General features: G+C 37.9%; 1 long non-coding RNA gene across 2 annotated transcripts; it reads right to left on the bottom strand.

Annotated features, from left to right (window-relative positions):
• Positions 1-39,949: 39,949 nt before the first annotated feature.
• On the bottom strand, positions 39,950-87,346 carry LOC149216040 (uncharacterized). Of its 2 annotated transcripts, XR_016251060.1 has the most exons (4): positions 86,302-87,346; positions 85,363-85,822; positions 84,708-84,917; positions 39,950-41,728 (listed from the first exon to the last, which is right to left on the bottom strand). It is a non-coding gene; the product is annotated as an uncharacterized LOC149216040 (long non-coding RNA). The 2 variants fall into 2 exon arrangements; XR_016251059.1 differs by lacking the exon at positions 39,950-41,728 and having other exon boundaries at positions 84,517-84,917; positions 86,302-87,344.
• Positions 87,347-118,788: the final 31,442 nt, after the last annotated feature.

Here is a 118,788-nt window from a genome sequence, read left to right as displayed (position 1 = left end):
TTGTTCATCGAGAGTCTGAAGTCTTTTGAGACATACATCAAAACATTAGGTCTGCAAACATCAAATGTTGAAGGAAATATTCAAGAGTGGACACTAGATATCGAAAGGTTAGATCATTCCAGCAGTGGCCAGAGACTAGATCTAAATAATAAAATTCTAAAAATGCAAGTTGTAAACTCAATTAACTTGGTGGCAGCTCAACATTATACTAATACGAGTCATAACCTAAATATTGGACGAGGATGCTAAGCTTAGTCCTGACCCAATTGTGTGTTAAATTAGTATAATGAATTGGCTCAACAATAAAAAGTAAGATCTGTGTGCTAAATCAACAGTGAAGGAAATATATATGATATCTGAAAAAATGAGATCCAAAGACTCATCGGCACCGTAAAGCACATATTTTTCTATTACTCAAGAAAGAAGATTACGCAACAGTGAATTTGCATCTCCAAGGTGGCGAATGCGAAAGAAAACAACTAGCTATCATAGTGACTTTAGTATTAGCAAACTAGCAAAAATTAATGTACTAAAGTGATGCACTCTTCCATCCTCATATAGAGGAGGACAAAACTACAAGTAGATGGTTAAACCCTAGAGTAGGTCCACTTAACCCTAAACAAATCATGTACTCTTCAAGAGAATCTTCCTCAAATAGTGTGCCAAGTGGGTAGGTACATGCTCTGATCCAAAGTTCATGTAAATGTCAAAACTAGGTGAAAAGGGTCTGAGTTGAAACACTGCTGTGAAGACTTTTTTTCATGAAGCGCCTCACATCTTGTAAGGAAATAAGTCCCCAGCAACATGTAAACTAACGTTAGCTCTTTACGAGGAAAGTATTTTCCATTATTCCAAGCTTCTTTCTCAACATTTCAAATTCCCCTTTTATGGTATTCGATAAAATATCCAACACTGTGCAGTACTTGGAGTCTTGCCCAGGGATCTCATAACCTGCTGCAGTCGAAGAAAAAGTCTTATCAAGGTTAACTCTTTCTTTCTGAGAGAATCTTGTGCCGACAAATTTGGCCCTCCAATGCTCCGATCAGGGGCATGCATGAAATCAATCACTAATTTTTTAGTAGGCTTTGGAGTTGTACTCCTTTGTCTTGACATTCTTGAGATTGGAGCTGTACTCCTTTGTCTTGACATCTTGCCATATTTGATTTGCATTTCCCGCTGAAGCTGGAAGGCTCTATATTAAGAATGAAAAACATTAGTGTAACATAAATAGAAAACTTCTAGACAAGTGACTCTCTTGAGAAGTAGATTTTTGTGCTCCAATGTTCCTGTGTATTTTTTTATGCCTGAGCTTGTTACGACTTTCCATTAGAACTTGAGGCTAATGAGGCCTTTATTTCTTCGCTAGAACCTTGTTGATATGAATTTGATTTTCCCTTTGCTTTTAGATCAGAGTTTGGGACTAACAAGTCCATTTTTCCTCAACATTTGAGGGAGGCTTTTGTGGCAACTTGAGAATCTCTCTCGTTTTATGCTCACTTGATAGAAATGTAGCCGTTGAATGTTTGTTAAGTTTGCATACTTTGCACACTCCATTCTTCTCATTCTTGATGTTTGACAATCCTTATATCCTTCAAGAAAGGAAGTGCTCCATAGCGCAAGTGACCAAAATGCTTGTGCCATAACTTGCACTTGTCAATATGATACATTAGAACATCATGCTTCACCTGCATGTCTGCATCTTGAACTTAAAATTTGTTGAAGCTATTCTTGTAGAAGGTCATGTATGAGGATGATCCACGGTGAACATACCAACCAACACCAGAAGTGGTATTGGAAGACGTGTTAAAGTTGGCAACTAGGGCCAAACTCCATGTGGGTCATCTTATTTATGGCAGCTGATATTTATGGAAAGAAAATTTACATAAGCTTCTCTCATGAACAATTAACCTACAAATGACCCTCCATGCTCTTTAAATAGAGATCATGGACCAATTGGGTGTTAAGCCACATATCAAGTGTTGGTAATACCGAGGAGAGAATGAATCGTCAGATTACTTCATGTCTAGAACATATCGTGACCGTCGGATTGTGAGTTACAAATGTACATAGTAAAGAAACACACTTTACCTAACTCTACAGTAAACCAAGTTATACTTAAATAGGAGAAGGAAGGAGGCATTAAAGCCTACCCCCCCTGACAACTTCTTGAACTCCAACTATAAATCCTAGTAAACTTCGCCTCTGTGAGAGCCTTTGTAAAGATGTCTGCAACTTGATCATCGGTTGAACAATATTGCACTTCAAGAACATGGTCATGAATGAGCTTTTTGGTGAAATGCATGTGTAGTTCAATGTTTTCGCTGCGCTGTTGTTGGACTGGATCTTTGCATAGTTGAATGGCACTTTGATTGTCACACCAAAGTGTAGTCGGATGCTGCTGTTGAAATCCAATCTCTGACAGGATCTGACGAAGCCATAAGCCTTCCTTACTAGCTTCTACAGCGCCATGATACTTTGTTTCTGCTGAAGAAAGATAAATGGCACTTTGTTTCTTACAAGCCCATGTAATAGGTCCAGAACCAAGAGTGAACACATAACCTGTAGTAGACTTTCGATCATTAGGTTCACCAATCCAATCGGAATCAGTGAAACCAAGTGAAACCAACCAATAGAGGAGATTCTTATGCACTGTAATGAATCCTAAACTGAATTGTACCTCGAACACAACAAAGTATTCTTTTAGCTGCTTTCCAATGACTTTCATGTGGGTTTTGCATAAACCGAGCAATAAGGCCAATAACAAAGGAAAGGTCAGGACGAGTATGGGTCAGATACAAAAGTTTTCCTACAAGTTGATGGTAGAAGGTGGCATCAACTTCAGGGAAAGTACAAGTGACTGAAAGTTTGACTCCAGACTGAAAGGGAGAAGGGGCTAGCTTACAGTCTTCCATGTGAAAGTGGCGTAGAAGATCATAGGCATACTTGCATTGGGAAAGGGAAATACCTTCTTTAGATTGCAAGAGAAGACTAAGAAAATAATACAAGTGTCCTAAGTCAGTGATTTCAAACTGCTTTTTAAGGTTGGACTTCACATGGTTTATAAGGTTGGGATCACTACCAGTGAGGATAAGATCATCAACATAAAGAACAAGAATGATAAGAGACTTACCCACTTTCTTGGTGTAGACAGTATTGTCAGAATGACACCTAGAAAAGCCAGTATCTAAAAGAAAGCTATCCATTTTGGCATACCAAGCCCGAGAGGCTTGCTTAAGACCATAAAGGGATTTCTTAAGTCGACATACAAGGCTGGAGTCTGTTTGTATAGAGCTAGGAGGTTGTTCCATATAGATTTCTTCATGCAAGAAGGTAGATTTAACATCCATTTGATGGAATTCCCATTTGAAAGAGGCAGTAAGGGAAAGAACAAGGCGGATAGAGTTCATTTTGGCAACAGGGGAGAAGGCTTCAATATAGTCAATGCCTTCAACTCGTGAAAAGCCCTTAGCAACAAGATGAGCTTTATGTTTATCAACTTTTTCATTTGGTCCAAACTTTTGGTCTTGTAAACCCATTTACATCTAACAAGTTTTCTTCCCTTTGGAAGAGGAACAAGATCCCATGTATCATTTGCCAATAATGAACGATATTCTTCACTCATAGCTGCATCCCAATTTGGATGCCCAGAAGCTTCTCCAAAGGTGTCAAGATCATAATTCTATGAAGCTTGAGCCAGTGAAGAAGAGGCTCTATTAAACTGAGAACATGTACGTCATTAATCTGTAGGATTTCTTACAAGAGAACCTGTTGCATCCCAAGTAGCATAGACCCATTTTGGAAGCTGAGGAGCCGAACGAGGATCTTGAGAAGGTGGGGGAGGATTGTCATTCTCGCTGTCATCATCTGACGAAGAAATATTTTCAGAAGTAGAAGGGATGGAGAGAGGTGGCACATCTGCCGAACTAGGCTTGTAGGCCGATATATTTTCAGCGAACTTTACATCTCTTCTAATGATAACATTTTTGGACTTAGGTGAAAAAAGTCTATATCCTTTGACGTTTTCAGAATATCCAACAAAAATACATTTTTCACTCTTAGGTTCTAAGGCTTTATGTTTCTCATCTGGAATATGGGCCCAAGCTTCACTTGCAAAAACACAAAAGTGACTTACAACTAGTTCAATTGAGATCCATGCTTCTTTTGGAGTGATATTCTTTAAAACCTTAGTAGGAGTGTGATTTACTATGTAATTTGCACAGTTAATTGCTTCTGTCCAAAAATTAAAACTAATTCCTTTAGATTGAAGCATACAATTAGTCATTTTCTTTAAGGTGCAATTCTTCCTTTCAACTACACCATTTTGTTGTGGAGTGTATGGAACGGTGTGTTGCATTTCAATTCCATGCTCAGTGCAAAAGTTGATGAATTTATTGTTAACATATTCTTCGCCATTATCAGATCTTAGCTTAAGAATTTGATGTCTAGATTTCTTCTCAATAAAGGCCTTAAAAGCCAAAAACATGTTAAATACTTTACTCTTGAGTTTTAAGAAGTATATTGAAGTGCATCTGGAGAAATTATCAATGAAAGTTAAGAAATACGTGTGGCCATAGAATGAAACAACTGGAAGTAGACCACATAAATCACTATGCACAACTTGTAAAGGCGCTGAGGCATGCCAAAAGGCACGTTTTTCAAAACTATCTCGATGATGTTTTTCGAGTACACATCCGGAACAAACACCATCTATGCGAGATACCATAGGAAGACTTGTCACCATATTTTCTTTACATAGAGTTTAAAGAGAGTGATAGTTTAAGTGACCAAATCGTTCATGCCAAAGTTTGTTCACTTCATCATTATGAACAACAAATACTGAGGGAAGAGTTAATGACCCAAAGTTGTTAAACTTATACAACCTTGTAGAATCATCAGCGATCTCTTGAGTCCTTAATTACAACATCATGAGGTGAAAATTCAACGATTTTACCTTCACCTGAATGAGTAATTTGATATACAGACAGAGGGTTGCAAGATAAGGTTGGAACACATAATACATCATTAAATTGACCATTGTCTAGATGAATAGTTCTAGTCCCTACAACACTAAGAGATCTATCATCACCAACATATATATTTTTGGTGTTACAATCATTTAAATAAGAAAACATGGCTTTGTTTTTGGCCATGTAATAAGAAGCTCCACAATCAATGAGCCACTCATGAAAATGAGAAGAAGATACATTTAGTGCATAACCATACTGAGATGCTTGACAACCACATGCAGAAAGTGCTATTCTTGAAGATTAACTTTGAAGTTGAAGAGTGCCCCAAATGGATGTTATGCTTTTTCGTCGCTGCTTCCAAGGCTTCCATTTTCTTAAAGCATTTGAATTCTAAGTGGCCATCTCGATTACAAAAGTTGCAATGTCTATCAGTCTTCTTCCCTTTGTTTTTATTTGCCTTATCATTTTGTTGAATTGATTTTTTATTTTGACATTGAAATTGCTTAGGACCCTTGTTTGGTTTAGGACCATTCTTTTTAGGATACTGCTTCTTAGGATTCTTTGAATTTGGGTGTTGCTGGGTGGCTAAAGCTTTCTTAGAAGAGTTTCCAAGATTAAGAAAACCAAGATGTAAGTGTTTTTCTTGTTATCTTATTAAAGAATCACAAAAGACGTTAAAAGAGGGGGACTTGTAGTGTTGTCCTTGAGAAATAAAGGCTTCTATAATAGAATGGAAGGTGGAAACAAACACAAAGTAGGTTGGACCCAACTTAGGAAAAACGGAATAGATAAGGCTACCATCTTCTTTTTTAACCTTAACACCTTCCAAGAGAAGTTTAAGGGTCTTGGACTTGGACAAAAAATATTCAATGGAAGAAAAATTATTGGGGTCCAACGTAAGCAATTTATTTTCGAGTTGATGGGCTCTAATTTAATTTTTAACTACAAAAACTTTAGTGAGTTGCTTCATTGCTTCATTAGGGGTAACAAGTTCAGAAAACAGTTATATTACATCCCTGCATGGAAGGGCCACTGCGACTAAGGTTCTATCATTTTGAACAGGTACGCTTGTAGGTTTCGAAGTTGAAGTGTTTCTTAAGAGATGCAAAGATTCCTCTATCATCCCGGTTTTTGCCCGGATTAATCATCGAGTCAATACTCCTAGGAGCCATCGTGTATTTCTGAAGGCAAGGTCAAATATAACCGTTTTCTAGTCAAATATAGTCATTGAATGATCTACTCTCTCTATTTAACATGTAGTCATGATCCAGTTCTTCAACTTGTCCTGATGATAAACCACACTTGTTGGTTCAAAACTTGTGACGAATAAATTATGATGTGATTTTGACCAAAATCTTTTTTCAATAAACTTAATATGGATAAAAAAAAACCTAAATTCAACAATATTTATAATTTTAAAAACTAATAAATAATAATAATAATTATATATATATATATATAATTTTAATATTTTAATTATATTTTAAAATTGAAAAAAAAAAATTATAACCATATTTTTTTTCCTTTATAAATTAGTGAATGTTATATAATAATTAGTAACCGAATTTACTATAACTAAAAAATTATTAATATTATAAATAAAGTTAAAATATAACTTTGGATTATAAATCTCTAAGTGGCTTTTCCGTTACATTTCTATTTTCTATACGAATAAATAAAATTGTTAAATTATATTATTTTAAAATATATTTGCACCGTAAATCAGACCTCTAAGTTATGTATATATATATTAAAAATAAATTTTATTTTTAATATCTGTAATTCATTTCTTTATTTTTAATATCTATATTATAAATCTCCAAGTGGCTTTTCCACTACATTTCTATTTTTATATAAATAAATAAAATTATTAAATTATATATTTTAAAATATATTTGCACCGTAAATCAGACCTCTAAGTTATATATATATATTAAAAATAAATTTTATTTTTAATATATGTAATTCATTTCTTTATTTTTAATATCTGTAATTTAATTATAGAAATAATTTTAATGTTACTTAAATTATCCACCATTTTTCTGAAAGTTTTTTAAATAACATAAGCAGAGTACTTCCCATGAAGCACTTTTATGATGTACTGAACTGACCCGGTGAATAATGCATTTAATCGATATACCTCAAAACTTCTTTATCGTAATAAAATAAAGGCCGCATTTTTTTGCCTAATTTAGAAGACGTCTTATCCTTCAAATGTTTTATGTTATCTCATAAGATTGATTTGATTTGTGCTGAATTTTCATAATATTGAGTTTTGATGTATATACTATTATTTATTTTTAAAATAAATTTTATTTTTCACCAATTATATTTATAATTTCATAAAATTATTCATTTCATTTATATAAATATGAATTAATAATAAAATAAAAATTCAAATTTCAAAACCAATATAATTTGTCTTCAATAAGTATAAAAATTATGTTAGAAACATGTTAGCGAGGGTTTGTGCAATTAAGATCAAGAAATTAAAAAAAATTAGAAAATACAAAATGTAAATCTAATAGCTTTAAATTTTTTCTACAATCAAGATCAAGAAATTAAAAAAATTATAAAGATACAAAATGTAAATCTTATAGCTTTATATATTTTTCTGCAATCAAGATCAAGAAATTAAAAAAACTATAGAGATACAAAATGTAAATCCTATAGCTTTATATTTTTTGTGCAATCAAGATCAAGAAATTAAAAAAACTATATAGATACAAAATGTAAATCCTATAGCCTTATATTTTTTGTGCAATCAAAATGAAGAAATTAAAAAATATATATAAAGATACAAAATGTAAATCCTATAGCCTTATATATTTTTTTCTAGTAGGAGAAAAAAATTAGATTTTTATTAATAAAATTTGTTTATGTATTTTTTTTTGATAAGTCCTTCTAGTATTTATCATTAGGATTATATTTACGTATTTATGTTTGATCAAGTATTTCTAGCATTTATCACTGGGATTGCCAAGATAGATCGATATGACCCATATGTCCCAATGGGCAATTAACACAAATATTTTTGTTACAATATCACCTTCATAACCGGCATAATCATGTTTACAATATCACCATCATTTACTAAAATAAAAGTAACATCAAACTATTAGCCTCATCTAGATATTATGTAAAATAACTTTATGAGAAGAGCACCAAAAGAGTATGCCTTCTAAAATAACTTTATGAGAAGAGCACCAAAAGAGTATGCCTTCCATCTATATCAAGTATAAAAAAATTGTCCAATTCCATGATAGTAGTTGTTGTTGTATGCATTTGTAGTTGATCTATCTAGGAAGATAACAATAACCACCTTTTGATAATGCATTTGTGATGTCATTTTGCTTTCGTGAATGTGTATTAAAGAAATTTTGAGGTCTAAAATGAGTCTCCTAAGGAATATTATAGAATAATAGTGGAAGTTATATATATATATATATATATATATATATTCAACTTGTATAGTTTTGAATCCATGAAGTACCCATGTTGAATACTTTCGATGGACCCTACTACACACAAAAAAATGTGAAGTACATTAAAAATAAATAAATAATTAATTAATTAAATTAAATTAAAATAATATATATATGTGTGTGTGTGTGTGAATGTCGGAATATATAAGAAAAATACAACCTACAAGTGCAATTAACCTAAAAGGCATATAGATATTATATAAAATAACTAAATAAGAAGAGCACCAAAAGAGTATGCCTACCATTTATATCAAGTATAAAAAAATTGTCCAAATCCATGATAGCAGTTGTTGATGTATGCACTTGTAATTTATCTCTCTAGGAGGATCACAAAAGCCACATTTGATAATGCATCTGTGATGCCATTTTGCACCTGGAATATATGAGAAAAAGGCAACATATCAAATATTCCAATCAGATTTTTTATCCTGTGCATCTAGAAAGTAAGTGTGGGGGGATTAAAGGAAATCTCGTCAGCAACCCATCGAATGACCGCTTTTGAGTCACCAAATATATCTCTATCCTTGATGGATAACCAGTTACCACAAAATAAAACACTCGCCCTCGTGTTAGTTCCCAAACCATTAAACCAGCTAAAATGATAGAAGTGTCCAAGTTTTATGACAATGAAGGAACCACTCCCACATTTGTTCCTATTTCAGGGCCCATTGAAGAAATCGACCAGATATCGCTATCTAATCTCAACAATTTTGATGTATCGCTTCGAACACTTTCCCACCCAAGGACCAATCTCATTGAATTGAGAACAAATATTTATAGTAATCCAATTGATGTCCACATGAAGATCCTCGAAAATGCTCTTGTTTCTTCACTTCCATATTCTCCATATGACAAAGATAGGCAATGTATGATATTTTATTATCCATATTTTCAATCCTTCATATAGGTAGGCACCGATGAAGAATTCCAAGTTGTTTTGATCTTCAAAATGGATAAGACAGATCACCATATGGAAATCTCCATCGAGCATATGAGCAGAAGGTGGGTCAAATCCTCATGGGCGCCCTTGCATAAGATGAACCATCTTGGGTCGATGAACCCATGATAACATAAATTGTCCCATGTTAGGATTTTATTTCTCCCTGCCAACCAACTAAAGCAAATAATGTTAAGTGGAATCTGCCATGACTGAATATTTTTAAACAACTACGGCAGCTTCGACCATGGAAACTGCAGCAACTTTGACCATGACAACTTCTCTGCTCCCAACTCGAACTTGTGGGAGACTATTTAACGCAAGAATAATTCCACAAACTTGTCTTCCTTGCTTTTCTAGGTTGTAGCTGCTTTTATACATCTTGTCTTGTCTCCACCGAAAAATCTGAGCTTGAATGGACGAATTTAGGTTTATATTTATAGTGGTTTCTCCATATTCTAAAGGGACACGTCTCTTTGCCAATAACAATGAGCCTACTCAAGTCCGCTTGGAAAGTTTGATAATTTTTGACATATGTTGATTTCAAAAATTGATTTCTCTTCAACGGTAAGGAATTTAGGGGCATGTAATAGCTCGTTAGAAAGAGGGAAAATACCTCTACACTCCTATGCCAATCCCATCCTTAAATAGGGTCATTTTACCACCAATAAAATTAATTTTGTGAGACTATCATTATTATTTTATTTATGGCTGCCATTAGGATTTTAGTTTTAGGGATCCAATGTTTAGGGCTCCTTATTTATATAATTAGGTCATCAAGATGCTTAGGATTAGGGCTTCCTTAAAATTATCATGGGCATCAACAAGATTAGGGTGGCTTTTCAATATGTATTCATGGGCATCTTCATTTAAGGCTTCATCATCAATGATCTAAGGTTTTTCATGGACATTAGGGCAAGGGCTTCTTCATTAGGATTAGAGCTTCATACACATAGGCTTCCATTCATGTATCTTAAGGGAATCATAAGTATTAGGACTTGCATCAATGTATTAGGGCTAAGGCATCTTCTAGAGTATTAAGGCCATTTTGATCATGCATCACCAATCTAGGGCATAAATGTACTTAGGGAAACAACATGAAAGGGTTTACAGCATGTATCACAAGAATATTTTCCATCTCCAACAATTCCATATTGACATCAATGACAACCTTGACCAACAGTGTCCCCCTTTGTCATTTATGGCAATATTCTTTCCCTTCCAACATTTTCTCCCCCTTTCTCATTGATGGCAAATATTCTTTCCCTTCCAAAATATTGATGGAAAACAAGGTGCCCAAGTACTCCCCCTATTAAGTTGCTTCTCTTCATCTTATTTTCTTCATCAATAATAGTTCTTCATAGGTATGTTACTCCCCATGTCATGATGTTCTTCCTTCAGATAATGAGGTCCATGATAGATGTGTCTACATGTGATGAACCAACTCCCCATATCTGCATAAACTCCTCTACCTCAAGAAAGATTACTTGCTTAGTGATAAAATGGAAGAATCTTCAACAATATTCCAACGGATGAGTAAGGGATCATGTTCTTCAATGGACTTTCCCCCGAGAGATGATCTATCAAAGGATGATTGTCCATGAGTGACTCATCAAGGATTTCATAGGGCCCTTTCACGAATAGCTTCTGCAAGAATGATCCCAAGCTCCCCCTAACTATATGCATGGTGTCCCTTTTGGGAATGTCTCATCATTAAACACTTGGGATATCACATCTTGATGTCTTCATCAAATCAACAACATGTGTTGTTGGCTAGAGTGTCCAAGAGACTTTTAGATCCAATTTAATTATTTCTCCATATTTGTGTAACTTTCTTTTCTGACTTGGTTGTCATGATTCTAGCTTGTGTAGGGACCCAATTCAAGTTACAATCACATGCCATATGTCCAATGTTATGGCAATTGAAGCACTCCATCTTGTTTATGAATGAGTAATCATGACTTCTTCTTGCAAAATTGCTTCTAGGAGATTGATGGGGACCATTATATTTGTCTTTGTGATATGCCCTACAATCTTTTGCCATGTGCCCAAAGTTTGTACAAGAATAGCAATAACCAAGAAAGATACCTTAGTACTTGGGAGATGAAGATTTCCTTGATGTAATTCTGAAGTATTTTGCCTTGGGATTCTTTGATGATATTGGTTGCCTTTTGTATTCTTGACACCATTTGGAAGTCTCCTTGGAGTAGGATTTATTCCATAGTTGTCTTGACTCTTCTCCTTGCCTTTGCTTGAACTGGGAGCATCAACATTTCTTTATGGCTTCCTCACATCCTTGTTGTTTGAAGCATTACCATTCTCGCTTGAGGATTCACTTGCATAGCCAAGACCTGATTTATCAAGGGGAGACCTTTGATGACTTAGGATGTCATCTAAGGTTTGAGAATTTTTCAAGTTCTTATTCAACAAGTCAACTTCCTTTTTAAGAAAGGCAATTTCTTCCTTCATTTTCTTACATTCTTCATCCCTCTTTAATAGAATGATCTCCATTTCTTCCTTCAAATTAGTTGCTTCACATGATTAGGCCTTAAGAGAAGTGATTTCTAATCTTAACTTGGTGATGTCATCATCCTTTTCTTCTAGTTGGCACATCATGGTGTTTCTCTCCTTTTTTCTTCATAAACTTGTCCTTCTATGAATGCTAAAGCTTCCATCACCTTCTCAGCTCCTTTTGCTTGATTCCTTGCTTCTTCTAGTTGAGATCTAAGAGGGGAGACCTCTTCCTTGTATTGACTAATCTCTACATCAAGTTTGTTCAAGTTCTTGAGTCTTTGTACAAGGTGGCTTGACAAATTTTCTTCCCTTTTCTTTGCCTTATCCAATTGATTTGTCATGGATATGATTTCTTCATGATGCTTTCTTTTGTTTTGATGAAATTCCTCCTTAAGTTTAGTGAGATCCTCATATCTTTCTTGTACTTGAAGCTTGAAAAGGTAAACTTCCTTCCTTGTCTTGTCCTGGTCACCATCTTGCGCTTTCTTCTTAAGTTCCTCATTTTCCTTTTTCAAATTGTTAATCTCTTCCATGGCAAATATAATTTTAGTCAGGAGATATTCTTCAAAGTCTTCTTTGCTTTCTTCTTCTTCTAGGTTTTCTTTGGCCTTAATGTCATCATTCTTATTCTCAACTTCCTTGATGGGTTATGGATTTCCTTCTTGCTTTCCATCATCTTCTTGACTAGAGGTCATGTTCAATGCTCCTTTTGAGTGAAGATCATGAAGTTTGTCCCATATATCTTTTACTGACGAACATTTTTCCAAATTGGCCTTTATAGAATTTGGTAGCCCATTCAAAATTGTCTTCATTTCTCTTGATTTGTAGTCCTTGGATTCACCATCCATTGTGCTATCAGTAATCATTGATTCCCATACTCCAACGCCTTTGAGCCATTAAGAAAATTCTCATTCTTACCTTCCATACATCAAAGTTTTCATTGAACACTGGAACATTCTCAATTTGATTGTCTTCAATCTTCATGGTTGAGGAAGAGACATCTTTAAGGAGGATTGGAGGATTTCTTCCTTAGCTTTGCCATTTGTGTTCTAAGGGTCAACCTTCAAGTTGTTGGGCTTTGGGTGAAGGTACTGGCTCTGATACCAATTGTTGGAAACACTGAGAGGGGGGTGAATCAATGTTTCTTTTCAATTGTTCGTTTTACTAGTTAGATCAGTTATAAATGAACAATACGAATTTGTTCCTTCGTTGGTGCAATAATTACAGAGTTTAGGATCATACCAACAACAATTATGTCTTAAGCTGTATTGGATTCCACTTGAAAAAATAAGCCCAACAAATCCATAACTCCTACAAACCTTCGTTGCTCAAAGATGGCTATTGTTAGATGTATCTTTTGTCTCAACTGGAGTGAGAGATAATTTCAAGGCACAATCCTTTAAATTTTCATTTTTATTCATATCTCATTTGGAGAACAATATGACACATATTTATAGGGTCAGTAGGATTGGTCGAATTCCACAAGGAGTTGTCTTTAGTGTGATTTTTTGGATATTCCAGTGCCAAAATTCAGCATGAAAATTTTGAGGTGAAATCTGGATTTGTGTTATTTAAAGTTTAAACTAGTTTTTTGATTGTATATATGGATTCAACACCCTGAAAAACCCCTAGGGAACTTCGATTGTGTAGGGTTTACACATCAAGCTTGTGATTTCAATAAATTCCTGCTGGATTTGAGAGAAATTAGACCGGAAAAACCCACCAAAAAAGTTTCCAAAAAGTCTCACCGAAAACAATTTGATTCCACAAAAATAATGAAATAGTTGAATTCTATAGTGAAGCCAACTTGATATACGGAGGCAATTTAGATTTCAAATTCAAATTCTTAGAGCTAAAAATGTCATGATACTCTAGGTCGAATATTTAATTAATAATAAATGCAAGTAAAATATCTTAGCCAAAGATATTTAATTTATTCCACATCATCAACCGATTGGGGTTTTTGCCCACGGGATGGGTCCTTCATCTTCAAACAAGGATATCTCCCAAACCGTGAAGGCTCGGAATCATCATGACACAAAGCATTAATTGATGATGATCTTGTGAGCATATATACTAATATTCAACCTTAAATCCTTCAATAAGTGTAGGGATTCTAGAGTTTCTAGGGCTTCTTAACTACTAGAGCTTCAACTGATGCACACCAAACAAATATTAAGATCGTTTAAAAATTGTCATTGGCATCAATGACAACACCATTCAATATATATATATATATATATATCTGATTTATTTATAGTTTTAATTAAATATTATTAATATAAATTGATTTAAAATTGGTTTTTTATTCTTGTTAAATTTAAAATAAAATTGTTTTACATTATAATTATAATTTTTTTTTTTTTTTGTACTTTGACAGAGTAAAAATGTTAACATAATATGATATTGCAACGCCTTTGGATATAATTAATTTTAAGATTTTTTTTCATCTTAGCAAACCTAAGATATGTGATCAAATAAGTATTTTGGTGTAGTAAGATTGTAATTTCTTCTCGTTCAAAATATGCAAGGTTGCATATTACACTTAATTTATATATATATATAACAACTCAGGTCTACTATTCCACCATTTTTAATTAAATACAATCCTAGAGCGATATCCACCAATACTATGGTTATCTCTGGCCCTGATTTGGCAGCTGGGTCCTCCAGCCTCTCTTCACTCCAACCCTCTGCAACTTTGCATTATCCCTCACAATCTCTACAGGGAGAGGCTCCGCCCTTTCTTGCTCCCACTATCCCGCCCTCGGCTCCTACTCCCCCCTTCGATTGCTACTCGAACGTCCCTCCCCTCCCGGACACATTCCTTGCTGGCCTTGACCCGTCGCCACCAAACCCTAACCCTAACCCTAACCCTCCAAACCCTAACCTTGAAGAAGCTCAAGGGTGTGCAAAGGACGCGGAGCCAAGACTTGGAAAGAGGCAAAGGTGTGTTAAGCCCATGACTCAAGAAGTTTTTATCCACTGGGAGGAAGACATCCAATGGTAAGATACATGGACATGGCAGCGACAATCCTGGTAGGCAGAGTCAGGGGACGAAATTACTCTGCGACAAGACTTAAGCAATGGGTCACAGAAATCTAGGGCCATCATTTGGCCGATCTGCCTTTTGTACAAACCTTTGTCCGTAGCTTGTTTGCTCTGCAATTTGCGCGAGCAGAACACACCAATTGGGTATTATCCTCCTTCTAGCACATTGAACAGGCCCCAGTAATGCTAAGGAGATGGAGTCCACTATTTGACCCGGACAGAGAACAACTTGGGAATGGGCCAATTTGGGTTCACCTCCCTAGACTGTCGCTCCATTTCTGGACCAAAGACATCTTCAGGAGAATTGGGAAATCTTTGGGTACCTATCTAGACTATGATAGATCTTACCTCTCCACTGGGATTATAGCCTATGCGCGGATACTGGTTCACTTGGACATTAGAGGAGGGTTGCAGGAACAAGTTACCCTGTGATGGAGGAACTACAATCACACCCAGATACTCGACTATGAGGGGGTCCCCTTTCAATGCATACAATGCCACAGAGTGGGACACCTCTACAAGGATTGCCCTCTACTCGTGAAATCAAAGGTTGGCAACAAGGGGAAGTCATCTCCCTCATTGAGAGCTCAGACACAGGTGGATCACTCAGATGAGGCAGAGCAAATGGAATCTAATGCAGCTGGATCACTCCGAAGAAGCGCGGGAAAACACCTCTCCGGCCTCCTTCACCTCCACTGACTAGGTCTAAGGCGGCTGTTGGAGTCGCACTATCTTCGGGTATGTCTATTCCTAACCCTAGCTCTGCATCAATTACTAGTACTTCTACTCATAAGGGTAATACTATGGGACCTCAGCCAAGCCCGGTTGGATCGCAACCTAATCTAAGTCACCCCGCATGCCCCCTCAATTCCCCTGCACCTGCCATATCTTGTACTCCCCCTACCACCTCTGAGGAAATGCCATCAAAATTGAACCCTGGAACCAACTCCATCCCCCACAGATACCACCTCCGCTCACTTTCTCGGCCTCAAGCTCCAGATGCTATAGGTATTGGACTTGTCCCTCCCTCCACCACTCTGAAGCTCCCTCGAGGCAGACCTTCCTCCATGTCAAAAGCTAAACAAAAGGCAAGAATGGAGGTTGCCATAGGAAAACAACTTACTCTCGACAGGGTCCTTAGAGCACAGAGCCCCCTGGAGTCGTCTCCACCATGAAGGTCCTCTCCTTCAATTGCAGAGGGATTGCTAGTCCCGAGAAAAAACTAGCACTGTGGAGGCTTCTCTAGAAGGCACCAATCGACATGGTATTCCTACAAGAAACCCTGGGTGCCGCCAATGCCATTTCCCCTCTACTGGAATCCATGCTCCCAGGATGGCATTTCCAAGCCATTGATGTAAATGGCCGCTTGGGGGCATCGCCTTGGGATACAATCCTCGCTCGATAAAACTGATCGACACCTGGGGTGGCATTGATTTCATTGGGACGGATATCTACTCTACCGATCTAGGAACAAAAATCAGAGTGTTGAATGTTTATGGGCCCTGCAACCACCGAGAGAATTTTTGGGAGCATCTACTGTCAGCCAATATCCTGCAACCTGACAACATCATTATGGGGGGGAGACCTAAACTTCTCTCTTGGCTTCTCAGAGTCATGGGGGCACCATGCCCAAGTTGACCCCTTATTGGTCTTCTTCGAGCACCTCCTAGAAACACATAGTCTCATTGATATCCCATCTGCAAAACTTGTCCCGACCTGGAGGAATAGAAGAAGCGGGGAGGATAGTCTTGCTAGGAGACTCATTTGTTTCCTCATCAAGGAACGATCCCTGGAGCAAGGGTTCACTTACCGACAGTGGGTGGGATCGAGTGGACTATCAGACCACCTGCCGATATACCTTGATATCTAGGGCGATATTAGCAAGCCACGAGCCCCTTTCAAATTCAACTCCTCCTGGTTGAAGGATAATTCCTATACCCGCCTTGTCACAGACTTTTGGAAGGCCCACCCACCTGCTGCCAGAAGGAACATCACGGAAGGGTTCGTCGACAACCTAAAGGAACTGAAGAAGTTATCTAAGATATGGGCACATAACAAGAGGTGTTCAGATGAGCAATTGTTAAAAGATATTGAATTAGAAATTTTAGACTTGGAGGAAAACAGCGGGGGTTTCTTCCCATCAAATGACCTCAAAGATAAGCTCACAAAATTAACAGCCAAACAAGAGAACATACTTAAGGAAAGGGAGGAAACTTGGAGACTAAGGAGCACAACGATATGGCTGAAGGAAGGAGATGATAACTCTAACTTCTTCCATAAATTTGCAAATGGAAGAAAAGCAATAAACACAATATGGAAACTATCAAATGAGCAAGGAATTGAGGTGGACACCTTCCCTCACTTGGCCACCCTAGCTACCTCACATTTCAAACAGGTCTACCAGGCCCCTCCCAATGCCACCCTAGCAGAGGTCATTAGGGTAGCACAACTATTCCCTCGATTTATCGAATAAGAGGATGTTATGGATCTAAATAGAGAAGTCACTCTTGGGGAACTGGAGGCCACCCTGAAATGGTTTAAGAGAGATAAGAGCCCCGATCCAGATAGCTGGTCAGTGGAGTTCTATCTGGCTTTTTTTGATATACTAGGGCAAGATTTACTCAAGGTCATTGAGGAATGCAAGATAACTAGACGGATGCATGGGGCCATCAATTCCACCTTCATCACTCTCATCCCCAAATCAGAGAATCCATCAACCTTCAATGATTTCCAGCCCATCTCCCTGTGCAATTGCATATACAAAATCATATCCAAAATCATTGCTAATCTCTTCAGAACAATTTGCCTTCCTACAAGATCGTCAGATACATGAGGCTATAGGAACGGCCCAGGGATTTCTGCACTCCATACAGACTAAGAAGATCAAAGGTATGATTCTTAAGGTTGATCTATCAAAGGCTTTCGACTGGGTTAGCTGGTTATATATCAGAATGCTCCTAACTCATTTAGGATTTCCTGTGGGAGTTATTAAATGGATTATGTGCTACATTACTAATATATCCTTTAGTGTCCTGATAAATGGGGCTGCATCTCCTTTCTTCAACTCTGAAAGAGGACTCAGACAAGGATGCCCATTATCTCCCCTACTCTTCCTCTTGGTCATGGAAGGGCTCAGTAGATTGCTCGAGGATATGCACCTTAGAGGCAAGCTCTCGGGCATCATGATCTCGGATAGATGTACACAACACATCTCCTTTTCGTGGATGATGTGTTAATGTTCCTTAACAGGGGTCTTGGAAATTTGACCACTATACAATGCACTATCAATCTATTCAAAATTGCTACTGTCATGATCATTAATAACTCAAAATCCACCATTACCATTTTGGAATGCCCCCTGCATGTGATTCAGTTTGCACTACAAAGGTTTCCATTCACCCTACTGCAACTAGATGAAGGCCTCCGTATCTGGGATACGGGCTGAAGATGCTCGAATACAAAATAGTTGACTGGATATGGTTGATTTCTAAGCTTGAAAGGAGACTTAATATATGGTATCACAAGTATCTCTCCAGCGCTAGAAGACTAGTGCTCATCAAAGCTGTCCTCGAGGCCACCCCTGTATATTGGATGTCACTTGCATGGATTCCAAGGGGCATCCTTAATAGAATACAAAACCTCTGTTGTAGATTCCTGTGGAAAGGCAAACAAACAGGGAGGATATTTGCATGGGAAAATTGGGATCTCATGTCTATCCCTAAGAAATGGGGAGGATGGGGTATTAAAAAACTAAAAGATTTCTCCTCTGCACTAGTGGCCAAGCTAGGGTGGCAATTAATCACCACTAGTAGCCTTTGGACCAAAGTAGCATCCTCTAAATATATCGATCCACTAAGGTCGATGGATTGGCTGAGACAGACAAGCTGGAACAAATCTGGGATCTCAAACATATGGAAAGCGATTCTGAATTCATTGTCACTTATTCGTGATGGCCTTACGTGGAGAATATTTGATGGGACATTTGTCCGCATCGGCCTTGACCCTTGGATAGGATGTGGGAATGCACACTTACTACCTGAAGGATTACTCCAGAACCTAACAGAGCAAGTCATCACACACATCTGCCACATTGTGGACCAAGAGAGATCAACCTTCCTGCACCAAGCTTGGAAGTCTGCCCAAAGCCTGCTCTTACCCCTTCATTGGCACCAACCTTGGAGAGCATACACATCGGCCCTCACTAAGTCTCACACCCGTATATTGGAAGGGGAGGATGAGATTACATGGGCAATAGCAAAAAATGGCCAGTACTCTCCAAAAGAGGGGTATCTACACCTTGCCAATAGAAACAGATCACAACACATTGATATATGGTGGAAAGGAATGTGGAAGCTCAAAGCCCCCCTCGAAAAATTACTCATGTGGTCCATTTTGAAGAACAAAGTCCCTACAGAGGAGAACCTGATCAAAAGGGGACAATATGGGCCCTATTGGTGCTGCCTATGTAAGGACAGCTTAGAAACTGTGGATCACCTTTTCCTCTCTTGCCCCGTTACCACCGACCTCTGGAACTCCACACTCACACACATCCCTTCAACCACCATCTGGAGGGGTCAGTCCATAAGGGAGGTATGGGCCAATTGGTGGACATCTGCATCCCCGCAGAAAGTAAGGAACCTCCCCCTTCTCATTAGCTGGGAAATTTGGATAGCCAGGAACCGTATCATCTTTCTGGATTTCTTCCCCCATTGGCCATCCATCATCGCCAGGATCCTTGCCGACTACAGAATTATACCTGAGGATGATGCTAACGCTCCTCCCAGAAATATCATTCGTGAGACCATTGATCACTCACAACCTTGGGCATATTTTGACGGATCGACACAAGAGACAGGATGCGAGGGAGGGGTTGTTCTATATATAGCAAATTCCCACTACTATCATATACAAATGGGACTTGGAGGTGGCACAAACAATTACGCATAACTCATCACAGCAAAAAATCTCATTCAATTTGCAATTGGAAAGAACTGTCAGAATCTTCAAGTTTTTGGTGACTCAAAAATTGTTTGCAATTGGATAAACAAATCTACAACATGTCATGCTTACACATTGCGTCACATATTGGATGAGGTACATAGATACATAACATTTTTTGACAATTTTTCATGTCATCATATCTACAGGGAATGGAACACACTCGCTGACAAACTTCCCAAAGAGGCAACAATCTGGCCACGCGACCTCTGGATGATTTAGGAACAGAGAGAAGGGGAGCACTACCAGTATTACCACTACCCATACATGGACCATGCAGCACAGGCTCAACAGGATCCTGATATTATTTGATATGTGGCTTGTTTTTTTTTTATATTTATTCTGCTTATTCATAAACAGTACATGTTACAGGAAATACTCTCTACGTAAAGTAATTAAAGTTTTGAGTTTTTAAACAACACATATTCAAGGAACTGTCTCCCTACATGGAGAACATATCTGCCTTTATTTTTTTGACAGGCACACAGCGTATTAAATCATGCATATGCACATAGCATCTACAACATGTAATTTTCCCTAATATTAATGAAAATTACGATTTTTCCAAGGGGAAAAAAATGTGGGAGGAGGAGGGTTGCAAAGCAATTGTCAATCGAGTTTCTTGCGTGGGCTATTAAAAACATATATTATAAAAAGAAAAGCAATCTAAACATTCAAAATTTTAATACGACCTTATTCATATTTAAATAAAACATAACATAAATTAAATATTTAAATGTGAAAAAAATATTAAATATCAAACTTTGAAGGTGAGGTGCAACTTTAAACTTATTAATGCTTGTAAATCCATACAAGTCTGAACGTTCACATTGATTAGCAATTAGGCAACCAATATTTACAATATTATTGTTCATTTAATACAACTTCTAAGGCACCCCTCACCTGTAGGTTGTACAACACACGTACATGGGCATCTTGAGTCCTTTTATCCAGCAGACCTAATTTGACTTCTCTGGTTCCAGACATATCAACTAGTGGGGAAAGAGCTTTCAGTGATTGTACCTATCAAACACCACTCTGAATTAACTATTTTCACACTATGCAGTTTTAGTTAATGTAAATGGGTGGTTGGTGGAACCAGGGATGGAATTTGATGGGCATTTTGCCCTTCATAAGGCCTTTTGAATGTATTTGATGGTTAGAAATTTTTAAACACTGTTTTTTCATACATGTTTGAAAAGGTTCAAAATGTATTTTTGATGGTTAACATTATTGTTGAAAACATCATTAATACGCATTGAAGAAAGCGGAAGCGAAGGTAGTAGACTGAGTTTCCAAGCATTTGTTCTCCTCGATATGGCCACTTGTCCGGCCTCCGACAAGCCATCCTATCTCTAGAAACATTTGTATCTCACCTTTCAAAGACTTACATTTGGTGTACATTTTTGTCATGGTCCTATTGTAAGTGATAATTCTTGTGTGTGAATAATTTTACATCCACACCATGCTTCAAATTAAGTTCGCCTCAATGAAATTTTGAAATCCTGGGAAAGGCATCCAGGAAAACCTGAAGCAAATCTGCCTTGCTTTTATCTTTGTTTCGCACATTATTTTGTCATCCAAATTGCACAACAAGATTTTGGTGGATGTTTGGTTGCTTTTGGTGGATGTCATGCAAAATTGCCCAAGGAGAACTGCTTTTTGGCTTTTAGTGGATGTTGGGTTTAAAACGAATGTGATTTATTTGAATATTGTTATTTTCAAGTAGTAATGAATAATTGATTGTGTGGAGCTGCATTTGAAGCAAGATTTTCATTCTTGTGTTGCTAGATAAGATTTGGAGCATAAAGTCAATTTTGACTATATTTAAATTAAAATATTTATATGAATAATGATGAGAATTAATGTCTTTTAATTACAATTTCAAGCAAGTTTGTGATTTTTTGTTATTTAAAATAAATTTTGAATGCATAAATGGATTTAGCACTCTAAAAATAAAAAATCCCTCCTAGATTTTGATTAAAATTAACCATAAAAAAAAGTCATTTAATGGATAAGAAATAATTTAATTAATAATAATAATCATTCTAACATATTTAGATATACTTCCCTAAATAAAATAATCAATATCAAAAACATACCTCAATTAAATGGGATATCTTTTTAATATTGTATTTCAGTAATGAATTTTTCAATTAATAAATTTGTTTTGATGTAAATTCTATTTTTTTGCTACAATGTATATTTTAAGACGACGGGGATTTCCTTCTTTTCTAAAATATTTGTGAGCAAATTGCTCTCCAATATGGTAGAGATGTTGTAATTTCTTTTATAACATTTGGCTTCGTCAAAATAAATTTAGTAAAATAAATAAATATGTTGAAGATAATGGAAAATATCCTAGAATAGTGTGAGTTGGTTCACGTGACCTCAAGATAGGAATTAGTTTCTATTTATTAGGTTATTGTTCTAACTTCCCTAAAACCATGTTTCCTATTTAATGTGTAATGTACATGGACAATGTAGAGTGTTCTGCAAAGCCAGACTCTCCTGGTTCAGACTCTCCTTCGTAGAGCTGACCAATGGGTTTTGTTTCATTAATACAAACATTGCCATTTTTATCATGGTATCAGAGCGTCAGGGCTGAGGAACCTGTACGTTGAGTGGAGAGGGTGCGACGAAACCCAAATCGTCGTAGGTTTTGAGTGGATAAAGGCAACGATAGCACTATAGCGCCTACGCGGTTTTTTTATTTTTCAGTCGTCGTAAGTTTTCAGTGTACATCCGCGAAGATCTTCGTGAGTCCGTGCGTGATACCCGCGCCAACCGAGAAAACAATAAAAAGGCTGCATGGAGGCTGAAAGAAGGTTGCATCCTGGCAGAAGAAAACAATAGAGGGTTGCGTGGGGGCCAAGAGAAGGCTGCAGAGGCTGACAACAGAAGGTTGTTTAGAGGCCATGAAGGAAGCCACAGTGATCTGCGGGTGTGTTGCGAGATCAAATAACATTGGAGATCAGTGAACTGTCTTTGACACAGATCTGGGGTAAATCTAACATTTTCTTCTGCTTGTCGAAATTTTTTGTTTAAATCGCCAAGATGAATAATAATATGTTCGAAGCCTGCTTGAATGAGCATAACAAGCTCGATGGTTCCAATTATGCGAATTGGAAATTCAAGATGCAGACTTTGCTAGAAGTGCAGAGTGCTTAGATGATTGCGAATGGGGATGAGCAGACGCTAGCGACTGGATCAACATCGATCCCAAATTGGGAGAAGCGAGAAGGTAGAGCAAAGACGATGTTGAAGATGTCAGTAAAATACTGCATCATACCACACATCAGAGAGTGTAAGACAACTAACGAGATCCGGGGAATTCTAAAGGATCTGTATGAGATCACGAATTCAAATCGTCTTTTGTTCCTGAAGAGCAAGATCCTATCCCTGAAGATGGAGGAGAATGAAACAATTGCTTCATTCATAGCAAGGATCAAGGATATGAAGAACAAACTGTTAGACATTGGCGATGCAGTTGCAGATACAGATCTTGTAACCATTACAATGGATGGTGTAACCGATGACTACCAAATGTTCATCACTGGGATAAATGCAAGAGAGAAGATTCCAAAGTTTGAAGAACTAATAGGAATACTGATGCAAGAAGAAGAAAGGAGATCGACTTTGAAACCCCAGGGTGTCGATCTTGCATTGATGGCGAAAAAGAACTTCTTCAAAGGGAAAGGAAGTCCGCAACAACAAAACGGAGGAAACTCATAAAAAAGACCAAATCATACCTAAGGTATGCATCCGAATAGAAACAACTCTGAAATTAAATGTTTTTATTACGGAAAACTTGGTCACATAGCTAGGGAGTGCAGGAAGAAGAAATATCATGTAGAACAAGAGAAGCAGAAACGACATGCAAGTCATCTCACAAATGACAATCATGTGCAGAATTTCAGATTGTTTATGGAAAATTTTGATGAGAATGTTGATGCAAACATCTGGTATGTAGATTCAGAAGCATCAACACATATGACAAGGAATAAGCATTAGTTTGAGGATTTTAAAAAAATCAACGACGGAGCACAAATCTACCTAGTTGATGATAGAAGCCATCAGATCAAAGGGTGTGGGAAAATTTCTGTCATTTTACCTAATGGTAATGTAAAACAAATTCATAATGTCATGTATGTGCCCGGTGTAATGAAGAACTTGATTTCTGTATCCATGATTACAGATCAAGATCTTAAAGTTGAATTTTTAAAATCTAACTGTTATATTAAAGTTTTGCTAGATGGCATGAAGACAATTGCTACAGGAATTCAAACAGGAGGTCTGTACAAATTGGATGTAAGACCAGCACCAGTTCGAGCTTTGACAACAGCGAGTTTGACTACAGAAGAGATGTGGCATCAGAGACTTGGTCATATCAGCTACAATGATTTGTTGTTACTACAGAAAAAGGAAATGGTAAGATATTTTTCTATGCTAAAACAAGTGCATAATGATTGTGATGCTTGTACATTAGGAAAGATGCATAGAGAAGAATTCCATGTTCAAGTAGAGAAGAAACAGAGAGATATAATTGAATTAGTGCACACAAATCTATGTGGACCCATGAAAACAAAGTCATTATGAGGTGCACTATATTTTTTACTGTTTATTGATGACTGCACAAAGTTTTCTTGGGTATATTTTTTGAGTAAGAAGAGTCACACATTTGAATACTTTAAGCAGTTCAGGAATATGATTGAAAATCAAACAGGGAAACAGATAAAAATTCTTCGGTCCAATCAAGGGGGAGAATACAGGAAGGATGAGCTGATCAGGTATTGTAAAGACCATGGAATATTACAGCAACTCACAGTACCCCATACTCCGTAGCAGAATGGAGTAACTGAAAGAAAGAACATAACATTGGTGGAATGTGCTAGGAGCATGTTGAAAGGTAAGAATCTTTCAAATGGTTTTTGGGCTGAAGCATTGAATACTACAGTTTATTTGAAAAATAGGAGTCCTACTAAGAGTCTTGAATTTAAAACCCCTTATGAAGCATTATATGGATTTAAGCCTGCAGTAAAACACTTAAGAGTATTTGGGTCTAAGGCATTTGCCCATATTCCAAAGGAAGATAGAAGAAAACTGGATTCAAATTCCATCAGATGTACTTTTATAGGATGTTGTTCACAACATAAAGCTTACAGATTATTTAATTCCTCACTCACAAGATTTTTGTTAGTAGAGATGTCATATTCCATGAGCAGGATCATGATAAATCTGATAAGCACAATGAGGAATGGGATATTCCGTACTTAGTGGAAGAAGAAGAAGGAAACAATCAGGATCAACAACAGATAAAGGCAGAAGATGAACAACAACAACAACAACAACAGGAAGAAAATGATGATCAAACAAGGTTTGAAGCTACCCCACCTCTTAGGAGATCAGGTAGGAAAGCTCAATTGCTTGCAAGATATAGGGAAAATGCTTTTATAACTAGTATGATGAATGTTGTTTAACCTTCTAGTTATACAAAAGCAAATGAATGTAGTGAATGGAAAACAACTATGGAACATGAATATGAATCAATAATTAGGAACAACACTTGGGAACTGGTTGAACTTCCTAAAGGGAAACAAATCATAGGTTGTAAATGGTTGTATAAACCGAAGATTAATGCAGATGGAACCATAGAAAAACTAAAAGTTAGATTGGTAGCAAAGGGGTATTCACAAAAAGAAGGTATTGACTATGAAGAAACCTTCGTCCCTGTAGCTAAACTAAATATTATCAGAATTTTAATTGCTTTAGCTACTAAGAAACATTGGATGATTCACCAACTAGATGTAAAGTCTGCATTTTTAAATGGAGAGTTGAAAGAGGAGGTTTATTTAGAGCAACCTGAAGGGTTTGTCCAAAAAGGGAAAGAACATTTATTCTGTAGATTAAAGAAAGCTCTTTATGGACTAAAGCAAGCACCCTTCATTTTTCTGCAAATTGGCTACAACAGAGGTAAAAACGACCCTAATCTTTATACCATGCAAGATGAACAAGGGCACATAGTGTTGATTTCTTTGTATGTAGATGATTTGATTATTACATGTGATGCCACTTATCTAATCAAAGAAATGAAGCAACAGATGTCACAGGTGTTCGAAATGAAACACCTTGGTGAACTTAGATATTGTTTGGGTCTTGAGCTCTAGAGAGATTCAGGACAAACATCTCTGTCCCAAGGAAAATATGTCAAAGGACTGTTAGAGAGATTTTGGATGGATCAGTGTAAGCCTACAGCAGTACCATTACAACAGAACATCAAATTGCAGAGTGAAGATGGCTCCAAAGCGGCAGATGCGACACTTTACAAACAACTGGTTGGGAGTTTAATCTACCTAACCACCACCAGACCAGATTTGGCTTATGCAGTCAGTGTGCTAAGCCAATATATGTCCAAGCCACATGAAAGCCATTGGATTGCAACGAAAAGTGTTTTGAGGTATCTACAAGGTACTGTAGATTACAACATTATTTACAATGACTCTTCTGATGTTAGATTGACATGGCTAGCAGATTCAGATTGGGCTGGAAATGTAGATGATCGCAGATCCATGACAGGTTATGCATTCAGCATCGGATCTGGGGTGATCACATGGAGCAGCAAGAAACAGAACACAGTCTCCTTGTCTTCAACGGAAGCAGAGTATCAAGCCATGTGTGCAACAATTTGTGAGGCAGTTTGGTTGCAAAGACTTCTCCAGGATGATGGGGAAGAATAGACAAAGGCAACAAGAATCAAATGCGACAATCAAACTAGCTAATAATCCGGTGTTTCAAAAAAACACTAAACACATTGATACACAATTCCACTTTGTCAGGGAGAAAGTGCAATCAAAAGAAATCCATTTGGTATATTGTAGTACATGTGATAATGTTGCAGACATTTTCACTAAGCCTCTTGGCAGGATTAAGTTTGGAATGTTTAGGGAGATTTTGGGCATATTTGTGTACATCTTCTCCATTAAGGGGGAGTGTTGAAGATAATGGAGAATATCCTAGAATAGTTTGAGTTGGTTCACGTGACCTCAGGATAGGAATTAGTTTCTATTTCTTAGGTTATTGTTCTAACTTCCCTAAAACCATGTTTCCTATTTAATGTGTAATGTACGTGGACAATGTAGAGCGTTCTGCAGAGCCAAACCCTTCTGGTTTAGACTCTCTTTCGCAGAGCTGACCAGTGGGTTTTGTTTCATTAATACAAACATTGCCATTTTTATCAAAATAAAATTAAAAACAAAAAATAAAGTTAATAATTAAAGCAACTTAGATCCATCTTGTGATCTACCAAGTGGCGAAAGATCAAATCTGAAAAAACTTTTATTTAAATATTTTATGGGAAAATATTTCAATTATAAAAACAATAATTATTTATTATTTTGATATATTTGTTTTAATGTAAACTTAATTTATAATTTTTTAAGTTTAATAATGTTACTTAATTTAACTTAGTCACATTATGCTTAATCCAAATTTGAGTATATTGTAGAGTGCACCTTGCTTTGTTTAGGTGCAAACAAGAGTAGACAAATCTTTTCAAATTTGATCTCCTCATCATTTTAAAAAGTATATATTTATTTTAATCTCAAACCTACTAAACATAGCTAAAAATTAAAAATATAAAGAATCAAAAGCATAAACATGTTTATGACAAATCTTTTCAAATCTAATCTCCCCATCATTTTAAAAAGTATATATTTATTTTAATCCCAAACCTACTAAACATAGCTAAAGATTAAAAATATAAAGAATCAAAAGCATAAACATGTTTATGACAAAACAAATTTGAAGTCCAACATGATATATTTTTATCCAGTATAATTAAAGTTAAAGTATTGCATTTTTATGTCAAATTAATCTTAAAAGAATAAAGTTCTATAATATTGAAGTCCCCACTACACCACATATTGGAGAATGAGATGTTGATTATATTTTTTATCCATTTACATTTCATATAGGTAGGTTTCCCACATCTTACCAACCTTTTTTAAAATGTAGTAAAAGAAGTGACACATTTAGATTGGAGCATTTTGCTACTATGGCATAGCATTTTTCCCTTTATGTTTCTCAAGATGCATTTAAATATGAGGAGATTCTTTTGCACATATATCCAATATCCATTTTTATTTGGATTTAATGCATAACTTCCATGCAACATGAGGCATTTCTTTGCTTACATTGTCATTGGAGCAATATAATTTAGATGCTTGTAAGTTGTGACATCAGTTTGAAACAAATAATTTGTTGTAAAATGAATTTCTCTTATTAGATGAATTTGAAAACTGCACGTTGGTGGTATGTTCTTGTGCCCTTTTAGGGTGTCATATATTTATTTTTTATATGAAACCTTATATTAGATAATGTACCATCAAGTAATCTACCTAGGATTGATTATATACTTCCAATAAGAAAATAAACATGTTTCAAATGCTCAACATTTTTTTGTTGAAACGTCCACAATTGTAGTTGTCAAACTATTATAATTTAAATATATTTAATTTTTAAGTCACATGTCTACAAGTTAGATTAAAGGGTATAGTCTCTAAATAATACACCAAGGTTAACATTATTTTGATTTTTCAATGAAATTGTTTTGTCAAAAAAATAAACTAGTTAGATACTATATAGAGCCCTCTTAGAGTTTCTTATGGTTTTATTCAATGTTACTTCAATACACAATGGTTTTTTTGTTTATATATATATTTCATCTTCATTGTATACACAATCAAGGTGAGAGATTTCATCTTCATTGTATCTTGTGGCAAGTATGGACATGAGGCAAAGAGATGCAAAATCCCATGGGAGAAGAACAAGCAAGATAAAATAGGAGAAGGCAAAGGTAAAGCATTAGATTTGACAAAAGTTAAAGCATTTGAATTTGCTCATGAGATGCAAAATCCCATGGGAGAAGAACAAGCAAGATAAAATAGGAGAAGACAAAGGTAAAACATTACATTTGACAAAAGTTAAAGCATTTGAATTTGCTCATTATATTGCTGTCCATTACATCTTTAGAGTAAATGAAGGTTTTTTTAATACTTCGTTTGCTTCTTGGAGAGATGTGTGGCTGCTTGACATAGCGGAAACATGCCACATGACCTTTTGAAGGCAATTCATTGAAGATTTCATTGACAGTGTGGATGGTATAGTTTATTTTGTTGATAAATCAAGTCTCAAACTTTGGGGAACTAACATTGCCTGGATTCTCTGATTTTCTTGTGCATGATGTGCTCTATCTTGTTGAGTTGTGAAGGAATTTGTTGCCTCTTGTGCACGTTTGACAACAAGGTCTCAAATTTGTACAATGTCCTTGGACACGCCCTGGTTTTGGGCATCTCTCCCCCCTCTTCTTGCTATCTATTCTCATATTGAGATATCTAGGAAGCTGTTTGGGAGATAATCACTAGTGAAGCTACAAATGAGGAAGAGCTTTGAGTAGAGTTCCTCAAGCATGGCATTTATTCTTTAGATTTCCTCTTGGTTGGCTTGTTTAAGAATGTTATTTGTATAAGCTTTCCTCATGTGTGGTTACATCACACCATTCACTTGGTCCATAAATCAAGCTCCACTGCAAATCCAAACAACTATAGGACAATCATCTATCTATAATATTCCTAGAGTTTGTAGTAAGTGACCATCAGAAAAGTGATTTATATGGGAATTTTGGGTAACCTTTTCCCCTTCTAAATAGAGTCCCTTGCAAATTGTTAGTACTACCCTGAAAACAATGGAAATAGTTGCTAGATGGAAGACTAACTCAACCTTCCCTTGTTAGTCAGAAGACACAGAAGATGCCTCAAGAGAAGTAAGGAATACCTCAGAATTCTCAAGTGAAACCATGTGTTTGTCTTTCAGGTAGCATCACATTATTTCAGAAGCATCCTGCCCTTAGACAAATGATATTAGCAAAGTGACAAGAGTGGAATGTCATATTCTTGGGATTTTTTGTTGTTGTTGTTTTCCTTTACTGTGCAAGGAATCAACTGGTATAATGACAAAAGATGATGATTGATTGTATCTGTCATCCGATCATATTCTTCTCTAAACAACTCACTGATCCGGATCTTGGGGGTAGGCCCCCAAGATCTAAAAGATTTTAATGGATCTTGTGGGGGAGGCCGCCAAGATCTGAAGAATTGCAATGCTAGAAAGAAAATGACAGAACACACAGTAAATAAAACCACAAAGAAACTTTTTATTAAAACCAATAATAACTATAAGGGCTACATTGTGGCGGACAATCTGTCCTTTTACAAAATGTGACTTGTTACTTATAGTATTTTCAGTTACAATACCACGGGTCAATTCCATGGGTGAATGAATACCATGGGTGGATGTTACAATACCACGGGTCAATTCCATGGGTGAATGAATACCATGGGTGGATGTTACAATACCACAGGTCAATTCCATGGGTGAATGAATACCATGGGTGGATGTCACAATACCATGGTCAAATACCACGGGTGAATGAATACAATGGGTGGATAAATAGCATGGGTGGATGCCACTTACAATACCATGGGTGGATGAATACCATGGGTTGATACAATTTTCCATTCGAATCACTCACATGACAAGGATGTCCACCAAAGATAGGTCCTTCTTGAAGATAGGAGGGCAGATTTGCAACACTTGAATTTGCTATTCGTCCCCATCTCATTGACACTCTTCTTTCTTGATATGTGAGGGATCACATGATCCTTTATTGCATCAACGGTGATTCGTTTGGCTTTCACATTTTTCAAATTATGGATGACCAATGTTTTAACATCTATAGGAGGTGTAACTTGAGTTTTTACAAACTACTTTGGATTGTTCTCCATGAGAATCAAGACCATTCTCAACTATGGACTAGAGTTATAGGCACCCTCCAACCTGTCCTCAAACCTCTGAATGATTGTTTCCATCTTCTCAAAACATTAATTCAATTGAAAGGTTATGTTATTACACCCTTGAATGGTATTGTCTCCCTCTTCCTCTATGAGGGATGACCTTTGCCAATCATGTTGTCTCTTTTGTTGGCCTGGCAAATTCTCGAGGGCCTTGACCATGCCACTGTCTTGTTTTCTACGGATTTATTTTCCATAACCCAATCCTAACAACTGATGTGTAGGGTTATAGTTTGTGGTTATTGTGGCTATTGCCAAATCTTTCCTAGATGATTGGCTTGCGTAGCCCTATCTCTATTGGTAGCGCCCCTGACCTTGTTTTCTTGCTCTTCACCTCAACTAACCTACAAATTGTGCCAATGATGATTCTTGATCTACAAGGGCCTATTCTTGGTAGACCCTTGACTCATGTCCCATGTTCGAGCACTATCCTTGTCAGCCCTAATTGCATTGCGGACCAGTTTGCAACCCTTGCAACCACCTGCGGTGTCTTGGCTTTATTGTCGTGGCTGTGGCCGATTCTCCATGCCTATGACTTATTGCTTTTCTACTCTCTGACTTGTCGGCCCACGTGTCCACCTTGGTGAAATAACCCTCGTGTGCGTTTGTTGTGTTATTTCAAACTTGTGGCATGTGTTGCCTCCTTAGCCTGACCCTATTGCATATGCTTCAAGCTTAAGGTTCCAACAATTGTTGTAGTCACCCTGAAAGTGTGAAAATCTCAGTGTCAACCCTCTCTATTTGGTTGTGTTGGTTATCGACTACAATGGCAATCAACACCTTTACCCAAATTGCATCTGCAATTGTTCAATCGCCCCACTAACTTGTATTGATTGTGAGAAGATTGATCACCATGATCTATCTCTCTGTTGATTGGGCTTTGTGTGTTTGATTTGTGCACGGTTCATTGGAGTTGGTTGGTGGCTGCTGGCCACCGCTACGATCTGTCTTATTGTCGGGTGTGGGTGACTTGCCAACCACTTCGGCTGACGAGCCACTCAACTGCGAAGCCTCCCCCTTTCATTTATTTAGTTCATATCTTTTATTTTTTTAACTTTATTTTTTTTAACTTCAATTGTAGTTGTGTCCATACATTATGCAAAATATTTCTTTAAGCCTCTGTGTAGATTGATCTTGCACTGCAAAAATTAAAGCTAGTTACTTATATGGCTGCTTCGTTGAACCTAGCCCACTTTTCAATGCATGGAAAAACCTAGCCTCCTATGTGATTCGTAGATCGATTCTCAAAGTTTTGGGCTTTGATACCATGTTAATTTTTTTATGAACTTAGCGCCTGCCAATTTATTGACCTAGCAAATTGTAGATCTACTGAATAAATGCATGATTACATTTTTTACACATTTAGCAAAAGCAAAAATTTTACCAACCTCAGTAAGAAGAGCAAACAAATTCTGCTCAATTAATAGTTCTTCAATAAATCTAGACCTACTTGGGCTCTTGTCTTGGGATAATGACCCAAATGAAGAAGATACACTTACAACATACCTTAGATTTGACCCAAAAGACAAGGCATTAGGTTTTTTCTTTAATCTCCTTTGTTGCTCTGGATCTTTAATGTTGCACTTCCACACTTCCTCGGACCCAACATATTAGACTATCATACTCCTCACTTGAGAAAATCCCTCTTTCAAAGGCTAGTACTGTTATATGGTGTGTCTTTCTCCTTTTCTTAGCTTTGTTTTTATAACTTTAAATGAGCTAAATCCTTAAGCCTAATCTCCAAAGTAATTGATGACCTAGATTAGATTTCATCTCATTTGTATTCAATGATTGAGATTAAAACATAATTACTAAAGTAATTTACTTCTCCTAAGTTTCTTGAGCTCAATTAGCCAACATAATTAATTATGTGATTTCCTAAGTTAAAAATAGGTTAAGTTACATTAGCAACTTGCTCACACTTGAAGAAATCTCCTAAGGAGATCTCGGGCGCTTAGGTCTATGTAGAAGTACCTGTCAGAGCTATAAACATCAACAAAATTGTCTTGGATATTCCAATGATTAGTGCACCAAAACAAGAGCAAGTTTCCTAAGGAGATGTTGAGCGACTTTTGCATGCCTAGACACTTAGGCCTGTGCAAAAGCACTTGCTCAATTTACAAACATCATCAAAATTTCCTTGGATATTCCAATGATTAGTTCACCAAAGCATATTTATAACTACATTGACTATAATGAGACTATCCTTGATTGTGCAACTATTCTTTTTTGCATTTTTAAAGATTTAAACAAGGGGAGTAAAGTTACATCACCTACATTATTTGATCACTTTGAGATAACTCATACATGGAACATAAGATTTTCCCTAAAAGTGTGATGTAGTAAAGCTAACAAGAAAATGAAGGAATGTGCCTTTTATTTCTTATTTTATGGAGATTACAGTGCATATTACAAAACTGACCCAAGCTTGTTGTGAAGATATGGGACACCATATTCTATGGTGTTCTATAATATGCTTCTCTCTCGTCTCTCCCATATGATATTCTATAATGTTCTATAATATGCTTCTCTCTCTGCTTTGTTTGTGTCTCATCCACACTCTCATTGCCCCTTTCTTGGAACAATGTTGGTGGCTCAAGAAAGTGAACTTATCCCCCCCCCCATGCTAGGGTTTTGCAACTCAAATTAGTGTTAGGTTTATGGTCCCAAAACCCTATTGGAATCTCCGTGATGCTTTTAGAAGTATCTATTAGATTCACATACACAATTATGCCATTAGCTCCACGTGGGAATTATGGTGAGCTAACACAACTGTGACATGGACTTGCATGGAATAATTTGGTAGTTACCTTGCCAAGGGTATAACTTTTGCATATGGATTATGTTTGACAATATGCAATTGGAAAGCTATTAGCATGTAGAATTCAACGAGGACGTTGAGGATCTATGTCCTCAACTAATGAGACCCATAATTCCACTACCTATACACTGAACCATAGGGTTCAAGGCTGGTCCATTAGAGTTGTTTTTTTTTTATGTGTCCTAAAGTGGCCCTTCTTGGTTCTAAATTCAATATTCTCAATATCAAAGCATCAATAAAGTTGGTAATAATGTCAATCTATTTTGGATAAGTGGATTGGTTTGTTAATGATATTGAGTTTATGTTTTATAAATAACACTCTTTAAGGTTATGATCTAGATCTTTTTGCCTTCCACTAATAACCTTTGTTTTTTTATTTTTATTTGTTCAATTATACATAAATTGAATGCCATTTTTTGAACTTGAGTTGTCATCGTTGCAAGAACTCCAACTTAACACTCCAATATTTTTTTTCACAAAGGGATTTATTATTTTGCTCTAATTGGTTTGCTTTCTATATATTTGGTCACTCCTTTGGTGCCAAAACATAGCCAAGAGGGCATATTGAATGAAGAAATTCTATTTACTAGGGATAGGGAAAATTCTTTTTGATTTTATCAATAATATCTCTCCAATTTTTTACAATATGTCTTCCATCTTCCATCTTCTAGGAGAAACCCAAGAATAAAGTAGGAAGAGTATCTTCTATAAATCCTAGCATGGTCAATTTTTTGCTTTGTTTTGGTCCCCAAGCAAAATTTATTTTTATTTGTCTTTGTTGATGATCTAGCTTGTGGCTTTCTCCAAGATTTTGATTATATGGTTTATTTCTTTAGCCTTTACACTATCCAATTCTAGTAGTGTATTTGTATTACCTATAAATTGTAGATATGAAATAAGATCACAATCTAATGTGATTTTAAACATTCCAAATTCTGCGACGATTGTGCATGAGGGATGATTTTGCTAGGGAGTTTGCAAGGATGATGATGAAGAAAGGAGAAATGAGACAACCTTTTTTTAATTCCCTAGATGATTTTAAAAAATTAGAGGGTTCATCCCTTAGAAGGACAACAAAAGAGGTTGTTAGATTGCAATCTTGGGTCACTTAACCAATTTTTGATCAAGCTTAGAGTTAAAAGGAATTTTTTGAGGAATGCAGTTTCACGTCATCGTAAGATTTTGCAAGGTCTAGATTAGAAGAATATCCTTCATTTATGGCCTTGAGGGAGTGGATAGCTTGTTGAGCAACAATAAATCTAACCATGATCTACTTACCAACTACAAACTTGCCTTTTTCACAAGGTAAGGGATGGAAGGAGATGTAAATAACTTAGATGAGTATCTTGTTTTCTCTACAACTGCTAATAAGTATGTGTGGATAATGTGCCATCTATATTCAACGCAACCACAAGAATGTTTTTTGAAGAGGAAGTTCACAATAATGAGTATGCATAAATTCTAGAGTTACACAACAAATGCACCAAAGAGTGAATCTCAACCCATAGTGTAGATTGCTTCATCAGATGGCAACGACCTTGGCTAAAATCTTCATGTGAGCAATTGCATTTCAAAAGACGTGATTTGGTATTTATCTAGGATAAAGAATTAAAGGTATTACAAATTCATGTGCATGGATTTGCATATGTTACTTATGAAATGGATCGATAAGATTGCAAGAATATATAGACACTGAGGCAATCAGAGAAAACATAACAGTCAAACATGTAAACAAAACAAGTTTATTAAGGAGTTCACCCAATGCTCCTGAGCTACGTCTCTTGGTCCAGCCTTCAGTGGTGGCCTCTCTATTATGTTTTCAAGCAGAGTTTTTACAACAGTGAGCTCGATTCGAGTCTCACTAACAAATAATGGTCAGTAGGAATGGAGTGCATAGACTCTCCTTACTGAAACTCGACCTCTGAGGGTCACAGTAGTATGACAGGCCTATACCGAGGAGTTTGCTTGAACCTCTCAAGCCTTCACTGGAGTACACACTCTCTGACTCTCTCTGGCTCTGTCTAGCTCGATGTTGCCTTCAGGTCAGCTCGACTTTTACTCTATGTTCTCTGCTATGGGCTTTCTGTGTCCCTTCGCTCTCTGCCTCTGTGTGTGTGTCTTGCTTCTGTCAGTTCATGGCTTTAAAGCCAGTCTGCCTTTGATTGCTCGTTTCCGCTTCCTGACCTTCTGGTTTCCCTGTCCTTAGTCTGTTCGAATCTCTCTGCTCTACGTCATCATCGTTGGGTAATGCCTCACAGGGAGGTGGCCACCTGTTTGCTATTGAACTGGGTGTCAGATTCCTTGAATCATACTCGAATGGTCGTTAGTTTCTTTTGCCAACTCATCGTCCACGCTGGACTTCAAATCCTTTGTCATCTTGCTTTTTAACCTATCAAATCCGGTCAATCATCGGGACAAATCTTTGTCGTTGATCTGGGCCCACCAGATCCTACAGTCGTCCTTCATATCGGGCAGACAAGTCGCACAACGTTTACTCGTCCGATGCGGGCGGTTTACAATCTGCTGGACGCGTGTCGCTCGGTGTGTAGCATCAAGGGAAACGTAGCCAAAATTGCTTACCGCCTCAAAGCCTTCTGATATCTTGCCGGTTTTGGGGAATCTTGCGCTATGGAACCGAAACTGTTACTTTTATGAATTTTCTAGCGTTTTCGGGTCCGGACGCTTGGGGACTTTCCTTCGCTAAGGGGGACGCCTTAGCGCTAATCGCGTATTAGAAACTACCCCCGTTTCTTGATTTGGCCTCCCGTTTTGTTAGTTTTGTGCCATCGCGCGTTACCATGGGCCAACGGTCAGCGCGCTCGACCGAGGGTCCTCGTTGCTCCACTCTGGCCATAATTGCAACTGTCACAAGGATTCCTTCTGATAGCTTTGATGATTTTAAGACTTGAACTTTTTTAGTATAATTTGAATCAGTCATGAAAACTTAGAGAATGTTTTAGGATCCAATTCTGATCACGACCTTCCCACTGAAAAAGATTTTGGACCACCAAAGGTTGGCTTTCTTTTAAGCATCAATCAAGTGAGGGTATTGTTTCCTTGCTTGCTCAATTTCTATCCATTTCACACTGCTTGGCTTTGAACTTTTGAGTCCAATCCAGAGGTACTCAACATTTCCTCTGCGCGTGGTTCTTACCTTCCTGTCCAGAATTGTATTTTCCTGCAATTCATTAAGATATTCAGGTAACAGACCATCAATAGAAGGCAATTGACTCTGCTCTTCGGGATCTTCAATTAATGAAGGTTCAAAACGTCTCATGTTGTCTGCATTAACAACTGGTAGATGTGCATGTAAGCGGGTAGATCAAGGCGAAAAACATTCTCACCAATTTTCTCAAGTATCTTGAAATGTCCATACCTTATTGGCTTCATCTTCTTACCTTCACCTTGCATTCTGTCTTTGTTGATATACAACTAGACTTGATCACCAACTTGGAAACTATGCTCCATCTGATGCTTGTCATGCCTTGCCTTGTACTTAGCTTGGCTCTTTTCTAGTTGTTCCTATACTGCCTAGTGAATCTCTTGGATTTGTTTAATGAACTTGGTTGCCTTGTCCACATCAGTGTGTCCATCAACTGCTATGTCTTTACCAAAGACAAAATCCAAGGGAGACCTTGCTGTGAAACCAAAGCAGGTCTCAAAAGGAGATCTCTGTGTAGAAGAATGTTTTGCTCAGTTGTAAGCATGCTGCACATAACATAAATGTTCATCCCAAAGTTTGGGATGCTTGCTGCAATAACCTTTGAGCAACTGGATCACTGTCCTGTTGACCACTTCTGTCTGGCCATTTGTTTGCGGATGAAACATTGTGCTCTTTTTCAGCTTGGTGTCCATCAACTCCCACAAACTTGACCAAAATTTCCCAACAAATCGGGTATCTCGATCAGATGTAATGGAAATGGGTAATCCAAAATGAACCCATACATATTGAAAGAACAACTTTGCAGTTTGTTCCGCTGTAATATGTTTGTTACAAGGTATCAAAATACACATTTTGCTGAACCTATCCACAACAACATATAAATAGTCATGACCTTTCCTAGATTTAGGCAGTCCTCCAACAAAGTCCATGGAAACACTTTCCCAAGGATGAGAAGGAACTGGTAGTGGAGTGTACAAACCTAGTTTTCTATTGTTGGGTTTGCTTTTATCACACATGGTACACCCTCTTACATATCTAGAAACTGTCTCATTCATTTTTTGCCAATAACAAAATCTTTGCCGCAGTGTAACTGTTTTACTTACACCAAAGTGCCCTGATATTAGAGAAGTGTGTGCTTCTTGAATTATCTTTACTCTTTCAGTTTGTGGAATGCATAGCTTTCCCAAATGATACAAGAGTTGGTCATTAATATGATAATCCAATTCTTCTACTCGTTTGCCTTGACTTAAAGTTGCATATACATCTTTAAAATTTATATCTTGAGCATATTGTTCAATGTAGCTCTCATGCAATACTGAATTATGATTAAGTATAGTAGATGCACTGATAGTTGGTCTAGACAACATATCTACAACTTTATTGTGTATGCCCTTTTTATATCTGATGACTAAATGAAACTGTTGTAGAAAACCCATCCATCTATAGTTTCTTGATCGCTGCAACTTAGTTTGGGAGTGTAGATATTGAAGTGGTTGATGATCAATATGTATAACTATCTCTTTGCCCATCAAATAATATTTCCGCTTTATCACGCTCTGTACTAATGCATACAATTCTTTATCATATGTGGAATAGTTAACTACTGCAGTATTAAATGACTTAGAATGATAACATATGGGTTTACCGTGCTGCATCTAACACTGCTCCCATGGCATAGTCACTGGCATCCATCTGAATCTCAAATGGTCTTTGAAGATCGGGCAGTGCTAGTACTGGTGCTGTACTAATCTTTTCTTTCAAGGTGTCGAAGGCTTTCTGCTATTTGCCTCCCCATTGAAACACCTTGTTCAATCCCGTTAAAGCATGCAAGGGAGCTGCAATTAAGCAAAGTTAGAAATAAACTTTCTCCAATATTGTGTTGCTCCTAAGAAGCTTCTAACTTCTGCAGCATATTTGGGTTTAGGCCAGTTTACAATGACTGCAACCTTGGAGGGATCTATCTTCAATTCACCACCCCCTACTATATGACCCAAATAATTCAAAGATGTTTTGCCAAATTCACATTTTGAGAGTTTAACATAAAGTTTTTCACTTTTCAAAACATCTAGTGTCTACTTAACATGCTTTAAATGTTCTTCCCTCGTTTTGTTGAATATAAGAATGTCATCCAAATATACAATAACAAAATCATCAAGAAAAGGTCTGAGTGCATCATTTATTATTCTCATGAAAGTAGCAGGAGCATTAGTAAAGCCAAAAGGCATAACCAGCCACTCATACAATACCTGTTTTGTTTTAAAAACAGTCTTCCATGCATCTTGCTCTGCAACTCTGACCTCAGTATTAAATGTCTCAGAATGATAACATATGGGTTTACCGTGCTGCATCAACACTGCTCCCATGGCATAGTCACTGGCATCCATCTGAATCTCAAATGGTCTTTGAAGATCGGGCAGTGCTAGTACTGGTGCTGTACTAATCTTTTCTTTCAAGGTGTCGAAGGCTTTCTGCTATTTGCCTCCCCATTGAAACACCTTGTTCAATCCTGTTAAAGCATGCAAGGGAGTTGCAATTAAGCAAAGTTAGAAATAAACTTTCTCCAATATTGTGTTGCTCCTAAGAAGCTTCTAACTTTTGCAGCAGATTTGGGTTTAGGCCAGTTTACAATGACTGCAACCTTAGAGGGATCTATCTTCAATTCACCACCCCCTACTATATGACCCAAATAATTTAAAGATGTTTTGCCAAATTCACATTTTGAGAGTTTAACATAAAGTTTTTCACTTTTCAAAACATCTAGTGTCTGCTTAACATGCTTTAAATGTTCTTCCCTCGTTTTGCTGAATATAAGAATGTCATCCAAATATACAATAACAAAATCATCAAGAAAAGGTCTGAGTGCATCATTTATTATTCTCATGAAAGTAGCAGGAGCATTAGTTAAGCCAAAAGGCATAACCAACCACTCATACAATACCTGCTTTGTTTTAAAAACAGTCTTCCATGCATCTTGCTCTGCAACTCTGACCTGATGATATCCACTATGCAAGTCTAACTTGGAAAAATAAACAGCGTCTTTCAACTGATCTAATAGATCACCTATGCGAGGAAGGGGATAACGATTTTTGATCGTTATCTTATTCAGTGCTCGGCAATCAATGCACATTCTCCACAAGCCATTTTTCTTTCTCACCAAAATAATTGGAGACCCACTTGTTGATGTGCTAGGTCTGATGAACCCCTTCTCGAGCAACTCATGTACTTGCTTCTTGATTTCTGCACTCTCTAAAGCGGACAACCTGTACATTCCGATGTTAGGCAATGGAGCATCTTGCTGCAAATTAATATCATGCACTATTTCCTTTTTAAGTGGCAGACCTTTAGGTTCTTGAAACAAGATATCATATTCTGAAACAACTTTTTCTAAATCAGCGCGCTGTTTAGCATCACAACTCTCAAATACGTTGGTTTTATCAGGTTTCTTTTCCTTTACAACCATCAATAAAAATTGTTTGCATGAATTTAGAATTCATTTCATTTGCCCTGAGTTTATGAGAGCGAATGGGAGCGAATGTCGTTGGATCTTTATGGAGATGATCGGACGGTGGGAAATGATCGAGTAGGTTACTTTAGCGGGCTCGATGAAAGCCATCGGATTGGCGGGGACTGACCAATGGCGAGGATTCAGCGAGGGGTTCATGAGCGCACGAGGTCATGTTGGTGAGGTTCTAAGGTGGCTTTGTGGTTTTGCGCTCATGGCTTAAGGCCAAAGGGGTTTAATATGTCGGGCTTAGAAAGAAAATAGAGAAATGGGGGTGATAGATAGAAAGCGGGATAGAAGGAAAAAGGAAAAAGCGGCCAATGTGAGCTTCCTTTTGAACGTAACCAATTAGAGAATCAGCATTGCACAGCAGTGCTGACAGTACCTACACAAAAAATGTCTTTCCAACTTTCCATTCCTAATTATTTTGTTTTTTCTAGTTTGTTCCATTACCAATAAGATAGTTGCTAAGTCTCGTGACATGCTTCTTCTTCAAACGATGCTCTTTCTGTCGCATTCATGCAAGAGAAATGAATTAGAAACTGATAAAAGCAAGCCAACCAACTTAAGCTCTCTTGTTTACTCATGCTAGGGTTCCCATGTGTGTTTAGCCGATAACTGCTAACTTCTAGAGACAGGAACTGTGACATTTTAGCTGAAGTTTAGGTTCACAAGAATGATCTCCAACAATCTCGTGTTTACCTTGGAAGTGGTTATATGCCTCTAATTTCAAGATCTTCCCCATATATGTATTTCACTAGATATACACATGAAAGAATAAATCTACATATCTACATCATTGGTGCCACTTGCCTTCAGCAAGATGTCAACACCCAACAACATCTTGTAACAGGTAAATCATGTAACTTACAGAGAATTAAAAAAAAAAATATCGATAAAGGTAATCCTTCAGCAGACAACTAACCAACAAGCGTTATTTACACTCTTCCCATGCAGATGAAAGTATGGATAGCTATTGTTTGTGCTGAACAATGATCTTTATTTATTATGCTACCATGGGAGCAACGATTCTAATATATCTGGAAATGTGAAAAGACAGCCTTTGCAATAACGCAGTGAAAAGGATTCCTTTAGTCACGGGAATCTTTTTTATCGTGGCTTTTTCAAGGAATACATATATGATTATTGAGAGCAAAGAGGAGTGAGCTGAGGAGGGCTTTGTGTAGTATGGCTGCAGTCTCTCCACAATCTTTCAGGGATGCTGCTGAATTTGAAATATCTCTTAGTATGAAACCAGTCTCCCAGTATCTTAACCAAGGGCAACCCTGAAATTGAGACCAGTCTCTGGGCGATCCAAAATGAAATTGAAAATGAAGGTCTCACTAACTCACTCCAAGAAAAAGCAGCAGCAAAAATTCGTCCCTGGATAAAACAAATCCAGATTTATGAACACTTTCAGGCAGAAATTTGTTCTTGAAAAAGCAATCAAAACCATCCAACGTGAATTTGAAAACGCAAGTTTCACTGACCCACTCCAACAAAAGCAGCAGTAAAAATTTTAGCCTTGAATAAAATTTATGCTAGAGGAGAATATTTGAAACAAAGATCCCAAAAGCAGATCGGAGTACAAACTCTTTCTATAAATCCACATAGTATAAGAGATGAAACAAATTTCCTAGTATAAAAAAGCCAACGACTCCATAATACAAGACCAAGCATCTACAAAAACACAAGTGTCTAGATTTCTCAAGTCCCTCCTACCAGATCAGGGGTCAAATTTTTCAAATGAGCAAAATTGGGTCTTATCCATCATCCCCAAATCCATCGCTCAAGAACAACCATACAGATCTGAGTTCCCACATCTTGATAGGTTCCATAAACCACAAGACCATCGCTCAAGAAGACAATAGCGTGATGATGGAACCTATCAAGATGTAGGAACGCAGATCTGTACTTTTTTATATGGAAAAAGGCCAGGCCTGCCAGACCAGATGACTTCCCAGTGAGCATCTTTTAAAAGATGTGGCACATCATCCACACAGACTTTACTAACAATGGTTGCAGAAACAAGATCCTCATGTGAAATTCGTAAAGCTCAAAAACAACATATCGCTCTCTCATTCCAAAAGTTGATATTGCAGAAGATTTAGGGACCTAGAAACCCATATCACCACTCATAACATTGTGTAAAATCATAGGCACAAGGATCAGGCATCTCCCCCAATCCCTCACCTCAAAAGAACAAAACCAGTTTCTAGCTGGTAAACAATCCAATCTCTTAAATCAAAAAAGAGGGGTATGCTTCTCAAATTAGAGCTGGAAAAAGCTTATGATAAAATGAACTAGGGTTTCCTGAAAAGCCTTATAAGTTATAACCCTAGTTTTTTATTTGACATTGATTGAACAAAATCCAAGAATGCTTATTCAATAGCACCTTTTGTTTTCCTTGTAAATGATGAACTCTCTTCCATTTTTAACTCATCTAGGGGATTAAAACAAGACTTTCTCCTTTCCCTTTTCCTCTCCATTGTCCTTGTATATTCCCATCACAATGATAGTAGCGTCTGATGGGTAGTTCCACACAGGTCCAAGTATCTAGACAGGTGGAAGTTGTCCAAAGGACCTTTAGCCTTAGCAAGTCACTTTAGTTAAGGAATTATTTAAGTAATTTCCTTTTATAAGAAAAGGGAGTTATTCTAATTAAATGCAAAGATTATTTGTATTAATGAATTAAATCAATCTCAACCATTGATCTCAAGCGAAGTTGAAAATCTTAACTGTCAATCACTTTGAAGTTTAGGGTTTTGGATTCAATCAATAACTCAAACTTACAAAAGGAAAACTTACAAAAAAGACACATCAAGTGACCACAAGACAGTGAGATAGTGAGGATCTTGGATGGAGAAGGACATTCATCCAAGTGTCCAGATTCCATTTTAAGAGAAGAAGCGGCACCAAGAGAAGAACCCAGCATCCAGCAGGATCTAAGGACAGGTTTGGAGATTTTTGCTGCAGTACTGAGCAGCAAAAGGGTTTTGCCACCTGGAAAAAATCCAGTTTTTGCTGCCTGAAATTTTCCTCAGTTGGCATTTAATTTCCCAGAAAGGGAAGCCCTTGTATGCTGCAAAACTAATGTTAACGGGCATCAGATTTGAATGGCATAATTTCCTGTGTGCATGTGTATGAGATTGATCAATTGTGCATCAATGTTTTTATATTTTATTTACCTGATAATATTCCAGCAGTGCTTTTATTTAGTAAATCTGCAGTTAATAAATTTTGCAGCAAGCGATTTGCTATGTAATAAATCGCCAGTAGCTGGGGCTAGTAAAATTAACATGGTATCACAGCATTGTCTCTGAGGAGGAGACCAATTTTTCAAGTATTGCAAATAAGCCAGATTCAGTAAATTTGTGGAGGCAAGGAAGGCTGTACTATTTTCTGCATAAAAATCCACAGAAAGTCAAGGTTGCAGACACAGTGGTACCATACAGGAGCCACAACAGTCCATACAGTGGGACAGGCCATACAGGTGACGTCGGCATATGCACACATGTGGGTAACAGATGATGACAGCAACCGTACCTGCACAGCACAGGTAGACGGCAATCACTGTAACGCACAAGACACAGACCAGAAGAAAGATGACTGTGCGTGTTAGAGCCATACGTACCCAGCATGAGACAGTGATGACAGCAAGTACAGGAGATTGCAACAAGTATGAAAGTGGGATAAGACAGCATATGACTTGACAGGTGAGGACAAAACATTATAGGGTGACATTAGCAAGCAGGAGCAGTCCGTATAGGACAGATCAGATCACCGAACAGTTATTTGGTGGTCATTCTTCAGAAGAAGAGAAGGAAGGCATACCAGTCAAAGGTTTTGCAGGATTTCAAATTTTGTGGGTTTTTTTAAAGAGCCAAAAACATAGATCCACAGAGAATTGTAGCAAATCTATCGAATCTGTAAAAAGATCTTAGCAGATCTATAAACCAATAGCATTTTTAAACTTGTGGGTGCTAAAAGAACTTAGCACAGCTAATTTTATCAAATCTAAGAATGGTAACAACTAATCTCAAAGATGAAGACTGGTTGGATGGAGCATCTAAATTCTAGTCCTGTAAAGTGAGGGTGACCTTCCCGTTAGAAGAACATGACTTTCGGAAGATGACAGAAAAAGTTATTCCTGTACCAACACTGAACAGATGCAGCACTCAAGGCAACTCATGAGGACATTTGAGCCAAAATTGATTATGGATACTGCAAGGGATCATTTGATCCCACACTTGGAAAAGAAGCAGTCGGCCAGAGAGATGTTTAAGGATCTAGTGAACCTTTACTATGATAACATGAATAGCAAGATGATATTGAGCAACAAACTCAAATCCATCCAGATATCGACATTCGATAATGTTGCCAACTACTTCATGAAGATCAACCAGATACTAGACCAGCTTGTAGCCATTGGAGATATCGTGGATGAGACAGAACTCGTCAATGTGGCACTGAATGGGTTCACCAAACCACCGGAACCATTTGTCAAGAGAGTCTATGCTCAGCAGAAGCTTCCCAATTAGGAGAGGCTTTGGGATGATTGCATCCAAAAAGAGGTTTGGGAGGAGTCTAAGGCCAGCAGGCAATGAGATGGAGAGAAGAACTTGGCCTTGTTCAATCAAGCCAAGAAGAGCAATAGGAAGGGTTCCAAAGGCAATAAAGAGTGGTCACAACCAAGGAAGGACTTGATCAAGCTGAAGTGCTTCATTTGCCACATGAATGGGCACTATGCATCACATTGTCCCCATAAGAAGGGGTAGGGGAAGTCGCAACAAACAGCAACATCAATAAAGGTACAACTTGATGAATTTGCAGCAAAATTCGAGAAGGACTTCTCATTGGTCTCTTGTCTCTCTACCAGCAACATCACCAAAAGTGCTTGGTACTTGGACACTACTGCATCATGCCACATGACAAAAGCATCAGAGTTGCTTAGCAGTCTAATGGAGAAAGTTCCAACTCAAGTCGGAAGGAACGTTGGAAGCCAAGAACATGTTGTTTGTACAAGAATTGTACAAGAATTTCCTCTCAGTCTTAGTGATGGTGGACAAAGGATATGAGGTCATGTTAGGGTGTGGACACGTGCTCATCCATCAAGAAGATCCTAGCCCAGACATAGTAGTGAACATCGAGGTTAGAGAGATCAACTTATACAAGTTGAAAGGCAAACCTGTTTAGGCATTGGTACATAGGAGTGACAACTTGTGCGAGTCGTCGCACAGGAGGTTGGGACAGTTGCGCTACACAGTTTTTCCAATCCTAAGGGAGATTGTCACTGGTCTCCCAAATCACAGTATTGATTAGCAGAGCATTGCAAAGGGCGTGCACTTGGCAAGAATACCAAGGTTGTTTTCAAAGCAGCTAGAGTAAGTCAAAGGGGATCTTGGATCTTATCCATTCATATGTGTGTGGACCAATATTGGTGGTGTAAGTGTAAAGGGTGTTGTACTATGTCAAATTAATTGATGACTATTCCAAGAAAATATTGGTGGTGTAAGTGTAAAGGATGAGGCCTCCAATTGGTTCAAGGTCTTCAAGGCCCAGGTAGACAACCAAATAGGCAAGAAGATCAAGGTCTTGAGGTCAAACAATGGGGATGAGTACACCTCCAATGACTTCAAGAATTTCTACAAGGACGCTAGGATCAAGAAGGATATGATAGTCTCATACAACCCTCACTAGAATGGGAGTGCAAAGAGAAAGCAACAGTCCATCATTAATTTTGCCAAAGCAATGGTACATAATCAGGATCTGCCTATGTTTCTTTGGGCAAAAGCATGTAACACTGCGATATTTGTGCCAAACAGGAGTCCTCACAGGATAATGGGGGACAAAACTCCTAAGAAAACTTTCACAATGTTGAAGCCAGAGATAGAAATCCATATGCTTGTGGAGAAGAGGATGAAGCTAGAGAACAACAATCAAACACTTGCAGTTTCAGAAGTCAACCTCAAGTAGACAGCAGTCATTAGCTCTTTCCAATTATGTTAGGAGACGTAGGTGGTGTTAGTGTCAGTCTTTCCAGCCTTCCTCCAGTGATCAAATGTGCTCTTACAAAGTGATTTTGAAGTGTCAAGGTCAAATTTTGTCATTTCAAAGAGTTTTCAAGCAAAATTTGGTCACTAGGCATTAGGTCTAGGGTTTGCCCAAATGTCAGTCCATGTCATCATTCAGCTGAGTCTATCATCATTCAAAGGGTTGTCATCGTCATGTCAGTATCTAATGGGTCATTTTACATCTTGTTCATGCTTCAGTTGTGCCTAGGCAAGTTCATTTCCCTCTCCTAGGGTTTTGAAAGCCAATTTCTCTTGGACGGTCAAATCACCAGCAAAACTTGTTTCCTGATGTTCATACACCTTCCCCTATCCTTAAAGTACCTTATCAAACACTTCCCATCCCTTAGATCCGCCAAATTCCTCATTTTTGCACAAACCCTAGTTTCTAGCTACAACCTGGCAATTTTCTAGGTTTGGCCTGTGTTTTGTCCTTTTCGACCCCTTCCCCTCACTCAATCTCTGAGATTCCACTTTCCCCTGCTTCCTAACATCCCTCCCCACTCTCAAAAATTTCCCCAAGAATTTAGAAGCCCTCTATCCCCTTCATTTCGCTCCATTTCGACAAAATCCCTTGTTTCACACATCGGGACAAGTTTCACTCAAAAGCTGTTTCTGAGCAATCAAAGATGAATTTTGCAAAACTGAGAGAGGTTTTTGTCCACAACATGCCAAGGAAGAAAAACCTCTTTCACTTTTTACACAGGTGTCATGGTTTGAGAGAAATGTCAAAAATACCGGCGAGAACGAAGGTGCTCCAAGGACGGTTGGCCAAAGCACAAAAACGAAGGAAAACGCCCGATCCACTCCAAATTTTGGCCAAAGCCTCTTTGACTAAGCATGGTACTTGATTGGGGACTCCCAGCCCAAATTTCAAGAAATTTGGAGAAAATTTTGTCATTTGTGAATTTTTTGTGTAATTTTACAGGTTTTGGCCGTTGGAGTGGTCTCACCCCGCGCGCGACCACTCGTGGGGACAGCTCAGAACGGGGAAAACTCTACATTTTTGGAATTGCCATGCAAAAATACACTTGCCTATGGATGGACTTCAAATTTTATGGAGATTTGGACTTCTAAAAGCTCAAAATACATGCAAATTTTGACTTTCTGCCCCTTTTTTGAGTTGCAGAAAGCTGCCTTGGGAGAAATGATTTTTGAGGGGTCAAATCAACTCCAAATTCAGAAATTCCAATGGGGTTGGAAAGTAGACTCATAGACCTTTCCAACAAGCTATCTTGCACTTGATTTGGACACCAGGAAGGCCCTCAAACACAGCTGCCAATGTGCGCGACCACTCCAAGGGAGGGGCGCGACCACTCAGGGAAATTTTGCCAGTTTGACCATTTCGGCCTGCAAAACTCAGTTTTTACTATGGTTGACTCTTAATGCTTGTAAATGATGGATTTTTGGATAATTTTCATGGCACATGGATACATTTACTCTCCTTTGACACTTCTAGAAGTTTCTTTGATGTAAATAGTGAATATTAAATGCATGGATGGGTTACCTAAGTTTTAGAGGCAAGTTGTTTTGACTGCCTATTATCTAGTGCTTAGTTTAGAATTAGTTCAAACTGCTCCTAGGAAGCTGAGCTCGACCCCTAGAGGTGGGGAAAGGAGTTAGATGATCTATATTATGCCTTCTCTTGCTCATTTTCATGGTTGGACTCTTGAGGGAGAAGCTCTATTGTATATTTTACTTGTATCTCTGCAATTTGAGGAAAAGGAAGGCCAAGGTTTTGCAGACATCATTGTGGATTCTTGTGGATTATTGTGTTGATGGTGTGTTTCCTACTTGTCATTGTAAGTGTGTTTATGTGTTCCATCTCTTATTCTATTGCTACTAATTAAACAAAAGAAGTGATAAAGTTTGAATTCATGCATGCCATGCTCAACTTTCAATTTAGTTTAATATTTATGTTTTCCACTGTCTAAAGTGGATTCAAAGTCATTGTTTGCCCTCTTTAGCTCCCTCTCTTTCTTCCTTGATCATCCATTTCAGCTTAAGGCATCAGCACAAACTCCTTCCTTGCCCCAAAGACCCACCTGCAAAAACTGAGCTCAATCCCCACACCCTGAATTGCACTCCCTCCAATTGCCACCAAAAACCCCAAAAACTTTAAATCAACCTTCCTAATCAGTTTACTAGCCTAATATCAGTGTTCTTAATTGGGTCAGCTCATCCTATTGAAATATCTACCGAGTTTGACCGGAGAGAGCCTTCTCATACCCCGTAGGGCTAGCTACGAGGTGAAATGGTTTGATGTTGCCTTGAAGGTTTACCTTCCTCAGCCTAGGGTGAAATCTCAAGCGCTAACAGGTGGTTTGAGCAAACATTGAGTGATGCTCCTACGAGCACATTAAAAGAGAGCAAGCCTTCGAATAAATTTTGAATTAGATGGCATTAATCAATAGCATCATTGAAGAGGCAACAGACCAGGAAGTTTGAAGGACAGCGTTAAGTTATGGTGTGTTCTATGCTTAGAGCAATTTACTTCAATTTCTTCTTATTAGCCCAATGTCAATTCACAGTTTAGCAATCACATTAACATAAATTAAAATGCTGATAGAACATAAATAAATCGACAGAAGACAAGCCAAGACAAGAGACACCAAATGTGGCGGCTAACCATGGACAAACCCTAATGTGGGGAACCCTTTGATCCAATGTAACATGAATCGACGAGTACTCGAGTTAAAATCTAATCGCCCATGAAACAAGCAGAGTCAAAACTCTGTGAGTCAAAACATGTTGACCAAGCTTGACTCGTGCTCAGCGCGAGTTTGACTCGCAAGTCTCCGATTGGGCAGATTCCGCATTTTTTCCCCGAGTCTCGACAGTTTTGGGTTTAGGGTTTATCGGTTTTCGGATTGTCGCTTTATAGGATTGTTGCCATTCCACCGTCGACGCTACAGAGCCATTCCACTGTCCACGACGCCGGAGACTCTTAGAGAAGCCGACAAGAATATGAAACGGGAAAACTATGAGGATCACTGTATTAGCCTATATACATAATACAATGATATACATCAGGCATAAACCTTGATGTGACATACACCGCAAGTAGAACTATATGATACGACACACATCTTTCTTTACTACAATCCATTACCATGATGTGAGGCATTGAATTAGTTGCATCACTCAAACTTCAAGTGAACCACCCTGCCATGCAATAACTCTGACACCTGCGTGAGGTAACCTACGTCCTTACATCTCCATATACCTTAATTAATTAAAGGAGCCTCCAGGTGCCCAACACGATTCTGGACCAAGTTGAGCTCCCACAACCCCAGCCTTATTTTATAAACCATGGTTTAAGGGGATTAAGGAATGGGTCAATATCCCCCTCATTATTAACCATAACGGTGCCTTATCCAAACTGAGCCCTTTGTTTACAAGATGATCCACAACCCAATTATCTCTTCACACGTGATGAACTAAGTGAGCCCTTGGACAATTTTGCAGTGAATAAATTCTCTTGAATATGGATATTAATTTAAGATTCTGAGGGAAAGAGGCCAAATGGAGATGCTGAATTATATTATGAGAGTCACCCACAATTTTTATTCTATTCAGTTTGAGAGAAGTAACACAGAGAAACCCTTGGAGGAGGGCATAGGCTTCCCAAGACTCCAATCTTGGTGGTTATATTTGGAATGCCTCCAGTATACTGAGAAGATAAAGCATTTCATGTATCAAGCAATATGTTTTTCTGGTTTTATTGAAAGGCAACATTTCTATTTTTTTAGAATAACAGTGATCCTCAACACTGCTCCATAACAGTGATCCTCACACCTATCTATCTCCTAGTACATTAGAATACTGATCCATAACAGTGATCCTCACTCGCCTTTTGCATAGTCTCTATAATATATATGTTTACTGACATCTGTCTTCATTTAAATTCTTAGATTTTTAGCATATTTTAAATATTTGGATCATTTTTAAATTTAATTTTTTATTGTCTTTCACAGGAGCCATAAATTAAATAGAAGCCACGACTCCAAATCTTAACAAAAGCCACAAATTAAACACAAGTCCAAAACAACAACAATGTCGAGGGAGAAGGACTTTGCTTGGGCTTATTGTGACAAGATTCCCAAAGACCCCAAGCTCGTTTGTAAATTATGCAAAGCGAAATGTAGTGGAGGCATTTATAGATTCAAGTTCCACCTTGCACAAATACCTGGCCATGATATAGGGCTTTGCAACAAGGTTGACGATAATGTCAAACACCAAGCACCTTGGCCATTAATATGTTGCGTCAGCATAATGCCAAGAAAGCAAAGCAAAATAGTGAAATAAGAACTCTTGGAGTTGATGGTTTTTCTACCACTACCCCCTTGTCACCTCGCTCTGTTGAATCCTCAATGCCGTTCCCAAGTTTCCCACACATGCCTCCAAGTCCAAGTCAAACTCAAGGCCAAATGAGTCCTTCCTTCAACACTGGAGGTGGAAACATAAACACCTTTTTTGCTCCTCGCACAAAACCCAGTTCCCAAACTACCTTGGATGCCATTGGTTGGAAAAAAAATATCCATAGTCAAGCAAGGAAGGCCATTGCTAACTTTTGGTACTATTCTGACATACCTTTCCACTGTGCCAGAAGTCCTTATTGGCAAGCTATGATTGATGCAGTTACTATCCAAGGTTCAAAGCCCCTACATCAGAGAGCCTTAGGACAAATTTTTTGTTAGAGAGTGTTGAAGATGCCATGCTTGTGTTAGCTGAGTTTCATTCATCATGGGTAGAAACAGGGTGCACCATCATCAGTGATGGACGAACAGATCAAAGGAATAGAACTTTAATAAATTTCCTTGTATCTTGTCCCGTGGCCACAATGTTTCTCAAATCAATGGATGCTTCAGACAAGGTTAATACTGCCCAACTTATCTGTGAAATGATGGAGGAAGCCGTTCAAGAAGTGGGAGAAGAACATGTTGTACAAATTGTCACCGATAATGCAGCTAATTATATGGCTGTTGGTAGACTTTTTGAGATTAGGCACCCCACTATTTTTTGGACCTCTTGTGTTGCCCATTGCATAGATTTAATGCTTGAGGACATTGGTAAGCTTCATTCGATACATGAGGTTGTGGAGAAGGCAAAATCCATAACCAAATGCCTCTACAACCACACTATTGTCCTAAATACGATGAGAAAATACACTGGAGGTAAAGAAATTGTTCGACCTGCAATGACTAGATTTGCAACAAATTTCATATCTTTGCAATCCGTGGCAAAAGATAAATCTAAAGAGGATGTTCTTGGGACCTGCATGGATGGCATCTAAACATTCCAGGACCCTTGAAGGCATCGAAATTGTTGCACTTGTGTTTAATGATGGTTTCTGGAAAGATGCCGAAGAGATTATTGTTGTGATAGAGTCCCTTGTTAGAGTTCTCAGGTACTTCAAGTCTTTTAACTTTTTCATTTTTAAGTTTCATTTCAAGGTTCTTTTTATTTACAATGTTTCTTATTTCTTTAAATTTGAATGCTTGAACTTTCAGGATGGTTGACGGTGACAAACCTGCTATGGGTTACATTTATGAGGCGATGGATCTCGCAAAGGAGGCCATCAAAAGAAGATATGGGGATGATGAGACAAAGTATATGCCTCTTTGGGACATTAGAGATGCACGTTGTGATAGGCAATTGCATTCCCCCTTACATACTGCTGGGTACTTCTTAAACCCGAAATATTTTTATGATAAGAGAAAATTTAATGAGGATGGGGAGGTTGGCAGAGGACTTATGACATGCATGGAAAGGTGCTTCCCTAATCCAGAATATCAAAGTTGTGTGAGCTTCTTTAGTTTTCCTTAGTATAGGAAGATTGTCAACCTTGCTAAGAGCCATATGTTCGTCAAAGGTGACATCATGACTAATCTCGACTTCCCTTTGACCAACCACATAGATTCTGTAGCCCTTGGAATTTTTGCTATAGCCCACGAAGATTCCATTCTTTCCAGATGCACCCAATTTATTCCTTTTCTCTTTCGGCACATGAAAATATATGGAACTTCCAAAAATTCTAAAGTGAGGGACATCAAGTATCTTACCAGTTAAAATCTCTTCGGGAGTCTTGGAACCCAATGCTTGATGAGGGTATGGGTTTTGAACATAGCAGCTTCAACCCATAGAAACTTCAGAAGCCTTTGATCATGGAGTATAGCACGAACAGCTTCCACAATCATACGATTCTTCCTTTTTGCCACACTATTATACTCAGGAGTGTATGGTGTTGTGGTCTCCCTCTTAATGCCAGCCTTTTTGCAAAAGTCATGGAACACATTGGATTCATACTCGGTCCCATTATCAATCCTTAAGATCTTGATCTTCTTCTCGGTTTGATTTTCGATCAAGGCTTTGAAGTGATAGAACCAGGGGAACACTTCAACCTTCTTTTTCAAGAAATATCCATGTCTTGCGAGAATAGTCATCTGTAATAGTCATCTATAAATAACCTCCGAAAGAGTTCACGGGCATCATACCAGATATGTCGAAGTGAACCAACTGCAAAATATCGAAGGTCTTGCTATGGCTTGAGGGGAATGGACCCCTTTTGAGCTTTCCTTAGACACATCTCGAACATACATCTTCATGCTCTATTTTGAACTCAGGCATCCCTGTCACCATTTGTCTCACATCAAGTAGATCCTTATAATGAAGGTGGGCAAACCTTCGGTGCCATAGTTCAGACTAAAGAGATGTGTCGCAAGACACGACTCCCAACGGACTTCTTCCAACTTGATATAGAGAGTCGACTCGAAACCCAAGAGTGAAAGCATCTTTAAAATTCTTTTTCCACACACGTATCTTGCCATCGATGAAGGCCACATTGTAGCCTTTGTCTTCCATTGACGAAATGGATACCAGGTCCTTGAGATCAGGTACATATAGGACTTCTTGCAAATGAATTGTGTTACACTGATTTAATTGAAGAGTAACATTCCCTACACCCTTTACGAGATAGGTGAAGTTATATACAAGAATAATCTCCAGGTTCGTCTCCTTCTCTATCAGATGAGAGAGAGCTTCCTTGTAACCAGTGAAGTGCCTTGAGGCACCACTATCAATAAGCCAATACCCGACGAGTCTGGAGGAGTAGTAGAGAGGGCCGATATAAGATAATATTCATCTTGCTTATTGTTAACAACATTAGATTCATACCTGGAGTTCCTTGCCTTCTTGGAGGGTTGACCATCTCCTTGATTTCCAGCATTCCTCTTTCCTTTGCCGTTAAACCTGCCATTCCTTTGATTGTGGTTGGAATTGCCCCGGGAGCGATTTTGATCATCGTCATGAGATGTGTCCTTCCTATTTGGACACTCCCTCGTACAGTGGCCAGATTTTTTGCAAGCGAAACATCTTCCCTTCCTTCCACCTTTCAATCAGGCCTTTCCTATGGATTTGGACCCAAAATTATTTCTCCTTTTAGCATGAGAGGAGAAAGCAGTGGGGTTGCCTTTAAATGAAGGCATTTCCTGCTCTTCCATCCTTGTCTCTTCCTGAATGCATCTCGCCATCAATTCCTCAAATCTCGGAATTACATTATTGTTGAGAAGAGTGGTTTTAAATACATACAATTTGGATGGGAGCCCTCCAAGACTTATGATAGTCTGTTCCCTGTCAGGAATGACTTCCCCAATCGATAGGAGATCATTCTTGATCTCGAGAAGTAGGATTGCATATCCTCATCTTTGCCCTTCTTAATTTCCTTCAGCTTATTTTTGAGGAACAAAAGTTGATTTGCATCACTAACTTTAAACAAGCTTACCAGCCTATCATAGATCTCCTTGGAGGTGTTCAGCTCGAAAACGTAAGCCACCAGGCGCTTGTCAATAGAGTCCCGGATGATCTTCTTCTCTTTGGCTTCCCCCTTAGTATACTTGTTCCTTGTAACAATCGATGCATTTGATGGAGGTTCTGTAATTTTGCCTCTCACATGGTCCAACACTTCCTGCTCTTTCAATGTCAAATCGAGAGACATCTTCCATCCGTGATAGTCAGACTTCTCATGGAGCTTAACTTCGGCGAGGAAGTGTGATGAGGAACCCATGAAGTCTTAAGACTTTTTCCAAGAGTCTTCAGTGATTGCTCTTGCTTGGGCTTTGTCTTCACCTCAACTCTGATACCATATTAAGTTATGGTATGTTCTATGGTTAGAGCAATTTACTTCAATTTCTTCTTATTAGCCCAATGTTAATTCACAATTTAGCAATCACATTAACATAAAGTAAAATGCTGATAAAACATAAATAAATCGACAGAAGACAAGCTAAGACAAGAGACACCTAATGTGGCAACTAGCCAGGGACAAACCCCAATGTGGGGAAACTGTTTGATCAATTCTTCTATATTCTTCAATAATTCAGCAGAGAGAGAGAGAGATAGTACAATATCACAAATCTGATATTTTATATCAGCAGCCTGCAAAGTCAAGGCTAGTCAAATCAGCCCCAACTTGACCTCAAGTCAACCTAGGAGAACTCGGCCTCCAACAACAATAGTAAGCAGCCCAAAACAGTGCACAAAATGTGGTCAAACATAAATCAACACACTGCAACCCTGTGATCAGCCCTAACCAGTCAACACTGGTCAAATCCGTGCTCAAACAAGCCAGCGTTTGGCTGCCCAACAATGCGCCTAGCCCAGGAGAGGCTGTGCAACCCAAAAATGCAGTCAAACCTTCCACTATGCTAGTCAACGCATGCATAAACAAATATGCGTCCTTCATGTTCATCACTAACTCAACGTTGCCCTAAACTTGATCAGTGGACCTTCTTCAGCCACACATGTGAGAGAAAGACTCTTCTAATGGGTAGGAGAGAGAGAAGATCTGTGGTGAGATGAGTGAATAATGCCACAAGGTATCTTCCTTTTATATGAATCGTTGAGGTTAAGTTGGGGGTGTGCCACACAATTTATCTTGCTGGCCAACCTTGACAAATTGTCAAGTATATACAAATAAATTCATATCTCCATAAATACATGTCGAAATTGGATGATCATTAGATCAATCCTACACCTCTCGACGAGAGGAATCCAAGAAAACTATCAGCTGCCATAAATAAGATGACCCACATGGAGTTTGGCCCTAGTTTCCAATTTTAACACTCCCTCTCAACTAGGGAGAACTCCTGCTAATCCATCTGATCGTCGGTACTATCTTTGCCATCAAATGCATTGCCCTGCACTGCTTGGCTCTGCTCCGCTGAACTATGAAGAAGAAGAAATGATCGAGGATGTATCATACCATCCTCCACTGACCTGAAGTAAGTCCCAGATAAAAGAGAGTGCTCAATAGCGCTCTTACTAACCCGAAGTCAGTTCCAAAGAGTGTGTCATACCACTCTTACTAATCTTAGATCAGTTCCAAGAGAGAGTGAGCTATATCACTCTTACTGACCCGAAGTCAGTTCTAATTGATCCCAAATCAATGTCGGTCATCCTAGCATAGGGAGTACAGTATATACACGATGTGTCCATCGGTACTACTATGGTCCCTATCCTCATTTCCCTACTCATTGGCCAAATGAGAGGTACTTCCCATGAGTCCCAGACTGCATGGGTAGGATGCCTCGGCAGGAGAACCACTCATCCTGCCCACAAGTCACCACGAGGTATCACAGGGGAAGGTTGAACCATTCACCCTGTACACAGTGCACCACTAGGGGAGGGTGAGTCGCCCTATGGTCGCTTGTCGCTCCAAGAAGTACCCCAAGCCCCCCGGAGCTCCTAGAGCTCAATGCATGCATCATAGAGGACCCTCATAAGAGGGTCTCTCAACGACTCCAAGTCGTTCTTGAAAAGTCAAGAATTTGACCTTTCTTGGGGGCTTTGTCAGAATGTTGGCAACCTGCTCATCTGTACCGATATGATGGAGCCTTGTTGCTCCTGGTTGTACCATATCCCAAATAAAGTCGTACCTGATATCGATATGTTTGGAGCGATCATGAAATATGGGATCCTTGGATAAACGAATCCCACTCTGGTTGTCACAAAGGATCACAGTAGTATCTAATGTATGTCCAAACAGCTCACTAAAGAGCTTCCACAACCAGACAGCCTCACAAGAGGCCATACTCGTAGCAATGTACTTTGACTCAGCAGTGCTCAAAGCCACCAACTTCTGCTTCCTACTCATCAAGGATATCGAGGCAGAACCCAAAGAGAAACAACACCCATAAGTGCTCTTTCGGTCCACCACACTACCTGCCCAATCATATCTGTATATCCATGTAGCCTCACATCTCCGACAGTGTATCTCAACCCATGAGTGACTGTGTCTCGAAGATATCTCAAAATATTCTTGGTACCAATCCAATGTGAGTGGTGAACCTTAACCATATTTGGCTCAATGTGTTGACTGCAAAACATATATCCAGATGGGAGTTCACCAAGAACATCAATGCTCCTATGAGTTTACGATACTTAGTAGCATTTCCCAAAGTAGGTCCGGCAACACCACCGCATAACTTCTTGAAGTCAAGCTCCATCGAGGTAGTCACAGGCTTGCAGTCCACCATACCCAATCTCTCCAAGATCTTCACCACATATTTTCCTTGAGATAGGAAAAACTCCCCTAGCGTCTGCAAACTTCCAACCCTAGGAAATAGTGCATCAATCCTAGGTCCTTCATCTCAAATTCAGAAGCCAACTCGCTCTTACATTTGTGAATGAGAGGATCTACACCTGTCAGAGAGAGGTCGTCAACATACAACACCAGTATGAGAGGCTTATCATCTTCAACCTTAAAGTAAAGGTTTGGATCAGCTTCACTCCTAGTGAATCCCAGCTTCATCAAGTAGATATTGATCCTCTCATACCAAGCTCGGGGTGCTTGCTTCAGCGCATAGAGGGCTTTCTTCAACCTGCACACGTGAGATTCCCGATTATGAATCTCAAACCCCTCGAGTTGTTCCAAATAGACTTCCTCTTTAATTGAACCATGCAAGAATGAGGTCTTGACATCCAACTAATGTAGGTTCCATCCTTGTGAAGCAGCAAGGGCTGTGATCGAGTTAATGGTGGTGTATCGAGAACCAGGTGCAAATATCTCATCATAGTCTATACCTTCCTTTTGAGAGAAGCGTCGAGCAACAACGCGAGCCTTATACTTTTTAGCACTCCCATCAGCTCCATGCTTTATTTTGTAAAGCCACTTTGAGGTGACAATTGTTTTGTCTTGGGGTCTGAAGACCACATCCCAGACACCGTTCTTCATGATGGACTCGTATTCCTCATTCATAGCATCCTTCCATACTTGATGCTTCACGGCTTCTTCAAACAATGAAGGCTCATTTTGAATGATCGTGCTCATAATGGTCAAGTATCCCTGATACCTGGTCAGCTTCTTACTTCCACAGAAAGTCCCTCTGGGTGCAATGTGTCCTTCGACATCATTAAGTGTCCCCCTAAGCCATGAGGGCCTCTTCCTAGAAGAGAAAGGCTCTTGCGGAGGGGGATCAATAAGATCCATAAGTTCTTACACATTGGGCATTGTCTCATCTTTCCTTTTCATTCAGCTTCCTAGTGTCAGCTTCTTTAGTTTTCCTTAGTATAGGAAGATTGTCAACCTTTCTAAGGCCATATCTTTGTCAAAGGTGACATCATTACTAATCTCGACTTCACTTTGACCAGCTACATAGATTCTATAGCCCTTGGAATTTTGCTATAGCCCACGAAGATTCCCTTCTTTCCAGATGCACCCAATTTATTCCTTTTCTCTTTTGGCACATGAAAATATACGGGACTTCCAAAAATTCTAAAATGAGATACATCAGGTTTCTTAGCAGTGAACATCTCTTTGGGAGTCTTGGAACCCAATGCTTGATGAGGGCATCGGTTTTGAACATATACGGCGGTATTCACAACTTCGGCCTATAGAAACTTCAAAAGCCTTTGATCATGCACATAGCACGAACCACAATCGTACGATTCTTCCTTTCTGCCACACCATTATGCTCAGGAGTGTATGGTGTTGTGGTCTCCCTCTTAATGCCAACCTCTTTGCAAAAGTCATGGAACTCATTGGATTCATACTTGGTCCCATTATCAGCCCGTAAGATCTTGATCTTCTTCTCGGTTTGATTTTCGATCAAGGCTTTGAAGAGACGGAACCAAGAGAACACTTCATCCTTCTTTTTCAAGAAGTATATACACATCGTTCGAGAATAGTCATCTGTAAATAACCTCCTAAAGAGTTCACAGGCATAGTACCAGATATGTTGGAGTGAACCAACTGCAAAATATTGGGGGTCTTGCTATGGCTTGAGGGGAATGGTCCCCTTTTGAGCTTTCCTTCGGCACATCCCGAACATACACCTTCATGCTCTATTTTGAACTCAAGCATCCCTGTCACCATATGTCTCACATCGGGTAGAGCCTTATAATGAAGGTGGGCAAACCTTCGGTGCCATAGTTCGGACTGAAGAGATGTGTCGCAAGACATGACCCCCAACGAACTTCCTGCAACTTGATATAGAGAGTCGAATCGAAACCCAAGAGTGAAAGCATCTTTAAAATTCTTCTTCCACACACATACCTTGCCATTGATGAAGGCCACCTTGTAACCTTTGTCTTCCATTGCCAAAATGGACACCAGGTTCTTCTTGAGATCAGGTACGTATAGGACTTCTTGCAAATGAATTGTGTTACCCTGATTTAATTGAAGAGCAACATTCCCTACACCCTTTACAGGATAGGTGGAGTTGTCTACAAGAATAATCTCCAAGTTGGTCTCCTTCTCTATCAGATTAGAGAGAGCTTCCTTGTTACCAGTGAAGTGCCTTAAGGCACCACTATCAATAAGCCAATTGCCCAACGAGTCCGGAGGAAAAGTAGTAGAGAGGGCCGATATCAAATAATATTCATCTTGCTTATTGTTAACAACATTAGATTCATACCTAGAGTTCCTTGCCTTTTGGAGGGCTGATCACCTCCTTGATTTTTAGCATTCCTCTTTCCTTTGCGATTGAACCTACCATTCCTTTGATTGTGGTTGGAATTGCCACAGGAGTGATTTTGTTCATCGTCATGAGATGTGTCCTTCCTATTTGGACACTCCCTCGTATGGTGGCCAAATTTGTTGCAAGCGAAACATCTTCCCTTCCTTCCACCTTTCGATTAGGCCCTTCCCTTGGATTTGGACCCGGAATTATTTCTCCTTTTAGCATGAGAGGAGAAAGCAATGGGGTTGCCTTTAAATGAAGGCATTTCCTGCTCTTCCATCCTTGTCTCTTCCTGAATGCATCTCGCCATCAATTCCTCAAATCCCGAAATTGCATTACTGTCGAGAAGAGTGGTTCTAAATACATACCATTCGAATGGGAGCCCTCCAAGAGTTGTGATAGTTAGTTCCCTATCAGGAATGACTTCCCCAATTGATAGGAGATCATTCTTGATCTCGATGATCCTTAAGAAGTAGGATTGCATATCCTCATCTTTGCCCTTCTTAATTTCCTTCAGCTTATTTTTGAGGAACAAAACTTGATTTGCATCACTAACTTTAAACAAGCTTACCAGTCTATTGTAGATCTCCTTGGAGGTGTTCAGCTCGAAAACGTAGGCCACCAAGCGCTTGTCAATAGAGTCCCGAAAGATCTTCTTCACTTTGACTTCACCCTTAGTGTACTTGTTCCTTGTAGCAGCCGATGCATTTGATGGAAGTTCTGTAATTTTGCTTCTCACATGGTCCAACACTTCCTACTCTTCCAATGTCGGATCGAGAGACATCTTCCATCCGTGATAGTCAAACTTCTCATGGAGCTTATCTTCGACGGGGAAATGTGATGAGGAACCCATGAAGTCTTAAGACTTTTTCCAACAGCCTTCGATGATTGCTATTGGTCTTGCTCTTGCTTGGGCTTTGTCTTCACCTCAGCTCTGATACCATGTTAAGTTATGGTATGTTCTATGCTTAGAGCAATTTACTTCAATTTCTTCTTATTAGCCCAATGTCAATTCACAGTTTAGCAATCACATAAACATAAAGTAAAATGTTGATAGAACATAAATAAATCGACAGAAGACAAGCCAAGACAAGGGACAAACCCCAATGTGGGGAACCCTTTAATCAATTCTTCTATATTCTTCAATAATTCAGCACAGAGAGAGAGAGATAGTACAATATCACAAATCTGATATTTTATATCAGCGATAATATATCAGCAACCAGCAAAGTCAAGGCTAGTCAAATCAACCCCAATTTGACCTCAAGTCAACCTAGGAGCACTCGGCCTCCAACAGCAATCGTAAGCAGCCCAAAACAGTCCACAAAATGTGGTCAAAGAGCAGTGAACGCATTGCATCCCTGCGGTCAACCCTAATCAGTCCACACTGGTCAAACCCATGGTCAAACAGGCCAACGTTTCGCTGCCCAGCAATGCGCCTACCCTAGGAGAGGTTGCCCAACCAAAAAACGTAATCAAACCCTATGTTTTAAAAACCGGCCAGTTAGCTAGCCCACCAGGTCAAACCGGCAGAAAAACCTGGTTTGACCCTCCATTTAGCTAAAAAAGTGGACAAACCGACCGGTTTATGGTCAAACCGACCGGTTTATGGTCAAATCGGCCGATTTAACCCCAAAAAATGCATTTTTATGAGTTTTGACACTGTTTTGAGGGAAATTTGGGGTTGTTTTCCTCCAAAAGTAGTCCCTCCGAGAAAAGCATGCCTACCCTCTAATTTTCCTGACACATCTCAACCCTAACAATGTTGACAGTTACTGGTAATGTTAAATTCTTAAAGTAAAATGATGAAAATGAGAATTAAAGGAAATGTCACTTTTACTTAAATTTTTAACATTACCATGAAATGACTCGAGATGTTTGAGAGTGGTTTTGAGTCTTGACCTCATTGGATTTCATATGGAGAAACTAGAATTTTAGATTTCACTCAAAATTCAGATGACTTAATGGTTTTCAAGATTTCATGGTTTGGGGGTTTGCAATGTTACCATTTGATTCTATCATGTGTGAGAGTATGAGATTGGCATTTGATCAAGAGCATGAAGCCCTTTAAGAACCTTGATTGTCGTGGCATTGATTGTTGAACTTTGTTGATGTTGGTGGTACTGATTGTCGAACTCCTCTACCATTGCCTTAACAAGAATACACCCTTCACTCGAAGGAAAACCACTGGTTAGGCATGCTAATCTTTTTCTACCACATTATAAGGTTGAGGAGATGAACCCTTCACTCAAACCAAAATCATTGGTTAGGCATGTTAAACCTTTTCAATTTCTATCATGTTATAAGGTTGAGCAATCCAAATCTGAAGACTGAGCTAGATGATGTTCATGTATCTCATGTTGATGATGTTTCATGAGTGACCATATTGATCAACTATTTGCAGTTTTGATGTCTATTTTTGCTACTACTACTAAAGTTGGAGAGGAGTTTTAGGAGCCCTCAAACTCGAAGGCATATTATTTATGTAGCTCATGTTGATGATCTCTTGTCTAGTAGTGGTGATGAGTTTGATCATGATAAGGAGTGATCATGTTGTTGATCACTGATATGTAGACTTGTAGTAATCCAGTGACCCTAGAGCATTGTTTTCGAAATCTAGAGGTAATTTAGAGCCTCATTGATTATGTATTTTGTTGTAGATATGTCTTGCACTCAATGCCATTTTCATATATTCACCTTTACATGGTATATAGATGAGCAAACCTTGCATATTTTGTTCCTATTGGCTTGGAATCATGGTTTTAAATCTTAAAAATAGTTTTTTTCATTAAAAATTAATTATTTAATGTATTTTTTTAAACCGATTCATTTAGACCTAACCAGTCTTGGTTCGACCAATTCCGATTCGAAACCCGATTATTAGGTGGACCGGTCCAGTCACCGATTCCGGTTTTTAAAACATTGGTCAAACCTTCCACCATGTTGGTCAACGCATGCATAAACAGATATGTGTCCTTCACGTTCAGCCCTAACTCAACGCTGCCCTAAACTTGATATGCATCCTCCTTCTTCAGCCACACGTGTGAGAGAGACTCTTCTAATGCGTAGGAGGGAGAGAAGATGTGTGGTGAGATGAGTGAATAATGCCACAAGGTATCTTCCTTTTATATGAATCGTTGAGGTTAAGCTGGGGGTGTGCCACACTTTATCTGGCTGGCCGACCTTGACAAATTGTCAAGTATATACAAATAAATTCATATCTCCATAAATACATGTCAGAATCGGATGATCGTTAGATCAATCCTACACCTCTCGACAAGAGGAATCCAAGAAAAATATCAGCTGCCATAAATAAGATGACCCATATGGAGTTTGGCCCTAGTTGCCAATTTTAACAAAAAGCCATGGTGAAGCATGATGCATGGGACATTGTGCCAAAACCGAAGAGAAAGCTAGTTCCAAAGGGTTCTTCCAGAAGTACCTTCCTTGCTAAGAGGGACTGTTGATGATAATAGTATCGCATAAGTAGTTCCACATAGGCCTAAGCGTCTATACAAGTGGAAGTCCTCCAAAGGACTTTTAATCTTAGCGTTTAGCACATTACTTTAATTAAAGGAATTATTGAAGTAATTCCCTTTTTACAAGAAAAGTGAATTAATCTAATGCAATGCAAAGTTATTTGCATTAGTGATTAGATAAATCTCAAATAAAGCTGAGATCTAAATCTCAACCATCACTCATTTGGAGATTATAGCTATGGATTTGAACAATAACACAAAACTTACAAAAGCAAGGCAAGGATAAGGGAAAAGACACATCAAGTGATCACAAGATAGTGAAAGAGTGAGGATCTCAGTGATTGGGTGGACATTCATTCAAGTGTGAAAATTTGTTAAATTTTAGATAATAATGATATGTTTTATGCTTTGGCACAACTTACTTCAATGTTCCTTATCAACCCAATGACAATTCCCAATTATTTCCAGTAGCAATCACATTGACAGTAAACGCAGATATAAAAGAAAACATGTGCAGAAGACAAGCCAAGACAAGAGGACACAAGATTTGGTGGATGCCAGGGAAAAACCCCAATATGGGGAAAACACTGTGATCAAATCTTCTTATTATTATTCAATAGTTCAGCAGAGAGAGAGTACAAATATCAAGTTAACTTGACCAAAACAGTCATGTCAAAATCAGCGGTCAATTGCAGCCCTAACCAGAAAGTCAATGTTGGTCAAAGCAACACCAAAATGTCCTCCAAGCAGCTCGGTCAAGAGCAGATTAATTCGGCCTTCCAAGAGAGTCAAATTCAGCAAAAAACAGTTCGGTCAACCCAATCAAAAGAGAGAAAACATTGCTATAATTTCTGCAGCCAAATCCGAAGTCAATGCTGAAGTCAACCTTATTGAAACTGTCCTAATCACCTTAATTCTTGTGCCAATAAATGTGGCCTCCAAAGATCGAATTTTTGCCCTCAAAAACGAAGTCAACGCTGGTCAAAAGAGCCTTGGTCAACGTTGGTCAATGCTGGTATGTTTTCCTGAAATTCAGCCAGCAAACAATCCTAGAAATTTGGCCTCGTGCCACACATGCAAAGTAGCGAGACACTACCTCCAAGCTGTACGAACCAATCAAGAGAGGATAGAGGGAGATATGCGATGAGATGAGTGATGTCCAAATGAGGAGAGCGGTCACTACGATTTATACACTTCGTTGAGGCTGAGAAGACACATATATTGGACTTTTGAGCCTACATTTCACTGAGGCCGACCTTGACAATTTGTGCATGAGAGAATAAATTCAAAATTCCATTTCTGTTTGTTAGAATGAGATGATCTTTATATCAAAATTGGACCTCTCAAAAAGAGGAATCCAATGCAATAATAATCTCCATCATATGAGTTGTCCTAAAGGTGGAATTTGGCCCTACTTGCCAATTTTAACAAGATTCCATAAGAAGAGAACAAGAGGGACAACAAGAGAAAAGAATCCAGCAGAAAACAAGATTGAAGGACATGTTTTGCAGATTTTTGCAGAAGAACTAAGCAGTAAAAGGGTTTTAATAGTTGGAAAATTTCCAAGCTTTGTTGCTTGTAATTTTCTCAGTGGGCATTTAATTTCTGTTAATTTTAGGTAAGAATGGTATGTTCTATGCTTAGAGCAATTTTACTTCAATTTCTTTATTAGCCCAATATCAATATCCAAATCAGCAATCACATCATCAAGATAGTAAAATGCAGATAAAACATAAACAATAAGTTCTATGCTTAGAGCAATTTTACTTCAATTTCTATATTAGCCCAATATCAATATCCAAATCAGTAATCACATTATCATGATAGTAAAATGCAGATAGACCATAAACAATAACAGTAGAAGACAAGCCAACACAAGAGGACACAAGATATGGCACCAGCCAGGGACAAACCCCACTGTGGGGAAACCCTTGATCAATTCTTCTTATAAGTCTTCAAAACTTCAGCAGAGAGAGAGTATAATTTACAATATTCACTTGCCCAATCTGATCAATCAAAACAATAGAAACAAAAATCCCTAACCAGAAAGTCAACGTTGGTCAACAAGGCTGAAATAGACCTCCAAAACAGCTCGGTCAACCTTGGTCAACTTAGCCTCTAACAACAAGATAATGCAGCCCAAAACAGTTTGAAAATAACCAATCAAAGTTGGTACCCAAAAGTCAATGCAGCAACCAGAACTAGGGCAGTCAACGTTGGGGTTAAATAGCCTCAATTTTCGTAACCAGAATTGTGGCTTGCCCAAATAGAAGTCTCCCTCACAAAACACTAGTCAACGCTGGTCAAAGTCAGCCTCACTGAAATTTCAATCAACTTGTCAACGCAACAGCTAGAAAAACCAGTGTTCCCTTCGTACGTGTGGAGAGAGAGAGGTGCCCAAAAATCGTACCCAATAAAGATGAGAGAGAGAAAGATGAATGAGAGTGATGCCAAAATGAGGCGGAGGCTCCTTGTATTTATATGCAACGTTGAAGGCTGGAGGAGGCTAATTTGATGGTTGGCCGACCTTGACAATTTGTCCATAATCAAAATAAATTCATAACTTCATTTGTACATGTCAGAATGGGATGATCTTTAGATCAATCCTACACCTCTCAAAGAGAGGAATCCAAGAAAAATATGAGTTGTCCAATGTGAAGTTTGGCCCTAGTTGCCAAATTTAACACCCTCTCAACTAGGGAGAACTTCACCTGCCAAGTTGTCTGACAAATCTGTACCATCATTGTCTCTGCTCTGTTGAACTATGAAGAAAGAAAGAAGAAATGATCAAGAATGTATCATACCATTCTCCATTGACCCGAAGTTGGTCTCCAAAAGTAGAGAGTGTGTCATACCACTCTTAACCGACCCGAAGTCAGTTTCCATTGATCCCAAGTCAATACCAACATCCTAGCATAGGGAGTACGATAGAACACGATGCGTCCATCTGTAGTAATATGGTCCCTATCCTCATTTCCCTACTCATTGGCCAGATGAGAGGTACTTCCCATGAGTCCTAGACTACATGGGTAGGATGTGCCAACAGGAGAAGGTGAACCACTCTTCCTGCTCATATGCCATAGGAGAAGTTGAACTGCTCATCCTATGCATATGCCACCATGGGGTATCACAGGGGAAGGTGAACCACTCACCTTGTACACCGCGCACCAATAGGGGAAGGTGAACTACTGACCCTATGGTTGCTCATCACTCCAAGAAGTACCGAAGCCCCCCGAAACTGCCATAACTCAACATACATCTCATACGAGACCCTCATAAGAGGGTCTCTGAATGACTCCAAGTCGTTCACAGAAGGTTAAGAATTTAACCTTCCCCAAGGGCTTCATAAGAATATCGGCGACCTGATCATCAATCCCAATGCGTTGGAGCCTTATTGCTCCTCATTATACCATATCCCGGATAAAGTGGTACCTAATATCAATATGCTTGGAGCAGTCATGAAACACGGGATTCTTCGAAAGACGAAACCCACTCTAGTTGACGCAAAAGATCACGGTGGTATCCAACACATGTCCAAACAGCTCAATAAAAAGCTTCCTCTACCATACAGCTTCACAGGAGGCCAAACTAGCAGCAATGTATTCAACCTCAGTGGTGCTCAAGGCAACCGACTTTTGCTTCCTACTCATCCATGATATCGAAGCAGAACCTAGAGAGAAACAACATCCAGATGTGCTTTTACGATCCACCACACCGCCAACCCAATCTCCATCACAGTAACCATGGAGCCTCACATTCCCAGCAATGTATCTTCGTCCATAAGTGATTGTACCCCGAAGATATCTCAAGAGATTCTTGGCAGCAATCCAATGTATGTGATCAGGCTCAACCATAAACTAGCTCAATATATTCACTGCAAAACATATGTTCGGACGGTAGTTCACCAAGAACGCCAGGCCCCCACAAGTTGATGATACTCAGAAGGATTTCCCAAATCGGGCCCAGCAGCACTTCCGCATAACTTCTTAAAGCTAAGTTCCATCGGAGTAGTCACGGACTTGCAATCCACTATCCCAAATCTTTCAAGTATCTTCACAATATAATTTCCTTGAGAAAGGAAAATCTCACTTGGCTTTTGCTAGACCTCCAGCCCTAGGAAGTAATGCATCAGACCTAGGTGCTTCGTCTCGAATTCGAAAGCCAACTCCCTCTTACATTGATGAATAAGAGGGTCTGCACCTGTCAGGAAGAGATCGTCCACGGAGTACCAAAATGAAAGGTCTATCATTCTCAACCTTAAAATAAAGGTTCGGATCAGCGTCTATTCTTGTAAATCCCAGCTTCATTAGATAGCTATCGATCCTCTCATACCAAGCCCGGGGCGCTTGCTTCCATCCATAGAGGGCTTTCTTCAACCTGCATACATGTGTTTGACGATCTTGAACTTCGAACCCCTCAGGTTGTTCTACAAAGACTTCCTCCTTAAGTGAACCATGCAAAAAGGCAGTCTTGACATCCATCTGGTGAAGATTCCATCCTTGCAACGCAACAAGGGCTATAATCGAACGGATGGTGGTGTAGCGGGCAACCGATGCAAATATCTCATCATAATCTACACATTCCTTTTGAGAGAAACCTCGAGCAATGAATCTAGCCTTGAACTTTTTAGCACTTCCTTTAGCTCCGTGCTTGATCTTGAGGAGCCATTTCGAGGTGACAACGGATTTGTCCTTGGGTCTAAGGACCACATCCCAGACATCATTTTTCATAATCAACTCATACTCTTCATTCATTGCATCCTTCCAAACTTGGTATTTGGCAACTTCTTCGAATGTGCAAGGCTCGAATTCAACAATGGTGCTCATTGCAATTAAGTACCCATGGTACCTATCCAGCTTCTTGCTTTCACGAAATGTCCCCCAAAGTGCAACATGTCTCTTGGCATCTTCGACAGTCTCCCTAAGCCATGAGGGTCTCCTTTTCGAGGAGGGCTCATGAGGGGGTGGATCAATGGGATCCATTGGTCCTTCAACATCGGGCATCTGCTCTTCCTACGGTTCTCCCTACTTTCCATAATCTGCTTCTTTGTCCTTCCTTGGAAGAGGAAGGTTACTAATCTTCCCAAGGGCGACATCCTCATCAAAAGTGACATCATGACTTACCTCCACTTCTCTTTGACTAGGCACATAGATTCTATATGCCTTAGAAGTTTCACTGTAGCCCACAAATATTCCTTTCTTCCCAGAAGCATCCAATTTGCTTCTCTTTTCTTTCGGCACATAAAAATATATAGGGCTACCAAAAATTCTAAAGTGAGAAACATCAAGTTTCTTACTAGTGAAAACTTCTTCAGGAGTCTTGGAGTCCAACACTTGATGAAGGCATCTATTTTGAACATACACGACGGTGTTTGCAGCTTCGGCCCATAAGAACTTCGAAAGGCTTTGATCATGAATCATGGCACAAGTGGCTTCTATGATAGAATGGTTCATCCTTTCAACAACAACATTTTGCTCAAGAGTATATGCGGGAGTAGTCTCCCTCTTAATGCCAACTTCTCTACAATAATCTTTGAACTCATTTGATTTGTATTTAGTTCCATTATCGGTCCTCAATATTTTGATATTCTTCCCGGTTTGATTTTTGACCAAGGCTTTGAAAGAAGGGAACCATGAGAATACTTCGTCCTTCTTCTTCAAGAAATATATCCAAGTCTTGCAAGAGAAATTATCTATAAATATGGCATAATATAAATATCCTCCCAATGAGTTCACAGGAATTGCACCAAATAGATCAGAATGAATCAATTGCAATATGTCAGTAGTCTTGCTAGCACTTGAGGGGAATGGTCCCCTTGTATGCTTTCCTTCGGCATACCCTTGACAAACACCTTCATGGTCTGCTTTAAATTCGGGCATACATGCCACCATCTTCCTCGCATCAGGTGGAGCCTTATAATGTAGATGAGCAAACCTCCAGTGCCACAATTCGGATTGAAGTGATGTGTCGCAAGACATAGCTCCCAATGGGCTTCCTCCAACTATATAGGCTATCAACCCTGAAGCCAAGTGTAAATGCATCTTTGAAATTTTTATTCCACACACGTACCTTTCAATCAATGAGTGCCACATTAAATCCTTTGTCCTCCATTGCCGAGATAGATACCAAGTTCTTCTTTAAATCAGGTACATAGAGTACTTCTTGTAGATGAATGGTGTTACCCTGATTCAATTGAAGAGTAACATTCCCAACTCCCTTCACAGGATAGGTGACATTGTCTCCAAGGATAATTCTAAATTTGTATCCCTTTCAATCAGATTTGAAAGAGCTTCCTTATACTCGATGAAGTGCCTTGAGGCAACACTATCAATCAACCAATTTCCCAAAGTGTCTAGACGAGATGCAGTAGAAAGGGCAGATATAAGATAGAATTCTTTTTGCTTGTTATCAACAACATTAGATTCATCATACCTAGTGTTTCTTGATCTCTTGGGAGGGCGACCATTTCCTTGATGAGAAGCGGGAGCATTCCTTTTTCCTTGGTTGTTGAATCTACCATTCCTTTGATTGTTGTTGCCCCTGAAATTGTTGTTGTTGTGGTTGTCATCATCATGAGGTGTATCCCTTCTATTAGGACACTCCCTAGCATAGTGACCAAACTTGTTGCAAATGAAGCATCTTCCCTTCCTTCCATTTTTGAAACTCGGTCTTCCTTGACATTGCTTCTTTGAACCTGCATTGTTCTTCTTTTTAGCATGAGCGGAGAATGCAATAGGATCATTCTTATTTGAAGGCATATCTAGTTCCATCATCCTTGTTTCTTCTTGAGAGCATCTAGTCAGCAATTCTTCAAAACCTGGAATCTTGTCGTTATTAAGAATAGTAGTGTTGAACACATGCCATTCACGAAGGAGTCCTCCCAGGGCAATGAGGGTAAGCTCCCTATCAGCAATAGTTTCTCCAATCGAAAGAAGATCATTTTTTATCTCTGTAATCCTCATGAAGTAGGATTGAATATCTTCATTTCTTCCTTTATTTATATCGTTCAGCTTGTTCTTGAGGAAAAGAATTTGATTTGCATTGCTAGATTTGAACATGCCAACCACTATGTCATATATCTCCTTTGATGTGTTCAAATCGGAAATGTAAGCAACTAAATGCTTATGAATAGAACCCCTGACCATCTTCTCGGCTTTGACTTCACCCTTCTTGTATTTGGTTTTAGCAGTCGGTGCATTAGAAGGAGGTTCTGAAATCTTTCCTTGCACATAATCCATCACATCTTGCTCTTCTAATGTCAAATCAAGAGACATCTTCCATGCATGATAATCAGACTTATCATGAAGCTTATCATTAGACTTGAAATAGGATGTGGAAGCCATTGAATCTTGTCTTTGACCAGTGATTGCTCCTCTTGGTGATTGCTCTTCTCACTCTTACTTGGGCTTTATCTTCACTTCAACTCCGATACCATGTTAATTTTAGGTAGCAATGGTATGTTCTATGCTTAGAGCAAGTTTACTTCAAATTCTTTATTAGCCCAATATCAATATCAAGTTCAGCAATGACATCATCATGATAGTAAAATGCTATGAAACTCCAAAACAGGGCACGTGTCTGAATCCCATGAATCTGACACGATTCAATGGGAATTCGAATCCTAAAATGGGACACCACGTGTCCTAACAAGACACCATCGAATCTCAGTCGTGTCCTGATTTTGGGATTCGAATCCCAAACCAGAACAAGCCACATCTCCGAATCTCACGAATCTGACATGATTCGATGGGAATTCGAATCCTAAAATGGGACACCACGTGTCCTAACAGGACACCATCGAATCCGGTCATGTCCTGATTTTGGGATTCGAATCCCAAAAAAGTGAGGGTTTATGAGGGAGGGTTATGAGGTTTATGAGGGTTTATGAGGGAGGGTTTATAAGGTTTGTGACGGTTTATGAGGTTTGGGAGGATTTGTGAGGTTTGTGAGGGTTTATGCAGATATTTGAATTTTGTATGTACTATGCATGCTATAATGTTATTAACTTACTTTGTTATTAACTTACTTTGTAAACAGCTGTGTTGCATGGGTACCCGCACCCGGGGGTGGGGTTCTCGAACCCGTCCCGGGTTCCCGCACCCAAGTACCGGATTCAGGTACGGGTTCTTCCTAGACGAACCCAGAAGAACCAGGTTCTTCCATGAAGAACCGGGTTCTTCAAAAAAAAAATTGGGTTCTTTTCCTTTAATGGGTTCTTGGGTTCTTTGGGTGTGCTTGGGTTCTTGGGTTCTTCGGGTTCTTTGGGTTCTTCATAAGAAAACTACATTAAAAATTTAATTTTCAAATAATTTTTTTTTATTGAAATATAAAAAATAACTTATAACAAAGGTAAAACTTATAACAAAACCTAAAAAACCCTAAATCAATTCTTGTCAATCAATTTGGAATGAAACATTCATTCCCGAGCCAAATAACCATCAAATTATAAACTGTAAATGCACACATACAGGTTCAAACATTTTCGGTCAAATAGAAAGTAGGATTGGGACCAGAGATAAGCTATAATCAGCTGATGTTGTTAAATGGCGAAGGGCTATTTTGGACAATGGCTAAATTAAGTATCAAAATCTGCCAATTTCTCACAGCATTCTGATAACATCATGTTAAGATTAAAACTAGGAAAATATGCCTAAATCATATATGGTCTCTACAGACTTGTACACCAAGTAATCTCTAAAAACTGCAAAGATGTTTTATGTTTAGATAATTAATATTCAGGCAGAGCTTCGCACTCAAAGACAAACTATCCCTCAAGCCATCAGATGGCTGTTGTGCATTTTATTGGGAAACAAAGACTGATAAGCGTGTTTTGTGGAAGGGTAAGGCTACCACTGTTTTTGGGATTGCTTTACCACAGAGCACGCCATGCATGGGGCAGGTGGATGATTAGACATCAAGAAAATTCTAGACCACTATCAGGTTGAGAAGAATCTCCTCTGAAAAAATTGTGTTTTTATATGGGAGAGACTAAACATTCAAAGCAAAGTTACAAGCTCAAGCTCCAGCCAGAATGAGCAATTTCAATAAGGAGAGAAGCTGTCTTGAAATTAGAGCAGGAGGCAGAAATGCTACAACTCCTTGGCTGTGTAGGAGGAAGGGTTTGTACGACCACAGCCTGATTCATTGATAGGTATCCTTGCAAATGAACCTAAGCTGCGTAGTTATTTTAAAGCCTGTGTGTGACAAAATCTGTCCCAAGTTTCACCAAAATAGCTGAGTCTAGCATTTATCCTAGTATGTATTTTGAATTTTCAGTTTTAGTAGTAGCCTTGAGCTCTCTCACATAGCTGTCACAGTGTCATGGTTTCACGGAAAAGATTCAAAAGAACAGTTTTTTGGGGATAAATTTTGAAATTTCAATGTCAATGTTGAATGTTCAATGATGTGCATGTTTAAATGATTATCATTAAAGTTTTCTTGTTTAAAGTTGAAAAAATATACAAATTCAAATTTCATATATATTATTAATTATAAATTTATAATTTATAAAATATAATTATTAAAATTTAATATTATTATATTACCCGACGAACCCACGCACCCTATTTCCAAAAATGCCGTCCCCGTCCCCGCACCCACGTTTCCTGGCAACATAGGTAAACAGTAAAACTAACATCTAGATGAAGATTTATGTTTGAAATCAATGAATTTGTATCATTAATGAGAATTTGTGTAAGAATTATCTAATTTTTAATATATATATATATATATATATATATATATATATATAATGAATCCTAAGTGTCATGTTCCGGGGGGTCAACATGTCTGAATCTGGCACTGGAATCCTTGTATCCTACGAGTCCCAAATCCCAATGTCAGGTGACTTAGGTAAAATGCAGATAGACCATAAACAATAGTAGTAGAAGACAAGCCAACACAAGAGGACACAAGATATGGCACTAGCGAGAGACAAAACCCAATGTGGGAAAACCCTTGATCAATTCTTCTTATAATTCTTCAAAACTTCAACAGAAAGAGAGAGTACAATTTACAATATTCACTTGCCCAATCTGATCAGTCGAAACAATAGAAACAAAAAGCCCTAACCAGAAAGTCAGCGTTGGTCAACAGGGCTGAAATAGACCTCCAAAACAGCTCAATCAACCTTTGTCAACCTTGGTCAACTCGGCCTCCAACAGCAAGATAATGAAGCCCAAAACAATATGAAAATAACCAGTCAAACAACCTCGATTTTCATGCCCAGAATTGCGGCCTGCCCAAACAGAAGTCTCCCTCACAAAACCACAGTCAAATAGGCTCCATGCTAGTCAACGCTAGTCAAAGTCAGCCTCCTGAAATTTCAGTCAAATTTGGTCAACGCAACAACTAGAAAAACTAGTCTTCCCTTCGCACCAGAAACCCGTACCCAATCAAGATGAGAGAGAGAAAAATGAATGAGAGTGATGCCAAAATGAGGAGGAGGCTCCTTGTATTTATATGCAATGTTGAACACTGGAATAAGCCTAATTTGATGGCTGGCCGACCTTGACAATTTGTCCATAATCAAAATAAATTAATAACTTCATTTGTACATGTCAGAATGGCATGATCTTTAGATCAATCCTACACCTCTCAGAGAGAGGAATCCAAAAAAAATGAGTTGCCTCATATGAGTTGTCCAATGTGAAGTTTGACCCTAGTTGCCAAATTTAACAATTTCCCAAGAAGGAAAGCCCTTGTATGCTATAAAACTAATGTTAACGAACAAAAGATGTGAAAGGCATAATTTTGTATGTGCATGTGTATGAGAATGTAAAATTTTGCTTATGTTGATTTTATCTTTTATTTACCTATTAAGATTCCAACAATGTTGTTATTCAACAAATCCACAATTAATAAATTTACAACAAGTGATTTGCTACGTAATAAATTGCCAGTCGTCAAGGTTAATCAAAATAATCTCTCATGCCCCATCATCACAACAATTGGAGGTTTGAGAGGCCATCTAATTCTGGCCCTATTTCCAATTTTCAATTTGAAGATGATACTAATGTTATCAAAACCGGACCGAGCTGGTCTAAACTGACTAGTGCCACTGGTTGGAGGGCAAAATTGGTTCGAACTGGCCTCACAAACTATTCTTGGCAAATCTGGTACCTAACTAGCCATTTTCACTGAACCAATTGGTTCAATAAGGCAACATACAACACAACACAAGGGGCTTGTTTTGCTTCTTTTTTTAATTTTTCTCTTACTTGGATATTGGCCCACAAAACTGGAAACTCCGGCCCCTCTCAAACTTATTTAAAGTCCCTCGCCCCAGCTATTTCACTCACACTATTCATTCAAGCTTCTTGTATATCTACGAGACGCTGGCTCTGAGCTCCGACAGGCTCGGATCGGAACCGCGCAGCACTCTGCGTGACCTAGCCCCCTGCGACGTCCCTCCTGGTGCCGCGTTCTGATACAGTAGCGGCCCTGGGCAGCCATGCCTGGTGATGGGGAGGCAGATCCTCCCCCCCTCCCTCCAGAAGTCATAGAGTTTCAGAAAATAATCGAAGCATGCAACAGACGCCCCCCTTCTGCTCAACAACAGAAATTCGTCAAAAAAAAAGATTGCATTCCCACGGTGGCTCTCCCCGAGGAAGAAACCTGCCGCTCGGCTCTGAATCTAGCAGATAGAGGGCTCATAGGACAGTTCACCGGCCTTTGGCCATCGCCCAAATCTGTAGAAGACTGGATCAAGAGAAACTGGATCCCTCTGATCAAGGAAGGAATTAAATCTTACTTCGTTGGTAAAGGCTTCTTTGTTTTTGTCTTTGAATTAGCAGAAGATCGGAGCCTCATCTTCAGGAACGGGCCATATTTCATGGGGCCACAGGGACTATACTTAAATAAATGGTCCCCAGATTTCGATCCAACCCAGGATGTCCCCTCTGCGGTGCCCGTATGGGTGCAGCTTCCCCATCTCCCCCTGCATTGCTGGAGTCAGAAATCCCTCCAAATCATCGGCAACTCTCTGGGCAAATACATTGACCAGGCTGCAAGGAAAGACCAATACTCCTGCGCTCGAATATGCGTGGAAGTAGATCTGGAAGGACTACCTGAAGCAATAAAACTCACTGTAGCAGGATGGTCCCATATTCAAGAGCTGGATTACGAGCAGATCCCCTTTAAATGCAGACACTGTCACGGCTATGGCCACTTCGCAAAACACTGCAAGAAAAAATCGGAAGAGCAGAGCCATCCCCCCAAGGGAGATCAATGGACTACAATCCAGAAAACGGGCAATGCAAAAGCAACAGGGAAAGGAGCCACAAAGGGGAACAATCAAGGAAAACCCAACAAAGAAAATGAAACCCAACAGAAATCGGATGAGATCTCAAATCCTGAAGAAGCCTCTCCTTCAGAACCCCCAGAAACGGATCTGATCATACCAGCACAGGCCGAAGATCCACAGGCAAATAAAGAGCGAGGTGGAGAAGCACCGCTAGACTCTCCTCAGGGCAGCCCCTCCAGGCTCTCATATGCAGATATAACAAAGAAGAAAAAATTGCCAGAACCCTCAGACTCCTCAGAGGAAGAGACCTACGAGAGACCCTCGAAGAAAGCAGGCAGGAAGACCCACAAAGCAGTCAGGGAGGAGGAAGCAGAGCGTCTCAAAATGCAAGGCAGCCAATCTACAATAGAGATGACCATAGGAAGAAATACTAGAGGAAGATCCACCAAGGGAGGATTCCCAAACCCCTCGCCAGGTAAATAATGAGAATAGTCTCTTGGAACTGTAGAGGCCTGGGGACTCAACCAAAAATTGAAGCCGTCAAAGATCTAATAAAAATAGAACCCTCAGACATCCTCCTACTCCAAGAGACCAAAATCGATGGGCAAACTCTCAAGGATATCAGCAAATCTAAATGGAAAAAGAATGAAGGTATAACAGTCAGCTCAAGGGGAACCTCGGGAGGCGTTGCAACCCTCTGGTCGGAAGATCAGTTTCATCTGGCAAACTCCCATGAGACGCAACATTGGATCTTCACGGAGCTAAAGCATCTAGAAAGTAAGTTATCTATAGCCTTATTCAATTTATATGTTCCTGTTAACTATGCAGAAAAAAGAGACTGTTGGAATACTCTCTTGGCCTTTTTAGATCAGCACTCCCCAAAAAATATTGTCCTGGGAGGAGATCTCAACTTAGTCATGAAGCCTAAAGAAAAAAGGGGGGGAAACAGCAACAGAGATCAGATGCTCCCTTTGGTAGAGGAAATAATGCAACAGTGGGATCTTCTAGATTTTGCCCCGGTGAGAGGCAAATATACTTGGACAAATAACAGAACTGGGCCTGATCACATCGCTGCCCGGCTGGACAGATTTCTAATTCAAAGCTCCCTGTTGATGGAAAAACTCCTCATATCAACAAAAATTCTCCCCAAGCTCTCCTCGGATCACAAGCCTATCCTTCTCCTTCTGGCCCCTGAAGAAGACCTTGGGCCCATCCCCTTTAAATTTAACCCACTATGGATCGAAAAAGAAGGGTTCATGGAAACTATCCAATCAGCTTGGGATATCCCCATCAATGGATCACCAAGTTACGTGTGGGAGCAAAAATTAAAAGCCACCAAACAAGCTCTAAAGAAGTGGCTAAGGAAACTTCAGAACCCACCACCCACCAGAGAAAAATCGATGTCCAGCAGCTGCAAACCTTGCAAATAGGTATGGAAGGGCTTCACATCACCCCAGAAATTTTAAACAAAGAAGCTGCCTGTCAAAGAAACATCCATCAATCCATCAGAAAGGAAGAAGAGCATTGGAGACTTAAATCTCGCAGCCTCTGGCTAAAGGCATGAGACCGAAATACTTCCTTCTTCCACCGACAATACAAAGCCCGTCTCTCTCGGAATCACATTACAGAGATCAAAAATGATGAAGGGCAGATCTGTAATAAATTTGACCAGATAAAAATTGCAACTGAAAATCACTTCAAAGATCTTTATGACACAAGGCATGAAGGAAGCAAAGAGGATACTGAAAATCTGCTCTCGCATATTCCTCACCTCATCAACCATGAGGACAATCAGGCATTACTGAAACCAGTATCTGAAGAAGAAATCATCAAGGTTATTTGGGCAATGGACTCAGACAAGGCCCCCGGGCCGGACGGCTTCACAATTCACTTCTTCAAAGTCTGCTGGGACATCATCAAAACAGACCTGCTGAAAATGATACACGGATTCTTTGGGAAAGCCAAGATTGGGGGAGGCATCAATTCCACCTTTCTTGCATTAATACCAAAAGAGGTCAATCCGGAAACATTTGGCAGGTTCAGGCCCATCTCCCTGTGCAATGCCTCCTATAAAATTCTGTCAAAAATCATGGCAAATAGAATTAAACCCCTTCTAGACAAACTAATATCCAAAGCCCAAGGGGGGTTCGTCAAAGGCAGACACATCTTGGATAATATCATCCAAGTGCAGGAAGCTATCCACTCCAGCAAACAGAGGAAAGAGAAGGGGATGCTGATCAAGCTTGATATGGCGAACGCATTTGACAGAGTCAACCATGCCTATCTTCTCCAAGTCCTACGAGCCTTCGGCTTCCCTCCTCAGTTCATCAATCTCATCAAAGCATGCATCTCTTGCCCTTGGATTGCCCCCATGGTCAACGGTCATCCAGCATCCTTCTTTCAAGCTCACCGCGGATTAAGGCAAGGCTGCCCCCTCTCACCTTTCTTGTACATTCTTATGGCCGATTCGCTCAGCAGGAAGCTGGCCGCGGAAATGAACACAGGTGATCTCCCTGGAATCCGAATCGCAAGTGCTCTAAACCCAATGAATCATGCTCTCTTTGCAGACGACTCTATTCTTCTAGGAGGAGCCTCCACTAGAATAGCAGTCAATTTTGATGCTGTTTTAAAAAGTTATTGTAGAGCATCAGGAGCTGCGGTAAATGACAGAAAAAGCTCGATTTTCGGATGGAATGTGAGTCAGCACAACCTCAATAATATAGCCCAGATCCTAGGATTTGAGTGCTTCGCCCAATGGGACAGCATCAAATATTTAGGCCTACCCCTCACACCTGGAGTCAATAACAGATCTCTGTGGCAGGGGGTCATTAGCAAAATTAAAGATAAGATTAACTTCTGGGGAGGCTATTGGCTAACCAAGGGAGGGAAAATCATCCTTCTCAAATCCGTCTTATCTGCTCTTCCCATTTATCAAGCCTCCTTTCTTCTGGCCCCGAAACACATCATGGAGCAGATCTCTTGTCTTCTAAGAGACTTTCTCTGGAAAGGAGGCAGAGGCAATCAAAATAAAATCCATCTGGCAAACTGGGAATTAGTCAAGCGGCCAATCCTGGAAGGCGGGCTTCAGATCAGAGATCCTGCTCTTTCGAACCTGTCTCTTGGATGCAAGCTCTTGTGGAAAATATATTCAGATCAGCGAAACATTCATCGCCAAATATGCGCAGGGGATCTCCCTCAGACACCTGACAGCAAACAACACAACAGCAGGCACAAATACCTGGAATCTCTGTAGGAAAAGCATGAGTAGTTTCAGCAAACATCTATACCGCATCCCGGGTAATGGGGAAAAGACCCTTCTCTGGAAAGATCGCATAATGAACAGGCCTCCACTCAGCTCCCACACAGAAATCCGGGACATCAGAAACTGGCTCCACGATGCAGGAATAAGAAAGCTGAACGACATTTCTGAGTGGGACAGCAGAGGGAATTGGGTTGATTGGGCAATTCCTCCTGTGCCAGAGCAGCTCCAACAGCAAACCGAAATCCTCAAATCTCTGCTCCTAAATGCAGCGCCAGTACACCGCAACATCGCAGACAGATGGGGATGGGGCGAAACCGGGTTTTACACGCCATCTTTGGGCTACTCTGCCCTTCAGATCAAAAAAGACAGCATGAGAACACCAGCGTTCTGGAAACAGGTATGGAACGCCAAGGGACTTCCCAAAGTCAATTTCTTTTTTTGGATCCTCATGCAAAATAAACAGCTCACAGGGGACAATTTGTCAAAGCGTAACTTTGCTGGGCCTCACAGATGTGCAATGTGCAAAAACTCAGGAGAAACAGCTCCCCATCTGTTTACTGACTGCATTTTTGCTAAAGAAGTATGGACACTAACTCTACTTGGACTGCCTGTCTCCCCGCCCCAGCACAGCTCCATAGCAGACCTTTTTTCCGGATGGCTCCAATACTACCCTCAACCCATCCCAAAGAAATCCTTGTGGCTTCATATATGGCTTTCCATTCCCAAATTTGTTTGCTGGGAAATTTGGCTTGCCCGGAATGACTTAATTTTCAATAACTCCTCTCGCTCTCCTGCAAAAACCGCCTCAATAGCCAAAGGCCTTCTTATTGAATCTGTCCTCCAGCATTCTCAAATCTCTGAATCCTCCCTTCTTCCCTCTGAAAAGGCATGGCTGAACCTCCACAGCCCCTGTCCCTCTAGCAAAGTCCGTCCCCTTCCCCCTCCCCTCCCCCCTCCTCCTTGGAAAATCAGAGAATCTGAAGATGCCTTTCAAATCTGGTGGAAGATCCAAAATACAACTTCAATCTTCTTTGACGGTGCCTCCAAAGGAAATCCGGGGGCTGCGGGAGCTGGAGGAGTCATTTACTTCGCTGACAATCTAAGGAAGGCCCATTTCTGCTGGGGGCTCGGCATCTCCACAAACAACCAAGCAGAGCTTCTTGCCCTCACAAAAGCCTGTCAAATAGTCAGGGACGAAGGCATCAAAGAATGCCAAGTATTCGGAGACTCTGAAATCCTCATCAGGAAGATCAACTCAGAAGATCAGTTCAACAATGCAATCCTCAACAAGTCCCTGAACAGACTAAAGCTAATCCTCCAAGATTTTACCTCCTGTAAAATATTCCACATCCTCAGAAGCTTGAATAAGGAGGCAGATGAAATGGCAAACAAAGGTTGCCTTTTAGCTCCGGGAATTCTCAACTACAATGGCAACAGTGCTATCTCAAACAGCATACCTTAGCACAAGGGTAGATCAGACCAAAAAGCAGGAAGACTGGAGTAAGCACTCTGCACAGGCTCGAGAAGAATATGTTTGATACTTCTGGCACATTACCTGAACTGGCCACTCCAAAATGGGCACAGATACTTCTGGGGTAATTTTATTTCAATCTCAATGCACAGGGAAGGCGCAGCCAGGAAAAAAGGGAGGCCTGCAAGTTCAAGATCTGAACAGAGAAGTCTAGTTCCTTGACTCTGAAGGCGGCACAAGCACCTCTCCTCGATATCCAAATGGTCTCAATCGATATCCGCAATGAGGACGACTCTGTAGTCCGAAAGGAGCCGGATGGAGGACTTTGCAAATCGGATACCTCCTTGCCAGCGTCATCGTGCCAAGCTGCAGGGTTTCTCACTGGAAAGCATTGGCCAGAGACTGATATGAACCGCCCACAATAGCCAGCAATCCACCGTCTCAGTCCTCATCGCCTTCCAGCTAAAAACACAGCAAATCTAGCCTCTCTGTCGGAAATGAGCAGAGCTCTGAGAGGTTCAGGCATTTCTCAGGCCCGCAGAATCCTCCAAGGCGGGAATTAGGAAAGGAAAACATTGTAATTAAGCTGAATTAGTCTCGGCTCACCCTGATTTTTAAATAAAGGATATCCGTTACCGTTAAAAAAAAAAAAGCTTCTTGTATATCTTGAGTTGAGATTTTTGAGTGGGTTTTAGAGAGATATTTGCTATTTTATAGGGTTGTTATTAGGAGGATTTTGTGCAGGTTTGGAGAGTTGGTTGAAGGGCTAAGCTAGGAAAGTTTGTTGAATAAATTAAAAGTTGCTTCAAAAAAATTGTCAAAGATTGTGGGCTGACTTTTAGCTATTTTTGGAGGTGACTAAAGGGGGGTTTTGGGTAGATTTTTAGAGCAGCTTTTTGTTGTTGTTTGGAGCAACTATTGTTCTCAATTTTTGGAAGGCTTCTCCAAGTATGTCAAGGCACCTAATCATCTTCTATTTTTTTGTAAAAATTTGTTGTTTGTTTCCTTATGAATTAAAAAAATTAGGGTTTTCTATGCAGATCTCTATTTAAATTTTTATTTGTATCTCTTAGAACATTGTTTTTCTCAACCTAGAAAAAGCTAGGGATTTTTATGCAAATTTCTATTTTATTTTTTCTTGTATTCCTGTTAATTTTTTCGCTAAAAAGTAAGATTTGTTAGGCTTTTGCATGCAGATTTTTGTTGTTGTTGTTGTTTAGGTTGTCATTGCCCCTAAAAGCAAGAATGATTCAACATAGTTACATTGACATTTGAATTACGATGGAAAATTCAAAAACATTTGCAACTATTGTGGCAAGGTCATTAAAGGTAGGGGGATCCATAGGATTAAGGAACACATAAGCTCATTGCAGAGGCCAAGTAGAACATTGTGAAAAAGTCTTTGATGACCTAAAGAATCATAAGATGGGTTTTATGGAAGCCTACCTGGCTGAAAAGAGCAAGAGCAAAAACAATAACGTTAAAAAGGACATCGGAAAAAGTAAAAAAGACAATGCTCCTTTCATAGACCATGATCTTGAAACACATATCCCAAGTTTTGAAGATTGCTCTAGTTTCCCTATTAGACTTGGAGATGAACTTATGGCCTTAGTTCATTTACTTTGAGAACGACATGTGCAAAGAATCTTGATTATTTCTTCGTACCTCACACCACCCCTGGTGCCCAACCCACCATTGATGCCAAACGGAAGAAAATGGAGATGGAAGTTGAATGGGAATGCATTGCTATATGGTGGTATGATGCAATAATACCTTTCAATGTTGCTAAATTTCCATATTATCAACCTCTAATTAATGTTATGGCTACATGTAATTGAGGCTTCAAAGGCCCTAATTTTCATGATATTAGGGGGTCACTTCTACAAAACGAGATCCAAAGAATAGAAGAGTACCTTATAGAGTTCAAGCACTCATGGACCAAAATAAGGTGCACATTGCACAATTATGTCTGGCGGATGGATTGATGCAAGTACCTGCACCATTTTAGATCTCTTAATTGCTTGCCCAAAAGACATCATGTTTTTTAAATTTGTAGAAGCATCTAATCAGGTGAAGGATGCGCAATTACTATTTCGTCTTGTGAACGAAGTGGTTATGCAAATAGGGGTTGAGTACTGTGCTTAATTTTGGACTCCAAAGGCCATTTAGAGCCTGTATCTTGATGTATTTTGTTTCAAAGATGCATTAAACTGGTGTTATTTTGGTATTATGCAATCTTGCTATATAAACAAAACAAAAAAATCATATTTGCATATAAATCGCTTCAATTTATATGGATGCACATGAATATATATGGTTTATTTTTATTACTTTAAGTATGTTTGGTCAATCTATTTTTTTGTCTGGTTTTGTTTACCGATTCCCGGTTCGAGTGGTCTATCGATTCAATGACCGGCCTGGTTTTGATAACATTGAATTATACACTACTTCTAGGATCTCCCAATCCAAAAGAACCTGAAGCAATAAACAATGCCATCAAAATATTTAAGAGACACGTAGGCCAAATCGTCTACCATTGACAAAGATAAATCAATTTTCTTTCTTGAATGTAAGCTTGGGACTTAAAAGGCAAATCCTGACAATGTTGGGACTAAAAAGACAAATCCTGACGACGTTGAGACTTAAAAGAAGATATTATGCATACGTTTTACCTAAGATATCCTCTATCAGATAAAAGACATACAGCAAAGAATTAAATAAATGCTTCTAATAAAATAAGGAATGAATCAGAGCACATGAGGTGCACGGTGTAATGGTAGGGGCGGATGGCTGTAGCACCCCCCACCCAAGTTCGAGTCCTGCCAGGTGTATGATGTTGTATGTTGGAAAATGTAAAGGTCCCGCACTAGTTTACAAAAAAAAAAAAAAACAAAAATGAATCAGCAATGGGGCAAACAAATCACTACCTGTAGGAGGCAGAAATTTAGAATGTTATTCATTAAATCTAACATCTCGACCATGCTTGTTTATCAAAGTTCCATTGTTTTCGCACAAAAGAGAGTGATCAATGATATGGAGAGCATCTTTAAACAATTCGTGTGGTAAAGGACATCCATGGAGAAAAAATGCTCCAAAATGGTTTCCAAATTTTGCTTCAAAGATGCTTCAAAACTTGCCCAAGGATGCCTTCAAGTCCTTTTCTAAGGTTTGCACGAAATCCTTCAAAGAATTCTTCCAAATCCTGCTACACGAAGATGGAATTCTTCCAAAGTCTGCTACACAAAGATGTAACAAGTCACCAAGTTCTATCCAAAAACACCTTCAAGTCTCCTCCAACAAATGGTCAAGAAAGCTCCAACAAGGTTTGTTCAAACTCTGCTCCAAGATCTGTTCAAAATCTGCTCCAAGAGAGGATCCAAAGTCTGTTCAAAAGGGTTCTTCAAGTCTACTTAAAACTCTGCTCTAAAACACTCCAAGTCTACTTCACAAAGATTCTTCAACTTTGCTTCAAGAGACCGCATCTAGGGCTGCTTCAAAGGTCTTCAAAACTGATCCAATGTTTGTCCAAAAACTAACCCAAGGTCTCCTCAAAAAATTATCCAAAGCCTACTGCAAATAAGGTTAAAAAACCAGGTTCAAATATACCTCTTTGCTTCAGGAACCAAGCTGTGACAGGAGGCCGAAACTCTGTCTCAAATTGAGATACCAAAGGCTACAAAATGGGGCCAAAATTCTGGCCTCGGGGTCAAATTTTGCAGGCCTTAGAATTTGTTTTTCCACAGGGCTGAAATTCACATAAAGGGGCCCAACTCTAGTCTGCTATAGGCCTAAAAGAGACCAAAATTCTGAGTTGTAGATAGGCCAAAATTCCTCCAATGCCTAGCCAAATTTAGGACTAGATATGTGCTAGAGTTAACACAAGTTATGTCCTCCAAGGATAGCTCGAAAGGAAACCTCAAAATCTGATCAAAGGTGTCACTAAAAACCATAACCCAAAACCCAAAGAAACCAGAAACCAAAACCAGTGCTTCTTCACTTCACAAGGTTCATGAGATATGAACCTATCTTCCAGAAATAGATATATTTCAACTTGAAAATTTAATTTCTCTTCAATGAGGAGTTAGGAGGCATGCAAATAGTTGTTGGAAAGGGCTTAAACTCCTCTTTAAGCCTATGCAATTTTCTTTTTCAACTAGACATCCCTTTGACATCAATAACAATTAATTCTTCAACAATATGTTAGGATAACATGTGAAAGGTATAGCACAGACTATTGCCAATTAAATGTTTTTCCACCACAAAGTAGAGGGGAAGGTCAATTATGTAAACATACTTGCCCCACAAGCAATCAACTATTACAGTTAGCAGGAGAGCCATTACCCATCTGACCACCCCATTCATATAAAGAGCATAGTATATTCGGGCTTATAGGTTATCATAGACAAATCCTCACAAACAATGTGACATATGTGGCATACGATATAGTCATAGAAACAATTCCATGGAACCATGTAGGGATAGCATGGGAAAGGATACGATAGAAACGAATTTAGTATTATTACTTTTGGGCCACACAAAGGAGGAGAGTAGAAGGCAAGCAAGCAAGCATACCTACACCTTTTCAAAGAAGAATTTCGCATTTTTGTGGAAGGAGGTCTAGACCCAACATTGCAACATTCATCTGGTTATCATTGAAAAACTCAGGTTTCAAAATGAACAGCCAATTTTAGTGAAATTGCACTTTTCCATAGGCTAATTAAAGAAACCTCGAGCAAAAGGCCAAAAGGTCCATGGACCATAAATTATCTAAGTTCCATCTGCAGATGCAAAGACGACTTTTTTCATGTCATTTAACTTATGACCTATTTAAAAACTATAAGAGAATAAAAACCAAACTCAAAAATAATTAACGCACAGCTATAGGATCCAGCCCAAATTTGAGCTAAAATCAGATGAGACCCATCCAAGAATCACAGGAGCACATTCCCCAAGATACCCAAGATATCCTCGAGTGTCTTTCTCCTTTTGAACAGAATATTATCTCCCACTCCAAGAAGATCAGATTCTGTTTTGCATGAATGGACAGATTTGGGTACAAGCAGTCCACAGTCTCCTTCGAACCCACCTGTGTCAAAGCGGTATATATTTAAATTTGACAATGCTTCTAGGGCAAACTCATGTTAGGCTACTGGTGGTGCTATCAACAGAAATAAAAAAGCCAAATTTTATTGTCAATTATCTGAAATTCAAATGGGAAGGCAACAAATAACCAAGCAGAAAGGATTGCATGGTTAAGGGAATTAATTTTTGCAGATCCAATATTCACCGTTCAATAGTAATTGAAAGAGAGTCTGAAACTATAGTTTATATATTGAATGAAGTAACATCCAGTAAAGATTGCTTCCTCTGAAATGAAGTAAACTGGATCAAAGGTCTAGCAATAGAAATAGACTTCTCTACAGAAGGAGTAGAAAGATTACCACTTCCTTTGCAAACCAAGCAACAGAACTATAGTCTGCTCTAGTAAGTTCTAAACTGGATAGGAAAACCAGTGCAGTAAACGAACATACCCCTCAGCTGACAAGGGTAACATTGATTGTCTGCAGCCCCATTCAGAGACTCAGGAGCTTGACGACTTGTGGGATCAGAAATGCCCAGTGCTGCAACTGAAACGTGAGGATATTTGCCCTGAAAACCTCGTGTGCTCAATGAAAAACAAAACGGATGAGAGAAGCTGTGCATCTATTAACAAAACGATTACAAGTCTTGTCTACTATAGCTTGCATGGAGTGCCAGTTTACTGTATGGTCTAATATCTGCACTATTTATTTACTGGTAGCTTTTATGATGATAAATATAGGATCAAAGCCTGTTAGGAGATCAGAACGCAAAACCAGTCTCTCACCCTCTGCTTCAAATGCTTTCGTTTGTCATGGAAGTTCTGTTTCAGGATCAAGGAAGTTCTCCAATTCTGAAGCCAGGAATTTGAAGTGTATAAAACGTAGGGAAAACCCCAGACATGGACACAACCTGAACAAAATCCTGATGGATTAATGTATGTACTAGACTGGTATCAGATTGTCGGCCTGATATAGATATAGATCTTTCTAGCTGCGCAAAAAAACGAACTAGAAGAAAAAAAACACCAAAACAAAAGTATAAGAAAATTACATCAAACGAGCTAGTCTCAACAGCCCAGCATTCCTTCATGATCAACTTCAAAGCTTTACAATGATTAGACTGTACTTACAACCAATGTATTACTATAAGCAAATCTAATATTGAACTATGATAAGGTAAGGCAGTCAAGTTGATATCAATTGCATGAAATACCTATCAAGATATTTCGATGTAGAGAATCAGCTGCTACCTTGAAAGAGACACTTTCGAACATGTAAGATTAGACAACCATGCACTTAAGTTGAATGGTTTATGATATCATGCATAGATGCAGCCAAATAGAGAACCTTAAATAATGTTGAATCTAAACACAGTTTAAGAATTCATACCTGGAATAGGATGCCTCTATAATGGAGTCCCGACTTCCTGTGCTTGCTTGTGCTGACACCATCCAGTTTTAATCAAATATTTCTCGTGAAAAAATGCTTACAGCCATGCTTATGATGCCTGCTATCTCAAAACAAGGAGACTTAGGTTCCTATCATGCATCCGATAGCTCTTTTTTCTGACTGCATCCTGCTCTTAATCATCCTCCTTGTTTTCTTTTCTCAGAGTCGATATCAGAGAGTCCTCCTCCATACACTCTTGTCTGCTCTTCCAATCATCAGGATCAGCAGATACACCGTCGGCCCCATCCGAAGAAACACACTGTAGCTCCTTTGACCTCCTCCGCCTACGTTTCTTCTTCCTCATCCTTCTCTGTTCCAAATAGGATTCGGCTAATCATCTTCACCTTCCTCCAGTTTGTTAACCTCCATGACCAACGTTTCTACTCCCTCTAAACCCTAGATCTTTCTTTCTAACCTCTGGGTCTTCCAACCATTTTTCCAGAGCCTATGGACGATACTCCTGTCGATTTTGTAAACCCTTGTCGCTCTCAGTAACACCTGATTAAGATTCCTCTTCAACTGAACTATTCCGAACAACATCTATGTGGCCATCTTTTCTCCAAACTTTAAGCCTCTCTCCAAATTTGAATTCAGAATATATGGAAAAATTCGAAGAGAAAATGACCTCATGGATGTTGTTGGAGCAACCACTGTCACTTACGGGACGATACCACTATATCAAACGCCGTGGCTTTGAAGCATTGTTCTGCTCTGCTATAAACCCTATTGTTTTGAACGAATTCGCACCCATCAATCAGTGGGAGTTCTCTTTGATCCGTTTTTCATAGCCTACCTCCATTGGTTCTCAGGGTTCTAAGTAGAAGCAGATTCGAGCGGTAGACCAGACTGATTGGTGATACAACATTAAAACCTAGCCAAGCAAAAACAAGACTGATTGGTATCACGATATGAAACCCTACTCAAGCAAAAATTATATAAAGAATGGGAAGGTAACTACCATACCATTGCCGTGGCGAATGGGAGTAGGAGGGTAAAGTGATAGGAAGAGAAAATTTGTTATGAGTTAGGTTTATTTTAATTATGGATTTATGAAATGTGGAAAGGGAAAAGATTTTGGTAGTGAATTTAGATTGGTTTAATTATATATATGATTTTCAATTAGGTTTAACAAGCCGTGGGAAAATTGGTTATGAGTTAGATTTATGTTAATTATGGATTTATGAATTGTGGAAATTAGTCTTTAAATAAATCATATCAAAAAAAATACTATAGAAAAAATAATGGATTAAGAATATTGTGGGAAAAATCATGGACTAGAAAGTTATTATTATTATTATTATGTTATCTGGAGTTAAAATGTTAAACATTACAACATCTTTGCCTTTGAGGGCAATTATTTTCTCTATTAATTTCAAATTCATTCATTTAAGTGGTATGTGGAATTTGTAATGATAATATTAGTAGAAATAGTCTAGAGTTTTTAACCAGCCTATATCCATCTTAACCTCGGATTTATCAAGCGCCGATAGCTATCAAATCTCTTGAGATGCAAACCCTTCCTCAAGTTTTGCACTCTAAAAAGAGGTTTGCACGTCGAGAGATTTGATCTCTCTCGACGCTTGATAGATTTAGAGTTAAGAGAGAGAGGGGGAGATAGAGAGATAGATATGAAGAGAGAGTGTGTATATTTGAGGGTGAGATAGAGAGAGGGAATAAGAAAGAGACTCATAGATACAAATGCAGATATTATATAGTACCATATAACCAACATAGATCCATCTTAATGTCGGATTTATCAAGCACCAAGAGGGATCAAATTTCTCGAGGTGCAAACCTCTTTTTTTTACGAAACTTGAGGAAATGATTGCACCTCGAGAGATTTGATCATTTTTAGTGTTTGATAGATTCAGGGTTAAGATGGATCTATGCTAGTTATATAATACTATATAATATCTACATTTGTATTTATGTGTCTCTTTCTTATTCCCTCTCTCTATCTCACGCTCAAACATGCACACTCTCTCTCAATATCTATCTATCTCTCCCCCCCTCTCTCTTACTCTCCCCCTCTCTTACTCTCCCTCTCTCTCTCTCTCTCTCTTCCCTTCTCTCAATCCCTCTTGCCTTTCTCTCTCTCTCTCTCTTACTCTCCTCTCTCTCTCACTCTCTCTCCATCTATCCCTTATCACTCCCCCTCTCTCTCCACCTTTCTCCCATTGTCTTTTTTCTCCCGTCGCTCTCTCTCCCCCTCCAATTCCATCTCTCTCTCCTCCTCTATATTGAGTCCTCTCTCTCTTTCTTCCTCTCTCTATCATTCTCTCCCACCTCCCTCTACCTCTCCCCCTCATCACTCTCTCTCTCTCTCTTCCCTCCCTCTCTCTTCCCTCCTCTCTCCCTCGCTCTCTCCACATCTCTCCCTTGTCACTCCATGTCTTTCTCCTCCTCCATCTCTCTTTGTCTTTGTTCTTTCTTCCCTCTCTCACCCCCTCCAACTCCATCTCTCTCTCCCTACCTCTCTCTCCTCCTCTTTCTCAAATTTGATCCTACGATATTGCATTTAAAAAAAAAAAAAAAAACCTCAATTGGTTGTAAAATATTAGACCTATATTTTGGATCAATCATATCAAAGAAAATACAATAATAAAAAACCTTAAACAATCATGCACTATTTTTCCTTTATTCTTGTTACTCAATTTGTTTGCTCTCATGGGTGGATCCATAGTTAAGATGGATCTACGTTGGTTCTTAGCAATATTATTTATATTATATATTTCACATTTTTATATATAAAAATATTCTCATTATTAATTTTATTGAAACCTTGATTTAATTTCTATGGGAATTTTTTTAGTAGTCATGAGGATAGAAGTTATCTCAAAACTAATGATAACCTTTTTCCTTTTATAATTAATTAAAAAATGTTATAAAATTGAATTAAAATTAAATATTTATCAAATATTTTGATTGTGAAATAAGTTGTGTTTTTTGGGCATATGGTATTGGTCCATGGTATTGTAACAAAGCCTATTTGCATGTTAATAATATCCACGATAAAGTGAGGGTAAATATTCATGGTAAAGAATCGTGTCATATTCCTATAAAATATTTTGATTGTGAAATAAGTTATGGTTTTTTGGCATGTGGTATTGATAAGTCATGGTATTGATTCATGGTATGGTAACAAAGCCTATACACAATATAATAACAAAATCAAAATATAACAAAATGACTTTAACTTTAACTTTTTATTATTAATTGAGCAAACATTTAAATGTTTACATGAGCTTTATATTACTTTTAACTTTTTATTTATTTCTTTTAATGTTTTTTTTAATAAATTAGCCGACATATAAATGTTAAATGTTAAACATTTACGCTACACATCTACCTATACTAGGTCGACATTAACATTAGTTTAAATTTTTGAGACATGTTTTTGGCAATAATCACATCAAAATTCATTTGTCGATGCATTTCGAACCAACAAGTGTGGTTCATCATTAGGACAAGATGAAGAATCAGATGAAGTCAACAAGTTAAATAGAGAGATCGATCACTCCAACGGCTGGAAATAAATAGCTACTTTTGACCAAAAGAAACGGCTACATTAGTCAAGTCAAATGTGGTCGTTTCTTTTGGTCAAAAGTAGTTGTTTCTTTCTAGTTGTTGGAGTGATCAATCTCTCTATTTAATTTGTTGTCTTCATGATTCTTCATCTTGTCCTGACGATGAACCACACTTGTTAGTTTGAAACGCATCGACAAATGAATTTTGATGTCATTATCGCCACAAACATGTCTCAAAAACTTGGTATGGATCACAAAAGTCTTAATTCAATAGATTAAATTCGTTAAATGTTAAATGTTAAATGTTAAACATTTACGCTTCACATCTACCCCATACTGGGTTGTAGAGTGCCTCTCGATTCAATAAAGTTTTAAGTTTTTGCAAAATATTGTTTACTTTAAGTATCATATAAAATAAGGGGAAGTGTTTTATAATTTTTTTAGGGATATGCATTTCCCTTAAAAACAAAAAATGTAAAAGATAATATAGATGAATTTTTTGGATGAGAAATTAAATTGCAACCAAAGGTGGTCAGTAGTCACATATATGGGACTAAGGCTAAAAGATACTAGAAAGTACATAACTCCACTAAAGATAACTTAAGCAATGACCACAACGAATATTGGCTTTATTATGGATATTATCTAAGTTAAAGCTACTTTTTGATCCTCGAAGAAGACCTAAAATTTATTTAAATTAGCTAAGAAGTCATCTTCCTCGAACAAAAGGAAACATGTATAAGGAGTAGAAGTTTGTCACCTTAAGAAGCACTAGCTAGTCATTTACAGGGAAAATGGTTTTTATCTAGACATAGATAACACCTAGTGATGGTTGCCCTCACTAGTGTTTGACACTTAGTCATGATAGATTTTGTCACCTTCTGAAAATAAATGAAAACTTACAATGTGTCAAATTAAGAGCACATTTAAATGTAATTTTTCTTTATGCGTTGTTTTTTATCTGAATGGAAAGTGACATCCACCAATGGTATTTACCCATGATATTGTAAGTGGCATCTACCCATGGTATTCATTCACCCATGGTATTTATCCAACCAAAGCATTATAAGTGGCATCCACCCATAATATTCATTCACCCATGATATTCGTCCACCTATGGAATTTACCCATGGTATTGGAAGTGGCATCTACCCATGGTATTCATTCACCCATGAAATTTACCCTTGTATTGTAACTAAAAAAGGCTAGAAGTAACAAGTCGCATTTTGTAAGAGGAGATATTGTCCACCACACTGTAGCCTTTACAATTCTCCATTTTAATGAAAAAAAAATTGTGGTTTTGTTCAGTGTGTGTTCTTCTCTCTTTTTCTAACATTTCATTTTTTCAGATCTTGGGGAATCCCCCCCAAGATCCGGATTAGTCTCATCTTTTTTTGGCATTTCAATTTTTTTAGATATTGGGGGCCTTCCCCCCAAGATTCGAATTAGTGGTATTAGAGTAGGTTATGACTCCATGGGAATGAGGTTTTGAAGCACAATGATGGATGAAACACATAGAAATAATCTTCAACAAACTTTATGAAAGTTCCATGACCTCCATGGAGCATTTCAAAAGGTGGAAAATATCTCATTTGAAAGCATTTTTTGTTAGATCAAATGGGTTTTTTATGAAATTTGATTTCGTTTCTCAATTTGAGAGATATGAGAAAATGAGACTATGAACTTCCTCAGGTACTGTGTTACCCCAATGGAACTCCTGACCTTAGAAACATTAGTAGGCACCAACCATTTCATGATGGCCTCCATCCTAGAATGATCTATCTTTATCTCTCCTCCACTAATCACATACCCCATATACACCAATGACTATTGTGCAAACTCACACTTCTTGATATTTGCTAGCAATTGGTGCTTCTTCAATGTTTCCAGCACTTGCGTCAAATGTGAAATATGCTCCTCCCAAGTAGCATTATATACAAGTATATCATCTAGATAGACAATAACAAATGAATCTATAAAAGGGCGCAGTATATCATTCATTAATCTCATAAATGTGGTTGGTGCATTACATAGGCCAATGGCGTAACTAACCACTCATACAAAGCTTGTCTGGTTTTGAAGGCGGACTTCCATGTATCTTCTTCTTTCACTTGAACCTGGTGATATCCAGACTTCAAGTCCAGCTTGGTGAAATACTTTGCTTATTGCAACTGATCTAGAAAATCATCTATCCTGGGTAGGCGGTATACGTTCTTGAGTGTGATTTTATTCAACGCCCTATAATCTATACACATCCGCCAAGTCCCATCCTTCTTTGGCACAATGATGATGGGTGACCCACATGATGATGTACTTGGTCGAATGACACCTTGTTCTAGTAGTTTTTGCAACTTTTTCTTCACATCACTTGCTTTTATAACAGACTCCCTGTACAACCCAATATTTGGCAATGGGGAGTCTGGCAATAGTTGGATATCGTGTTCCACTTTTCTCTTTGGTGGTAACCCTTTGGGCTTTTAGAACACATCCTTGTATGCATGTAACAACTCCTCCCATTGTTATTTCTATTTCTTAATGCACCCATCCAGGGATGCCTTGCTTCTTATTGACTCCTCTTCAGATTGACTTTCTCTTAAAAACAATAAAACATACTTCTTACTAGAACTGATCGATTTCTTGGCTTGGTTGGCACTTACCAGTGAAATTTTCGACTTGCCTTTGTGCGTGTTGATGATGAATGATTTTCCATCCTTGACGAGACGATATTGGTTGGCTCTCCTCATAAATATTGCATTTCACATGTACATCTATGGACTCCCAAACACGACTCCACATACATTCCAAGGTATTTGAGACTCCCAAAGGTCTCTCACCTATCCGTGATCATGATCATGCTATTCATATGATTCTAGGAAGTGTTCCTCCAAACATCAGGTTGTACAGATATCCCTATGCCCAAAAGAGTGAAATTGAACGTATGGTTGCAGAAATGCTAGAGGCTGGTATAATTCAACCTAGTCAAAGTTCTTTCTTTGCTCGAGTAGTATTGGTGCACAAGAAGGATGGATCATGGTGCATGTGTCCGAATTATAAGGAGCTCAACAAGCTCACTATTAAAGATAATTTTCCCATTCCTGTCATTGATGAATTACTGGATGAATTGCATGGATCAATTTACTTCAACAAGTTGGATCTTCGTCCAGGATATCATCAAATCAGAATGAAGGTTAAAGACATTCTGAAAACAACATTTAGAACTCATGAGGGTCATTATGAATTTTTGGTCATGCCTTTTGGCCTTACCAATGCACCTTCTACATTTCAAGGTTTGATGAATTCCATCTTCAAACTCTTCATTAGAAAATTTGTGTTAGTATTTTTTGATGATATACTAATCTACAACAAGTCTTGGAAGGATCATGTTGAACATGTTGACAGGGTGCTACAACTATCGGAGGAGAAACAATTATATGCAAAAAGATCCAAATGTTTCTTTGGAGTACAAGAGGTGGAATATCTGGGTCATATTGTATCTCATGAAGGAGTTAAGGTAGACCCTAGCAAAATTAAAGCCATTAAAGAATGGAAAATCCCCACATCCATAAAGCATCTGCGAGGATTTCTCGGGTTGACAGGGCATTATCGCAAGTTTGTTAAGAATTATGGGAGAATAGTAGCACCTCTAACAACATTATTAAAGAAAGATGCATTTTCATGGACTCTAGAAGCAACAAAGGCCTTCGAACATCTTAAAGAGGCAATGTGCCAAGCACTGGTCTTAGCTACACGAGACTTCCCAAAAACCTTTATTGTGGAATGTGATGCTTTATGAAATGGAATTGGTGATGTTTTAATGCAAGATGAAAGACCCAATGCTTTTGAAAGTCGTCCAATCAAGGGAAAGTTTTTACATAAAGCTATTTTGGAGAAGGAAATGTTGGCAATACTACATGCACTTAAGAAATGGCGACCCTACCTAATGGGAAGACACTTCAAGGTAAAAACAAATCATGATAGCCTTAAATACTTTTTAGAACAGATATTATCCTCTGAAGAGCAACAAAAGTGGGTCACAAAGATGTTGGGTTATAACTTTGAAATCATCTACAAAAAAGGGAAGCAAAATGTGGTGGCAGATGCACTCTCAAGAAAGGATGAGGATGTGGAAGCATTGTTGTGCGCTATTTCTATTATCCAACCAGATTGGATAAACGAAGCAAGGGAGGAATGGAAGAATGATGAAGAAGTGTGGGCACTTATTCAAAAGTTACAACAAGATTCCAGTACATCTAATACATTTAGTTGGAAAAATGATTTGTTATGGTACAAAGATCGCTTATACCTCTGTAAGAATTCCCAACTCAAGCAAAATATTCTTATGGAATTACACACTTCTCCCTTAGGAGGGTACTCAGGATTTTTAAAAACTTACCATAGGGTTAAGAAGGAATTTTTTTGGGATGGCCTTAAATCGGATATTCAAAAGTTTGTGGCGGAATGTTTGGTTTGCCAGCAAAATAAAGTTGAAACAATTAAGACCCTGGTCTATTACAACCTTTGTCCATTCCAAGCCAACATTGGGAGGAGGTTTCAATAGATTTTATCACAGGTTCACCCAAGTCTGACGGAAAGACTGTCATCATGGTGGTAGTTGACAGACTTACCAAGTATGCACACTTTTGCGCATTATCGCATCCATTTAAAGCCAGTACAGTTTGTATTGCATTTATGGAAACAATTCAAAAGCTACATGGAAACCCAAATATTATTGTAAGTGACAGAGATCCGATTTTCACTGGAAATTTTTGGACAGAATTATTTTCTTGTCTCGGTACTCAATTAGCTCATAACTCATCTTATCATCCTCAATCTGATGGGCAAACTGAGATAGTACACAAATATTTGGAAGGATATCTTCGTTGCTTTATATCTGATAAACAGACACAATGGGTCAAATGGTTGCCTCTGGCTGAATGGTGGTATAACACTTCCTTCCATACAACAACAAAAATGACCCCATTTATGGCACTTTATGGATATCAACCACCATCCATCACATCATATTTAAAATAAAATTCTAAGATTCAAGCAGTGGAACATCACATCGAGCATCAACAACAAGTCCTCCAACTCTTAAAGGATAACCTCGTGTTGGCGCATAATAGGATGAAACAACATGCAGATCAACATCGCAACGAAAGAAGTTTTGATGTAGGTGATTGGGTATTCTTACGGCTACAACCATATAAACAAATTTCCCTCAAGCAAGCTAAGAAGGATAATAAATTATCACCAAAGTATTATGGTCTGTACAAGGTGTTGCAAAAAATTGGTACTATGGCATACAAATTGGAGCTTCCTACAACTTCTCGAGTGCACCCAGTTTTCCATGTTTCGTGTTTAAAGAAGGTTATAGGTGACAAGCTCCTAGTTCAAGCAATATTGCCAGAACTTGAAGAGGAAGGAAAAATTATATTGGAACCGGAAGCAGTCACAGAAATAAGAACTCGACAGCTACGAAATCGATCAATTTCGTAGTATCTCATCAAGTGGAAGAACTTATCTGCTAAAGATTCCACATGGGAGGATGAGAGTTTTATACAGAAGCATCTAGAACTACTCAAGCGTTGAGGACAACACTTTTTTGAAGGAGAGGGGCATGTTAGGTCCCTATAATACTAGTGATTACCCCATTACTATTGTAGTTGTATCCCTTATTAATATTGTTGTGCCCCTATTGTCCCCATAGAATCCCTCTATTGTTATTTTTGTGCCTTTATATTATTATTGTTAGGTCTGCTCGGTTATATTGTGACTCCTTATACTCCTATATATAGAAAGGAGGTTTTGTCATTTGAATCATCAAGGAATCATTCATTTGTGTAATGTAAAGGAGGTTGCCCCCTCGAAGAGACTGAATTCTAAGGCATTGATCTATCTTTTCTATCTTTTTGTGAGCTGGTTTCATAACAAGGGTACAATTCTTAATATCTAAAAATGATTAGTTAGTCATTCAGTGATACTCATTACTTATCATAACAGGTCAAACGAGCATAAAGATAGAGTTCATTAGTTATACTAACACAAAGTTTTTGATCAGTTATGAAATCAAACAAAGGCCTAATTCTTTATTGAAACCAAATATTTGCTCACATCTCTTTTAAAATTTTCATTGCTTAGATTTTGTGAGCGCAAATATCCCATTTAATTTAATTACAAACATCGACCTGTTGCCAGCAAGCGTTCATAGCCCCGACGGGTTTATTTGCTCCTCTTTTAATTTAAAACTTTTTTTCACTTTATAATTTATGATTAATTTTGAAATTTATCATACATAGCCAAGTGACAGAAGTGGGGTATGTAGAGAGTTGCTTTGATTGACTAAAAATGTTGATGAATAAAAACTAAGTCTACTATTCCTTCCCATTTGCGATTATTACTTATGTTAGTTTTAATATTATGAAATTAATGGTCTTCTTTGTAACGATGTTAGATAAACATTTATTTTTGTATGAACACTATATTAATATTGGATAAGAAAGAATTTACTCCATAACTAAAAAGCTACTTGTTTTTGTTGTAAATTAAATAAGAAATCCCATTTTTTAAATGCAAGACATACTTGAGTTTGTTAACAAATGAAGAGGAAATTACACCAAAATCAAAGAAAAATACAAAGCAAATAAAAATGAAGTGTAAAATATTTACAAATGAGAATTAAGAAACTTAATCCAATGAATAACCTAATCGAAAATAATGTATAAAACGATTTATTAATTTAAATGACTAATTAAAATGAAAAGAAAACTTGGAAGTGAAAATAAAACAAAATTACGAAATTTATTTAATGAAAAACAATCTAAAATTTAATCCATGAAAATAAAAAAATTCCAATAAAGAAAATGTGAAGACAAATATTGCAACCTATCACAACTCAAAATAGAAAGGGGAAATTGGATTATAAGGGATAAATTGAATTGAAAGTTTGGACTCTTTTCTTTATTAAATCCTTCAACTACTTTGTCTTCTTTAAATTAAGATTGAGATAGATAAAAGTTCATTCACTAATAGATTGGATGTTGAAATATTCATGGCTTTTATTAAAAATGGAAAAATACAAATGCATCTAAAATAAAAATTAAATCTATCCTAAAAATAAATTCGAAACTAAATGTAAATTTATGATATCAATGTTAAAAACTTCATTAATCTAGTTCAATCAATATTTTCTTACAATGACGCTTGCTTCATAATCATAAAAATTGATCTAACTAAACATTTCATAACTAAGTCCTTATATTTCTTAATGGATAAGGACCTAAATAGAAATATTTGATGAATGTAATCATGAGCAAGGCGGTGAAAATTTGGGGAGATGAAAAGCTAAAGTAAACTTCTCTGAAAGAATCTCGATGATGTTTTATTTTCATCTTGATATACATTTCTTAAGAATGTCATTTATTTCACTTCATCTTTCACATTTGTAAATCACTGATATTTAATTCCTTATCAAAATACTTGGTATAATTATCTGCACATGAGAAGCATAAAGATATCAAGACATAAATAGTAATGGCTATTAGAAATCAAGCTAAGATGACTTTTTTGTACCAAATACCTCTTCAAAAAACATATATTTTCCTAAATCATTATTAGTTGTACCATCAAATTGCTTTGATCCAGGAGATATTTTATCATCATTGTTTTTACCAAAATAAACTCTACCTTCTCCTAAACAAAATAAAATGTTTAATATTATGTATATCTTAAATAACTTCTTTTGCTAACAAAATAGTATTTTCCCCATGTTTTTCTAATACATTGGAATTCAAAATATTTGTCTAAACCAAGATTTAATTCAGAAGTAGTTAGAGAGCATGAGGAAAATCGTAGAAATTTTGAAGATGATAAGATCTAAGAAAATTTTGAAGAGATAATTAATAGAGAGGTCCATGAATGTAACTTCAAAGAATTACATCTTCACTTATTAAAATTAGAACAAAAGAAGATTAGTTTAAATGAGAATATTGATTACACGAGAAGGATTTTTCCTCAATTTCTTTACCAAATAAGTGTTAAATTTGCAAAGGGGTGACATCTATTCTTGGTTCTTTATCCTCTTATTTTCACTCTATTTTATAAATGAATGATGAGAGAGTGACATGACAATTGGTCGGAAATAAATGTCTCATCATCAACATGCATAAATTTCCAGAACTAATTTTGTTAGAGGGATTTGAACAATCAAGTAGCTCAAAATCTATGCATAAGAGATTTCTTGATTATAAAAGAGAAATGTGACTGAAGAATTAAGGTAAGAATTTTCTTGTGAATCACATCTGAATATGATATTAACTCAGAACTTTCTAATCAATCTTGTTCAAAAGAAAGAGAATTCAAATGCAAAAATGTTCCATCAAGTTGAATCAGAGAATGCTTATTAATTAAAGAAAATCTATATAGAAATTTTTAATCAATTCATGGTTCATTTTCAAAAATAATGAATGTATTATGAAGATTTAACAAAATAATTCAAACCTGCATATTGACATAAGCATGAAGAAATTATTTACCAAAAAAAAACTAATTTATTCCTAAACCTATTCTACACTAGATGAAAATGAATTAGGTGAAATCGTAATGTCAATGTAGCCATTCAAGTAGCTTTAAGCCTGCAAACATATGTACATAAAAAATTAGTATTAGAGGAAAAACTAAAATAATAAGAGGAAAAGAAAGAATTGAACTATTTACAATTTCATGCATTATGTACAATAAAATTGTATTGTCATTTACATAAAACTTTGCTTGAAAATATTCCTCCAACCACAATTCAATTATATCATGAAAATGGTTAATAAACATTCCTTCATCAATATTTCTTTCACCCAAAATTTTGTTGAATTGCAAAAAGTATGTTGAAGAAATATTAGAGACTCAGAAAAAACTTATGGATGAAGAATTTGGCTAATAGGAATAACTGACTATTTCCAAATACTAAAGTCTGTGTGGAATCATGAAAATGGATTTTGAAATAAACAACAAGATGATGAAGCATAATGATGATTAGAAATTGTAATGTTGTTTCATCATTTGAATCAATAAATTCATCTTGTCCCACTAAACTGTCAGTGTTGATATAACAACAAAGTTTGTTAGGAAAATGAAAGAATACAATCAAATATATACTATAGACTAAAAACAAAAATCAAAGCAATAATAAATGTAAAATTGAATCAAACATGTGCATGAAAAGAATGCGACAATTTAAAGGGAATTTTTCATGGAAATATTCTTCTAAATAATCATTTATTATTTTCTTATATGTATAATGGTTGGTATGAAAAAACAAGAAAAAATATATGGACGAGTCTAGATTGTGTGAAAATTTATCTTGATTTAAATTTAGTGGAAAAGTCTTGTTGTGATTAACATCAAAGATCCTAGCAAAATCATCATAATCTAGCACAAAGACGTGTTGTGATTGACATGACTTATCTTCTTCACAAGTCTCTCAAAATTGAAATGTTAAATAATCATCTAGTGATGGATTAGTAGAATCAAATATTGTATATGGAATGTCATCCTTCAATATATCTCATAAATCATTATTAGTAGAATGATAACCATTAACATTATTTGATTGGTTAAAATTTTCTATTTCACCAAATTAATTATTTAAATCACAAGAGTCTTCACTAATTGGAAAAGAAAATGAACCATCAAAAAAAAATTGGAAAATGTATTTGTTACATAAATTTCCTCCTCCCAATTAAAAGATTGAGAAATTTTAATTTGATAAGAAGAAAATATTCCATTAATGTCATTTTTCTCTTGATTAAATTATGATTCACCATAATACAAATTTGTGAGATTTAAACATATTCCTAAGAATTATAATCATTAAATAAATCATGATATAATGAATAATGGGTGTAAGATGAAATACCTCTCATGAGTCATTAACCTTCAAATATGATTTAGCTTTTTTTTCTCTAACAATTAGCTGATCAATATCCATTATATGTTCTTCTAATAAATCTAAACAAGAAACATTATTTAAAATATCATTATGTTTATCATCAAAAAATGAAGGGAAAAGCATATCATTAGATATATCAAAATGAGAAGGTTCGAGATCTTTTTCTCGCGAAATATAATTGATGATAGAATTTTGTAGAAATTGATCTTGAATCTGATCAGTTAAACTATGAGAGGGTTGTTCTATGTTATGAACATGAATTTCTGAATAAAATTATTTTGTGACTGAGCAAAATGTATTAATTTATGGAATTAAACAACTTTCTTCATTACTATCCAAAACCTTTTGATTACTTGAAACCTCATTCTTGATACATTGTTGTTCATTTATTATTTCTAAATTTTTAGAATCTAAACCATTATATGAATGAGAATCAATTTATGATTTAAATTTATTATAAATTATTTGTTCATGATTATCATGAAGAGAACTAAGTTGTTCAAAACATTTACTAATAGAAGGTTTGTTGTCGAAAGGAAATCCATAACAGAAATGAATTAATCTCCTAGAAAAAACTTCTAAAGGTTCATAAGGCTTTATCTTAATATTATTAATTTATTCACATAATCTATCATATAAAAATAAAAAACTAACAAAAACTCGTCTATGACCTAATCGAAAGAATGAATAGGTGGGGTTGGTAATGTTTCACACCAAATCTCTGTGCGACCTTTGAAAGTAAGGGTGAAAATCCTGCACATGATACCTCGATGAAGCGTGTTACGATAAACACAATTTTGAATAAATTGATGAACATGTTCATATGCAGTGATTTTTCTCTCACCATCAAATTTATTTTTCGACAAAATATTAACTATGTTTAATGGAGTGCTGCAAGATACTCGTCCAAAGATGCAATTCCAAATAGGGGTTTGGGAAAAAGCCATTAAAATTAAATAACTTAATGTACAAAGCTCCATAGATTAGCGTGTCCTTATGCCCTAATTCTAGCACCAAATTGTTGACAAGCGGAAAAATTCCTCCTGCAACGAGTGAGTATTGGCCCGATCAAAGTCCCAATTAGACCTATTTGCGTTTAGTGTGGCTATATACTCTCCGAAACAAAGGCCCGGTTGCCTATATTAATTTAACTTCAAAAATATATACATAAAAACCAATTAAAAGAAAACTAATATAATCCAATTGTCCTAGATACTTACATGTAAATATAAACAACTATACAATTTGTGTATGAATGGATTTTCTTGAATAAGCTTAACAACGAGAGATGTAGAAATCAACCAAACATAGCACTTAAAGCAAAAACTACATATGTTTCAATTAGAGAAAACCCTTAGGTTGTGGGTTGAGAAACCTTGTTTGTGGTCAGGGAGATGCACCCTTTGCATATGATTGGTTTGGCCTCATTGATTAATCCCACCTAGTGTGGTGAATTCTATGTATCTTTCCTTATGATGATATTGATTATCTCTCCCTTAGGTTGTGTGTCGGGAGACCTATGGATTGGTCTGAGAGATTGATCTTGACCGAGAGAGAGACTTTTACTTGTGATCTCCTCCTTAGGTTGTGTGTCAAGAGACTTATGGATTGGTCGAAAAGATTGAACTTGAACAGAGAATGAAGAATGCCTCCCTAACTAAGAGGGAGTGTTGAAAAATGATTAGCTATGTTCAGCGTTTTCATTGGAAAATCATGAAGAAAAGTCCAAATTTTGACTCTTCAGAAAGTCAGCCTAAGAAGGACAAGTCGATCCCACATGTGGAACATCCAACTCCAAACACTCATATAAATAAGACCTCAATGGTAATTTGGACATCATTGCATCACACATAAATCATTCTAAATTGCAAGGTACATCCACACATGCGAAGGAGTCAAAAGCAACCTTTCTTATTTGCGTTGACCAGTATATCTTTCTTTGTTTGAATTTCGCTGACTTGGGCTAGATTGGATCCGTTTGACTGAAGTTTGACTATGATTGGGAGCAGAAGACTATAGAAGGTTTGTTGACTTGACTTGACCAAGATCTTACCTCAGTTCAAGATTGTTGACCATTGGTCAAACTCTGCCATTTGGCCGAGAATTGCAGAAGGATATTTTGGCTGAAATTTGACAAAATTTTGACCTCTTGTTCAAACCTACCTCAGGCCGAAATTCGGCCCTCTATTGCAGATTGTAATTTTGACCAGCGTTGACTTCCTCTCTTCATTGACTAATTTGACTCGGTATTTGTTGATGTCAAATTTGGAATCTTGTTGGAACATTTTGATGTACTATTGATGAATAAAATTTCTCTCAGGAAAGATTGGTTGGGTTTTTCCCTGGTTGTGAGCCTAATTTTGGTGTCTCTTGTTTTATTATTTACTGTGATCTTTACTACTATATTGATGAAATTGAATGGTTGAACTTTTTCATTTATAGCTACTTAATTATTGGAATGCTAAAAGAAGATTGATTATATCATTAAACGTAGTTACCAATTGTGAAAAACTATAATGGTCTTGATTGCACTAGGAAATCAACATAAATATATCAATTTCTATCTAAAACCTAATCCTTATATCTCTTTATGGGTGAACATGTTTCTTTTGAGGGGTGGCCATTTGATACTTATAATTCAATACTAGAGAGTATTCATGTGTTTTGGATGCCCATAATTAGTTTCCCAAAAGGGATTATCACTGAAACTCAAAATAAAATCTTCCAATATTTGTGGTTGGGTAATCACAATTCGAATAACATTCCCATGGTAGAAAGATCAACTATTTCTATGCCAAAAAAATGAAAGGATGGGGATTAAAAAACATTTATATTTTTAACCAGTTTCTTGCTGCCAAATCAATATTTGGAGGCTCACTCATAATGGCACTATGTGGGAAGAGGGATGCAATCTAAATATCTTGATGGGTAAATCAATTGAGGATTTGTATAAATATCCCCAAAGGTCCGCAAAGAGTTCCATAGTGTGGAAGGCATTGGTTGGGTCTTTTCCCCCTGTTGGGAGTTAGATGGTATGGAAAGAAGGAAATGGAAGGAAAATTAGAGTGGGGGAAGATCCTTGGCTCGATTTCACCTAAATGGTTTCCATATATCTTCTAGCTTTGATCTGATCTCTCCTTAACATAAGCATGTTCTCCCTAGATGATGTAAAATATCAACATCTCCAAGAGTGGTGTAGGCATGGTTGGATATCAAAAGAGGATAATGGTCTGAATGGTCAAGAAGTAGTGGAATGATGGAATTATGTGAGAATATTATGCTCTTTCTTCATTAGACTCTCTAATGAAGATAAGGAATCACTATGTTGGTCCAAGAATCTTGGATCAATTGAATTCACTAGAAAACTTGGTTAAAATGTTCAGGCTAAGTTCATTTTTCAAGGGGAAAGAAAGTGGTGGTGGCATTTTATATGGAAATTTTTGGGCCCTTTAAAATTCAAGATAGTTCTTTGGCTAGCTTTAAATAACAATTTGTTAACCTGGGACAATCGCATAAAGATCTATCCTAACATATTTTCTCTTTGTAAATCAAATGAAGAAACACTTTCTCACTTGTTCATTCATTATCCTCTTATAATTCAAGTATAGTTGCTATCTTTGGATGTAAATAGGCATTCACACTCTTTTAATCTATCTTTGGGACGAAATAAGCAGTTTCTGGAATATTACATTCTCGAATGGTTACAAGACTTGGTATTAAAGGATTCAGTGCTTTGCTTTGTATCTGGACCTTTGGTATTTGATGGGATCATAAATCATGTATTTTCCAAGATATGAAATTTGGCTTGAAATTGTGGTTGGTTCGGTCAAGACGTTAAGAAACACAAGGCCAAGCCCAACCAAATAAAGGACGGGATTGCAATTCAAGTATAGTTGTTGTCTTTGGATGTGAATAAGCATTCACACTCTTTTTCTGACACATAGGAAAGAGTTAAGTATAACTTGGTCTAGTGTAGAGTTAGGTAAAGTGTGTTTCTTTACTATGTACATTTGTAACTTACAATCCGATGGTCACGATATGTTCTAGACATGAAGTGATCTGATGGTTCAATCTCTCCTCGGTATTACCAACACTTGATCCGTGGCTTAACACTCGATTGGTCCATGATCTCTATTTAAAGAGAATGGACATTCATTTGTAGGGTGATTGTTCATGAGATAATCTTATGTAATTTTTCTTTCTTTTATTAATAAATTGCCTAAAGTGGTCGTGTTGGCTTAGGCCGTGGATTGTTTCCCTCTTTGAGGGTTTTAACCACAGCACGAATACTGGGGTAATGATATGTGATCCTGTTTGTGAGCAGTGTACTTTGGTGTTCTATCTGAGGAACTTACCCTGTAAATTCCTACATGGTATCAGAGCTATTTGAGCGCCGCATCCGTTGGTGATCCAAAGCTGAAGCTAGTGAGGAACCCTTTTCGTTTCACGTGAAAAGGTTTTCGGTAGCCCTAAATACGTCATTTTTAAGATCTGAAGGTATACAATCTTTATTTTCAGTTTTGGTTATTCATCTCTATGTTTATTTCAATTTATTTAGCTCTATGCTTATTTTATTTTATTTAGCTCTCTGTTTTTTATTACCAGATCTATACCTTTCATTTCTGTGTATGCTTTTTGCCCCGCGACTTTGTGCAATCTGGGAAAATCAGAAACAGAAAGGAAGGGTTTTTCTCATGTGTATGCTTTTTTCCGCTGCGCCTTAGTGTGATCTCGGAAAATCAGAATCTTTGAGGAAAATATTTAATTTTCGGCGAAAGCTAACTTCAAGCCACAAGGTTTTTTTTGCATGTCCGTGTTGGGTTGTGTGGTTTTTTGTTTTGTAGTCCAAAAGAGCTTCGCACCCCAAAGCTTCAGTGACTAAAAAATAAAACCTTCCTCTTTTCCAAAAATTACTAGCCTTTTAAACTAACTCACTTGGTCCAAAGGTACTTTCTGAGAATAGAGGTCTTGGGTTCAAGTCTTTCCTTTTGTTGAGTTACTTTTTCACATGTAACTTATGTTTTAAAGTTACTTTATGTAAAAGTGTTCTCACCCATTATAAAAAGTGAGTCACTTATAATTCTGAAGTCTCTTTATCTTTTATTTAAGTTACAATTTAGTGAGTAGCTCATAAAGTACCATTGTAAAAGTGACTTTCACTTATTCATAAAAGTGGGTCACATAAAATCTTTTTTAAAGCGAGCTAATTATATTAAGTTTGGAAGGGGGCTGGAGGGGGGACGGGAGGGAGCGGGAGATTTTTTTTTAATATAGCATTATCATTCACTTCCACACATTCACACACTTTGTTGACATCTTCAACAACTTTTCTTCAAAAAGCCATAACTTCTTCATCCGGAAGCCGTTTTTTTAGTTGGCCTAATTTTTCGAGATCCTTCCATTGGAACACTTAGTTTCAACATTTAGAGCTTCAGTTTCTGTTAAAATGGTAAGTCCATGCCAAATTATTCTTGACAGCACCAACTACTTCCAATGGTGGTCCTACATTGTTGATTTACTTATAAGTAAAAGTCTTTACAGAATAGCGTCAGGCCAAGAAACTAAACCTAAAGATGAAGATAAGGCAACCAAATGGGAAAATAGGCAAGATCAAGCACGTGGGTTGATAGGGATGTCTATTTCTCCAGACCTTAGATTCCATATCACAAAACTTGATACCCCTAATGAAGCAATGAAACAATTCACCAAAGTTTTTGGAATTAAAAATGAAAATAGAGCCCATCAACTCGAAAATGAGTTGTTTACGTTGGACCCCAATAATTTTTCTTCCATTGAAGATTTTTTGTTCAAGTTCAAGACCCTTAGACTTCTCTTGGAAGGTGTTAAGGTTAAGAAAGAAGATGGTATCCTTATCTATTCCATTCTTACTAAGTTGGAACCAACCTACTCTGTGTTTGTTTCCACCTTCCATTCTATTAGAGAAGCATTTATTTCTCAAGGACAAGACTACAAGTGCCCCTCTTTTGATGCCTTTTGTGATTCTTTAATAAGAGAACAAGAAAAAATCTTACACCTTGGTCTTCTTAATCTTATAAACTCTTCTAAGAAAGCCTTAGCCACCCATCAACAACCAAATTCAAAGAATCCTAAGAAGCAAAATCCTAAAAAGAATGGTCTTAAACCAAACAAGGGTCCTAAGCAATTTCAGTCTCAAAATGAAAAATCAATTCAACAAAATTAGAAGGCAAATAAAAACAAAGGGAATAAGAATGATAGAAATTGCAACTTTTGTAATCGAGATGACCACTTAGAATCCAAATGCTTTAAGAAGATGGAAGCCTTGGAAGAAACAATAAAGAAGCATAACATCCATTTGGATCACTCTTCAACTTCAACTTCATCTTCAGGAAGTGCACTTATGCATGTGGTTGTCAATCATCTCGGCCTGGTTATGCACTATATGTATCTTCTTCTTCTCATTCTCATGAGTGGGTCATTGATTCTGGAGCTTCTTATCACATGGCCAAAAACAAAGCCATGTTTTCTTCATTAAATGATTGTAACACCAAAAATATATATGTTGGTGATGATAGATCTCTTAGTGTTGTAGGGATTGGAACTATTCATCTAGACAATGGTCAATTTAATACTGTGTTATGTGTTCCAACCTAATCTTGCAACCTTCTATCTGTATATCAGATAACTCATTCAGGTGAAGGTAAAATTGTTGAATTCTCACCTCGTGATGTTGTAATTAAGGACTTATGAGATCCTAGACAGATTTAGCTACTGGCATTGTTGATGATTCTACAAGGTTGTATAAGTTTAACAACTTTGGGCCATCAACTCTTCCATTGGTATTTGTTGCTCATAATGATGAAGTGAGCAAACTTTGGCATGAGCGATTTGGTCACTTAAACTATCACTCCCTTCAAAATCCATGTAAAGAAAATATGGTGTCAGGTCTTCCTATGATATCTTGCAGAGATGGTGTTTGTTTCGGATGTTTACTCGAAAAATATCATCGAGATGGTTTTGAAAAACGTGCCTCTTGGCACACCTCAACCCCTTTACAGCTTGTGCATGGTGATTTATGTGGTCCACTTCCAGTTGTTTCATTCTCTGGCTACAAGTATTTCTTAATTTCATTGATGATTTCTCCATACGCACTTGGGTATACTTCTTAAAACTCAATAGTGAAGTATTTAACATGTTCTTGGCCTTTAAGGCCTTTGTTGAAAAACAATCTGGATAACAAATTATTAAGCTAAGATTTAATAATGGCAGAGAATATGTTAACAACAAATTCATCAACTTTTTCACTAAGAATGGAATTCAAATGCAATATATTGTTCCATATACTCCACAACAAAATGGTGTAGTTGAAAGGAAGAATCGCACCTTAAAGGAAATGGCTAATTGTATGCTTCAATCTAAAGGAATTAGTCTAAATTTTTGGGCAGAAGCAATTAACTGTGCAAATTACATAGTAAATCGCACTCCTACAAAGGTTTTAGAGAATATCACTCTAGAAGAAGCACAGAGCTCAATTAAACTAGATGTAAGTCACTTTCGTGTTTTTGAAAGTGAAGCATGGGCCCATATTCCAAATGAGAAACATAAAGCTTTAGAACCTAAGAGTGAAAAATGTATTTTTGTTGGATATTCTAAAGATGTCAAAGGATATAGACTTATTCCACTTAATTCCAAAAATGTTATCATTAGAAGAGATGTAAAGTTCGCTAAAAATATATTGGTCTACGAGCCTAGTTCGACGGATGTGCCACCTCTCTCTATCTCTTCTACTTCTGAAAATATTTGCTCTTCAGATGATGACAGCGAGGATGACAATCCTCCCCCACCTTCTCAGGATCCTCCTTCAACTCCTCAGCTTCCAAAATGGGTTTGTGCTACTCGGGATGCAGCAGGTGATCCTACAGATCAACGACGTACACGTTCTCAGTTCGATAGAGCCTCTTCTTTACTTTCTCGAGCTTCAGCGAATTATGATCCTGACACCTTTACAGAAGCTTCAGCCCATCCAGATTGGGATGCAACTATGAATGAAGAATGTCGTTCATTATTGGCAAATGATACATGGGATCTTGTTCCTCTTCCAAAGGGATGAAAACTTGTTAGATGCAAATGGGTTTACAAAACCAAGTATGGACCAGATGGAAAAGTTGATAAACATAAAGCTCGTCTTGTTGCAAAGGGTTTTTCACAAGTTGAAGGCATTGACTATACTAAAACCTTCTCCCCTGTTAACAAAATAACTTTATCCACCCTGTTCTTTCCCTTGCTGCCTCTTTCAAATGGGAAGTCCATCAGATGGATATTAAATCTGCCTTCTTGCATGGGGACTTGCATGAAGAAATCTATATGGAACAACCTACTGGCTTTATACAAACAAAGTCCAGCCTTGTATGTCAGCGTAAGAAATCCCTTTATGGTCTCAAGCAAGCCCCTTGGGCTTGGTATGCCAAAATGGATAGTTTTCTTTTAGAGACTAGCTTTTCTAGGTGTCAATCTGACAATACTATCTACACCAAAAAAGTGGGTAAGTCTCTTATCATTATTGTTCTGTATGTCCATGATCTTATCTTTAGAGAATATTACTCTAGAAGAAGCATGGAGCTCAATTAAACCAGATGTAAGTCACTTTCGTGTTTTTGAAAGTGAAACATGGGCACATATTCCAGATGAGAAACATAAAGCTTTAGAACCTAAGAGTGAAAAATGTATTTTTGTTGGATATTCTAAATATGTCAAAGGATATAGACTTATTCCACTTAATTCCAAAAATGTTATCATTAGAAGAGATGTAAAGTTCGCTAAAAATATATTGGCCTACGAGCCTAGTTCGGCGGATGTGCCACCTCTCTCTATCTCTTCTACTTCTGAAAATCTTTCTTCTTCAGATGATGACAGCGAGGATGACAATCCTCCCCCACCTTCTCAGGATCCTCCTTTAACTCCTCAGCTTCCAAAATGGGTTTGTGCTACTCGGGATGCTGCAGGTGCTCTTGTAGGTGATCTTACTAATCAACGACGTACACATTCTCAGTTCGATAGAGCCTCTTCTTTACTTGCTCAAGATTCAGCGAATTATGATCCTAACACCTTTACAGAAGCTTCAGCCCATCCAGATTGGGACGCAACTATGAATGAAGAATGTCGTTCATTATTGGCAAATGATACATGGGATATTGTTCCTCTTCCAAAGGGACGAAAACTTGTTAGATGCAAATGGGTTTACAAAACCAAGTATGGACCAGATGGAAAAGTTGATAAACATAAAGCTCGTCTTGTTGCTAAGGGTTTTTCACAAGTTGAAGGCATTGACTATGCTAAAACCTTCTCCCCTGTTACCAAAATGAACTATATCCGCCCTGTTCTTTCCCTTGCTGCCTCTTTCAAATGGGAAGTCTGTCAAATGGATGTTAAATCTGCCTTCTTGCATGGGGACTTGCATGAAGAAATCTATATGGAACAACCTATTGGCTTTATACAAACAGAGTCCAGCCTTGTATGTCGGTGTAAGAAATCCCTTTATGGTCTCAAGTAAGCCCCTCGGGCTTGGTATGCCAAAATGGATAGCTTTCTTTTAGATACTGGCTTTTCTAGGTGTCATTCTGACAATACTATCTACACCAAAAAAGTGGGTAAGTCTCTTATCATTATTGTTCTTTATGTTCATGATCTTATCCTTTCTAGTAGTGATCCCAACCTTATAAACCATGTGAATTCCAACCTTAAAAAGAAGTTTGAAATGACAGACTTAGGAAACTTGCATTATTTTCTTGGTCTTCAAGTCTCGCAATCCAAGGAAGGTATTTCCCTTTCCCAGTCCAAGTATGCATGTGATATTCTACGCCACTTTCACATGGAAGACTATAAGCCAGCCCCTTCTCCCTTTCAGTCTGGAGCCAAACTTTCAGTTACTTGTACTTGCCCTGAAGTTGATGCTACCTTATATGATCAGTTTGTAGGAAAACTTTTGTATCTAACCCATACTCATCCTGACCTTTCCTTTGTTGTTGGCCTTATTGCTCGATTTATGCAAAACCCACATGAAAGTCATTAGAAAGCAGCTAAAAGAATACTTTGTTATGTTCGAGGTAAAGTTCTGTTTGGGATTCATTATAGTGCAGAAGCATCTCCTCTATTGGTTGGTTTTATTGATTCCGATTAGGTTGGTGACCCTGATGATCAGAGGTCTACTATAGGTTATGTCTTCACTCTTAGTTCTGGACCTATTACATGGGCTTACAAAAAACAAAGTGCCATTTCTCTTTCTTCAGCAGAAGCAGGGTATCGTAGCGTCGTAGAAGCTACTAAGGAAGCCATGTGGCTTCGTCATGTCTTGTCAAAGTTTGGCTTTCAACTGTAGCATCCGACTACACTTTGGTGTGATAATCAAAGTGCCATTCAACTATGCAAAGATCCAGTCGAACATCAGCGCAACAAACACATTAAACTACACATGCACTTCATCATAAAGCTCATTCATGACCATGTTCTTGAAATGTAATATTGTTCAACCGATGATCAAGTTGCAAACATCTTTACAAAGGCTCTCACATAGGTGAAGTTTACTAAACTTCGATTTATGGTTGGAGTTCAGGAAGTTGTCACTAAGGGGGGATAGGCTCTAATGCCTCCTTCCTTCTCCTATTGTGTCATATTTGTACATCCTTCAATCCTATCCCAAGTTGTTCTTAAGGGGGGATGTTAGGATATTCCGACACATAGGAAATAGTTAAGTATAACTTGGTCTAGTGTAAAGTTAGGTAAAGTGTGTTTCTTTACTATGTACATTTGTAACTTATAATCTGATGGTCATGATATGTGTTGGGCCTCAGTTTTGTCTCATTTTTCACTCAAAATCTCTCATGCTACTGTTTGATTAAATGATTATTGTTGCAAGTATTTGTTACTTCTTTTTATTTAACGGGATTAAAATACCATTAATGGAAGTTTAATAAAGGTTTGTATGTTGCAGGTTAAAGTTGATTTGATCATGTTTTGAACCGACACTTACCTTCCTGCACTATGCAACAGATTCTTGCAGCAATTCAGTTCTTACAGCGTGCTTGCACCAATGCAATTAGCGTGCCTGCACCAGTGCAAGTTTTACAGCATGCCTCCACTAATATGGGGCTTTCATACATTGACACATTTCTGGGAGAATTTGAAATAGGTTCATGATCAAAATGTCATTTGAACACTTTCACATAAGCTAAGACACACCCAGGTCATACAAATTTAATTTAGAGAATAATTAATGCTATGACCCTGAATTTGTAGCAGTTTCTAGACTACCTATTTACACCTCGATTTTTGCGTCGATCATAGTGAATCTCATAATTATGAAACATGGGTTTTTTTCCTAGCATAGTAAATTGAATAAGACTTGGGCGGTTTTACAAAATTCGTAATGGTTAAGGAGATACGAAGGGGGCTTTGGAGGAAGTTCGTTAAAAATACCAACTTTTCAAGAATTCTAGAAAATGCCCAGATTTGGGAAATTCGTGGTAAATCTCCATTATGTTAGTAGGGAAATAGTTGTACTGATATTCTATCAATGATAATTAGTTGGGATTAAATCCCCATGATGTTTGCAAATGATTGGCTTGTTTTATGCCAAGTTTGGAATGTAAAAAGATTATAAAAGAAGAGTTATGGCTCCAAGCCTAGCAAATTAAGGAGTCAATCAATTAAGCAGAGGGTAGAAGCACGCACAAATAGAAACAACGCAGAAGGGAGGAGAAGTTGTTACAATGTAGCAGCACGTGGATTTCAGTGTGGAATGCTTCTCCAACTATTTTGGATTAAGTGATGTCTGCATAATGTAAACGTTGTGTTCAGTGATTAATACTAGCAATTTTTAATTCATGCTTTGTCTATTCATCCATTGCATCTAATGAATCTAATTACTCTGTGAACCAGGTTAAGTGAGGGTGTGAGTTGGCTGGGTTGGCCGCCAGACCAGCTCAACACTGCTCTACAGTTCTTAAATTGATTAGCATTTAGATTATTTACTGTGTAGCACTTTGAGTCTCGTTAATGCTATTTAAATTGCTACAAATTATTCCTCTACACACTATTTCACTTGTTGCATTGTTAATCATACCTGCACCTGAAATGTTTTGAATAACGATTGCGCCCTCCAGATTATCCGAATCCACAAGATTGGCTATGCCATTATGAGATCTAACTCGAATTCTGTAAATTAATCCAGATCTATTAATTTATATCTAAAGCTATGATTTTTTTTATTTTTTTTTCCACTGGAAAAATCAATAATTTTCATTAATATTAGAAAATTACATATAGTAGATGCCTTGGCATTACTGTATTGTTCATACAAAATTCACCTCATCAAGGTGTTGTTCAGAAGGTAGTTGCAAAATTGTGCTGAGTACATTCATCTGGCTGTTCAGCCTATTCGCTATCCTATAAAGGATTTTGTTTTATAAACAATATAGCCATTGTCTAAAGCTATGGTTTTTACATTTGTTAGGCCGATATTTATAAATAAGGAAACTACACTATGTTTGAATCAATAAATGTTTAATTACCATTGTGGTTTCCTTTATCTTCTGGGTAGTTTGCATGATTCATTTTCAGGGACAAGGAAGGCGAGATTCATATTAATTTAATTTCTTTCATAAGATTATTTACACAGTGAATTTCCTTGATTAAATTTACAGATAATTAGTACAAGTAGAGTTAGTGCAGGTAGAATTAGTGCAAGAAGAATTAGTACAGACAAAATTAGTGCAAGCAGAATAGTTTGAATTTCTTTTGAATTTATTCCAGCATTTACAGTCTTTTCATTATTGTGTCAGCATCGCTTGATTTCGAGTTCTGATTTCCCTTCTGTTTACTTGCAATTAGAATTTCCTTTCACATTGATTGCTTTTACTTTCCCGCATGCTTTTAATTGTTTGGATTGGTGTTTGTCGAACTAGTGCAGGATTACATTTATTTTCGAGATTAATCACAAAATAGACTAGAATTTGTTTTGCAGATTACCATAGATTCTCTCTAGCATTTCCAGTGCTGTGTCTCGAAGTTCACGAACTCTCCGGATTGAAAAATTAAATGTTGGTACATTTATAGACCCTATACTGCACCGAACATTTTCGCGTCGTTGCCAGGGAGGTGCTTAGGTGATTGACCTTGGTGACCTGTTGCATTTGGTTTCTATTCCTTCACCTAGTTTCTCTTGCAATTTTATGTTCTTTGAATTTATTTCTTTCCTGCATTTTTGCATTAAGGTTTCTCATTTTATTCAATGTTGTAATAACCCCCCACCCACCCTACACACATATATATATACACTATTCATATGCTAACAAACATACCAGTGGTCTTGTTGAAAATAGAAAAATGGTATTTTGAGGCATTTTTCAATGAAGAGTTTGAGGCTAACATCAATCATTCAATGCACCTATTTTACTAATTAGTTGGAAGAAACATTCAAAGAAGGAGTCTCGAAGTAGTACATGGAGAAGCTCTTTTAGTTTGGTAAGAAATGGAGAACATTTTTACTTTTGAATTTCCTATTAAAGATTTAGGAGTGGTTGAAATGCATAATATTTCCCCATCTGCACTACCAAAATTTCATGGTTTGGAAAATGAAGACCCAGATACATTCTTATTTGAGTTTGAAGTACTTTGTAGAGGATATGGTTATTGTACTAATTCTCAAAGGTTGCAAGTGTTTCCTCTTACTCTTAAAGGAGCAGCTCTCTGATGGTTCATGAGCCTTGGTGGGAACTGCACATGGGAAGACATGAAGAATGTATTCTTGGAGAAATATCAAAACTATTGCTAGGCCGGTGAAGATATTTTTGGAAACACAAGGGGAAAATGAAAGCTTGGAGGATTATGCGGAGTGATTTAGATACAACCTCCAAAAATCAAAACATAAGGACTTGGTAAAAGAGACTTTGAAAACACTCATACTCAAAGGAATCAAAGATGAATTTTTAGAACCTTTAAATCTTATAGGAGTAGGTGATATTTCTCACTTACCATATGATGATGTTAGTAAATTGTGCATTATTTATTCAAGAGGAATCTCCAATATTGGTAAGAATTCTCTAGAACCTTCTTATCAATTTTTGGAATCAACTACAAAAATAAGAGCTACAAAATCTTGTCTAAGTTCACAATTGGATGATTTGCAGGAAGAATGGAAGTAGTGCAAGGAGGATCATTCAACGAATTATTTTCCATCACTGTCGAGGTTTCAACAAGTATTTAAGGAATCAAGTAAGGAAATAAATCGACCGCCAAGTATAACTCAAAACTCATCATCATTTAATAATTGGAGTAATATTTATTGTCCCCAACAGGTTCCTAAAGACATCTACAACCCTACAGTTCCATGGAAAACTTATAATCCTCCTTTGATTTAATACCCCACCTTATGGCCGCAATGGCCCTCTCCTTGGCCCTCATCCTCAAGCCAAATATCTCCATGGCCTCAAGAATCGTTTGGATCTTTTTCTCTAGGGAAATCTCCCATGCAAATTCAATCATATGAGCACCAACAACAATCACAATTTCTTTCCAATACACCATTATGTTATCCTCCTCCATGTTCCCAGTTGCATGTGAAACCTTATCTTAACCCTAGTCCATACCCTCATCCATATCCTAACCTTATTCCGTACCCTAACCCTAGTCCATGCTCCCATCCATACCCTAACCGTAATCCCAATCCAAACCCTAATCCAAACCATCAAGTTTCACAACAGTTTGAACCTCCTATTCTTTCTGTTGATTCCCATATTGAACAAGATGTTACACCTTCCATATTGGGAAAGGGAATGAATTCGGAAACTTCCCCCATTATCGCAAAAAATTTACCCCGGGAAGATATAATTCAAAGACCACTTGAGGATCAATCTTTCATTGGAACTTGTTCTGAAAATGTTGTTGAAACTCAAAGCCGTAGAATCTCTCTCAACCTTTCTTGTGAATCTGAAAATCAAATATTTGAGCCTGAACTTGAGGGATTTATCTTTTGTCTTTCACCAGCTTTTTGTGCTTACAGGAGAATGACTATCAAATTGTGGAAGACTTGCATCATTTGGAGAATCATAAATACGTGGATTCCATTGAATCCTAGTTTTGAGCAGCCATCAACCCATCTTATTTCTTCATCATTCAAAAAATCTTGGTACCATGTCAATTAAATAAACTAGTTTCTCACGCTTTGGTATGTATTGAAGTTTATTCTTTAAAACTAAGTGTGAGTAAAATCAGCATTTTGTTACGCACATGGCTTCATTGGAAGTACGCCTACACTTAAAGGTGATATTTCTTTCTTTAAAAATAGGGTAGGATAATAGGAGAATAATGGATAAAAATGCATAACACCACTCATGAGCTTGTGATTCCCTAAAAGCACAACTTTTGAAATTTCTATTATCATGCACTCTCATGGTAAGCCTCGTCAGAAGAAATTTACACTTAATACCTCATATTTTAAAGTGACTTTGATTGTTGATCAACATGTCAGTCAAGGATATTGTTTTAAGTTACATGTAATACTTTTTCCTATTCTAACAAGCTATCATCCAGAAAATATTTTCAAATTCCTCTTCGAAGAGACGAGTGAAAAACCTCCTATGGTGGACCATGCCTACAAAATCTAATAAGATTTCATAAAGAACCCTAGCATGATAAACTCAAGGAATCTTTTTGGTCATTATTTGAGATGTTTTTTTAATAAAGCTCTTAGAATAGCATAACCAACCAGTAAAGAGTAGTAATTAAAAGCTTTTCACACCATCCTACACTTTTAAGGAGTAGACTTGCTTCCCCACCTATTAAGTAACCTATCTGAGGTTAATCATAATCAGAGCTTTGTTCTAAAAACATAAATGAATTAATTGAGGGGTAGGATGTCTCATTTCGAGCCGACCTACTATGATCATGGGTTCTACGGGGAATGAAATTACCACACTGGTCACCAAGCCAGGGTAATGGCTTTTAGTTGAAAAACTGAAAGACAGGAGGTCTCATCGCGAGCCGGCTTGTTCATTCTTGTTAGTTCTTGTGAATAGCATTGTCGTTAACTAGTTACCAAGCTATGACAACATCCTTCAATTAACTTATAAAAAGAGAAAAAGTAAATGCTCATAAATAATTCTGAATCTATATCTAATAGGTGGGACACAAGCATTTCGTAAGGTTAAAAGGTATCCCTGTCGAGGCTATGGACGCCTGTTGGCAGCAGGGCCATGCCTGTGGTATTAAAGTTAACTTTACACTATGATTTACTTGGTTTTTTTGCTTTCCCTGAAATCATCATGGCTTTAAAATCCTTATGTTGTTATGCCTTGGAGTTCTATCTTTTTTAATGATTTCTATGGACGTGGGACCCTTAGTGCAGGTAATTCACTGTGCTCGAATAAGAGGAGCTTTAAATGTACATGGATAATGGTAAAATAATCATTATGGGAAGGTATTACTATGTCTACCTGTAACACCATATCTTTTAAATCATGTCACTCATGTTTATAATGAGGATGTTAAAGTGAAACTTTTGATCATGGATGCCTCCGAGATATTATTTTTGAAAATTTTAAAAGTTGTCTATTTTTCTCAAGTAATAACACCATCCTTGCAATTTAGTTTTTCCATGGTATTTTTCGTTTTAGGTTTTCTTGAAATCAGTTTAAGTAAATAAAGAGTCTAGCAGACACTCTGTTTTTAAGAGCAAGCTTTATCAAGTGCAGGAAATGTAATCATGCAGAATTGCAGGAACATCATTATGAATGTTTATGCATGTTTCTAATTTTGTTTTTTTGCAAAGGAGTAACAGAACCGAATTTTCTTGCATGAGGACATGCAAGATGGTCAGCATGGGGGGATGTTGGGCCTAAGTTTTGTCTCATTTTTCACTCAAAATCTCTCTTGCTACTATTTGATTAAATTATTATTGTTGCAAGTATTTGTTACTTCTTTTGTTTTAACGGGATTAAAATACCATTCATGGAAGTTTAATTAAGGTTTGTATGTTGCAGGTTAAAGTTGATTTGATCATGTTTTGAACTTACACCTACCCGCCTGCACTGTGCAACAAATTATTGAACCAATTCAGTTCTTACAGCGTGCCTGCACAAGTGCAAGTTTTACAATGTGCCTCCACCAATTTCGAGCTTTCATACATTGACACATTTCTGGGAGAATCTGAAAGAGGTTTATGATCAAAATTTCATTTGAACACTTTCACATAAGCCAAGACACACCTAGGTCATACAGATTTATATTTAGAGAATAATTAATGCTACAACCCCGAATTTGTAGCAGTTTCCAAACTGCCTATTTACACCTCGATTTCTGCGTCGATCATGGTGAATCTCATAATTCTGAAACATGGGTTTTTCTCCCAGCATAGGAAATTGAGTAAGCCATAGGCCATTTTCCAAAATTCGTAATGGTTAAGGAGATACGAAGGGGGATTTGGAGGAAGTTTGTTAAAAATACCAACTTTTCCAGAATTCTAGAAAATGCCCAGATTTGGGAAATTCATGGTAAATCTCCATTATGTCAGTAGGGAAACGGTTGTATTGATATTCTATCAATGATAATTAGTTGGGATTCAATCCCCATGATGTTTGCAAAGGATTGGCTTGTTTAATGCCCAGTTTGGAATGTAAATAGATTATAAAAGAAGAGTTATGGCTCCAAGCCTAGCAAATTAAGGAGTCAATCAATTAAGCAGAGGGTAGAAGCACTTATAGGCAGGCACAACGCAGAAGAGACGAGAAGTTGTTCCAATGTACCAGCACGTGGATTTCAGTGTGGAATGCTTCTCCTACTTGCAATGTCTGCATAATGTAAACATTGTTTTCAGTAATTTTTCGTTCATGCTTTGTCTATTCATCCATTACATCTAATGAATCTAATTACTGTGTGAACCAGGTTAAGCGAGTGTGTGAGATGGCTGGTTGGCCGCCAGACCAGCTCAACACAGCTCTACAGTTCTTAAATTAACTAGCATTTAGATTATTTACTGTGTAGCACTTTGAGTCTTGTTAATGCTATTTAAATTGCTGCAAATTTTTCCTCTACACACTATTTCACTCGCTGCATTGTTAATCATACTTGCACCTGAAATGTTTTGAATTACGATTGTGCCCTTCAGATTATCCGAATCCACAAGATCGGCTTTGCCTTTATGAGATCTAATTCGAATTCTGTAAATTAATCGAGATCTATTAATTTATATCTAAAGCTGTGATTTTTACATTTTCTGGGTCAATCTTTATAAATAAGGAAACTACACTATGTTTGAATCGATAAATGTTTAATTACCATTATGGTTTCCTTTAACTTCTGGGTAGTTTGCATGATTCATTTTCAGGGACAAGGAAGGCGAGATTCATATTAATTTAATTTCTTTTATAAAATTATTTACACAGTGAATTTCCTTGATTAAATTGACACAAAATTATTACAGGCAGAGTTAGTGCAGGTAGAATTAGTGCAAGTAGAGTGTTACACATAATTAGTGCAAACAGAATTAGTACAGGCAGAATTAGTGCAAGTAGAATAGTTTGAATTGCTTTTGAATTGATTCCAACATTTACAATCTTTTTGTTATTGTGTCGGTACCGCTTGATCTCCAGTTCTGATTTCCCTTCTATTTACTTGCAATTAGAATTTCCTTTCGCATTGATTGCTTTTACTTTCCCGCATGCTTTTAATTTTTTGGATTGGTGTTTCTCGAAATAGTGCAGGATTACATTTATTTTCGAGATTAATCGCAAGATAGACTAAAATTTGTTTTGCAGGTTACCAAGGACTCTCTCTGGCATTTCCAGTGCTGCGTCTCGAAGTTCACGAACTCTCCGGATTGACAAATTAAATGTTGGTACATTTATAGACCCTATACTCCACCCAACAATATGTTATAGACATGAAGTGATCTAACGGTTCAATCTCTCGTCGGTATTACCAACACAT

This window comes from Pinus tabuliformis, chromosome 1_1, assembly GCF_031772625.1.
Source record: "Pinus tabuliformis cultivar Carrire ecotype Pingquan chromosome 1_1, CPIR1, whole genome shotgun sequence".
In the NCBI taxonomy this organism is placed as follows: Eukaryota; Viridiplantae; Streptophyta; class Pinopsida; order Pinales; family Pinaceae; genus Pinus; species Pinus tabuliformis.
Note: the sequence above shows the minus strand (reverse complement) of the source record. Positions and strands in the feature narration are given on the sequence as shown.